This window comes from Hippoglossus stenolepis, chromosome 4, assembly GCF_022539355.2.
Source record: "Hippoglossus stenolepis isolate QCI-W04-F060 chromosome 4, HSTE1.2, whole genome shotgun sequence".
Lineage (NCBI taxonomy): Eukaryota > Metazoa > Chordata > Actinopteri > Pleuronectiformes > Pleuronectidae > Hippoglossus > Hippoglossus stenolepis.
Window position 1 is genome coordinate 21,304,859 of NC_061486.1, and position 144,179 is coordinate 21,449,037.

General features: G+C 40.2%; 3 protein-coding genes and 2 pseudogenes across 3 annotated transcripts in view; all 5 read left to right on the forward strand.

The window, feature by feature from the left end:
- Positions 1 to 9,054: 9,054 nt before the first annotated feature.
- LOC118106500 lies at positions 9,055 to 35,387 on the forward strand (annotated as a pseudogene).
- A 4,642-nt stretch (positions 35,388 to 40,029) lies between these two features.
- On the forward strand, positions 40,030 to 59,461 carry LOC124851624 (alpha-2-macroglobulin-like). Its single transcript, XM_047339511.1, has 36 exons — positions 40,030 to 40,122; positions 40,288 to 40,468; positions 40,543 to 40,699; positions 41,186 to 41,238; positions 41,702 to 41,722; positions 42,476 to 42,641; positions 42,728 to 42,812; positions 42,924 to 43,068; positions 43,815 to 43,932; positions 44,059 to 44,168; positions 44,258 to 44,425; positions 44,669 to 44,896; positions 46,201 to 46,264; positions 46,405 to 46,550; positions 48,532 to 48,681; positions 49,050 to 49,190; positions 49,278 to 49,368; positions 50,361 to 50,529; positions 50,903 to 51,128; positions 51,789 to 51,915; positions 52,104 to 52,225; positions 52,338 to 52,389; positions 52,710 to 52,793; positions 53,394 to 53,570; positions 53,658 to 53,733; positions 54,631 to 54,787; positions 55,029 to 55,103; positions 56,109 to 56,271; positions 56,369 to 56,556; positions 57,039 to 57,251; positions 57,872 to 57,984; positions 58,174 to 58,264; positions 58,343 to 58,411; positions 58,500 to 58,605; positions 58,727 to 58,768; positions 59,323 to 59,461. Exons 1-36 carry the CDS (start codon positions 40,037 to 40,039, stop codon positions 59,373 to 59,375), a joined length of 4,413 nt encoding a protein of 1,470 aa, XP_047195467.1. The 5' UTR covers positions 40,030 to 40,036; the 3' UTR covers positions 59,376 to 59,461.
- A 13,222-nt stretch (positions 59,462 to 72,683) lies between these two features.
- a2ml (alpha-2-macroglobulin-like) lies at positions 72,684 to 93,506 on the forward strand. The gene is made up of 36 exons (XM_047339512.1): positions 72,684 to 72,803; positions 72,972 to 73,152; positions 73,227 to 73,383; positions 73,874 to 73,926; positions 74,494 to 74,514; positions 75,664 to 75,829; positions 75,916 to 76,000; positions 76,112 to 76,256; positions 77,641 to 77,758; positions 77,887 to 77,996; positions 78,086 to 78,253; positions 78,497 to 78,724; positions 80,062 to 80,125; positions 80,266 to 80,411; positions 81,554 to 81,703; positions 82,072 to 82,212; positions 82,300 to 82,390; positions 84,553 to 84,712; positions 85,082 to 85,307; positions 85,966 to 86,092; positions 86,281 to 86,402; positions 86,515 to 86,566; positions 86,887 to 86,970; positions 87,304 to 87,480; positions 87,568 to 87,643; positions 88,637 to 88,793; positions 89,035 to 89,109; positions 90,114 to 90,276; positions 90,374 to 90,561; positions 90,976 to 91,188; positions 91,937 to 92,049; positions 92,237 to 92,327; positions 92,406 to 92,474; positions 92,563 to 92,668; positions 92,790 to 92,831; positions 93,366 to 93,506. The coding sequence occupies exons 1-36, from the start codon at positions 72,718 to 72,720 to the stop codon at positions 93,368 to 93,370; spliced, it is 4,356 nt and encodes a 1,451-aa protein (XP_047195468.1). The 5' UTR covers positions 72,684 to 72,717; the 3' UTR covers positions 93,371 to 93,506.
- Positions 93,507 to 96,110: 2,604 nt separating this feature from the next.
- Positions 96,111 to 96,229, forward strand: LOC124851695 (annotated as a pseudogene).
- Positions 96,230 to 112,546: 16,317 nt separating this feature from the next.
- LOC124851625 (alpha-2-macroglobulin-like) overlaps positions 112,547 to 144,179 on the forward strand; it is a 52,972-nt gene continuing 21,339 nt past the window's right edge. The window contains 12 exon segments of the mRNA XM_047339513.1: positions 112,547 to 112,654; positions 112,824 to 113,004; positions 113,079 to 113,235; positions 113,707 to 113,759; positions 114,351 to 114,371; positions 115,520 to 115,685; positions 115,772 to 115,856; positions 115,968 to 116,014; positions 116,017 to 116,111; positions 116,807 to 116,924; positions 117,049 to 117,158; positions 117,249 to 117,416. Coding sequence (XP_047195469.1) covers positions 112,569 to 112,654; positions 112,824 to 113,004; positions 113,079 to 113,235; positions 113,707 to 113,759; positions 114,351 to 114,371; positions 115,520 to 115,685; positions 115,772 to 115,856; positions 115,968 to 116,014; positions 116,017 to 116,111; positions 116,807 to 116,924; positions 117,049 to 117,158; positions 117,249 to 117,416 — 1,287 coding nt within the window. The 5' untranslated portion in view covers positions 112,547 to 112,568.

A 144,179-nucleotide genomic window follows, 5' to 3' on the forward strand; every position in this document is an offset into this window, starting at 1 on the left:
CTTCAAAAATCTATGTAATTGTTATTCATAGAATTTAAGTGCTTCAGTCATGCGTCAATTAGAATCAGGTTCCTTTCTCCTAAAAATGACATTTACAGTTACTCATAACAAATTAAGTGACACCGTTCAAAGTTCAACAATATGCGTTTTTTATTTCTCTTCCTTCAACAACAACCACGTTGCTCCGTTGAAAGTCTAATTCATAATATAGTTTTATTTGCATAACTCCACCAAGGCCCAACAGCCCCCTTATGAAATAAGTTCACTCGAGCGAGAGTTTTATGTGGATCTGCGCCAAATTTCACACACTAGTAAATATCCGTTCCCTTAACTTGCCAGTTTTTGGTTTTTTTTGTCATCAAGATCCACGAATTATTTTCTGAGAAATAAATGAAAATGTTGCAAAATGCACTCACAATATTAAAGAAAGTGAAAAACGAAACATTCATGGATCCGTCCCTGATCCGGATCTGCACCAAATTTTATGGATTCCTCCTTGGGTCATACCCCGGTCCTCTAATAAGTTTCATGGAAATCGGTCCTATACTTTCTTGGGCAATCCTGCTAACGATGTCTGGAGACATAATTATTGGAGATATTTTCGGTCATGTGAATTGAAAGATGGAGCAGTGTGATTATGTGATTTGATGAGATTAAAGACAATTTAATAAACACAGTTGTGACATGATGAAAACAGACGTGTTTCATCGTATTCCCTGTCTTACACTCATCATTTGAGGAAAGTGGTGTTGCTCTGATAATGAACTGCCCTGTGTTACTGTGTGTGTGAAACCACACCACTCACAACACTCAACTGATATTTGTCGCCAATCAAAAACCACACCCACACTAACTGATCCAGTTTTTGCCTCTCAGTTGTTGGAATTTCTTAGTTGTATTTCTTAGTCGCTGTTCATATCAGAGCTCCACTGTTTCAAATAGAATGTCAATATAGTTCAAATGACAGTTCACTGTATATTTCAACTCGAATACATTTAAAAGACAGTTTAATCATTATTATTTTTATGAGGGGAACGTTTTATTCAAATCAGCTTTAAATTAATCAAATCTTTTGATCATTTATCAATTTTTACCATTCTTTATCAATTCATTTGTGTAACTTCAGAGGACGATGTCATGTTCCGGGAAAATCAAATCACAATGTCGACCATATTTGCTTCAGTCATTCACAAAGCAACAACAGGAGAGTCAAAGACGGCCATGGACCTGCAGTGATATAATCCAATCTCTGAAATCTGATTAAGGCAGGTTCTGCTGATTGATAAGATCGTTACAGAAGCAGCATGAACCAATAAAACGCTGGTAGTATCCTCCTGAGTCAGAAAGCTAGAAACTCAACCGCCCTCTGCTGCTCATATCCACTGTTACATCACACATTATACAAGATGATATGTTAAAATAAATCATAGAAATTCTTAATAGTGATATTATATTATTTGAAGCGTGCTTACCCATCAAGGAGAAGAGGAACAGCGACAGTGAGATGTACATTGTCTGGATCCTTCAGAGACATTTGACCGAAAACAGAACAAGGTACATTCACAGAGAAAAACATCATGATGATGTCATCTATTCAGAGAAGAAATGTTACAATTTCAAATGGCCGCTGATCCAATTGTTTTGTCATCATGACAGAGGTGACGCATTTATGAACATATCCACTCTGGATGCTGTGGCAGTGAAATCTTATAAAGAATAAAATGCACAAGGTCAGGTCAATCTATAGCAATAATTCCACCATCCAGACAGTTCAACCTTTTCTGTCCAACAGCAATAAGAACAGTTTTAGATTAACACACTAAAAAAACACTCAACTTTATTTCACTTTTATGTGCTAAGTAACTCATTCTCTTGCTGTCATGCTAAATTTAAAATGGAACTTACACTTGTTGTGTCCAAGCACGTCTCCTGTATTGCTTCAACTGAACATGGTGTTTGTTCAAATGAAAGTGAAAATTGAATTGATTTCAGTGCCTTACCGTTGATCTGCTTTTTGTGTTTTTCTCCTCGGTGAATCCTCTGAGGACAGAATCATCGATTCAGTGTGATGGGGCTGGGCAGGGCATTATGAGGGAGGCAGCTGGGTGGGAGGGTTGGGTGGAAGACAGCCTTAAAGTGCCACTGTACTCTACTGTTGTTTATTTGGCTGACTGTCGACGTAGACGCACAACTTTCTTTTTACTTAATTTTAAGTAACAAATTTCACTCAAACATTGTTCAGTTGCAGTGGTTTGTGTGTCATGCATTAAAGGTCCAGTGTGTAAGATTTAGGTGAAAGGGATCTATTGACAGAAATTGAATATAAAATAATCCTAGTGATGTTTTCACGAGTGTGTTTCATCTAAATCATACAAATGGTTGTTTTATTTACCCTAGAATGGGCCCTTTATATTGAAGTACTGTATATTTACATCAGGGGCGGTCCTCTCTATGGAGGCCGCCATGTTTCTTGTAGTAGCCCCTGGACAAACTAAACACCTTTTGAGTTTTTATGAAAACTGAAGGTTACCACAGGTTCTCTTTCATGTTTGAAAGGGGAGGGGGAGGTGAGGGGTATTCAGCTGCAACATGACACTTCACCACTTTCTGTCAATAAATTCTACACACTGCAACTTTAAGTATCAATAAAAAAAAATTTTAAAACGTAATTTACTGACGATTATTTGTGTCATCAAAATGTGTTCAGCCATCACTGAGCCGACAACACGCTACAAACATGACATGGACACGTGCACAACAAAAGTACATAGCAAAAGAACAGATACACCTCCATGATGTCAAACTGTCAAAACCAACAAATTAGAACATAATCCTACACATTACACAAATATAACTTGTGTGTTTAATGTGTCTTTAACATATACAATGTAAACCACGTTCCTTCGCTGTTTGTAGGCATTACACAAACTGAGCTAAATGAAACACTTCGAGACGTGCACTTCACTATAATCTTTGGACATTCTGCAGACCCACTGTATGTGAGAATGCAAATCCGAGTGAGAGTCCCCCAGTAAAAAGTCAGCAGAATGTCCAAATGAGCGGATGTGAGAGCAGAGCAGGAGATCCTTCAGACGATTCACCGCGAGCTAGTGGGTGTGTTGATGACGTTTCGAACACACGACAGACGCAAAACTCAAGAAAACAAATATGTTGATGTGACATACACGAGACGTCGATGAGGATATCAGGAGAACTTTTGGTATAGAGGCCGATGCCGGTCATTATGTGCTGTAAACAAATCTCCACAGTGGGATTAATGTGTTATGTCCTCCTGTCTCTGCCTGCTGCACCAGCCCCCATCTGAATCCTCCAGAGGGTTCTGTGTTGTTGTGAACTTTTCTGAGCAGAGAATCTCCTTCGTGTCTGAAAAACAAACTTCAGACCCAATTGTCATGTCTCAAAACGGCCCCTCCGGCAAATTTCAGGCGATTAACTGGAGTTCAGTGTATTTCTGTGATAGAGAGTCCGCATCGTATTGCATATTTAAATGTGTGTTATGTATGAGAACTGTCAATGTCATTATTTTTCCTATTTTACAGTGACTACTGAATTTTTTGCTCCATGTTTTTTTAGATTTTATTGTATTATGCATTATCATTGCGATATTTTTATGCCACCGTGCTGGCAAAAGTTATGCCTACGTTTTTGGGTTGCCTGTCCGTGCGTTCCATTCTTATGAACACGATATCTCAGGAACACCTTAATGGTTCCCCCATATATCTATCAACCGCCTAAAACACAGCAGCTGGGGGTTCTCACAAGAAGTTGAAAATAGGATCACACCACACCCAATCCCCCCCTTATTGCACTGGTTTCCCCAATGAAATGTTATGACTTGTTTTTCAAATCACTGAATGGCCTTGCACCAATGTACTTAGCGGACCTTCCCCCCTCTTACACTCCTTCTTGTGACCTCAGTTCCTCTTACCAGCTGTTACTCTCAGTACTCAGGAAAAGACTCGAGACAGAGTGATGTTAATTCACTGTTAAGGCTCCACTATGGAACAACCTCCCTCTGTCGATCAGACAATCAGATGATTAGGCTGATAAGCCTTTTATATGTGAAAGTCATAAATATTTAATGTTTGGAATTTGCTTATGAGCTACACAATAAGATTCCCTCTGTTGATTGTGGGACTGTGTAGTAACTAGTTTCCTAGATCCAGCAATCTTATCCACTTCAATTTGACAAGTGAGCCTTTGGTCTGTTTTAACAACGTTTACGCAGCAATCATCTTGTCATCCTTTGCTCGTGCAAACACGTGTTTTTTCCCCAACACTGGAAATGAAATTAAATTTGTAAGTCATTAGTGCATTAGGACTAATGGATATTGGTTCGATTGTGTTTTCACTTCCTGGAACCCCTCAGAGAGAATTTTAAAACAACCACAACTTGGAAAGTGGAAATTGATGCCAGACTGTAAAAATATCTACACAACGTCATAAAATCAAATGATCAGAAACTGTACCTGCTCAAACAATAAATACAAGAACAAACAAACAAAAACAAAATGTGGGATGTGGAGATGTTTTGACAGTCATGTATCAGACAAATGGAAAGATATGACTCTAACAATGATTTATTTCTGTTTGTGTTTTTTCACCTGATGCACCATTCACAGAGATTATATTCCTGTTTGTTACATTACTGTCACTAGTGCAGAGCCCGTTCTGTTTGGAATGGTCTCTTCTCTTGTCCTGTGTTAAAGCTCTGGAGCTACTTCAGAATTATTCCTTGTCATTAGTGAGTCCTCCTCAAACAGTTCTACAATATACTTTTTATTGTTTTTCAATATATGCTCAATATAAAGCATTTCAGCACGTTCTGCATTCACTGTGAAGACAAAAAAACAGGAAGTGATTATATAAATGTTGTTGCCATGACGGAGATCCTGTGAATGTCTGTCAGTCCAATATGGTGAAATTATTTTGACCCACAGTTTGATTCAGTTGCGATCCACTGCTTTGTCTGAGGACGTAGTAGAAGACACGTTCAGCTCTGTCCGCAGACTGAAGACGCACTGTCCCGTCCCCACTGACTGCTACAGATAGCTTAATCACATTTTATTAACATCGAACACATGTCAGGTCCAAATCGCACCACGTAAGACACTGCACCTTCCTGGGCCACTAACATCCAGAGACGAACCATTCGCTTTTCAGCATTCTTTATTTCTTTTATAAATCAGGAACAAACATACATTTAACCAACTCAACTTAAAGGGTCCAGCAGTTTCTGCCGGTGTGACAGCTCTCTGAGCCATCTCCATGCCCGCACTCCTATTACTCAGAACTGATGACGCCTCTTGGATGGGAAAATGTCTTCAGTAAAAACAAACAAGGCCACTTCCAAAACTCCTGAAACTATAATAATCTCCTCCTGTCCACAATTTACCATCTTCTAATGGATAATTCTTGCAGTATAATGACCTTGTCCTAAGTCACTCCCACGAATAGACTTCCTGAATTTCTAGCTCACGCATTGTTTTTGCTGATTTCCTGTAATTACTCACAGAAATAAATCCCCCAAAACATATAGTTTGAAATTAAAAGGTTATTTCCAGGGAACTTATCAGGACATAATAAACACTCAAATGAAAGGATTATTACTTATTAATGGATTCATAAGCCTTTATTTGGTTCAAGTGGGACATTCAATGTCAGAGACACTTGACTTAAAGGGGACATAGCATGCCCATTTTACCACAAGTTGATATGGTTCCTGGGTGGGCCAAGGCCATGTAGGGAGACTTCCAGTGCCTTGTTACGACATAAAACCCAGGAAGCTCAATCGAGTCACTCAAGCATGACGTTTCTGACTTAGAGGAACCATAACAAAACGCGCAAGTGTTTTTTTCCCAGAGGTTTTGGGTTGGTAGACATGCCAGATACCCACATTAACCTGTAGAAGCACTAACAAAGTGGAATTTGCATGCTATGTCCCCTTTAACTAGTGATGTTTTCTCTTTTTGTATTTTAGAGACATTCCTAAAGTTAGACGTGAATCTAACTCGAAAACTAATATTTACACGTAAAGAACAATATTTCCTAAACGCTTCAAAGTGTAAACCATTAACTTCTCTCTCTGGACCCTAAGAATGGAAAAAGACAAAGGGGAAAATAATGGACGGAAAAGGATTATCACTTTCAGGAAACACAATTTAAAATTAATATTCCTGCTTTTATGTTTTAGTACAAAAAGTAAAGTCATGACTTTATACTGGTCTTCCTGTTCCGTTGTTAACTTATGTTCACTGCTAAATATAAAAAAATATAAAGTGGTTAAAGCATTTTCTTCAGGAAAGTTGTTTAGGAGCCAGCAGCAAAATGTGCATCCTCCATATGTGCAGCCAACAAGTCTGCAGAGATGATGTGATGCAGTCATGTCAACATGGAGCAGAATCTCAGAGGAAACTTTCCAACATGTTGTTGAATCAATGACATGAAGACATGAGGCTGTTTGAGAGCAAAGGGAGGAACGGGCATGAGCAGGACGTGACCACAGCAGCAAAGCTCTGTGTCACAGGGGTGAACAAACTGTGCTCACCTGATGACAGGTATTCACAAAGGTGAGGAGGTTGTGATCACTTGCCCTGCAATAGCCCTTGTTGTTTTTGACCTACCTCAATAATACGTAGTGTATGCTTCTCTAGAGGGTTTCTATTTTTCCAACTGTGTATATCTGGTATTGAAATATTTATTTTTATAGAAAAGGAATAATACAGAATTGTCTTAAAAAATTAACTTCTGATCAAATAAAAATTGTTACATTTTTCAAATTTTAACACACGTCTCTGTATTCACTTGTGCACTGATCTTTGTATTTATGGGGAACCGTCTTTTTAATAGATTAGCATAATTGTGGGGATCAATCATGTTTATCCTGGTAGTATTGTTTATTCTTTGGGTGAAAGTCCCAAGGTGGCGTTGTCGGTGTTGGTTAACAATCAGGTAAGTAAGATCTCTTTCTAAGACATCCAATTCGGTTACATAATGCAGTAGGAAATCTGCTTTTTAACTGTTTTGACAAGCACTGCCCACAGCCTGAACCACATCACTACAACCTAGTATGTTTGTTGACCAAAGTGCTGTGCAGCTAAAACAGGGAAGATACATTTTATTAAATTAAACAATAAAGTAGAAACTAAATAGTAAAATAAAATAAAATCACATAAATACAAGTTTTAACCTGTTTTAAAAGCCAGAGACTATGGTGAGGTCCTCATGTGGAGGAGAAACAACCGAAAGGGTCTGATCTCCTTCTCAGGACTTCCAGAAGCATCTGATCTGCAGACCTCAGTGATATTGTGGGTGACTGTAAATTTAAAAGATCAGCAGACGCTAAGCTGCTCATATTAAAGCAGTTTCACGGTTTGTGTTCAACATCAACATGTTACAAGTCTCTCAGGGTCGAAGGTAAACCAGAGGTGCAGCAGATAATCTCAAAGAAAAACTCCACTCCAATAGGCATTACACAACGTGTTTGGTTTAGTTTTAGCTTTTACTCAAAAATAGGCTGCGCTTGTGCTCTCTCTCTTTTGCAATAATTAACTTCATGTTTGAACAGAAGAAACTATATGCAACAGAAGAGCATGGGTCAAAAAGGACCTGTTTGCTAGATCAGATCAGGGGCTGTAATTTTTTTACCAGTGTGTATGAAAAGTAACCTGAAGACTTTGTCATCAAAATCGCTGTTTACCTTCAGATTATATGTACTTGTATCTGAGTGTAACCTGGATCAGACTTGATCCTGTTCTAGGTCTTATATGCCGAAGCAGCTGCAGAGAGTTGCGAACAGAAGGGGGCTGATTCATGCAGATACAAATCAGTGCCTGCATGAATTGCATGCATATTCATTTCAGTTGCATATATATGTCTATGTTTTGTAAAGACTTTAGCAAATACAAATAGTTTGAATGTTTTACATAGATTGCACATCTCTTTGTGTGTTGTAATCCATCAGCAAAGTTTGAGGACTTTATCAGTCCACAGGTTTACTTACTGGTGAAAAAAAGTCTACTTTGGCCTGAGTCAGAGATGTTAGCATGCCAAAACCAAACATCCCCCGCTGGGTAAAGGGCAACATTGCAGAACCCAACAAGGATACCTGCAGCTGAGGTATCCTTCTTTTACACCAAAATTAGTGGATGTACGCAGGTTTTTTAAGTAATTGTAAACACACTAAAAAAGAAATTCACTCTTTTCGCATTGCTAGCAGAGGAGTTTGTCTTTCAGTTTTACTCAATAATACAACAGCATCTCTGGCAATGAGTTACAGGAAAATGTACAAGATAAACACTTACACAATATAATAGCTTTAGAACATCTACACCGAGTAAGAATATTGTTCTGATGTTCCAGCTCCTGCTTTGTGTTCACCACAACGTAAAATCTTTTTTATAAATGATGTGAGATCATTTCTATTTTGTCACTTGTTATAATTTGGTCCTGCAGAACCTATTTTTTACTTTTTGTCGTTTTGAACTTATATACTTTTTGAATATTAGACTTTACCTTATTTGACTTAACAGTAGTGAGACTGATGAGGGAAAATCCTCTGCACAGAAGTCTGATGAATAAGATGAGAAGATTCTTGGTCTAACGTGCATGCTGACGGTCAAATAAAAAAAACCTAAGGCACAATAGAAGCATTTCAGTGTTGTACCAATATCAGTCGAGGTCACGATACGTCATTATGCCAATAATCCTCATGAGAGTGGTGGGTTCTCTCAATGTTCATCTTATCGCAAACACAGACACAAAACATTGAATCTATGGCACCACAGCAGAGGCCGTCAGCTCTCTCAGGTCAACCCTCTGTGAAATATCACTTTAGTCAGACCGTAATACACAATATTAAATATATTTAAAGACATCTCTGACACAGTCTTATATGCTAAGTCTATAAATGATTGACTTATGAGTCAAGACTTACTGGAAATTAAATAGAGCAGTGTGTGTGGGGATATGTCTGTGTGTGGGTGTGTGTGTGTTTGGAGGTTGGCGTGGCGGGGGTTCTGTATCAGTGGCTATTTAACAGACGCTGACTGTGAGGATCATCTCAGTCAGTCATGGGTCGTCCTGGGATTCAGATGTGGACATGGACACTCTGTGTCCTCTTGAGCTGCATGTGTCTCGCTCAAGTCCTGGCAGAACCGTAAGTTTGCCTGTTATTTTTTTTTTGTGTGTGTGTGTGTACTTTTCTTTTCGAACTAAGGTTTCGATCTTGTTGATTTGCTACAGAAGTTTGGGTTGGTGTTCCCTGCGTGTGAGATCCAGTGTGACAGGCTGCCCAATGGCATCTGTGTATGTTTCTGTGTCAATAGGCATTACATGGTAGCCATCCCTGCAGTTCTTGAGGCTGGAGCTGAAACCAAATTTTGTGCGAGTCTCCTGAAGCCCAACGAGACTCTGGACATGACCATCACTCTGATTTCTGCTGAAATGAACACAACCCTTCTGAGAAAATCTTCCAGTCAGGAGTTTCATGACTGCGTTGATTTTAAGGTCAGCTCATAAGAAAGTCTTTGATTCAAAAGACATGTTCATTTATTCAGTATTAACACATATTTCTCTCACAGGTTCCCCTGGTGCAGAATCAAGAGGTGTACAACTTTGAGGTGGAGGTGAAAGGCGACACATTTTACTCAAAAGAAGTGAGGAAAGTCAAGGCCACTGTCTACCAACCGAGGACGTTTGTCCAAACAGATAAACCCATCTACCTCCCTGGACAAACAAGTAATTTAGATCTAATGTTCTATGTTGTTGTGCACAATATGCTGTATATCAGTTATAGACAGCTTTCTCCTTTAAAATCAACGGAGTGTTTGGGGTCAGGGACTGCAGATACTCGTCAACGCCTCAGGGCATGATGGGAAACACCTGGCTCTCACATGATCTACGAGCTGACTCGTTTTATGTATGGATAGAATAATCGTGGCGGATGGCGACAGACTAAATATCTGACAGATCAATAAAGAAAATACATTTAATCTTGTTTTATCACGTTTTGCTTTAATTTTACTCTGGTATTTTCATTTCAATTCAAGTCTGGTCTGATGTGTTGGTGGCTTCCTGAGGGAATCAGAAACAGAGAGATAACAGAGAGAATGATTTTAAAGCCAAACAGTAACAGATAGTAACATTATCAGCTCTGTGCAGACCGCAGTTTAAGTGGCCTGTCAGGATATTTAGCAAAAGCCTCATGTAACCTCTTTGAATTTCTCAGTGCATTTCAGAGTCGTCACACTGGACAGCAGGATGAGACCCACCAATCGGCTGGTGAGTATTTGAACTGTCTCCATCTTGTAGATTTCACTCACAAACCACAGTATCAGTGATTCTGTGTGACAACAGTGCAGGTTTAATTTGGCTGACTGGGTTAAACTGAACATCAGTTATGTAATGAAGTGACCGACATAGATTTGCCCTTTAACCACAGTTACTGTATGTCTCTAATCGTCAGCTCCTGATGAAGGGTCAATAGTACAAGCAGGACTCTGTTTGCAGAGTCTATAGACCTGCAGGCCGCTAACACTAGTTTCTCATATCGCAACATGTTATTGAAGAAAATAAAACTTAAAGTGCCACCTATGAGACTTAACAATCAAATTAAGTAGAAATAGAAGAGCGGGTTCTCTATGGAAAAAGCCTATTTTCAGGTTGTGTGTAGTATAATAGCTGTCATCTACATTGACCTTGTTGGTCTCTGCATTAGATAATTGATAGCCACACATCAGAGCTTTAGCTGCTCGATACTATTGTGTTGTTGATTTCCTACCCACCCTGTTTGGACACTACATGACACTGCATGATGAGATCAATGTAAAGCAACCTGTCTTTCAACAAAGTTCTCTTTGTTTCTTTCTTTCTTCTCTTGCAGTACAATATAATTGAAGTTGAGGTAAGTCTAACATCCACACTATAATACACTCACACGTTATCACACTGTATACTGGAGGTAGGAGTTTTACATATTGGTAAAATGTAAACCTCCCAAAATCATCAAGTGCCCCAAGAGCTGAGTGAACAAGCCAACAAAATGTTTTATGTCAGTATTTCAAAATTCTAAAACTTTAAGAGTAAATTAAGTTTTAAAGATTTTGCTACCAACCTATTAAATTTGGCTTCACTGAAACAAGAGGGTTTACATGTGAACAACTGTGACAACAATGAAGAAAGTTAAATCTTTTTACATATTTGTGCCTTTTCCTTTTTAAAGGGCCCACATTGTGCAAAATACATTTTCTGGGCTTTTACTATCCGTAATTACTTGAAGGGGGTCAGTAGGGACCCTCAAAGTATGAAAACAGTCACTCCACGGACTTTTTCACTCAGTCCATTCTAAGAAATATGTTACAGGAACGTTACGTTTCGTACCTCCTCTCCGTGTGATGTCATCATGGAATCGCAATCTTCTCGCGACCCCATTCAGCCGATACCAGTCCAGCTTCTGAGGAGGGGCTCATAAATAATGAATGAGGCATGCGAAAACACGTCAAACACATGTTCCTTCCCATTTATTTTATGAAACAGGATTCTAATGATAACCGAGTTGCACAGTGGCTGAATAAAACAGCCGATAGCAGCATACTGCAACTTTCTTACTCCTTGAACTCTGAGGCCCAGGAAGGAATCTACCAGGTTATTGTGACCGTTGGCCAGGATAAAATATATCACAGTTTCAAGGTGGAGAAATATGGTAAGTTCTGGCTATTTAAAAAAAAATCCCATTTCCATCTACCCGCAATGTAGCAATAATATGTAACAACCATATTTCATCCACAGTTTTGCCTAAATTTGATGCAAAAATAACAGCAGCAGATGTCGTCAGTATTGAGCAGGAAGAAATAAAAGCTGAAATATGTGCAAAGTAAGTCAAATCCTTTGCTTGACATGTGCACTCTCAAAATATTGTAACTCTGAATAAGATCCAGTTGGTGATTGGATGTCTCCTTTTCAACAATCACAATGTGTTTCTTAGGTATACATATGGACAACCTGTGCCAGGCAGTGTCAAAGTTAAGGTCTGCCGACCTCTTAGTCGCTATTATGTTGCTATAGTTACTCCTGATAATCCAGAGGGACTGCCTGATATAACACCCCCATGCTACGAGGAGACAAAGGAGGTACAGTTGACAGAATCATCTCTCAGCAGGAACAAGAAGCAAAGTGTAACTGTGTTTTTCTGTGTATCAGTGTGGGGAAGGTGACATGTACTTCATTCAAATATTCATTTATTCATTTACTTATTGATTTATCTATTTATTTATTATTCTTAAATGCCAGCATTAGACTGAGTCAACCCCGCCCACCTCGTTAACATGCCTTTTGCCTTTTTAAACTAAACGCTTTCCCTTTTTAGAACATAGGACAAAATGGAGAATATCCCTTGTTCTACCACACTAATTAATACCTACCGCCATTTAATGTTAGTGGATGTTAGGGACATAAATAAATCCTGAAAATAAAAAATGCGTGTTTGTATATATAGATATTTATTTATGTACTACATTCATGTTTTCAAACTGTATGTATTTTTATTTATGTATGTTTATTGATATTTTTTAATTATTTATTTATTCCTTTTTTATTTTGGCAGTTTCAGTCCTCAATACTCACGTTAATTACGATGGCATTTGTTAATGGTTACTAGGTGGTTACTTTGGTGCTCCGAACATTTGTCAGGTTAAACTTGCATGTCACTCTGCAGAACGTAGTTGTCTGAGGAGAGCATGACCCTCAGACTGTAAATACTGAGAAACTACGTTAAGTGAAAACTGAATGAATGAAAGGAGTTTAAATTTGAATTAAATCCATCAAATCTTATTTCATTTGTGATTTTAGACGGGAAAGAAAGGTTGTGCCACTTTTACCTTCAAGATGACAACTTTCACCAAACTCGACCAAAAGGTGCTACACGATAACTTGGATCTGACTGTTGAAGTGGAAGAGGAAGGGACAGGCAAGTCTTTGTAATATTTGATATTTTATTCATACATCAAAGAGATATTTTGTAGCAAATTTATACAGTACATGTTACATACATCCTTGTAACATGGAGGACTCCATTATAGGTATTTCACTCCAACAAATGAAGAGACTGCAGATTTCATATGTTATTGGAAAGCTCATGTTCATCGACACACCCAAGATTTATGACAAAGGATCAAATGTGGAAGGAAAAGTAAGTGCAGATTTTTCCCTTGACGTCGTCACTGTCATTCGACCAAAGCGATGTGCATCCTCACTGACACAATGCTCTGCCCCTAACAGGTTAAAGTGGTTCACTTCAATGATACACCCATAGCTGACATGCAGGTCTACCTGTTTGAAGGTGAGAGGTGGTCCTCACGTCTGCTGCAGAATCTCACCACTGACAGCGATGGTGTGGCCACTTTCTCATTCTCCACAGCTGAACGCAATGGGGAGATCAAACTTCACGTAAGTACGAGATAACTCGTCAGCCACATAAAATCACTTTCATGACAATGACAACACGGCCCAAGAGTGAGAAGCTAAGGTGTTATCTGAAAGTACAGCAGCGGATCATGGGTGCACCATTGTATAGTGGCCATATTGCAACAGGAACTGTGTCTTTACCTTGACATTTAGCTTTTCTATGATAACTGAACTCACTTTCCAAAGTCTTCCTCCACTTCATCGTGTTTCTTTTCTACGATCTAGGTTAGTAATACACCAACACTGGGCTACTCTGGTTATAGAACTCGATACTACGAGACTGGCCATCACTCAGTGTCTATGACCCAACCTCCCTCTGCTGACACCCAAACAGTCAGCTTCCTGGAGGTGGTGAAGAAGACAAATCCACTGTCTTGTGACACACAAGAAGAGATCTCCATCAAATACACTGTCGTTGGAGAGACAGGGGCCTCCGTAATGGTGATCTACCTGGTGAGTTGTCTGTGAACTATTTCTCAGCTTATCAGAAGATGTTTTTCACACAAATATGGACATGGAAAATATATTTTAAAATGACATTCATATCAGTTTTTGACATCTGACTTAAAGGATCAGTTCAGATACCAAACGTGTTCAAATGAATGGCTTCCATTGAAGGCCCCTCGCATTTGTACAGAGGTTGTTTGAACTGCTTTTAGTTTCTTTGCTTTCTTTCTACTGCCTGGAACTCATTGCAAAGTGTCTTAAAAAAAAAAAACTTCAGTTCCCCCAGGGGATTTGCATGCTTGACAGCCATTTAGCTTTATCTTCTTAATGTGTTTTACTTGATTTTACTTGAATTGTTTTATGTTCTGTATTCTCTATGCATCATATTTACTGTGTTAATTTATTCACTGTATCTGTTTATGTGTATTTTATTGTATCCCCTCAATTGACTTCATTTCAAATGAGGACCTCCCTCAATAAATTTCGATTATAAATAAATGTTCATTAAATTAAATCAAAAAACCTTTGATATAAACTTGCATTTATTGATTCTCAACTGATGGGTCGCGGACCCGTTTTCAGTGGGTCGCGGGCCTTTGCCTGGGCAAAAAAAAATGTTAAGAAAAAAATCCTGTGCTTTTATTTTTAAAGGGATTTTTTATGCAGCGGAGTGCAGTCTATTCACACTCCTTAACAGTTTTTGTTAAGGAGTGTGAGGAGTCTTTTTAAAACTGCTTGTCATTAAGGGGTGATGGTGGGCCCCGAAGCCAGACCAGTTGAGAACCACTGATCTATTGTGCCAGGGAATGAGGTTTTATTTTTGCATGACTCATTCATTCTGCCATTTTGTCACAAACTCTCTAGGTCTTATCCAGAGGAGCCATTATCATGCAAGGATTTAAACAGATTGAAGTTCAAGACCTTCCGGGTGAGCAGAGATGGGCTTTAATCAAGAGTCTGGAAAATCTTATATTTGAGATATACATGGAATGAAAATATACTTGTACTGCTGTTTTATTACATGGAGACATGTGGATGATACTTGTTGTTTCTAACTTCACCTTTTAGTGACTGAGGGTGGAATATCCTTTAAGTTGAATATGCATCCAGAAATGTCGCCAGAAGTCCAGGTCTTGGCATACGCCGTCCTCCCCAGTGAGACTGTGATCGCTCACAGTGCTGACTTCTCCGTAGAGAAGTGCTTCAGTCACAAGGTCAGTATAGAAGAAAACATGAGGCACCAGCTGCGCTTGTCAGATGTAGGTGCAGAAAGTGTTTGCTACATAATGTGGATATGTACCCAGGCTTTCCACAAGGATATGGAGTAGCAAGCCAGTTTGAGAAAGTAGTCAACAAGTTCAACTCTTTATCTGTGTTACCGCTCAGTTTGTGTGTGTGTGTGCATATGCAGCCCTGTCCTATAGGAGGAGAGGACAGAGAATTTGAGCAAATGGGAGCGGATCAAAATAAGGCTTCTTATTAGAATATGGCCAATAATACAAATCAAACAGGGAATTAGATTTGAAAGGCCACAATGAGCATTTATGAATCAATAAATCTATAAGCTAGATGGCACTTGTAGAAGCACTGATATAAAGTATGTGTTCATGTAGAAAAACCACACTCACATCAGATGAATTACTTTTACCTGAGTTCAGTGACAAACCAGACATGTTGTGTTGTGATCTGTGTACGACAAGTTCACTTGTGTCATGATTCATGTCCCTCATCTTAAGCCAGAAAGTGCAGATCAACACCTCAGTCAGCCAATCCACAGAGACTAGATCATTTATGACAGCTATGCTGCTCTGACCTCCTCCATCACCACAAGGAAGAACCAGCCTGAGCACAACAGGCAGTGGAGAGTGGCAATGATAACTTTAGCTCGTAATATCCTTAATAACTGAGACCAACCATTGGTTTTGCTGCATGGGACTACCCTCAACAAAAGCATGTGTGGAATAAGTCACCATAGTTTGGCATAACCCAAACTGTAGTGTGTATAAAAGTGCACAATCCCCCCTGTCAGCAGTCAAGTCTGTAGCTCTCCACATCTGTCCTGAAGTTTGATCAAGCTTTAAAATACAGGACATCAGCCATCATGAGTTCATTTATACAGCAAACTCTGACAGGTCAATCTGCCATGTGGCCACTACCCTCCGGAACACATACCAGCTCCTTCATCTTTTTTGACATTTGTTTAACATTTGTTGTGCCATAATGCATTAAACGTGATACCATAAAATGGTGTGCCTTCCGGCATTCAATAAATTTGGTTGTCAAAATAAAATATTAAATATTAATATTCTATAATTAATATTAAATAATAACTTTAATTGATTAAAGTTACCTCGGGGCACCACCCTTCAAAGGAAGGGAAAAGATAGCCAATTTATTGATTAAGTCTCATAAAGGTACTAACTACAAATTTGGAACTCTGATTAACAATTAAATTAATAACTATAACCAAAATTACCATATAGATAGTTAGCTAAGTTGAAGGATATGGAGTTCTTGACAGTGTAGAGGTTGGCAAAATTCACTTATGCAACATTAATGAAAAAACATTTGTGAAAGGAAAACATTTATTATGAATATAATAAAGTATAAAAACACAAATTACTAACGGTGTACTTACTAAACAAAGACAGGTATGTGAGTATGCATGTGTGTGTGTCTGTGTGAGTCAGCGTGCTTTCAAAATGGCGGCTGGCCAAAGAGATAACACCCTTTCCGCCCCTTTCCGACTAACATTACTTTCTCAATAACTTGTACCCAAAATATCACAACACCACAAATCAAACTTATAAACATCACACAGAATCGAATAAACAGTCTTGCTTAGCCTAGTATAATTATTAAGCCCAGTTGTGTTACCAGTCCGTGGAAAGGGGAAAAAGAGTTGCTGTGCAGTTCGCAGTTCTGTGATGTCGTCTTGCTGGTTTCTGTCTCCGGCCTTAGTGATTCTGTTGAGCTGTGTAGCTCAGTTGCTGGTTGAAGTTTTCAAGCAGGACATCGAGTCGCTGCTTGAAGGGTTGGTAGAGCTTGGAGTGTGAGGAGGTTTCCTTGGTGAGATGAGCTGGAAGCTGCACCTTGGTGCTCCTCTCGAAGAGTTGGATGGGAAGAGAAGATGTGAGCTGGAGAACAGGCTCGACAGCCTTCCCTCCTGTGGAAGGATTGTAGGAAGAGGACAGAAGAGACAGAAGAGGGGGAGAACAGGCCTTATATTGGCCCGGTGACCTCACAGGTCATGGGGACCAGAGTGACCAATGGGAGTTGAAACCTGTGTCCCTGGGGGGGTTTTCACACCTCTGTGTGACGTTGATGCCCCCTGGGAGACTGAGTTCCTTGCTCTGGTTTTTGATGACCCCTGGGAAACTGAGTCCTGGAGGAACATGCGGCTTCAGGCTTTTGACTGATACCGAAGTGTTGTCTCACAAAAACCAGGTCCCAACACATTTTAAGAAGTTTGGGTAGAATATACATTAATGTCCCAGTGTCAATATTATAGACTCTAGAATATAGACTCCAATGAAGTCCAGATGGTGGGATGTGTGTTTTCTGTGTTTGTCAGGTGTCGCTGGAGTTTCTTCCATCCTCAGCAGTCCCAGGAGAGGAGACCACTCACAGGCTGAAGGTCTAACCAGACTTCTGTGTGAGTGAGCGCTGTCGACCAGAGCTGTCCTCATCATGAGGCCAGGGAAGGGTCTGACTGCAGACAAGGTAATCATATTTCTACAAATAGATATTGACATCCTGGAGTTTTATTCTAGTACCTCTGCAAAATCTTTTTCCACCATTTATAATATCAGTTACCCAGAGGCTATGTTTTATGTCCTGGAAATGTTTAATCCACAAAACACTTTTGGAGTTTCAGGGCTGGGCAACAGTAGCTGATTAGTGACTCATCTTCAGACATAATAAAACAACAGAAAACCCTCTAACATGTCTCCATACCGCTCGTGAACTAGATAATGAGTGTTTGTAATTTTGACATCCACTCTTTGAGATGAAACTGCCCTAAATCCACCAATACAGTCATCAGATCTTCATGCAGCAGTTTCAAGCTTTCAACCTTTTTTTTTTCTTTACAGATTTTGACTTGTTGCCTGTCACCAAAGCGTCTTATATTCCATATGATGTAACAAGATGCAGTAGAATGCTTATGGGTGAGACCAAGAAGATAGCATTTATCTAATGTCCTGGCTGAGAGTACTGATGCATTGCCAGTTTCTGCAAATCCACATACAGATAGCGTCATAATAAAGGATTTCATTTTTTTACATGCAGTTAATGGTTGTATGTTGTTCGGAATGTTTAGAACGTTGGACGAAGATGGCTACAAACTTGTTTATCCGAATGCCTCCATGCCTCAACTTCAAAGGAAGAGAATACCACCAAGGCCACTATGGTAAGTATGCTAACTGTTCCCACTGTTAAGAAACACATACTGGATTACGTGCACAAAACAATTCATAGTGTTACTGCCAATGGTGGAGGAAGTAATTGAAACATTTTAGTCAAGTAACAGTATAAATGAATAACTAAAATAAACTCAAGTAAAAGTAAGAGGACGACATTAGCATTTCTATTGTTTCTACTTTTTCTTGTATAAGTAAGTACTTTCTTTTAAATAGTTGTAAATTATTGAAAGTAAAAGTGTGTAGCCTATTCATCATTATTTTTTTCCTACATTTATTTATTGATTTTCCACAATTAATTAACAATATTATAGACACACCATTGCCCCTTGAACACCCACCCACTACAATATCAGTACATTCATAATACCAATTTTTTAAATCAACATTGCCACCCCACCCCACATCTAATAATAGGAAAAAGAAAATAATGACAATCAGCACCACATAATACAAACACAATATAATAAGTGGCTAACTAATGATAGTACACATTAGCAATTTAACACTTAACAGGCCTCATGCTCCGGACATCCAACAGTCCGGCTTCCTCTTTATTTGTATTTGTTAATCATCCTCTGGATCCATGAGATTACCAAGACCACCATTTTTAAGATAGGAAATGACAGGGCTCCATACTTCTTTCCTTTAACAATATTGGTAAACTTTCCCATCGACATATCTGTTGCCATCTCTCTCAACCATCTGCCTATTCATCATAATGGCTGGTCAAATCCATTTTCCATCTGCAGCTTTGCTGGCGTTAAAAGAGGCAGTGTCTAATGTTTCCTGCATGTGCTGATTGGTTCAGAGATACAGATCTCTCATTGATTACAACATAAAAAAAAGAATCTACTTCAGTAAAGTATACATCATGAGAAATGTACTTAAGTACAGTAACTAAGTAAATTTACTACATTACATCCCACCACTGGTTACTTCTGTCTCTCTAGTTGAATATTTTCTGGTTTCTTTTCAGTTGTTGCACATGAAAGTGTTCCTGTAATGGCCCGAATGGAAGTACAAGGGGGAATGGCCGGTCAGAAATATGGAAAGGGAAACTCTCTCCAGCTATAGAGACAGTCCGTACTTCTTCCTCGAGACTGGATATGGGACCTGGTGGGAAGTTGGGTGAGCTTGAATATGAATCAAATATTATTATGACTTTACATTATTACATTGTTGGATGTGTAACTGAGTTTTTCTTTCTGACTTTCTGCTTTTTCCCTGCAAACTATTTATTATATTATATTATATTATGCCAGAGAATTATTCCTTCTTATTAGTGAGTCCACCTCAAACAGTTTTACAATATACTGTCAATTTTTTGTATTTTGTGTGCAGAACCTTTTTTATAAACATTGTATGGTGCAGAGGGAATTTAGAAAACTGTGTTCATCCTACCTGTTTTATCTGCAATGACGATTTTATTGTCAAATTTGTCAATTTTTTAAGTTTTTCTAGCTCAGTCGCTGTGTCTCTGTGTATTTGTTAATCCAGAGCATCCGGAACGAAGGATGTGTCCCTCCTTGTCCCTGATACCATCACCACCTGGGAGACGGAGGCTTTCTGTTTGTCCCCTCAGGGTTTTGGCTTGGCTCCTCGTAAAGAAATCACCGTCTTCCAGCCATTCTTCCGAGCTCACGATGCCTCTACTCCCATCATCCGGGGAGCACTTGAACTGAAGGTAACCATCTTCAACTACCTTCCAGCTGCATCATGGTAAAGGAAGTTTTAAATAGCCTGTAAACTAATGTCAGCTTAGCAACAATCTAGCATCATAATGACAACATTAACTTTCTGATGTTTAGCAGATTTTATGTTCTTTCTTAGCCTGCAAACATTTACGAGTTGGCACTAAATGACAAAACGTGAGGTTGAAGGGAATGTTTTGCAGGGTTGTTGAAATTAATGGTATTAAATCTATGGTGAAATCTTCATTTGATTCCAATTTTGACTGTTATGAATACTGAGATTCAAAATATCACTAACTCCTTCAGTGGAGACCCTGAGGGAATCCACACATATAGTGCAATGTTATTATGCCCTTTTAATATATATTAAATTCATCTGTATTACTAATGAATGTACATCACACTCATGAATTAGTTATGAATTAAACATATCTAATGTTTCTCATTTGAACAGTTGATATATATACGATGCAAGATGCAAATTAAAGATCAACATTGGTTTACTTGACGATTTTGGTTTATTCCTAATTTTATTAGTATCAATGTTACTGAGACGTAGAATCAGGTTTGTATGTCTTGAAACATGCAGCAGTTTGAGCATTTGTTCACATTCGCTTCACATCAGCAGCTCTAAATATATTGTTGTGTCTCTTGAACAGGTCTCTGTGTCGCCAGCACACTTTAGATTTACACCCTCACCCCCTCTCTGGTGATAAGTACACATCCTGTTTGTGTGGCAATGAGCGCTTGACCTCAGCTGAAATACATGTCCCCTGGCAGCTTTAGGTGAGGCTTCAAGCTTCATCCACACTTTTGCCACCTGGTGGAATTACTGTGCCTGTTTCCACATCTTTAAATCTCTGTGAAATCAGGGAAATCCATCACAGTGGCAAAATACTTTTTTATTTGATGGATCTGAGATAATTCCCTAATCAAGTTTCAAACAGGGTTTAATGAACTTTTTCTAAGGGGTTGTGAATGTCGGTGATCAAGGAGTCAGAATCTCAAACTTCCTGTGGCAATGAGAGATTGTGAGCGTTCCAGAAAGAGGTCAGACGACGTGGTCACTCGACCACCAGTAAAGGTAGTTGTCTCTTAATACATAGCAATGGTTTGACCCAAAGCCTTAAAAAAATACATGTTGGAAACTCTGCAACTCTATTATTCCCTACCTCTTCCCTCTCAGGCTGAGGGAACTGAAAATGACAAAGACCTACAACCTGCTGCTCTGTCCAAAAGGTAAGTAGACCACCACTTGCAAAAAGGTATCATGCATTGGTTATTGTGGCCTTCTGCCAAGTTTAGTGAGAGCATCTCCAAATCTTTCAAAAGTCATTACTTAAATGCATTTTCATACATTTTGTCCATAAGAATGTAATATCGGAACTATTGTGCTTCAAGACGGACCAATGTTTCATTGTATTGATCTTATTGCTTCATCAGAACTGCTATGATTCAGATCCACTCAACTGTTCATAAATCTGAATGATGTCTTTGTTTTGATCCTGACCGTGGCCTCTGAATTCTGTTTCAAGGTTGCTGTTCTCTGTCTGTACACAGAGAGGCTTTTGACAGAGGAAGTGAGAGTTACAGCTCCTGAGAATGTGATCGAGGGATCAGCTGGTGCCTCTACCATCAGTTCTGGGTAAAATGGATAAACCCATTGCAGAGTTAACAGTTCACCTTCTTTTGATGCCCCAAAATAAGGGGACATTGATAGTAAAGGGACATTTGGATATTATTGTCCTTCTTGGAGAGATTGCATTTGTTTGTATAATGCAACCATGGCATTTTCATACATTATACAGAAAAGTAGTTATTTAGTCAAAATTAGTAATAACTTTATTTACAGTACCCATCTAAACAACGTTACAAAATGTTTGCCACAAAAAATCTATGGCAAATGAAGAATGAATTATAACAAAGATATTCAGTTCAGTTCACTTAAGGGTTATGATACAAAAGGTCAAGACCTTAAATTTATAGGAGAAACCTAACAGTTCCCACAAATGTGCAGATTTGTGTTGAATAACTGAGCACTTGTGATTTCAGGATAATACTTGTATAAAGATCACAATTTCTATATGTAAGAATTCAGTACAGTTGAGGAAAATACCAAAACTCCTTTAGTATGGCCTTCATCAGCTGTGTTTGAAGCTTGTTAACATGGTTTAATATCAGTGTGTCAAGTCATTTACATGTTTAGTGAGTCACTGTATTTGTGCAGGCGACATCCTGGGTCGAGCCCTGAAAACCTGGATGGGCTGCTTAGATGCCGTATGGATGTGGTGAGCAGAACATGGCGCTCCTGGCCCCCAACATCTACATCCTCCACTACCTGAAAAAACATACAGCTGACACCGGCCATCATGGAGAAGTCTACCAACTTCCTGTCAAGCGGTGAGCCTCAGTTAGCTTTAGCTGAATAATCTGGGACTGGTGTGAATCATTATGTCCTAATAAGCTTGTATTTATTTTATTCCCACAGGTTACCAGAGACAGCTGAACTACAAGACATTGATGGAGCTTACAGCACATTTGGATCAGAACAGGGAACACTTGGTGAGAAATAACTGATGTACATAGAACTATTTTATCTACCTACTTATTCCATACAGCTGTCTGTAAGCTTCTGTATGTGGGAAATACATATCTCGGGAACCGTCTATTATGTTGGCACTACACTTGGCATGTGTATTATTAATGGCCCAGGAAGTGCCCGTAGCAGCTGGGCTGGGGGCGGCAGTGTGCTAATGGCTCAGTCTGGGGAACTGAGTTGATCATGTCTTCTTCTGAGTCCTCAGATAAACTAAGGCTGTGGTTGCCAACTGGCAGTCTGTGGCCACACATATCTGTCCTGGCTGATCATTTTGATCATTTGATTATGTTTTTCCATTATATCGGATTGTGGGTGCTGACTTCCGCTATGACAACAAGATTTAAAGATTGTGTCAGACCTCTGAAATAGCTAACATGCATGTATACAAAATAACAGCAAATCAATAAATCATTTAAATGTTTTATAAACACAAAGTAACAGTTATCAATCAAATTCAGTTTAATTCTATGAAAACATTGAATTTATAATCTTCATTGCATATAAACCAGGTAGCAAGAACACAAAGTTTTCTAACTTCACTCTTCACCATAGACTGTTTATAAAAAGTCTGGTACATAAACAATACAAAGTGACAGTATATTGTAGAGAACTATTTGAGGAGGGACTCACTAATGACAAGGGATATTTCTGAAGCAGCCTCTAGAACACACGACAAGAGAACATGCCATTCCAAACAGGCAGGTTAAACTGGCACTGCACTAGTTGGTAAATTCAATGCATGAACTAGCCAAACTATGACCTATACCATATTGAAGTTATGTCTGTATCATGGCTTGTTACAGAACAAGCAAGGCCTCTTATTTTCCTTTTGTCGTCTAACTTTGTTTTGATGTCCTCAGGCTGACTGCTTGTTGAGATCTTTTTGCCAAAGCAAAATTCCTTTTCATCTACATTGACCCAAGGAATATTGAATCATCTAAAACTTGGCTGGAGGAAAAACAAATACAAAAATGGTTGTTTCGAACACAGTCAGGGAAAACTTTTTAACAACAGGATGAAGGTGAGCTTTTGTACTCTGTAGACTGTGATTAAAACAATATCACTTGAAACTGAAGAGTAGACATTTTATTAATAATGAGTAATATCTTGCTGTACTCTTTATTTAAACATTTTGGTGAAAATCGTTTGTTTAATGGAATTAAAGTGAATGTGGCTGCAAGCACAAAATCATGTTTGTTAAGTGGGTCCCTGTGTGCTGTACACACAGTGATGCTATATGAATATTGTTCCCTTTCCTACAGGGTGTGTGTGTCTGATGAAGTGACGCTTACTGCTTACATCACTGCCGCTTCTTGAGATGAATTCACCCACTGATGTGAGTAACCCTCCTAAACTTATCTCACGCTGTTTCACTCCAAACTTCTGCAATTACAAGATAAATATATGTGCACCAATCGTCTCTCCACTGATAAAGAAAACAAATAATTGTTTGCTTTTTTTTAATTAAAGGGTGATGTGGTGAAAGCACCCCTCTATGCCAAAAAGGATGAAGGGGTCAAACACTTAATCCTGTTCTATGCTGACAACCCTGCTATGAAAGTATTATTGTGCATGAATAGTAATATTGCACCTGAGATAACAAAGAGATAACAGTTAGATATCACACACGTTGGCAATATGCTTACTGGTGGGAAACATTACTTCTACTGTTTTACTTGAGTAATAAGCTGATCGACAGCCTCAGATTTCAACGGTGGCTTTGCTCTCACAGCAATCACAAACTGTTTTGTGACTAAACTACATAAATGTCTTCCCTATACTTCTACTGTATGGCATCTGTTTCAGCACAGTAATAAGCTCTGATTGTTTCACCAACTGCCAATGTTTTCAAAGAAAGTTTGACACAAATTTAAACTGAATTCACTTTTTTATTATTATTGTTTTGTTTGTAATAATGAGTAAAAACTGAAATCTTCCCACTTGCCACCTCTGTTAGTATACACTTTTGTTTTTTTGTGAGTGCCAAGCAATTAATCCTGATTCACACCAATACATAATATGCACTATTACAAATGTATAAACCTAACTCAACTATAACAACGGCTACTTTTCTCCTCATGGAGAGTTCGTGATTGAAACTATCTTAACACAAACAGTTCCCTTTGGTTTGTGTTGTAGGCCTATAAAATAATGACCTGTCTTTAGTGGTTTACAACACTGGTAGTTGTTTAGCTACTTCTGTATCTTTCTTCATTATTTAATTGAGTGGTTTTGAAGATGGACTGAAGACTCTTTCTACTCTATAGTGATAATATCTAAATTCTGGAGTTTTATGTTGTTATGTATTTGTACATACTTTCTCAACTAAAATATGCATTACAGGATGCTGTGGTGAAGAAGAGCCTGTCCTGCCTTAAGGAGTCCGCCAATGACCTCAGCAACACCTACACCACAGCCTGCTGGCACACCCACCCTGGCAGGAGACATGAGACCCGTGCCTCTCACTCCTCCCTAGAGCACTCTTGATGACAGTTGGACACAAACAAGGCGGAAGGCTGTCCTCCTCAAGGAAATCGTTCTGTCTCTTCACTTACTGTCACTGTAGCTGACCCTATGCCTGTATGTTTGTGGATGGATGTGTTTTAGGGTTTCCTCCATTGACTCAGACAGCAACAGAAACATCGGCCTCTCTGTCTGTGGAGATCAGCTCCCCAGGTGATGCTGGGCAACCCAGTGCCTCGCCCAGTGCTGAAGAGCTGGGCTACACCTCCTCTCGCATGGCTGGGATGGCTGACGGGTCAGCAGAACTATTATGGAGGCTTCTCGTCCACACAGGTACAAGCCAAACAGAAGAATGTTCATTGACTAGCTGTGTGCTCAGAGCTGTCCTGTGAAAACTCTCTCTGTGTGTGTGTGTGTGTGTGTGTGTGTGTGTGTGTGTGTGTTTGTTTGTATGTGTGTGCCAATTCAACAGGCTTATAAATGCTGTATTTACATAAATTAGTTTATGATTTAGATTGTAAGTAGGATAAAGAATATTACATCCTATCTTATCTGAAAAATTCCAAATAATAGGTTTTAAAAAATCAAGTTAAATTCTGAAACATTTAACTGAAAGTGAAAATCATGATTACTTTCAAAGTTCTGAAATATGATCTGTGCTGTATTACTCTGTCAAGGGTTAGCTGCTGCTGTTACAGTATAGAGTACAGCATGTTTCCAACCCAATCACTAGTTATAACAGTGGGGCACCATTGTCAGCTTTTACTTTTAATGGTGACTCTGACTCTTCCTGCTGTATGTAACACAAGTGATTATATGTGTAAAGATTTAAAGTAACATAGAGTATTTTATGTGTGTTGCAGGACACAGTGGTGGCTCTTCAGGCTCTGGCTCTTTACTCCACTCTGGTATTCAATCCAGAGGGTTCAAGCACAGTGATGGTCCAGTCTCCCAGTAGTCAGCTGTCATTTGATGTGAAATAGGACAACAAACTGCTGTACCAGGAGAAGAGGCTACAGGACGGATAGGAAAGTACAGCGTGAAGGTGAAGGGCAGCGTATGTGCTTCAATACAGGTCAGTCAACACTGGAGCTTAACTGCTTCTGTTTGATAAATGCTCACCTCAACAGGCTTACAGTAGCAGTGCAGAGAGTCTGAAAGCATGTATCCTCAATTATATGTGGTGTTCTGTATGCAGTGAGCTTGTTTCTCATTTTAAATAAATGAGCCAGTCTGACTATTCAAATAACTGGATTTTGAATGAAATGACCAGGTGGTCCTAAACCTTACAACCTGGGAAATGACTTATTTGCTACATAAAGCCATTAAACATGAAAGAGGTAGACACTTTGAGCAGGCTCCTTGTAATCTGGGTTCATTTACACCGGTAAACTGCTGTTTGATACCTTGCGCCTGGTAAAAGAGGATTTTCAACCTTCAACGATTTTAAAAACGTGGGAGATCACAGACATATGGGCAGACTTGACGTTTGCAGAAAACCTTTCGCTGGTGGCGATTCCAGAGACTTTGATCTCAAAGACACACTAGGTTGTCCATTACTGCCACCTTCTGAACTGGAGTGCTGAAAACTTGCATGTGGTTTCATCTGGAGCCAATTATCGAAAATAAAACAGATTTGATATTCAAGATCGGGGAGGCTCACTCAACCTGTAGAACTAAGATCATTTTGCATAACCAATTTCACTTCAGGGTTATTTGGCAGATAATCTGGGCAGAGACTGAATGCCTCGTAATTGTCAGAAGGTGAATCAGAGCCAAAATCATCCAGATTATCTTGTAGTGTGCAGCAGCCCTTAATACAACAAACTAAAATCAGGATGTAAATGTGACTTTGAAAACAACATGGTTCTTCTGTTTCATAAATTTTAGCAAAGGAAATTTGATATTCTATTTCAGTATTTTAATCCTATACTTTCCCTTGTCTCCTGTTTTCAGATTAGTCTTAACTACAACATCCCAACTCCGACTGAAGTCAAGCATCCTTCAGTGTTGAGGTCAAAGCAGAGGCTGACGGCGCCAAAACAAACTCAGTCTGTTGATAAGATGCCTGTGGCACCCATCACAAGTTACACTAATGATGGAGGTGTACTGTCATTTTAGTTAAACAATCCTCTGTAGATACTCAGTGTGTCCCTGATGGTGGATGAACCGTATGCCAACATGCTCAAACATATCCTAACTGTGGGAGGACAATGGTGAAGGTATGACTTCACATCTTATGAAGCCTATTTGGGTAGATATCATGGAAAAGAGGAAAATACAAACATGGTGATCCTGAACATCAAAATGCTCTCTGGCTTTGGTCCCAGATCCACAGTCTTTGAAGGAGGTGAGTTATTAGGTAACTTAGACTAGTTTACATCCATTATTGATGAGAAACCTAGCGTTGATTATCCCTTCCCCATAGCCTGCAAAGCCGTGCTGGTGAATCGCTAAAGAAAAGGATGATCATGTTATGGTGTACATCCAGGAGTAAGGAGGAATTCCAGCAGTGAGGGTCAAGAGATAAGGATTTTCTGATTGCTGGTATTGCGCCATCTGTCTTTTTCTTAACCAACAGCCACCAAAGACATACCCATCAACTTCAGGTTACGTCTCATCCAGGAGCTGCCAGTGCAGAACCTGAAGCCAGCCGTGGTCAAGATGTACAATTACTACCAGACAAGTAATTCTGACACTCACACACACAAACCCTTAAGTCCCTTTACAGAGACCATCAAGCATATAAGAAAGGTTATATTTTAGAAAAATCCATCTGTCCTCACCCTTCTTTTTTTCAGGTGACCAGGCTGGGAGACAGAAATATATCTACACTTATGCTGCAGGTAACAATACATGATGATACAAGAAACATTCTCAACCCAACCACAAAAAGTAAGTTAATGTCTCAATTGGTCAGAACCTTTCTCAAGAGGCTCTATGACCTGAGAGTCGAGAAATTGTAGATTACCTTCCACAAAGACCCAACAATCTTTTTGAAACCATTTAAATTAACTACATCTGGATTTTTGTATTTGAATCATCACCAAATTGCACAAACTTAAAATATCAGTCCCCTAAAAAACATTTGTTTCATCAAGATCCATGAATTATTCTCTGAGAAATCAACAAATGTTGAGAAGCAATAATATCTCACAAATGTTAAAGAAAGTGAAAATAGTTCCTGGGAGCCGCACCAAATTGTGTCGGTTCTTCATCACCGATGCCATATCTTCCAAGATTCATTGTAATTTGTTCTGTCTCTTTTTGTGTAATGCCTTTAACTCCAGTAGAGGTAAAATATAACTTCTTGGCAGAGGTAATGATGTCAACAACAACTCTGACTTCATGGAATATAAATATACTACATTATTTATTCTTTTTTTCTTTTGCAGCTTGAAGAGAGGAGAGTTCAGTCCCTGTGTTGTCCCACAAACGAGCAGTTTAACACAAATGCTTAACACATTTCTGTCTAAATACTGTATGTGTTTGAGGTGAAACTAATGGAGAATAAAATAATGTGATGTGAACGTCCAACTTAGTTCTCATGTTTTACTGTGTTTTACATTGTTTCAACTGTTGCTAGTGCAGGTTCAGCAGTTAATTTATTCATACACATATTGGAAAACACACATGCAGGTCAGCTTAGTGTGGAAAGTTGATAGATATTCACAAAACAAGTGTCCTCATGGCTGCTAGGGTGGAGCATATTAAGTACATAAAAAACAAATATCATCTCCATCTGTCCATCTATCTCTCCTCCTCAGGAGGTTTTGGTCCAGATGATCAGCAAGCACACACACAGCCAACAGATTAAAAACAGAGTAATGACATATAAATATATAGCAATCAGTGGAAAAAATGACTGATGGAGAATAAAAAGCAACGCCATGGTCTATGAAAACTGATTTTAAAAGATCTTAAACATGCCAAGACAGGAAAACTCTAAGTTTAGGATGTCACAATATGATAAATTCATTGTTGCCTTTGTGTGTTTATGTTGGATGTATGAAAGTTATAATAAATACATTCATGCAACACATTTACTATTACATTATGAAAGAGGATGAATGGCAAAGAAGTTTATTTGACTTGTAGTATTTGAAAGTCACAAAACTTTCATGAATGTGTTCAATCGTGGTGCTGTGTTGTCCTGGCTGTGAACCACAGAGGAGGAAACGTAATGACCTCAGTGATGTCTGACTTCTCCTCCTGTGTAAATTAATTTTCCTAATTGAAAATGTCTCAATGCTTATTGGATGGATGGATGTGACATTTACAGCACACCCCCTAGGATTTGTAATAACACTGATGATTCCCTTTTTTTCCGTCCTGTGCCATTATTAGGTCAGAACAAATAAATAAATGACCAAATACTCATGAATGTGACATTCTAATAGCCTCATTAAAGCCAGTTGAATAGCAAAATATTAACATGCTAAACAAGATAGTTTCACATGATAAACATTGCACGAAGGATCAATATGTTGTGTCTAAGTAGAGCCTGAGCTTTATAGGGTTGAACTGCACCTGATCCCCAAATGAGGGAAGCTTTTTATTTGACCAATCAAATGTGAGTATATATGAACAGATTCTTACAGACTACCTTAAATCATACTCTGTGTTATCACTCTTACCTGAGTGGGAGTTTTAATTCATTTGTTTGACTAGTCACAGCCTCCATGTGGCACCTGCTTATATTCCTAATCGTAATTAAAAATAATGAAGCCTAGAACCAGGCATAGACAGGCCTCTGACACAGGAGTTGCCCCTGCCCCCAGGATGCTCTGACTATGTACAAGTATGAATGAACTAAGTCCCATTGTCCCCTATATCTTCCGACGAGGTATTCAGGACCATCGGAAATGCTAAAGTCTGCTTGCTTAGCCACTTCTGTGACTTTTTAGGCTTGAATTGCGGGGCTTGTGGACACTGAGGACACCACACGAGCAGCATGGAGGCATGTCATTTTTTTCTGTTTTATTACGTCTTAAGATAGGTCACTAATGTCTTAAATTGTTTTGGATTCGGCTGATACACTGTTTACCCCTGAAACTCCAGCAGTTTTGTGGACTCAATACTTCACCACCTCTCCATCAGCATCGGGGTGAGTACATAATGAGGAATTTCATTTTGGGTGAACTATCCCTTTAACACTCTAACCTAAACTCTAACCTTCAGTAACTACATTATGAGATCAACATGTTAATCACTGTCTCTATTGATACGATGAAGATCAATCATGCTTCAAGTATCCACATCTGGCATGACACACACAAGAAGTCAAAAACTGATAGTGAGGTTAACCTCCCCTGATACATCTGACTCCAAGCAGCAGCAGCCAGGGGCAAAAGTGAATTCATTGACTGAAATATTCTGTTGACACTGGTATTTTGCAGTAACAACAAAGAAATGTATTAACTCCACCTGTAAATGACAACCACTGGGAGGGCTCTCGAAAGTGAAGGCAGCAACAGTGCAAGCAGAGAAGCTTAGAGTGGCTGATGGTCACGAAGAGCAGGATAGGGGGTAAAGTGTGACATATGTGAAACACTACCCCGATTAGATTTTGTAGACATGTCCACTTTTAGTGTGTACATCTTGGAAAGAGCAGGAAAGACTCACCATCAAAGAAAAAAAAGGATATGCAACCCTCACATCATCACTGAAGGAAGAGAATGAACATTCAACTGACTTTTGATATTCAAAACACTACTTTATTCATGTAATATTAACATATCATTCTCAAAATGTCATATTTGGAGAGAAGGATGAAAGAGCAGGGAGTTTACTCACCATCAAAAAAAGAAACAGTATATGAAACCCGGATATTATTACTGAAGGAAATTATTGAAAATTGTCATGATTTTTTTCTTGCAATATTATGACAAAATTTCACTGTCTCTCTCCCACACTGCTGATCAGCAGATGAGATGAGGACGAGGACTAGCAGCTGCTATCTACATAACATCATAACATAACATAACATAACATAACATAACATAACATAACATAACATAATAATAATATTTGTCCGTGGCTCGTCTGGTGCGTCTCGTCTCGCGGTCGTCGAAGCGCAGCAGTCTGGAGTACGTGTGGAAGAGTTTTAGGGGCATCGTGGCACGAAATATCGCCCGGCCGCTCTCGGCGTCCCACAGGCTGGCGGCGGCCTCGCCCCGGGACCTGTACATGCCCGCTAAGATCAGCAGCCCTACGTAGGCGCGCAGGTCGGTCTCATCCATCCCTTTCCATTCGTCGCTGTATTTTCGACGACCCTCCCGATTCGTCATCTCCAGGATGATGTTCTCTACCGTCGGCGTGATGAACAGGCGGAACGTCGAGGCTAGGTCACCGGTGCGGGACGTCGCGTGGATCGTGGGGCCCCAGGGGACCCCGCTTTGAGCCGCAGCAGAGGAGGAGGAAGAGGAGGAGGAGGAGGCCGTACGCCCTCGAGGACCATGTTATTTCCCCGTTTCTTGACGGGAAGGTTTCTCTTTCCACGAGTCCGGTGGTGGTGGTGTCGCCGTGGTCTTGTCCTTCTTCTTCTTCTTCTTCCAAGGATGACAAATCTGCAGAAGCATCACCCACTGGGTCGTAGTCCTCTTCACCGTCGTCGTCTTCGTAGTCACCGTCGCCGTTGGCCCCACAGAGCACCACAGCGCCCTCTCTGGGGGTGTAAATGACCCCCCAGGAGAATTGGATAATGACAATCCTTGGGTCACCCTAACCCTAACCCTGACCGGCCAGGGCTTGCGTATGATCACACGCACGCACTCACGCACGCGCACACACACAGACACACACACACTCTGGGTCAATCCGACCCAGGAACAACACGAGAGTTAATGACCACTCAAAATGCTTTACAGTACAGTTTTTGCCATTCGCTCATTCACACACACATTCAAAATGCATCTATGTTAAGCACTATTACACATCACTCACATACTGCATCGGCATTTATCAAAATTTTTATTTCATTCACAAAAAACAATTTTGCCCCTTTAGCTCCAGTTATAGCTTTTAGTCTGTTTGCCAACTCTACAAGTTTTGTACATAGGTATATAGGCAGTTTATCAAAGGTCCTAGAGTTTTTAAACGGATGTATTCAAAAACAAATCAAATTGTGTGTGATGTGATCATTATTGTTAAGTTATTTTTCATTTCCTCTACAGTGTTCAATTGTTAAGAGGTCACTAACAGGCGGACCGCGGTCCGAGTCCGACCAGAAGCCGTCCCACGGACCCTGACCTACAGCCAAAACAGAAGGTTATGATTTAAAACCTGACGGGGCGCTTCTATTTGTAACCGGCGCAGCTTTTGTAGTCTTTACGGTAGTGGTTTAGCGGATGAGGAAATGCACAGACCAATTGCATGCGAGTTAAGCCAATCAAGTCTGTGCATTCCAGGCGGTAAATATTGCAACTCTACAGTGCAGACAGATGAGAGAGTTAGAGGCAAGTTACACATGAAAAGACGGTAGAAAGAAAAAGAAAGATAGCGATACAGGTAGAGAAAACAAAGGGAGAGATACAGAGGAGTGAGCCGGAGAAAGTTGAGAAACAGAGGAGTGAGACGGAGAAAGTTGAGAAACAGAGGAGTGAGACGGAGAAAGGGAGAGAAACAGAGGAGTGAGACGGTGAAAGGGAGAGAAACAGAGGAGTGAGACGGAGAAAGTTGAGAAACAGGAGTGAGACGGAAAGTGGAGTGAGAGGGGGTGAGGAAGAGAAACAGAGGAGTGAGACGGAGAAAGTTGAGAAACAGAGGAGTGAGACGGTGAAAGGGAGAGAAACAGAGGTGAGACGGAGAAAGGAAACAGTGAGACGGAGAAAGGGAGAGAAACAGAGGAGTGAGACGGTGAAAGGGAGAGAAACAGAGTGAGACGGAGAAAGTTGAGAAACAGGAGTGAGACGGTGAAAGGGAGAGAAACAGAGGAGTGAGACGGTGAAAGTTGAGAAACAGGAGTGAGACGGAGAAAGGGAGAGAAAAATACGAAAAAAGTGGGGGAGTGGGATATAAGGGGAAAAAAGTGATTCTAAAACTGTTCAATTGTTAAGATGTGTTGAGATTTATTATCTGTAAAATTGGTTGAGACTTTTGAGTCAAGATGTGAAACAGAAAAAGGGAAATTCAAGCTTTTGCTCCTTTTATTTTATTTTTCTGAAGTTAAGCCCTTTATTTGAACATGCACAATTTTCACATTTTATTTATTTTCTCTTATTTTGAAATGCAGCCCTACTTTTATTTAGTTAATGAGAGAACATTATACATATCTGCAATCATACATATATGTTCAGTTCTTATGTTACGTGACAATAAATATTGTCAAAAAGTTTTTGAATCGTACTGAATTCATTTGATTTGACAGTCAGGCATTTAGTACATGCAGATGTTGATACAACTACTAGGCTACTTAAATATATATCACACTAAATAGTTAGACATTATGATCTTCCGGACCTTTGCTTCAATAAATTTTCTCTAACTGGACCTCTTTAAATTTTAGTTGAATACCCCTGCTCTACACCATCACATCCATATTCCCAGTCAAAGTCTGCACTTCAAGCAGACTCACTGGACGTTCACAGAAAGTCAGATTAAGCCCCCTTGCAGATTTGCAGATCTGGACAGTCCTCAGCACTTGCAGACTTCCTGACTTTACGTCTGTTAAATATGGACATTTAGATTCAGTCCATGTCTTGTTGCTGCATTGCATTGTTTCCAATGTTCTCCAGTGGTGGAAAATCTGACCCATAAAAGATGACATCCTAACTTATTTTGGCTCTTATCTCCTTCTTGTTCATAGCATCAGCACTGACGGTATGATTTTTATTTTTATTGGATCCGCACTTAATTACACACAATCATAAATACCAGTCCCCTAAACATGTCAGATTTGTCTATCATGATCCATGAAGTCAACAAAAGTTTGACTATCTTGCACTGTTAAATAAAGTGACCCTGATACCCTGATACCACATCCCTCCACCAGGTCTTGGGGTAATCAGTCCAGTAGTTTTTGTATAATCCTGCTAAATACAAACAAACGCAGATGAAAACATAACCTCCTTGGCTAATAATATAACAAAATATAAGAGTATTATTTAATATCAAATGTAAATATTTAAATAATAAAATCTGAAGTTGGCAGGATACAATACAGTTGAGAGGGAGAGAAGTGGACTGAGGAAATTTGTGTGGTTTTTATATCGGTGTCACCATCTTAAAATCCCTGTCTGTAAATCTAAGCATCAAGGTCCCACAGAGGCAAACATAAAGTACCACCCAGAGATAATCTACACAAAGACTAAAGGAGTAAACCACAGCAAAAGTGCTTTCTAGTGACTGGTTTTATTAGGTCATATGTGCGGGGGGAGGGGCCATTCAGTTGATTACTCAAGAGAATTTACAGTTTGTACATTCTAAGTGGAGGAAGGCAGTTTTCTGTTGTATACAGTATATAGTCCCTACATTGTCCTGTGTCGTCCTGCAGGCTGGAGGAGTTGTTCCTGTGCATTAATGAGTACAGCAGTTTCAGTGCCTCCAGTGTGGCGTGTCCCAGCCTGCGCCTGCTTCACATCACCGACAACAGCCTCCAGGACTGGGCCAAGTCCGCAAGTTCGGCTCCATGTTCCCAGCCTCGACACGCTGGTCATGTCCAACAACAACTTGGCATCCAACCAGGACAACAAAGACGTCCTGCAGCGGCTCTTCCCCAACCTACGCAGCATCAACCTGCACAACTCAGGTCAGGGGACACGGCTAATTGCTTGTTTGACACAGTTGAATATTTTACATGGTGTGGTAACTGTTTAATAGTGGTTTGATTTCAGTAGGAATTTCTCTTCAGTTATTCATAATAAAGCAAACATGCCAAGTTGTAGTATAAGCAGTAGTCTGACGACTCAATAAAACCAGATAATTTTAGCAAAAGAAAGAAATGACACTATCTCCTAAAAGCTTTGAGTTATTATTATGGTATTATTATTAAAGATTCCTCCAGGTCAGCTTTTATATCATGATGGAATTGTTCCTATTTTGGATCAGTTGTGAATCTATTTTTAGAGTTCTGTTGAGAGTAGCGGGAACAGAAATGATACCAAAAAGACATTTAAATTGGCTTCAGTGCATTTACTTTGTCATATCTGCTTAGCCCGAGGAATGGAAAAACATCCTTCTTGAAAATCATTTTGTCTCAGTTCATGTTTATTAGAACAGAAACATATTCTGCCCACAGACTGAGATAATGTCATATTCCACTTGTTTTTAGGAGTGTCTTGAGACGAGATGTAAAAGGACAGCAAGAAAGGAGAGAGATTTTGATTTACTTTGAGCATTCTCTTTCTAGTTTTTCCAACAATTTAAGTCAAAAGACCAAAATCAAAAATGCCCTTTTCTGTTTTATAATACTTTCCGTATTATGTCTGTTTTATATCTAAAAATTATATCGTTTATTTTTACGCCTCCAAGTGGGCAACAGCCAGTGGCTGGAGGCATTATTATGACCTGATTAGAATTTGGTGAAAGTCAAAGATCAAGGTCATGCTGACCTTACAAAACCTTTATTGATATGTGAATGCAACATCTCAGAAACAACTTGAGGGTATTTCTTATGATCTGGTATAAATGTTAAGTTGGACTCAAAGATGAACTGATTATATTTTGGTGGTCAAAGATCATGGTGACCTCATGTTCTTGAGAATGTGATATATCAGGAGTACTAATCGGGGATTTCCTTACATTAAGCACCAATATTCAATTGGACTCACCGATGACCTGATTATGTTTTGAAGGTCAAAGTCATTGTGGCCTCACAAATCATGTTTTTGGCCTCTGGAACATTATATCTAATGTCTCCCTTTAGGGAATTTTCTTCAAATTTTAGTCACTTGGACTCAATTAACTAATTGGATTGCAGTGGTCAAAGGTCACGTTGACCTCAAAAGTCTGGAAATAAAGTCTATGTAGGCTGAAACTGCACTGATTGATGGAGGCATACAACATTGGGGAAGTAATTATAGTTTTATGACTGTAATTCACCAAAACAGTGTAAGTTGTTTTAAACAAATTATATTCAAACAGAAGTAAATAGTTGATGTGATTGGGGACTATCTTTGGTTGTGGATTTGGTGCTGTGGTGGTTGTTTCCATCAGCACGTTAGAAGGCCCCATACACACCTGGAATTAAAATGTGTTTTTTGTGATCACAAGCAGAGAGCTCTAAATACAGGTGTGAAGATCCGATCACGATTTGTTTGTGATCACCACATAATGATCGATACTTTTCTTAAAGGGTCAGTGTGTAGAATTTAGTGACCTCTTGTGGTGAAGTTGCATGTTGCAGCTAAATACCCCCACCTCACCCTCCCCTTCCAGTGGTAGCCTTCAGTTATCATTAAATCTCAAAAAGTGTTTAGTTTGTCCAGTTTGGGCTACTGTAAAAAACAAGGTGGCCTCTATAGAGAGGACCTACTCCTGATGTAAATGTAAAGTATTTTTTAATATTAAGGGCTCATTCTAGGGTAAAGAAATCAACAAATTGTACAATTTAGATGAAACACACTAGTGAAAACATTACCAGGATTATTTTTTTTTTTAAATAAAATTTCTGCCAATAGATCCCTTTCACCTTTCATCCCTTTCAGACACTCCTCACTCGTCTCTCTAACTCTCTTTCACTCACTTGTGCTAAAACTGACACACATATATATACACACACACACACACACACACACACACACACACACACACACACACACACACACACACACACACTGACACACTTGTGTAGTCAGACTGGGTAAAAACAATATAACTTGGTCTTCAACAGAAATGACCTCCATGTTTGTTTGTGTAGAGCGGGGAGGTGAGATCTGATCTAAGATCCGATCACGAGGCACATGGGCCACATTTTAATGTCAGGTGTGAACGCATGCACTCAGAGCTGTCCACTTGTTATCGGATCACAACAACCATGTTAATAGCTATTCGATGCTACTTTAGGGGTCGTGGGAATTTACGGACAGCCGAGATGAAATGCTACCACTCTTGTCTTGCCTTATAGTTAGTTTTATGTTAGTTTACTTTTTGTTTGCCCTAAGTTGCAGCATTTACTATATTTCGTTATGCATTTAGTGGCATCAAATTAAGGTTTTCTTTGCACTTGTGTATGTGAACAGATGGATTAAAAGCACAGAGTTGATGAGTTAGTGGTGGTGATGGCGGCATAGGATATTGCAGGAGTGTGTCTTTAACCCTTAGGCATTTGTTTATTTAGTGTGATTTACCTTTCTTTAGATTTTCCCCTTCTTTTTCTTTGCTGTTTGCTGTGTGTGTTTTGCACTGAGGTTGCGATCACTTGCCCTGCAATAGCCCTTGTTGTTTTTGACCTACCTCAACAATACGTAATGTATGCTTCTCTAGAAGGTTTCTATTTTTCCAATTGTGTATATCTGGTATTGAAATATATTTTTTTATAAAAAAGGAATAATACAGAATTGTCTTAAAAAATGAACTTCTGACCAAGTAAAATTTTTTATATTTTTCAAATTTTAACACACGTCTCTGTATTCACTTGTGCACTGATCTTCGTATTTATGGGGAACCGTCTTTTAAGAGATAAGCATAATTGTGGGGATCAATCATGTTTATCCTGGTAGTATTGTTGATACTTTGGGTGAAAGCTCCAAGGTGATGTTGTCGGTGTTGGTTAACAATCAGGTAAGTAAGATCTCTTTCTAAGACATCCAATTCGGTTACATAATGCAGTAGGAAATCTGCTTTTTAACTGTTTTGACAAGCACTGCCCACAGCCTGAACCACATCACTACAACCTAGTATGTTTCCTCTAAATTGAATTCATAAACCCACAGTTTGCACAATTTGTGAGAAAGAAGTTAATTTTTCATGAATAGACGTTGACCAAAGTGCTGTGCAGCTAAAACAGGGAAGATACATTTTATTAAATTAAACAATAAAGTAGAAACTAAATAGTAAAATAAAATAAAATCACATAAATACAAGTTTCAACCTGTTTTAAAAGCCAGAGACTATGGTGAGGTCCTCATGTGGAGGAGAAACAACCGAAAGGGTCTGATCTCCTTCTCAGGACTTCCAGAAGCATCTGATCTGCAGACCTCAGTGATATTGTGGGTGAGTGTAAATTTAAAAGATCAGCAGATGCTAAGCTGCTCATATTAAAGCAGTTTCACGGTTTGTGTTCAACATGTTACAAGTCTCTCAGGGTCGAAGGTAAACCAGAGGTGCAGCAGATAATCTCAAAGAAAAATTCCACTCCAATAGGTGTTACACAACGTGTTTGGTTTAGTTTTTGCTTTTACTCAAAAATAGGCTGCGCTTGTGCTCTCTCTCTTTTGCAATAATTAACTTCCTGTTTGAACAGAATAAACTATATGCAACAGAAGAGCATGTGTCAAAAAGGACCTGTTTGCTAGATCAGATCTGGGGCTGTAATTGCGTAATTGTAATTTTTTTACCAGTGTGTATGAAAAGTAACCTGAAGACTTTGTCATCAAAGTCGCTGTTTACCTTCAGATTATATGTACTTGTATCTGAGTGTAACCTGGATCAGACTTGATCCTGTTCTAGGTCTTATATGCCGAAGCAGCTGCAGAGAGTTGCGAACAGAAGGGGGCTGATTCATGCAGATACAAATCAGTGCCTGCATGAATTGCATGCATATTCATTTCAGTTGCATATATATGTCTATGTTTTATAAAGACTTTAGCAAATAAAAATAGTTTGAATGTTTTAAATAGATCGCACATTGCTTTGTGTGTTGTAATCCATCAGCAAAGTTTGAGGACTTTATCAGTCCACAGGTTTACTTTCTGGTGAAAAAAAGTCTACTTTGGCCTGAGTCAGAGATGTTAGCATGCCAAAACCAAACATCCCCCGCTGGGTAAAGGGCAACATTGCAGAACCCAACAAGGATACCTGCAGCTGAGGTATCCTTCTTTTACACCAAAATTATTGGATGTACGCAGGTTTTTAAGTAATTGTAAACACACTAAAAAAGAAATTCAGTCTTTTCGCATTGCTAGCAGAGGAGTTTGTCTTTCAGTTTTACTCAATAATACAACAGCATCTCTGACAATGAGTTACAGGAAAATGTACAAGATAAACACTTACACAATATAATAGCTTTAGAACATCTACACCGAGTAAGAATATTGTTCTGATGTTCCAGCTCCTGCTTTGTGTTCACCACAACGTAAAATCTTTTTTATAAATGATGTGAGATCATTTCTAGTTTGTCACTTGTTATAATTTGGTCCTGCAGAACCTATTTTTTTCTTTTTGTAGTTTTGAACTTATATACTTTTTGAATATTAAACTTTACCTTATTTGACTTAACAGTAGTGAGACTGATGAGGGAAAATCCTCTGCACAGAAGTCTGATGAATAAGATGAGAAGATTCTTGGTCTAACGTGCATGCTGACGGTCAAATAAAAAAAACCTAAGGCACAATAGAAGCATTTCAGTGTTGTACCAATATCAGTCGAGGTCACGATACGTCATTATGCCAATAATCCTCATGAGAGTGGTGGGTTCTCTCAATGTTCATCTTATCGCAACACCAGACACAAAACATCGAATCTATCGCACCACAGCAGAGGCCGTTAGCTCTCTCAGGTCAACCCTCTGTGAAATATCACTTTAGTCAGACCGTAATACACAATATTAAATATATTTAAAGGCATCTCTGACACAGTCTTATATGCTAAGTCTATAAATGATTGACTTATGAGTCAAGACTTACTGGAAATTAAATAGAGCAGTTGCATGAGAGTGTGTGTGTGGATATGTCTGTGTGTGGGTGTGTGTGTGTTTGGAGGGTGGCGTGGCGGGGGTTCTGTATCAGTGGCTATTTAACAGACACTGACTGTGAGGATCATCTCAGTCAGTCATGGGTCATCCTGGGATTCAGATGTGGACATGGACACTCTGTGTCCTCTTGAGCTGCATGTGTCTCGCTCAAGTCCTGGCAGAACCGTAAGTTTGCCTGTTATTTTTTTTTTTTGTGTGTGTACTTTTCTTTTCGAACTAGGGTTTCGATCTTGTTGATTTGCTACAGAAGTTTGGGTTGGTTATCCCTGCGTGTGAGATCCAGTGTGACAGGCTGCCCAATGGCATGTGTGTATGTTTCTGTGTCTATAGGCATTACATGGTAGCCATCCCTGCAGTTCTTGAGGCTGGAGCTGAAACCAAATTTTGTGCGAGTCTCCTGAAGCCCAACGAGACTCTGGACATGACCATCACTCTGATTTCTGCTGAAATGAACACAACCCTTCTGAGAAAATCTTCCAGTCAGGAGTTTCATGACTGCGTTGATTTTAAGGTCAGCTCATGAGAAAGGCTTTGATTCAGAAGACATGTTCATTTATTCAGTATTAACACATATTTCTCTGACAGGTTCCCCTGGTGCAGAATCAAGAGGTGTACAACTTTGAGGTGGAGGTGAAAGGCGACACATTTTACTCAAAAGAAGTGAGGAAAGTCAAGGCCACTGTCTACCAACCGATGACGTTTGTCCAAACAGATAAACCCATCTACCTCCCTGGACAAACAAGTAATTTTGATCTAATGATCTATGTTGTTGTGCGCAATATGCTGTATATCAGTTATAGACAGCTTTCTCCTTTAAAATCAATGGAGTGTTTGGGGTCAGGGACTGCAGATACTCGTCAACGCCTCAGGGCGTGATGGGAAACACCTGGCTCTCACCTGATCTCCGAGCTGACTCGTTTTATGTATGGATAGAATAATCGTGGCGGATGGCGACAGACTAAATATCTGACAGATCAATAAAGAAAATACATTTAATCTTGTTTTATCACGTTTTGCTTTAATTTTACTCTGGTATTTTCATTTCAAGTCGGGTCTGATGTGTTTGGTGGCTTCCTGAGGGAATCAGAAACAGAGAGATAACAGAGAGAATGATTTTAAAGCCAAACAGTAACAGATAGTAACATTATCAGCTCTGTGCAGACCGCAGTTTAAGTGGCCTGTCAGGATATTTAGCAAAAGCCTCATGTAACCTCTTTGAATTTCTCAGTGCATTTCAGAGTCGTCACACTGGACAGCAGGATGAGACCCACCAATCGGCTGGTGAGTATTTGAACTGTCTCCATCTTGTAGATTCCACTCACAAACCACAGTATCAGTGATTCTGTGTGACAACGGTGCAGGTTTAATTTGGTTGACTGGGTTAAACTGAACATCAGTTATGTAATGAAGTGACAGACATAGATTTGCCCTTTAACCACAGTTACTGTATGTCTCTAATCGGTCAGCTCCTGATGAAGGGTCAATAGTACAAGCAGGACTCTGTTTGCAGAGTCTATAGACCTGCAGGCCGCTAACACTAGTTTCTCATATCGCAACATGTTATTGAAGAAAATAAAACACTGCATTAGATAATTGATAGCCACACATCAGAGCTTTAGCTGCTCGATACTATTGTGTTGTTGATTTCCTACCCACCCTGTTTGGACACTGCATGATGAGATCAATGTAAAGCAACCTGTCTTTCAACAAAGTTCTCTTTGTTTCTTTCTTTCTTCTCTTGCAGTACAATATAATTGAAGTTGAGGTAAGTCTAACATCCACACTATAATACACTCACACGTTATCACACTGTATACTGAAGTAGAGGAGTTTAACATATTGGTAAAATGTAAACCTCCCAAAATCATCAAGTGCCCCAAGAGCTGAGTGAACAAGCCAACAAAATGTTTTATGTCAGTATTTCAAAATTCTAAAACTTTAAGAGTAAATTAAGTTTTAAAGATTTTGCTACCAACCTATTAAATTTGGCTTCACTGAAACAAGAGGGTTTACATGTGAACAACTGTTACAACAATGATGAAAGTTAAATCTTTTTACATATTTGTGCCTTTTCCTTTTTAAAGGGCCCACATTGTGCAAAATACATTTTCTGGGCTTTTACTAATTACTTGAAGGGGGTCAGTAGGGACCCTCAAAGTATGAAAACAGTCACTCCACGGACTTTTTAACTCAGTCCATTCTAAGAAATATGTTACAGGAACGTTACGTTTCGTACCTCCTCTCCGTGTGATGTCATCATGGAATCGCAATCTTCTCGCGACCCCATTCAGCCGATACCAGTCCAGCTTCTGAGGAGGGGCTCATAAATAATGAATGAGGCATGCGAAAACAGCCTGTTCCGCCGGGCTGCTCCAGAGAGAGGCAGAAGAGAGGACATAGAAACAAATGAAATGCTGAGCAGCATGTTGAGCGCTGTATTTCTGTGTGACATCCCTTTACATGAGTTGCATTTTTGTGTCATAAACACATGTTCCTTCCCATTTATTTTATGAAACAGGATTCTAATGATAACCGAGTTGCACAGTGGCTGAATAAAACAGCCGATAGCAGCATACTGCAACTTTCTTACTCCTTGAACTCTGAGGCCCAGGAAGGAATCTACCAGGTTATTGTGACCGTTGGCCAGGATAAAATATATCACAGTTTCAAGGTGGAGAAATATGGTAAGTTATGGCTATTTAAAAAAAAATCCCATTTCCATCTACCCGCAATGTAGCAATAATGTGTAACAACCATATTTCATCCACAGTTTTGCCTAAATTTGATGCAAAAATAACGGCAGCTGATGTCGTCAGTATTGAGCAGGAAGAAATAAAAGCTGAAATATGTGCAAAGTAAGTCAAATCCTTTGCTTGACAAGTGCACTCTCAAAATACTGTAACTCTGAATAAGATCCAGTTGGTGATTGGATGTCTCCTTTTCAACAATCACAATGTGTTTCTTAGGTATACATATGGACAACCTGTGCCAGGCAGTGTCAAAGTAAAGGTCTGCCGACCTCTTAGTCGCTATTTTTTTGCTATAGTTACTCCTGATAATCCAGAGGGACTGCCTGATATAACACCCCCATGCTACGAGGAGACAAAGGAGGTACAGTTGACAGAATCATCTCTCAGCAGGAACAAGAAGCAAAGTGTAACTGTGTTTTTCTGTGTATCAGTGTGGGGAAGGTGACATGTACTTCATTCAAATATCATTTATTCATTTACTTATTGATTCATCTATTTATTTTTTATTCTTAAATGCCAGCATTAGACTGAGTCAACCCCGCCCACCTCGTTAACATGCCTTTTGCCTTTTTTAACTAAACGCTTTCCCTTTTTAGAACATAGGACAAAATGGAGAATATCCCTTGTTCTACCACACTAATTAATACCTACCGCCAGTTAATGTTAGTGGATGTTAGGGACATAAATAAATAATCGTGAAAATCAAAAAAATCAAAAAATGCATGTATATATAGATATTTATTTATGTACTACATTCATGTTTTCAAACTGTATGTATTGTTTATATTTATTTATTTATGTTTATGTTTATTATTGATATTTTTTAATGATTTATTTATTTATTCCTTTTTTGTTTTGGCAGTTTCAGTCCTAAATACTCACGTTAATTACGATGGCATTTGTTAATGGTTATTAGGTGGTTACTTTGGTGCTCCGAACATTTGTCAGGTTAAACTTGCATGTCACTCTGCAGAACGTAGTTGTCTGAGAAGAGCATGACCCTCAGACTGTAAATACTGAGAAACTACGTTAAGTGAAAACTGAATGAATGAAAGGAGTTTAAATTTGAATTAAATCCATCTAATCTTATTTCATTTGTGATTTTAGACGGGAAAGAAAAGTTGTGCCACTTTTACCTTCAAGATGACAACTTTCACAAAACTCGACCAAAAGGTGCTACAAGATTACCTGGATCTGACTGTTGAAGTGGAAGAGGAAGGGACAGGCATGTCTTTGTCATATTTGATATTTTATTCATACATCAAAGAGATATTTTGTAGCAAATTTATACAGTATGTTACTTGAACAACATGTTACATACATCCTTGTAACATGGAGGACTCCATTATAGGTATTTCACTCCAACAAATGAAGAGACTGCAGATTTCATATGTTATTGGAAAGCTGATGTTCATCGACACACCCAAGATTTATGACAAAGGATCAAATGTGGAAGGAAAAGTAAGTGCAGATTTTTCCCTTGACGTCGTCACTGTCATTCGACCAAAGCGATGTGCATCCTCACTGACACAATGCTCTGCCCCTAACAGGTGAAAGTGGTTCACTTCAATGATACACCCATAGCTGACATGCAGGTCTTCCTGTTTGAAGGTGAGAGGTGGTCCTCACGTCTGCTGCAGAATCTCACCACTGACAGCGATGGTGTGGCCACTTTCTCATTCTCCACAGCTGAACGCAATGGGGAGATCAACCTTCACGTAAGTACGAGATAACTCGTCAGCCACATAAAATCACCTTCATGACAATGACAACACGGCCCAAGAGTGAGAAGCTAAGGTGTTATCTAAAAGTACAGCAGCGGATCATGGGTGCTCCATTGTATAGTGGCCATATTGCAACAGGAACTGTGTCTTTACCTTGACATTTAGCTTTTCTATGATAACTGAACTCACTTTCCAAAGTCTTCCTCCACTTCATCGTGTTTCTTTTCTATGATCTAGGTTAGTAATACACCAACACTGGGCTACTCTGGTTATAGAACTCGATACTACGAGACTGGCCATCACTCAGTGTCTATGACCCAACCTCTCTCTGCTGACACCCAAACAGTCAGCTCCCTGGAGGTGGTGAAGAAGACAAATCCACTGTCTTGTGACACACAAGAAGAGATCTCCATCAAATACACTGTCGTTGGAGAGACAGGGGCCTCCGTAATGGTGATCTACCTGGTGAGTTGTCAGTGAACTATTTCTCAGCTTATCACAAGATGTTTTTCACACAAATATGGACATGGAAAATGTATTTTAAAATGACATTCATATCAGTTTTTGACATCTGACTTAAAGGATCAGTTCAGATATCAAACGTGTTCAAATGAATGGCTTCCATTGCAGGCCCCTCGCATTTGTACAGAGGTTGTTAGAACTGCTTTTAGTTTCTTTGCGCCTAATGCCTGGAACTCATTGCAAAGTGTCTTAGGGGGATTTGCATGCTTGACAGCCATTTAGCTTTATCTTATTAATGTGTTTTACTTGATTTTACTTGAATTGTTTTATGTTCTGTATTCTCTATGCATCATATTTACTGTGTTAATTTATTCACTGTATCTGTTTATGTGTATTTTATTGTATCCCCTCAATTGACTTAATTTCAAATGAGGACCTCCCTCAATAAATTTCGATTATAAATAAATGTTCATTAAATTAAATCAAAAAACCTTTGATATAAACTTGTAATATATTGCAGTGATTCTCAACTGGTGGGTCAGGACCCGTTTTCAGTGCCTGGGCAAAAACAAATGTTAAGAAAAAAATCCTGTGCTTTTATTTTTAAGGGGATTTTTTTTATGCAGCGGAGTGCAGTCTATTCACACTCCTTAACAGTTTTGTTAAGGAGTGTGAGGAGTCTTTTTGAAACTACTTCTCAGTAGTTGGCACTTATTTATAGCACTTTGTAGTTTTGCTTTTTTGAAGAAATTGTACTTTCTTGATTCTTGTTGTTCTGGGTTTGTACCCTCATGGTTGAATGCACTTATTGTAAGTCGCTTTGGATAAAAGCGTCAGCTAAATGAAATGTAATGTAGTTGGACTTTTTTATTTCATGTTTGTGCATGAAAGCACTGTTGAGTCTGTTAAAAAAAGGCTGAAGTTACTGAATTGTTATATATGTTGTTTTACCTTGTGTCCTTAAGATGCACTTTTGGGTTTTTTATTAAAATGCAGCTAATTGAGTGTAAAAGGGAATAGTCCCCTCTCTAGCATCGCCACCTGCTCGCGTTTTCATTAAACTTTTAACTTTTTGTGTTGTCATACACATATTCTGTACTATTTCAGGTTCAAACTGCACCATCTTTTCATTAAATAAATTTGAGAAGTTGAAAATTTTCCTCGATTTGTGTCACGGCTTGTCATTAAGGGGTGATGGTGGGCCCCGAAGCCAGACCAGTTGAGAACCACTGATCTATTGTGCCAGGGAATGAGGTTTTATTTTTGCATGACTAATTCATTCTGCCATTTTGTCACAAACTCTCTAGGTCTTATCCAGAGGAGCCATTATCATGCAAGGATTTAAACAGATTGAAGTTCAAGACCTTCCGGGTGAGCAGAGACGGGCTTTAATCAAGAGTCTGGAAAATCTTATATTTGAGATATACATGGAATGAAAATATACTTGTACTGCTGTTGTATTACATGGAGACATGTGGATGATACTTGTTGTCTCTAACTTCACCTTTTAGTGACTGAGGGTGGAATATCCTTTGAGTTGAATGTGCATCCAGAAATGTCGCCAGAAGTCCAGGTCTTGGCATACGCCGTCCTCCCCAGTGAGACTGTGATCGCTCACAGTGCTGACTTCTCCGTAGAGAAGTGCTTCAGTCACAAGGTCAGTATAGAAGAAAACATGAGGCACCAGCTGCGCTTGTCAGATGTAGGTGCAGAAAGTGTTTGCTACATAATGTGGATATGTACCCAGGCTTTCCACAAGGGTATGGAGTAGCAAGCCAGTTTGAGAAAGTAGTCAACAAGTTCAACTCTTTATCTGTGTTACCGCTCAGTTTGTGTGTGTGTGTGCATATGCAGCCCTGTCCTATAGGAGGAGAGGACAGAGAATTTGAGCAAATGGGAGCGGATCAAAATAAGGCTTCTTATTAGAATATGGCCAATAATACAAATCAAAAAGGGAATTAGATTTGAAAGGCCACAATGAGCATTTATGAATCAATAAATCAATAAGCTAGATGGCACTTGTAGAAGCACTGATATAAAGTGTTCATGTAGAAAAACCACACTCACATCAGATGAATTACTTTTACCTGAGTTCAGTGACAAACCAGACATATTGTGTTGTGATCTGTGGACGACAAGTTCACTTGTGTCATGATTCATGTCCCTCATCTTAAGCCAGAAAGTGCAGATCAACACCTCAGTCAGCCAATCCACAGAGACTAGATCATTTATGACAGCTATGCTGCTCTGACCTCCTCCATCACCACAAGGAAGAACCAGCCTGAGCACAACAGGCAGTGGAGACTTTAGCTCGTAATATCCTTAATAACTGAGACCAAACATTGGTTTTGCTGCATGGGACTGCCCTCAACAAAAGCGTGCCAACAGCATATGCAGGTCACCACCATGTTCTCTGGTGTTCATGTGTGGAATAAGTCACCATAGTTTGGCATAACCCAAACTGTAGTGTGTATAAAAGTGCACAATCCCCCCTGTCAGCAGTCAAGTCTGTAGCTCTCTACATCTGTCCTGAAGTTTGATCAAGCTTTAAAATACAGGACATCAGCCATCATGAGTTCATTTATACAGCAAACTCCGACAGGTCAATCTGCCATGTGGCCACTCCCCTCCGGAACACATACCAGTGTTTTGCAATAATGTGAGTATGTATGTGTGTGTGTCTGTGTGAGTCAGCGTTCTTTCAAAATGGCGGCTGGCCAAAATGATAACACCCTTCCCCCCCTATTGGAATATTTACGACCTGTAGAGATAATTAGGTGAAGAGTTATGCGTGTGTCTGTGTGTGTGCCAAATTAGAGAAAGTTACTAGATGCATGCAAGGAAGGACTGAAGAACATAACTAACATTAACTTTCAAAATCACTTGTAACCACAATATCACAGCAACATAAATGAAACTTATAAACATCACACAGAATCGAATAAACAGGCTTTGCTTCGCCTAGTATAATTATTAAGCCCAGTTGTGTTACCCGTCCGTGGAAAGGGGAAAAAGAGTTGCTGTGCAGATCGCAGTTTTGTGAAGTCGTCTTGCTGGTTTGTGGCTCCTGCCTTTGTGGGTCTGTTGAGCTGTGTAGCTCAGTTGCTGGTTGAAGTTTTCCTGCAGGACATCGCGTCGCTGCTAGGAGGTTGGTAGAGCTTGGGTTGCGAGGAGGTTTCCTTGGTGAGATGAGCTGGAAGCTGCACCTTTGTGCTCCTCTCGAAGAGTTGGAGGGAAAGAGACTGGATGCCTTCTCCCCTCGGAAGGATTGTAGAAAAGAGGTAGAAGAGAGTGGGAACAGGCCTTATATTGGCCCGGTGACCTCACAGGTCATGGGACCCACAGTGACCAATAGGAGTTGAAACCTGTGTCCCTGGGAGACTGAGTCCTGGAGGGTCTGGTTTTCTCCAGGACAAAGGGACATGCGGCTTCAGGCTTTTGACGGCACATGTAGGCCTAAGTGTGGTTTCACAAAAACCATGTCCCAACACCAGCTCCTTAAGTTTGTTTGACATTTGTTTTACATTTTAAGAAGTTTGGGTAGAATATACATCAATGTCCCACTATCAATATTATAGACTCTAGTCTTATTCCAATAATGACCAGATGGTGGGATGTGTGTTTTCTGTGTTTGTCAGGTGTCGCTGGAGTTTCTTCCATGCTCAGCAGTCCCAGGAGAGGAGACCACCATGCAGCTGAAGGCCCAACCAGACTCCCTGTGTGGAGTGAGCGCTGTCGACCAGAGCGTCCTCATCATGAGGCCAGGGAAGGGTCTGACTGCAGACAAGGTAACTGCTACTCTACAAATAGATGCCGACATCCTGGAGTTTTATTCTAGTACTCCTCTGCAAAATCTTTTCCACCATTTAAAATATCAGTTACCGAGAGGCTATGGCTTTATGTCCTGAAGTGTTTGAATCCACAAAACACTTTTGGAGTTTCAGGGGTAAACAGTGTAGCTGATTAGTGACCTATCTTCAGACGTAATAAAACAACAGAAAAACCCTTAACATGTCTCCATACCGCTCGTGAACTAGATAATGAGTGTTTTGTACTTGACATCCACCTTTTGAGATGAAACTGCCCTAAATCCAGGAATACAGTCATCAGATCTTCATGCAGCAGTTTCAAGCTTTCAACCTTTTTTTCTTTACAGATTTTTGACTTGTTGCCTGTCACCAAAGCGTCTTATATTCCATATGATGTAAATGATGCAGTAGAATGCTTGCGGGTGAGACCAAGAAGATACATTTATCCACGTCCTGCTGAGAGTACTGATGCATTTACAGTTTTCCAGGTAAATCCACATACAGATACCGTCATAATAAAGGATTTCATTTTTTTTTACATGCAGTTAATGGTTGTATGTTGTTCGAATGTCTAGAACGTTGGACTGAAGATGGCTACAAACTTGTTTATCCGAATGCCTCCATGCCTCAACTTCAGAGGAAGAGAATACCACCAAGAACACCATGGTAAGTATGCTAACTGTTCTGCACTGTTAAGAAACACATACTGGATTACGTGCAATAAAACAATTCATAGTGTTACTGCCAATGGTGGAGGAAGTACTGAAACATTTTACTCAAGTAACAGTATAAATGAATAAAATAAAATAAACTCAAGTAAAAGTAAGAGGACCACATTAGCATTTCTATTGTTTCTACTTTTTCTTGTATAAGTAAGTACTTTCATTTAAATAGTTGTAAATTATTGAAAGTAAAAGTGTGAAGCCTATTCATCATTACTTTTTTCCTACATTTATTTATTGATTTTCCACATATACTTAACAATATTATAGACACACCATTGCCCCTTGAACCCCCACCCACTACAATATCAGTACATTAATAATACCAATTTATTTAATCAACATTGCCACCCCACCCCGCATCTAATAATAGGAAAAAGAAAATAATGACAATCAGCAGCACATAATACAAACACAATATAATAAGTGGCTAACTAATGATAGTACACATTAGCAATTTAACACTTAACAGGGCTCCCCCATGCTCCGGACATCCAACAGTCCGCTCTCTTTATTTGTATTTGTTAATCATCCTCTGGATCAATGAGATAACCAACATCACCATTTTTAAGATAGGAAATGACAAGGATCCATACTTCTGTCCTTTAACAATATAGGTAAACTTTCCCATCGACATATCTGTTGCCATCTTTCTCAACCATTTGCCTATTCATCATAATGGCTGGTCAAATCCATTTTCCATCTGCAGCTTTGCTGGTGTTAAAAGAGGCAGTGTCTAATGTTTCCTGCATGTCCTGATTGGTTCAGAGATACAGATCTCTCATTGATTACAACATAAAAAAAAGAATCTACTTCAGTAAAGTACACATCATGAAAAATGTACTTAAGTACAGTAACTAAGTAAATTTACTACGTTATATCCCACCACTGGTTACTTCTGTCTTTCTAGTTGAATATTTTCTGGTTTCTTTTCAGTTGTTGCATATCACAGTGTTTCTGTAATGACCCGAATGGACGTAATGGAAGAACAAGGGAATATGGCCGTGCCTGAAGGTCATGGTGCCCGAAACTCTCCTCTTCCAGCTATAGAGACAGTCCGTACTTTCTTCCCCGAGACTTGGATATGGGACCTGGTGGAAGTTGGGTGAGCTTGTATATGAATCAAATATTAGTATGACTTTACATTATTACATTGTTGGATGTGTAACTGAGTTTTTCTTTCTGACTTTCTGCTTTTTCCCTGCAAACTATTTATTATATTATATTATATTATGCCAGAGAATTATTCCTTCTTATTAGTGAGTCCACCTCAAACAGTTTTACAATATACTGTTAATTTTTTGTATTTTGTGTGCAGAACTTTTTTTATGAACATTGTATGGTGCAGAGGGAATTTAGAAAACTTTGTGTTCAACCTACCTGGTTTATCTGCAATGACGATTTTATTGTCAAATTTGTCAATTTTCTAAGTTTTTCTAGCTCACAGTCGCTGTGTCTCTGTGTATTTGTTAATCCAGAGCATCTGGAACGAAGGATGTGTCCCTCCTTGTCCCTGATACCATCACCACCTGGGAGACGGAGGCTTTCTGTTTGTCCCCTCAGGGTTTTGGCTTGGCTCCTCGTAAAAATATCACTGTCTTCCAGCCATTCTTCCTCGAGCTCACGATGCCCTACTCCATCATCCGGGGGGAGCACTTTGAACTGAAGGCAACCATCTTCAACTACCTTTCCAGCTGCATCATGGTAAAGGAAGTTTTAAATAGCCTGTAAACTAATGTCAGCATAGCAACAATCTAGCATCATAATGACAACATTAACTTTCTGATGTTTAGCAGATTTTATGTTCTCTATCTCTCGCCTGCAAACATTTACGAGTTGGCACTAAACACAAACGTGAGGTTGAAGGGAATGTTTTGCAGGGTTGTTGAAATTACTTTATGTAGCCAAATTCATGGTGAAATCTTAATTTGATTACAATTTTTATTTTTTTTCTAATAACTGTTATGAACAATTGAGATTCAAAATACTTCACTCACCCTTCTGTGGAGACCCTGAGGGCCTCCTACACATATAGTGCAATGTTGATGATGCCCTTTAATATATATTGAATTCATCTGTACACTAATGAATATACATCACACCTTATGAATTAGTTATGAATTAAACAAGCATCTAATGTTTCTCATTTAAACAGTTGATATATACAATGATGCAAGATGCAAATTTTAAAGATCAACATTGGTTTACAGACGCATTTTGGTTTATTCCTAATTTTATTAGTATCAATGTTACTGAGACGTAGAATCAGGTTTGTATGTCTCGAAACATGCAGCAGTTTGAGCATTTGTTCACATTCGCTTCACATCAGCAGTTTCAAAAGATATTGTTGTGTCTCTTGAACAGGTCTCTGTGGCGCCAGCACACTCCTTAGATTACACCCTCACCCCCCTCTCTGGTGATAAGTACACATCCTGTTTGTGTGGCAATGAGCGCTTGACCCTCAGCTGGAACATGTCCCCTACAGCTTTAGGTGAGGCTTCAAGCTTTCATCCACACTTTTGCCAACGTGGTGGAATTACTGTGCCTGTTTCCACATCTTTTAAATCTCTGTGAAATCAGGGAAATCCATCACAGTGGCAAAATACTTTTGAAATTTATTGGATCTGAGATAATTCTCAATCAAGTTTCAAACAGGGTTTAATGAACTTTTTTTCTAAGGGGTTGTGAATGTGTCGGTGACTGCTGAGGCTGTGGAATCTCAAACTTCCTGTGGCAATGAGATTGTGAGCGTTCCAGAAAGAGGCCGTATCGACGTGGTCACTCGACCACTCATAGTAAAGGTAGTTGTCTTTAATACATAATAGCAATGGTCTTTATTCCAAAGCCTTTTTTAAAAAAATACATGTTGGAAACTCTGCAACTCTCATTATTCCCTACCTCTTTGCCTCTCAGGCTGAGGGAACTGAAATGACAAAGACCCACAACCTGCTGCTCTGTCCAAAAGGTAAGTAGACCACCACTTGCAAAAAGGTAGTATACATTGGTTATTGTGGCCTTTCTGCCAAGTTTAGTGAGAGCATCTCCAAATCTTTCAAAAGTCATTACTTAAATGCATTTTCATACATTTTGTCCATAAGAATGTAATATTTGAACTATTGTGCTTCAAGACGGACCAATGTTTCATTGTGTTGATCTTATTGCTTCATCAGAACTGCTATGATTCAGGATCCACTAACTGTTCATAAATCTGAATGACGTCTTTGTTTTGATCCTGACCGTGGCTTGAGTTTGTCTCTAAGGTGGTTGTTCTCTGTCTGTACACAGGAGAGGCTTTGACAGAGGAAATAGAGTTACAGCTCCCTGAGAATGTGATCGAGGGATCAGCTCGTGCCTCACTATCAGTTCTGGGTAAACGGATAAACTCATTTTGCAGAGTTAACATTTCACCTTTTTCTTGATGCCTCAGAAATAAGGACATTGATAGTAAAAAGGGACATTTGGATATTATTGTCCTTCTTGAGAGATTGCATTTGTTTGTATAATGCAACCATGGCACTTTCATACATTATACAGAAAGTAGTTATTTAGTCAAAAATTAAAGTAATAACTTTATTTGTATAGCACCTATCTAAACAAGGTTACAAAATGCTTCACACAAAAAAATCCATGGCAAAATGAAGAATGAATTATAATAACAGATATTCAGTTCAGTTCAATTTTAAGGGTTATGACATAAAAAGGTCAAGACCTTAAATTTATAGAGAAACCCAACAGTTCCCACAAATGTGCAGATTTGTGTTGAATAACTGGAGCACTTGTGATTTCAGGATAATACTTGTATAAAGATCACAATTTCTATATGTAAGAATTCAGTACAGTTGAGGGAAAATACCAAAACTCCTTTAGTGCATGGCCTTCTGTATCAGCTGTGTTTGAAGCTTGTTAACATGGTTTTATATCAGTGTGTCAAGTCATTTACATGTTTAGTGAGTCACTGTATTTGTGCAGGCGACATCCTGGGTCGAGCCCTGAAAAACCTGGATGGGCTGCTTAGGATGCCGTATGGATGTGGTGAGCAGAACATGGCGCTCCTGGCCCCCAACATCTACATCCTCCACTACCTGAAAAACACACAGCAGCTGACACCGGCCATCATGGAGAAGTCTACCAACTTCCTGTCAAGCGGTGAGCCTCAGTTAGCTTTAGCTGAATAATCTGGGACTGGTGTGAATCATTATGTCCTAATAAGCTTGTATTTATTTTATTCTGAAGGTTACCAGAGACAGCTGAACTACAAACATATTGATGGAGCTTACAGCACATTTGGATCAGGAACAGGGAACACTTGGTGAGAAATAACTGATGTACATAGAATTATTTTATCTACCTACTTATTCCACAGCTGTCTGTGTTTCTGTATGTGGAACACATATCTCGGGAACCGTTCATCTTGTTGGGATCACACTTGGCATGTGTATTATTAATGGCCCAGGGAAGTGCCCTGTAGCAGTCATTGGGGGCGGGCAGTGTGCTAATGGCCAGTCTGTGAACTGAGTTGATCATGTCTTCTTCTGAGTCCTCAGATAAACTACAGCTGTGGTTGCCAACTGGCAGTCTGTGGCCAATAATATATCTGTCCTGCCAGATCATTTTGATCATTTGATTATGTTTCTTCCATTATATCGGATTGTGGGTGCTGATCTCCGTCATGACAACAAGATTTGAAGATTGTGTCAGACCTCTGAAATAGCTAACATGCGATGTATACAAAATAACAGCAAATCAATAAATCATTTAAGATTGTTTATAAAACACAAAGTAACAGTTATCAATCAAATTCAGTTTAATTCTATGAAAACATTGAATTCATAATCTTCATTGCATATAAACCAGGTAGCAAGAACACAAAGTTTTCTAACTTCACTCTTCACAATAGACTGTTTATAAAAAGCTCTGCACACAAACAATACAAAGTGACAGTATATTGTAGAACTGTCTGAGGAGGACTCACTAATGACAAGGGATATTTCTGAAGTAGCTCTAGAACACACGACAAGAGAACATGCCATTCCAAACAGGCAGGTTTAGAACGGGCACTGCACTAGTTGGTAACTAATGCATGAACTAGCCAAACTTATGACCTATACCATATTGTGTTATGTTCGGTATCATGAAGCGTGTTACAGAACAAGTGCGTCTCCTTATTTTCCTTTTGTCGTGTCTAACTTTGTTTTGATGTCCTCAGGCTGACTGCTTTCGTGTTGAGATCTTTTGCCAAAGCAAAATCTTTCATCTACATTGACCCAAGGAATATTGAATCATCTAAAACTTGGCTGGAGGAAAAACAACGTAAAAATGGCTGTTTCGAACAGTCAGGAAAACTTTTTAACAACAGGATGAAGGTGAGCTTTTTGTACCTGTAGACTGTGATTAAAAAAATATCACTTGAAACTGAAGAGTAGACATTTTATTATCACTGAGTAATATCTTGCTGTACTTTATTTAAAATATTTTGGTGAAAATCGTTTGTTTAATGGAATTAAAGTGAATGTGGCTGCAAGCGCAAAATCATGTTTGTTAAGTGGGTCCCTGTGTGTTGCACACACAGTGATGCGATATGTGAATATTGTTCCCTTCCTACAGGGTGGTGTGTCTGATGAAGTAACGCTTACTGCTTACATCACTGCCGGTTTCTTGGAGATGAATTCGTCCACTGATGTGAGTAAACTCCCTCCCCAAACTTATCTCACGCTGTTTCACTCCAAACTTTGCAATTACAAGATAAACATATATGTGCACCAATCGCCTCTCCACTGATAAAGAAAACAAATCATTTTTTGCTTTTTTTGAATAAAGAGTTATGTGGTGAAAGCACCCCTCTATGCCAAAAAGGGTGACGGGGTCAAACACTTAATCCTGTTCTATGCTGACAACCCTGCTATGAAAGTATTATTGTGCATGAATAGTAATATTGCACCTGAGATAACAAAGTGATATCACACATTGTGTTGGCAATATGCGCATTGGTGGAAACATTACTTCTACTGTTTTACTTGAGTAACAAGCTGATCGACAGCCTCAGATTTCAAATCTGGTGGCTTTGCTCGACACAGCAATCACAAAACTGTTTTGTGACTAAACTACATAAATGTCTTCCTATACTTCCCATTGTATGGCATCTGTTTCAGTACAGTATTAAGCTCTGATTGTTTCACCAACTGCTAATGTTTTCAAAGAAAGTTTTACACAAATTTAAACTGAATTCACTTTTTATTATTAATAGTTTTGTTTGTACTAATGAGTAAAAAAACTGAAATCTTCCCACTTGCCACCCTGTTAGTATACACTTTTGTTTTTTGTGAGTGCCACAATTAATCCTGATTCACAATTAACAATATAATACGCACTATTACAATGTATAAACCTAACCTAACTATAACAACGGCTACTTTTCCTCATGGAGAGTTCAGATTGAAAAAACTATCTTAACACAAACAGTTCTTTTGGTTTGTGTTGTAGGCTTCATAAAATAATGACCTGTCTTTGTAGTGATTAACAACAGTGGTAGTTGTTTAGCTACTTCTGCATCTTTCTTCATTATTTAATTGAGTGGTTCTGAAGATGAACTGAAGACTCTTTCTACTCTATAGTGATAATATCTAAATTCTGAATTTTATGTTATGTATTTGTACATACTTTCTCAATCTAAAATATGCATTACAGGATGCTGTGGTGAAGAAGAGCCTGTCCTGCCTTAAGGAGTCCGCCAATGACCTCAGCAACACCTACACCACAGCTCTGTTGGCGTACGTCTTTACCCTGGCAGGAGACATGGAGACCCGTGCTCACCTCCTGCAGCACCTTGACACAGTTGGACACAAACAAGGCGAGCTGCTGTCCTCCTCAAGGAAATCGTTCTGCCTTCACTTACTGTCACTGTAGCTGACCTTATGCCTGTATGTTTGTGGATGGATGTGTTTTAGGGGGTTTCCTCCATTGGACTCAGACAGCAACAGAAACATCGGCCTCTCTGTCTGTGGAGATCAGCTCCTATGTGATGCTGGCCAAACTCAGTGCCTCGCCCAGTGCTGAAGAGCTGGGCTACACCTCTCGCATTGTCAGATGGCTGACGGGTCAGCAGAACTATTATGGAGGCTTCTCGTCCACACAGGTACAAGCCAAACAGAGGTGTGTGTGTGTGTGTGTGTGTGTGTGTGTGTGTGTGTGTGTGTGTGTGTGTGTGTGTGTGTGTGTGTGTGTGTGTGTGTGTGTCGCTGTATTTGCATAAATTAGTTTATGATTTAGATTGTAAGTAGGTTAGAGAATTACATCTTATCTGAAAAATTCCAAATAGGTTTTTTTAAAAAAAAATGAAATTCAGTTAAATTCCTGATAGTGAAAATCATGTTTGCTTTCAAAGTTCTGAAATATGATCGGTGCTGCATTACCTGTCAACAAGGGTTAGCTGCTGCTGTTACAGTATTTGAGTACAGCACAAGTTTCCAACCCAATCACTAGTGTATAACAGTGGGGCACCATTGTCAGCTTTTACTTTTTAATGGTGACCTTCCACCTCTTCCTGCTGTATGTGTAAACACAAGTGATTATATGTGTAAAGATTTAAAGTAACAGAGTATTTTATGTGTGTTGCAGGACACAGTGGTGGCTCTTCAGGCTCTGGCTCTTTACTCCACTCTGGTATTCAATCCAGAGGGTTCAAGCACAGTGATGGTCCAGTCCCCCAGTAGTCAGCTGTCATTTGATGTGAACAGGGACAACAAACTGTTGTACCAGGAGAAGAGGCTACAGGACGTCATAGGAAAGTACAGCGTGAAGGTGAAGGGCAACGCATGTGCTTCAATACAGGTCAGTCAACACTGGAGCTCTAACTGCTTCTGTTGGATAAATGCTCACCTCAACATAGTGACAGACTTGATGTTTAAAGAAAACCTTTTCACAGTGGCAATTCTAGAAACTTCGGATCTCAAAGACACACTTGGGTGATTCTTTTTTGTCTACCTCTACTTTGTATGGTGGTTAGCAAACAACTTTTAGGTTGTCCATTACCGCCACCTTCTGAACTGGAGTGCTGAAAACTTGCATGCGGGTTTCTGTCGGAGCCAATTATCGTGAAAATAAAACTTATTTGATATTTATGATTCGAGATCGGGGAGGCTCTCACTCAATCTGTAGAACTAAGATCATTTTGCATAACCATCACACTTCAGGGTTATTTGGGCAGATAATCGGCAGAGACTGGATGCCCCTGGAATTGTCAGAAGGGGTGAATCAAGTCAAAAATCATCCAGATTATCCTGTAGTGTGCAGCAGCCCTTAATACAACAACCTAAAATCAGGATCTGTAAATGTGACTCCCTTGAAAACAACATGGTTCTACTGTTTCATAAATTTGAGCAAAGGAAATTCTTGATATTCTATTTCAGTATTTTTAATCCTCGACTTTCCCTTGTCTCCCTGTTTCTCAGATTAGTCTTAACTACAACATCCCAACTCCGACTGAAGTCACATCCTTCAGTGTTGAGGTCAAGACAGAGGCTGACGGCGCCAAAAACAAACTCAGTCTGTTGCTAAGATGCCTGTAAGTAATCTGCTCCCACAAGTTACACTAATGATGGAGGTGTACTGTCATTTTTGTTAAACAATGCTCTGTAGATACCAGTGTGTACCTGATGGTGGATGAACCGTTATGCCAACATGCTCAAACATATCCTAACTGTGAGGACAATGGTGAAGGTATGGGACTTCACATCTTTATGGTTTATTGCAGATATCATGGAAAAGAGGAAAATACAAACATGGTGATCCTGAACATCAAAATGCTCTCTGGCTTTGTCCCAGATCCACAGTCTTTGAAGGAGGTGAGTTATTAGTGGAACTTAGACTAGTTTACATCCGTTATTGATGAGAAACCCAGTTGATTATCCTCTCCCCCACAGCTCAAAGGCGCCGTGCTGGTGAATCGTGTTGAAGAAAAGGATGATCATGTTATGGTGTACATCCAGGAGGTAAGAGGAATTCACAGTGAGGGTCAAGAGATAAGGATTTTCTGATTGTTACATATTGCGTCATCTGTCTTTTCTTTTTAACCAACAGCTACCAAAGGACATACCCATCAACTACAGGTTACGTCTCATCCAGGAGCTGCCAGTGCAGAACCTGAAGCCAGCCGTGGTCAAGATGTATGACTACTACCAGACAAGTAATTCTGACACTCACACACACAAACCCCAAGTCCCTTTACAGAGACCACATCAAGCATATATGAAGAAAGGTTATATTTTAGAAAAATCCATCTGTCCTTCTATTCTTCTTTTTCTCAGGTGACCAGGCTGAGACAGAATATATCTACACTTATGCTGCAGGTAAAAAATACATGATGATACAAGAACATTCTAACCCAACCACAAAAAGTAATAATGTCTTCAATTGGTCAGAACCTTTCTCAAGAGGCTCTATGACCTGAGTCGAGAACATAGAGTACCTCCACAAAGACCCAACAATCCCCTTTTGAAACCACATTTAAATTAACTACATCTGGATTTTTATTTGAATCATCACCAAATTGCACACACTTAAAAATATCAGTCCCCTAAAAAAAACAGATTTGTTTCATCAAGATCCATGAATTATTCTCTGAGAAATCAACAGAAATGTTGAAAAGCACAATATCTCACAATGTTAAAGAAAGTGAAAAATAGTTCCTGGAGCCGCACCAAAATTGTATTGGTTCTTCCTTCACCCATACCATATCTTTCTTCCAAGATTCATAGTAATTTGTTCAGTTCTTTTTGTGTAATGCTCTTAACTCAGCAGAGGTAAACATAACTTCCTTGGCAGAGGTAATGATGTCAACAACAACTCTGGACTTCACATGGAATATAATATACTAATATTTATTCTTTTTTTCTTTTTGCAGCTTCAAGAGAGGAGAGTTCAGTCCCTGTGTTGTCCCACAAACGAGCAGTTTAACACAAATGCTTAACACATTTCTGTCTAAATACTGTATGTGTTTGAGGTGAAACTAATGGAGAATAAAATAATGTGATGTGAACGTCCAACTTAGTTCTCTTATGTTTTACTGTGTGTTTTACACTGTTTCAACTGTTTGCTGGTGCAGCTTCAGCAGTTAATTTATTCATACACATATTGGAAAACACATGTGCAGGTCAGCTTAGTGTGGAAAGTTGAAAGATATTCACAAAACAAGTGTCCTCATGGCTGCTAGGGCGGAGCATATAAAGTACATATTCAGTACATAAAAAACAAATATCATCTCCATCCATCCATCCATCCATCCATCTATCTATCTCTCCTCCTCAGGAGGTTTTGGTCCAGATGATCAGCAAGCACACACACAGCCAACAGATTAAAAACACAGTAATGACATATAAATATATTGGAATCAGACAAAAAAATGAATGATAGAGAATAAAAAGCAATGCCATGGTCTATGAAAACTGATTTTAAAAGATCTTAAACATGCCAAGAGAGGAAAACTCTAAGTTTAGGATGTCACAATATGATAAATTCATTGTTGCCTTTGTGTGTTTATGTTGGATGTATGAAAGTTATAAGAAATAAATTCATGCAACACATGTACCATTACTATTACATTATGGAAGAGGAAGAATAGCAAAGAACTTTATTTGACTTGTAGTATTTGAAAGTCACAAAACTTTCATGAATGAATGTGTTCAATCGTGGTGCTGTGTTGTCCTGGCTGTGAACCACAGAGGAGGAAACGGAATGACTTCAGTGATCTCTGACTTCGCCTCCAGTGCAAATTAAGTTTTTTTTCCTAATTGAAATGTCTCAATGCTTATTGGATGGATGGATGGATGTGACATTTACAGCACACCCCCTAGGATTTGTAATAACACTGATGATTGCCTTTTTTTTCGTCCTGTGCCATTATTAGGTCAGAATAAATAAATGACCAAATACCTGCTGAATGTGACATTCCCAATAGCCTCAGCTGTGTTTCGTGCTGAATAGCAAATGTTAACATGCTAAACAAGATAGTTTCACATGATAAACATTGTACTTAAGGATCAATATGTTGTGTCTAAGTAGAGCCTGAGCTTTACAGGGGTTGAACTGCAATCTGATCCCCAAATGAGGGAAGCTTTTATTTTGACCAATCAAATGTGAGTATATATGAACAGATTCTTACAGACTACCTTAAATCACACTCTGTGTTATCACTCTTACCTGAGGGAGTTTTAATTCATTTGTTTGACTAGTCACAGCCTCCATGTGGCACCTGCTCATATTCCTAATCGTGCAATTAAAAAAATAATGAAGCCTAGAACCAGGTATGGACAGGCCTCTGACACAGGAGTTGTTCCCTGCCCCTCAGGATGCTCTGACTATGTACAAGTATGAATGAACTAAGTCCAAATGTCCACCTATATCTTCCGACGAGGTGCATTCAGGGACCATCGGAAATGCTAAAGTCTGCTTGCTTAGCCACTTCTGGTGGACTTTTAGGCTTGAATTGCGGGGCTTGTGGACACTGTGAGGACACCACACGAGCAGTATGGAGGCATGTTGTTTTTTTTCCGTTGTTTTATTACGTCTTAAGATAGGTCACTAATGTCTTCAATTGTTTTGGATTCGGCTGATACACTGTTTACCCCTGAAACTCCAGCAGTGTTTTGTGGACTCAAACACTTCACCACCCCTCCATCAGCATCGGGGTGAGTAGATAATGAGTGAACTCTCATTTTTGGGTGAACTATCCCTTTAACACCTAACCCTAAACCTAACCCTTCAGTAACTACATTATGAGATCAACATGTTAATCACTGTCTCTATTGATACGATGAAGATCAATCATGCTTCAAGTATCCACATATGGCATGACACACACAAGAAGACAAAAACTGGATAGTGAGGTTAACCCTCCCCCTGATACATCTGACCCAAAGCAGCAGCAGCCAGGCCAAAAGTGAATCTTACTGACTGAAATATCTTCTGTTGACACTGGTATTTTATGCAGTAACAACAAAAGAAATGTATTAACTCCACTCAGAATGACACACAACCACTGGAGGGCTCTCGAGTGAAGGGGAGCAAATAAGTGCAAGCAGAAAAGCTTAGAGTGGCTGATGGTCAATAAAGAGCAGGATAGGGGGTAAAGTGTGACATATGTGAAACACTACCCCGATTAGATTTTGTAGACATGTCCACTTTTAGTGTGTACATCTTGCAAAGAGCAGGAAAGACTCACCATCAAAGAAAAAAAAGGATATGCAACCCTCACATCATCACTGAAGGAAGAGAATGAACATTCAAATGACTTGATATTCAAAACACTACTTTATTCATGTAATATTAACATATCATTCTCAAAATGTCATATTTGGAGAGAAGGATGAAAGAGCAGGGAGTTTACTCACCATCAAAAAAAGAAACAGTAGATGAAACCCAGATATTATTACTGAAGGAAATTTTTGAAAATTGTCATGATTTTTTTCTTGCAATATTATGACAAAATGTCACCTCAAGCTTCTTTTTCCTTAAAATTAAATAACAATAAAAACCAAGTTTCAATGGTCACAAAGCAACAATAGTATTGATGATGGTGGTGGTTAACATGTATAAATAAGGTATTGTGGGTTGAGTCCTTCGCTTACGGCCATACCACCCTGAACACATCCGATCTTTGAAGCTAAGCAGGGTCAGGCCTGGTTAGTACTTGGATAGGAGACCGAGGGGGAGGCCGTGCAACAGGACATATCCATGGAGCCACAGGAGGACAACGATGGCCGTACCTTTGTGGAGGTGATCAGTGAAAAGCACAGTCCAGATAACTTTCCGTGACGCAGAGGACCTGGTATGGGGGTGGTGGTCGTTCCCACCGCAGGTCCGCAAGTTCCCTTTGACAGGTGAGCGGGGTAAGGAAAATTACAGGCTTTGTTAAATGCACAGATAAATATGGTTATGTAACTTTCAAATGAAGTTTAACAACAAAATACACTTCACACCTTTTATTGAATACTTTCAAATTACTCACTTATCAGTCTGGACAGACATGGCTATAAATTGCAACTTGACTGGTTGGCTGAGGCATACAAACACAAGGTTGTAATGTTATGTTGTACATTAAATTGTATGTTTAATTGTATCTGTATTCATTGTGTTTGTATTTTTTAAATTATAGAGAACATTTCCAGTCTTAAAGGGATAGTTCACAGAAAAATGAAAATGTACTCATTATCCACTCACCACTATGCCGATGGAAGGGGGGGTAAAAAACCCTAACATGCCTCCATAGTGCTCGTGTGTTGTCATCCAAGTGTCCGCAAGCCATGACATTTATATTTGACGAGAAAATAGTTAAATTACACCCTGTTTTAAGCCTAAAAGTCCACTGGAGGTGGCTAACCTAGCAACATGATGGTGAGTCCGAGGGTCCGTGGACGAACCTCGTAGGAAGATATCAGTGGACGTTTAGGCTTAAGACACGGTGTAAATTACCTCCTTTCGAGCCGGATATGAATGTCAGGGCTTGCGGACACTTGGATGACACCACAGGAGCAGTATGGAGGCATGTTGTGTTTTTTCTGTTGTTTTATTACGTCTGAAGAAACGGTCGCCATTGACTTCAATTGTGTCGGATTCTGCTGCAACAAAGTTTACCCCTGATACTCCAGAAGTGTTAAGTGGACTCAAACACTTCACCCACCCCTCCATCGGCATAGGGGTGAGTAGATAATGAGTGAATTTTAATTTTTTGGTTCACTATCGATTGAACCCTTGTGTTGTCCCTGCTTCCCCCGGCTGTTGGCCCCTCACATAGCCCACCCCATATTAGGACGCACACGTAGGGCAGGGTGAGTTTTACAGCCCTTTTCCTGGGGCATATCTGACACCTCTTCCTCTTACTCGCCCCGAGCAGGGCTGCTGCTAGGGCTATGGAGGAGGCCGGACGCTCGGGTCGAGCGTCGTAGTGAAGAGCTGTTTTTCTTTGGGATGTAGGACACCAGAGTGGCAGTGGGCGTGAATGTGAACTTGGATGAGAACACCTCTCTTCCCTTCTACATAACATCATAACATAACATAACATAACATAACATAACATAACATAACATAACATAACATAATAATAATATTTGTCTGTGGCTCGTCTGGTGCGTCTCGTCTCGCGGTCGTCGAAGCGCAGCAGTCTGGAGTACGTGTGGAAGAGTTTTAGGGGCATCGTGGCACGAAATATCGCCTGGCCGCTCTCGGCGTCCCACAGGCTGGCGGCGGCCTCGCCCCGGGACCTGTACACGCCCGCTAAGATCAGCAGCCCTACGTAGGCGTGCAGGTCGGTCTCGTCCATCCCTTTCCATTCGTCGCTGTATTTTCGACGACCCTCCCGATTCGTCATCTCCAGGATGATGTTCTCTACCGTCGGCGTGATGAACAGGCGGAACGTCGAGCCTAGGTCACCAGTGCGGGACGTCGCGTGGATCGTGGGGCCCCGGGGGACCCCGCTTTGAGCCGCAGCAGAGGAAGAGGAGGAGGAGTAGGAGGAGCAGTGGCCCTCCTCTCGGCTGTACGCCCTCGAGGACCATGTTATTTCCCCGTTTCTTGACGGGAAGGTCTCTCTTTCCACGAGTCCGGTGGTGGTGGTGTCGCCGTGGTCTTATTCTTCTTCTTCCAAGGATGACGAATCTGCAGAAGCATCACCCACTGGGTCGTAGTCTTCGTCGCAGTCTTCGTCTTCGTAGTCACCGTCATCGTCGCCGTCCTCTCTGTCTTCTTCTCGGTCGGCTTTTCTGTCTGCTTCTCGGTCTGCTTCTCCATCTCCTTGTCCGTCCGCTTCTTGGTCTGGCTCTTTCGCGTCCTCTTCGGGTTCAGAGGATGGTTGCTTGGAGAATAGCTGTTGGAGAACCTGTTCTCTGGTGAAACGCTCCTGACATGACATCGTGCCATGGTCCGGGAGAGTGGCACACGGAGAATTCTATGTGGGTCTAATGTACCTCCCTAGATTTCAATTGGAATCAGGTGTGGGTCTAAATGACCCCACAGAGCACCACAGCGCCCTCTCTGGGGGTCTAAATGACCCCCCAGGAGAATCGAGAATGACAATCCATTGGTCTCAATTACCCCAGGAGAATTGGATAATGACAATCCTTGGGTCACCCTAACCCTAACCCTGACCGGCCAGGGCTTGCGTATGATCACACGCACGCACGCACACACACACACACACACACACACACACACACACACACACACACACACACACACACACACACACACACACACACACACACACACACACACACACACTCTGGGTCAATCCGACCCAGGAACAACACGAGGGTTAATGACCACTCAAAGTGCTTTACAGTACAGTTTTTGCCATTCGCTCATTCACACACACATTCAAAGTGCATCTATGTTAAGCACTATTACACATCACTCACATACTGCATCGGCATTCATCAAAATTTTTAAATTGAATTCCATCATTTACAAAAAACTATTTAGCCCCTTTAGCTCCAGTTACAGCTTTTAGTCTGTTTGCCAACTCTGTACAAGTTTTGTACATAGGTATATAGGCAGTTTATCAAATGTCCTAGAGTTTTTAAATGGATGTATTCAAAAACAAATCAAATTGTGTGTGATGTGATCATTATTGTTAAGTTATTTTTCATTTCCTCTACACCATTACATCCATATTGGTATAAACTATGGGCAATCTTCACAGTCAAAGTCTGCACTTCAAGCAGACTCACTGGACGTTCACAGAAAGTCAGATTAAGCCCCCTTGCAGATTTGCAGATCTGGACAGTCCTCAGCACTTGCAGACTTCCTGACTTTACGTCTGTGAAATCTGGACATTTAGATTCAGTCCATGTCTTGTTGCTGCATTGCATTGTTTCCAATGTTCTCCAGTGGTGGAAAATCTGACCCATAAAAGATGACCTCCTAACTTATGCTTATTTTGGCTCTTATCTCCTTCTTGTTCATAGCATCAGCACTGACGGTATGATTTCGATTTTTATTGGATCCGCACTTAATTACACACAATCATAAATACCAGTCCCCTAAACATGTCAGATTTGTCTATCATGATCATGAAGTCAACAAAAGTTCTACTATCTTGCACTGTTAAATAAAGTGACCCTGATACCACATCCCTCCACCAGGTCTTGGGGTAATCAGTCCAGTAGTTTTTGTATAATCCTGCTAAATACAAACAAACGCAGATGAAAACATAACCTCCTTGGCTAATAATATAACAAAATATAAGAGTATTATTTAATATCAAATGTAAATATTTAAATAATAAAATCTGAAGTTGGCAGGATACAATACAGTTGAGAGGGAGAGAAGTGGACTGAGGAAATTTGTATGGTTTTCATATCGGTGTCACCATCTTAAAATCCCTGTCTGTAAATCTAAGCATCAAGGTCCCACAGAGGCAAACATAAAGTACCACCCAGAGATAATCTACACAAAGACTAAAGGAGTAAACCACAGCAAAAGTGCTTTCTAGTGACTGGTTTTATTAGGTCATGTGTGCGGGGGGAGGGGCCATTCAGTTGATTACTGAAGAGAATTTACAGTTTGTACATTCTAAGTGGAGGAAGGCAGTTTTCTGTTGTATACAGTATATAGTCCCTACATTGTCCTGTGTCGTCCTGCAGGCTGGAGGAGTTGTTCCTGTGCATTAATGAGTACAGCAGTTTGAGTGCCTCCAGTGTGGCCTGTCCCAGCCTGCGCCTGCTTCACATCACCGACAACAGCCTCCAGGACTGGGCCGAAGTCCGCAAGTTCGGCTCCATGTTCCCCAGCCTCGACACGCTGGTCATGTCCAACAACAACTTGGCATCCAACCAGGACAACAAAGACGTCCTGCAGCGGCTCTTCCCCAACCTACGCAGCATCAACCTGCACAACTCAGGTCAGGGGACACGGCTATTTGCTTGTTTGACACAGTTGACTATTTTACATGGTGTGGTAACTGTTTAATAGTGGTTTGATTTCAGTAGGAATTTCTCTTCAGTTATTCATAATAAAGCAAACATGCCAAGTTGTAGTATCAGCAGTAGTCTGACGACTCAATAAAACCAGATAATTTTAGCAAAAGAAAGAAATGACACTATCTCCTAAAAGCTTTGAGTTATTATTATGGTATTATTATTAAAGATTCCTCCAGGTCAGCTTTTATCTCATGATGGAATTGTTCCTATTTTGGATCAGTGGTGAATCTATTTTTAGAGTTCTGTTGAGAGTAGCGGGAACAGAAACGATACCAAAAAGACATTTAAATTGGCTTCAGTGCATTTACTTTGTCATATCTGCTTAGCCCGAGGAATGGAAAAACATCCTTCTTGAAAATCATTTTGTCTCAGTTCATGTTTATTAGAACAGAAACATATTCTGCCCACAGACTGAGATAATGTCATATTCCACTTGTTTTTAGGAGTGTCTTGAGACGAGATCTAAAAGGACAGCAAGAAAGGAGAGAGATTTTGATTTGCTTTGAGCATTCTCTTTCTAGTTTTTCCAACAATTCAGCCAGCAACTGAGCTGCACAGCTCAACAGAATCACTAAGGCGGGAGCCAGACAGAAACCAGCAAGACGACTTCACAGAACTGCGAACTGCACAGCAACTCTTTTTCCCCTTTCCACGGACGGGTAACACAACTGGGCTTAATAATTATACTAGGCTAAGCAAGACTGTTTATCCGATTCTGTGTGATGTTTATAAGTTTGATTTGTGGTGTTGTGATATTTTGGGTACAAGTTATTGAGAAAGTAATGTTAGTCTGTTATGCTCTTCACAGTCTTTCGTTGCATCCAATCTAGTAACTTTGTCTAATTTGGCACACACACAGACACATGCATATTCCTTCACCTAATTAGCTCTGACTCCTGCTACATGTCGTAAAGACAATAGGGGGAGAAAAGGGTGTTATCTCTTTGGCCAGCCGCCATCTTGAAAGCACGCTGACTCACACAGACACACACACATGTATACTCACATACCTATCTTTGTTTAGTAAGTACACCGTTAGTAATTTGTGTTTTTATACTTTATTATATTCATAATAAATGTTTTTCTTTCACAAATGTTTTTTCATTAATGTTGCATAAGTGAATTTTGCCAACCTCTACACTGTCAAGAACTCCATATCCTTCAACTTAGCTAACTATCTATATGGTAATTTTGGTTATAGTTATTAATTTAATTGTTAATCAGAGTTCCAAATTTGTAGTTAGTACCTTTATGACACTTAATCAATAAATTGGCTATCTCTTGGCTATCCCTTTCACCTAAACCTTACACACTGAACCTTTAAATTGGTAAAATCTTTATTTGTAGTGCAGCTGCAAAATATTAATTCAGACACTCCTCACTCGTCTCTCTAACTCTCTTTCACTCGCTTGTGCTAAAACTGACACACATATACACACACACACACACACACACACACACACACACACACACAGTGACATCTGACACACTCTGAGTAGTCAGACTGGGTAAAAACAATATAACTTGGTCTTCAACAGAAATGACCTACATGTTTGTTTGTGTAGAGCGGGGAGGTGAGATCTGATCTAAGATCCGATCACGAGGCACATGGGCCACATTTTAATGTCAGGTGTGAACGCACACACTCAGAGCTGTTCACTTGTCACAACAACCATGTTAATAGCTATTCGATGCTACTTTAGGGGTCGTGGGAATTTACGGACAGCCGAGATGAAATGCTACCACTCTTGTCTTGCCTTAGTTAGTTTAATGTTAGTTTACTTTTTGTTTGCCCTAAATTGCAGCATTTAGTATATTTCGTTTTGCATTTAGTGGCATCAAATTAAGGTTTGCTTTGCCCTTGTGTAATGTGAACAGATGGATTAAAAGCACAGAGTTGTTGAGTTGTTGGTAGTGATGGCGGCATTGGATATTGCAGGAGTGTGCACTAGACGAAAAGCCGAATTTTGTCACTGCAAACGCCTGCAAACTTGCCTAATTCCTGGCAGTTAGTGCCCGTTTACATGATGCGAATGGGCAGAAACATACCCCCGGTATCGCAGTGGTGGGGGCTGGGGAGGGGGGAGTCCCACCGGGGAGTCGCGGAGCGAAGGTGTGATCTAATTAGCATATGAGTCGCAGCGCAATCGCTTGTGAGAACTTATCTCACTTCACCATTGGATGAAACCGCAGACCTTTGAAACGAAAAGTCACTTGTGATTGGCTGGTAGATCTGTTGCTATTGGTCACCCTGGGTCATTATAATACACACGTGGGTAAACCCCTCCCACACAATATAAATTAATATATATATTAATATATTAATTTATATATATTGTTAATTAATATATATTATTAATTATTAGTAAGCATTTACCAAAAGCACTGCAGTTACTGAAGACTATACATTCATTCATGTGATGCTTGATGTTATATGTTGAACATATTGCAGAGGGAAAAAAACATTAACAAGGTATATGTTGAGTCAAAGCTTTATTTACATACAGTACAAATATTGTACAAACACAACTGGCCTAGCCAGTGAAAAACTAATCAGGTGAAGCTTGAAATGTCTTTTTGCCGCCTCTGGGTCATAAGTTCTTTGTGGGACTCTGTCCGAATCTGCCTCAGTCTTGATGTGTAGCTGTGAGATTCAGTGTAGCTTCCAGTCTTATTTGAAGTGTGGCACACAGGTCGGTGAGCTCCTGGCTGTGGAAGGATGGATCCATGTCATCTGTCCCGCTTCAATCAGCTGTAAACACAATCAGTACAATTAGCACAGTTCAATGACAACATACACCTATACATACAGAAAAATTATCTAATGAATCTAATCTTACCCTCTTTCTTCTCTGTCGACTCCTGAACTTCTCAATGCTGCTGCAAGAGCTGCAAGGTCCGGTTGGATGTACAGGAAGTTGCTTCATACTGGCTCATAGTACATCTTAGTACGTCATAGTACAGGCAGCTGGAAAACAACATGAGTAACATGAGTATATTATTAATAAACGGAAATAGTCTCGCTAGATCACCGTTGGAAGATCCACAGCAAAAAACACAATTACCAAACAGTTACTTACATACAATGGCGTTACTTACATACAATAACTTAACGAGAACAAACTCTTAAGTTTAAGCAGTTCGTACATATTTAAACATGCACTAGTTCTGCTCAAGCACTCGATGCTCTTCTTCTTTGAGCAACTTTCTCGCTAATCCCACAGTTGTTAACACGCTACTCAGATCTAAGAGTTAGCTTAGCAGTTAGCAATGGCTTCTCTCTGTAGCTTAGCTCTTACCGTAATGTTGGGATTGTGCGCCTGTCTTCTCTGCCTCGACTCGTCCACACTGGGTCCGCGGCTTTACTTTCCAACGCACTCATCCTCTCCTCCAGGGAAACAGTGTTGTGTCGACTTCAGCAAGTTTTTTACACCGAAAACAAAGTCACTCGTCAGACCACGCAAAACACGAGGAGACAGACGCTTCATTCACGAGGCTGTGATTGGACCAGCCCTCTACCGCGTTGACGTTAACGACTGACGTGGCATGTAGCTGAGTGTGACGTTTTCAGAGTAAAACTTCACAAATTACCTTTTCACTTTTGAAGCAGCGGTTATAACAGTTTTTAAATTGTACTTTACATTTATATGGGATGAGTATGTGACTGAGGACCAGTTTATTCTTTCTGGTGTTAAGTTAATGTTCTTACATGATTCTTGCTGTTCTGTGTTAGTACCCTCATAGTTGAATGCACTTATTGTAAGTCGCTTTGGATAAAAGTGTTGAGTGTTTTAATGGAATACTGAGAAAGTTTAATAACAACAATAGGACAATTGAAGTTCAAATTATGAGGCAATTTCAGCAGAGTCAACAGCTTAGTATGCCATGGACATGTGAATATGGTGCTGAGTTTGCCAGTATTTTGGGAGGACAAATGGTTGGAACTTTGACACGCGATGACACAGCTGATATGCTTTATGTGAAGCAGTGTTTTGGTGTCAGCAGAAAGACTTCTCTTAGAAAACTGTACAGTGGTGCCACTCTCTCCATTAAAACATATTATCTTGGATGAGCTTGACAGGCAAATGTTGAAATAAATTGCACTGTTTCAAATTTTTTTTTATAGCATTGGTATACAATGTAATTCATTATAGCACACTTACTTACATAAGGGAAATCTATATAAGCTACAATTTCAGATTTTATATTTATTTTAAGCCTGGTGTACTTACGCCAGATATTTTAGTTGGTACCTTAGTTAGAAAAAGGTGTTACCTCTGCACCACTGAGTGAAACTATCCTGATTTGCATTTGTAAAGCTCACAGCATTGTCATTTACATGTGAAAGCCTCCCCTCTTTTTAATAGATTAGTATAACTGTGGGGATCAATCAGGTATTATTGTTTATTCTTTGGGTGAAAGTCCCAAGGTGGCGTTGTCGGTGTTGTTTAACAATCAGGTAAGTAAGATCTCTTTCTAAGACATCCAATTCGGTTACATAATGCCGTAGGAAATCTGCTTTTGAACTGTTTTGACAAGCACTGCCCACAGCCTGAACCACATCACTACAACCTAGTATGTTTCCTCGAAATTAAATTCATAAACCCACGGTTTGCACAATTTGTGAGAAAGAAGTACATTTTTCATGAATAGACGTTGACCAAAGTGCTGTGCAGCTAAAACAGGGATGATACATTTTATTAAATTAAACAATAAAGTGGAAACTAAATAGTCAAATAAAATAAAATCACATAAATACAAGTTTCAACTTGTTTTAAAAGCCAGAGACTAGGGTGAGGTCCTCATGTGGAGGAGAAACAACCGAAAGGGTCTGATCTCCTTCTCAGGACTTCCAGAAGCATCTGATCTGCAGACCTCAGTGATATTGTGGGTGAGTGTAAATTTAAAAGATCAGGAGACGCTAAGCTGCTCATATTAAAGCAGTTTCACGGTTTGTGTTCAACATCAACATGTTACAAGTCTCTCAGGGTTGAAGGTAAACCAGAGGTGCAGCAGATAATCACAAAGAAAAACTCCACTCCAATAGGCATTACACAACGTGTTTGGTTTAGTTTTTGCTTTTACTCAAAAATAGGCTGCACTTGTGCTCTCTCTCTTTTGCAATAATTAACTTCATGTTTGAACAGAAGAAACTATATGCAACAGAAGAGCATGGGTCAAAAAGGACTTGTTTGCTAGATCAGATCAGGGGCTTTAATTGCGTAATTGTAATTTTTTTACCAGTGTGTATGAAAAGTAACCTGAAGACTTTGTCATCAAAGTCGCTGTTTACCTTCAGATTATATGTACTTGTATCTGAGTGTAACCTGGATCAGACTTGATCCTGTTCCAGGTCTTATATGCCGAAGCAGCTGCAGAGAGTTGCGAACAGAAGGGGGCTGATTCATGCAGATACAAATCAGTGCCTGCATGAATTGTATGCATATTCATTTCAGTTGCATATATATGTCTATGTTTTATAAAGACTTTAGCAAATACAAATGAATGTTTTAAATAGATCGCACATTGCTTTGTGTGTTGTAATCCATCAGCAACTTTGAGGACTTTATCAGTCCACAGGTTTACTTACTGGTGAAAAAAAGTCTACTTTGGCCTGAGTCAGAGATGTTAGCATCCCAAAACCAAACATCCCCCACTGGGTAAAGGGCAACATTGCAGAACCCAACAAGGATACCTGCAGCTGAGGTATCCTTCTTTTACACCAAAATTAGTGGATGTACGCAGGTTTTTAAGTAATTGTAAATTCACTAAAAAAGAAATTTTCGCAGTGCTAGCAGAGGAGTTTGTCTTTCAGTTTTTTCCCCCCAGTGTGTCATGTTCGATGTCAAAAACACACCAACAACTGAGATGCTCTCTCACCTTGTTGTCTTGCTAACTTAGCGTGTTCACCCACTTATCACGTTTCCATCACTCATGAACCTGTGTCTACAGCAGCGTCATTAATATAACACAATAATACAACAGCATCTCTGGCAATGAGTTACAGGAAAATGTACAAGATAAACACTTACACAATATAATAGCTTTAGAACATCTACACCCAGTTAGAATATTGTCCTGATATTCCAGCTCCTGCTTTGTGTTCACCACAACATAAAATCCTTTTTAAAATGATGTGAGATCATTTCTATTTTGTCACTTGTTATAATTCAACATCGAATCTATGGCACCACAGCAGAGGCCGTTAGCTCTCTCAGGTCAACCCTATGTGACGTGTGTGTGTGTGTTTGGAGGGTGGGGTGGCGGGGGTTCTCTATCAGTGGCTATTTAACAGACGCTGACTGTGAGGATCATCTCAGTCAGTCATGGGTCGTCCTGGGATTCAGATGTGGACATGGACACTCTGTGTCCTCTTGAGCTGCATGTGTCTCGCTCAAGTCCTGGCAGAACCGTAAGTTTGCCTGTTTTTTTTTTTTTTGTGTGTGTGTGTACTTTTCTTTTCAAACTAGGGTTTCGATCTTGTTGATTTGCTACAGAAGTTTGGGTTGGTTTTCCCTGCGTGTGAGATCCAGTGTGACAGGCTGCCCAATGGCATCTGTGTATGTTTCTGTGTCTATAGGCATTACATGGTAGCCATCCCTGCAGTTCTTGAGGCTGGAGCTGAAACCAAATTTTGTGCGAGTCTCCTGAAGCCCAACGAGACTCTGGACATGACCATCACTCTGATTTCTGCTGAAATGAACACAACCCTTCTGAGAAAATCTTCCAGTCAGGAGTTTCATGACTGCATTGATTTCAAGGTCAGCTCATAAGAAAGTCTTTGATTCAGAAGACATGTTCATTTATTCAGTATTAACACATATTTCTCTCACAGGTTCCCCTGGTGCAGAATCAAGAGGTGTACAACTTTGAGGTGGAGGTGAAAGGCGACACATTTTACTCAAAAGAAGTGAGGAAAGTCAAGGCCACTGTCTACCAACCGATGACGTTTGTCCAAACAGATAAACCCATCTACCTCCCTGGACAAACAAGTAATTTTGATCTAATGTTCTATGTTGTTGTGCACAATATGCTGTATATCAGTTATAGACAGCTTTCTCCTTTAAAATCAACGGAGTGTTTGGGGTCAGGGACTGCAGATACTCGTCAACGCCTCAGGGCGTGATGGGAAACACCTGGCTCTCACATGATCTACGAGCTGACTCGTTTTATGTATGAATAGAATAATCGTGGCGGATGGCGACAGACTAAATGTCTGACAGATCAATAAAGAAAATACATTTAATCTTGTTTTATCACGTTTTGCTTTAATTTTACTCTGGTATTTTAATTTCAATTCAAGTTGGGTCTGATGTGTTGGTGGCTTCCTGAGGGAATCAGAAACAGAGAGATAACAGAGAGAATGATTTTAAAGCCAAACAGTAACAGATAGTAACGTTATCAGCTCTGTGCAGACCGCAGTTTAAGTGGCCTGTCAGGATATTTAGCAAAAGCCTCATGTAACCTCTTTGAATTTCTCAGTGCATTTCAGAGTCGTCACACTGGACAGCAGGATGAGACCCACGAATCGGCTGGTGAGTATTTGAACTGTCTCCATCTTGTAGATTCCACTCACAAACCACAGTATCAGTGATTCTGTGTGACAACTGAACATCAGTTATGTAATGAAGAGACAGACATAGATTTGCCCTTTAACCACAGTTACTGTATGTCTCTAATCAGTTAGCTCCTGATGAAGGGTCAATAGTACAAGCAGGACTCCGTTTGCGGAGTCTATAGACCTGCAGGCCGCTAACACTAGTTTCTCATATCGCAACATGTTATTGAAGAAAATAAAACTTAAAGTGCCACCTATGAGACTTAACAATCAAATTAAGTAGAAATAGAAGAGCGGGTTGTCTATGGAAAAAGCCTATTTTCAGGTTGTGTGTAGTATAATAGCTGTCATCTACATTGACCTTGTTGGTCTCTGCATTAGATAATTGATAGCGACACATCAGAGCTTTAGCTGCTCGCTACTATTGTGTTGTTGATTTCCTACCCACCCTGTTTGGACACTACATGACACTGCATGATGAGATCAATGTAAAGCAACCTGTCTTTCAACAAAGTTCTTTGTTTCTTTCTTTCTTCTCTTGCAGTACAATATAATTGAAGTTGAGGTAAGTCTAACATCCACACTATAATACACTCACACTTTATCACACTGTACACTGAAGTAGAGGAGTTTAACATATTGGTAAAATGTAAACCTCCCAAAATCATCAAGTGCCCCACGAGCTGAGTGAACAAGCCAACAAAATGTTTCATGTCAGTATTTCAAAATTCTAAAACTTTAAGAGTAAATTAAGTTTTAAAGATTTTGCTACCAACCTGTTAAATTTGGCTTCACTGAAACAAGAGGGTTTACATGTGAACAACTGTTACAACAATGATGAAAGTTAAATCTTTTTACATATTTGTACCTTTTCCTTTTTAAAGGGCCCACATTGTGCAAAATACATTTTCTGGGCTTTTACTATCCGTAATTACTTGAAGGGGGTCAGTAGGGACCCTCAAAGTATGAAAACAGTCACTCCACAGACTTTTCAGCTCAGTCCATTCTAAGAAATATGTTACAGGAACGTTACGTTTCGTACCTCCTCTCCGTGTGATGTCATCATGGAATCGCAATCTTCTCGCGACCCCATTCAGCCGATACCAGTCCAGCTTCTGAGGAAGGGCTCATAAATAATGAATGAGGCATGCGAAAACAGCCTGTTCCGCCAGCAGCTCCAGAGAGAGGCAGAAGAGAGGACATAGAAATACACATTGCAGCAGTCTTTTTTTACTTTAAACCACTGATATATCATTTTAGGGCTACCAATACCTCAAATTAAATCCCAGAAAAGTGTCAAATATGGGCCCTTTAAATTAAGTCCATATGTTCTGATCAGTGAAAAATCTTAATTCAAGTTGTGGTTGTCAACCAGTGTTCAATGATAGGGAAAAGCTATTCAATGCCAGTAAATGGACCTTTACAGATGATTTCTTGTCAGACTAGATTCAATATTTTTTTTATTGAAATGTTTATTTGTTTCTGTATATACAGTGTCTGTAATTGGACAGTGTGTTGCTAATGCTTTTAGAGTAGTTTGAAAAATAATACTGTATGTAGTTAAAGTGTGGGCTTATAGTTAAATTTGATCAGAAGGACAATATGAAATGCTGAGCAGCATGTTGAGCGCTGTATTTCTGTGTGACATCCCTTTACATGAGTTGCATTTTTGTGTCATAAACACATGTTCCTTCCCATTTATTTTATGAAACAGGATTCTAATGATAACCGAGTTGCACAGTGGCTGAATAAAACAGCCGATAGCAGCATACTGCAACTTTCTTACTCCTTGAACTCTGAGGCCCAGGAAGGAATCTACCAGGTTATTGTGACCGTTGGCCAGGATAAAATATATCACAGTTTCAAGGTGGAGAAATATGGTAAGTTATGGCTATTTAAAAAAAAATCCCATTTCCATCTACCCGCAATGTAGCAATAATTTGTAACAACCATATTTCATCCACAGTTTTGCCTAAATTTGATGCAAAAATAACGGCAGCTGATGTCGTCAGTATTGAGCAGGAAGAAATAAAAGCTGAAATATGTGCAAAGTAAGTCAAATCCTTTGCTTGACAAGTGCACTCTCAAAATACTGTAACTCTGAATAAGATCCAGTTGGTGATTGGATGTCTCCTTTTCAACAATCACAATGTGTTTCTTAGGTATACATATGGACAACCTGTGCCAGGCAGTGTCAAAGTTAAGGTCTGCCGACCTCTTAGTCGCTATTATGTTGCTATAGTTACTCCTGATAATCCAGAGGGACTGCCTGATATAACACCCCCATGCTACGAGGAGACAAAGGAGGTACAGTGGACAGAATCATCTCAGCAGGAACAAGAAGCAAAGTGTAACTGTGTTTTTCTGTGTATCAGTGTGGGGAAGGTGACATGTACTTCATTCAAATATTAATTTATTCATTTACTTATTGATTTATCTATTTATTTTTTATTCTTAAATGCCAGCAGTAGACTGAGTCAACCCCGCCCACCTCGTTAACATACAGACACAGAAATACAGAAAAAAACTTAAACATAAATGTCGAAACAAATAAGTAAATAAATAAGTTTAAAATACGTAAATGAATGAACAAATGTAAAAATAAAGGGATACTTACATATAAATATATAAACAGCCCTTTCCCTCACCACACTTTTGTATTTTTTCATTTTCATTATTTCATTTACTTCATTTACCATATCTATTTATTTATTTACTTTTATATGCCAGCGTTAGACTGAGTAAACCCCGCCCACCTCATTAACATACAGACACAGAAATACAGAACAAAATGATGTGAAAATGCAGATTGCATGCTTGCGAGATAAACAATTAAATAAATAAGTTAAATGCATTTAGAAAGACATAAATTAATATTTTATTTTAAAACATAGGACAAGATGTTGAATATACGTTTGAAGTTCTTTGGCACAATTTAGGGAACCAACTACCAGTAGATGTTAGCTGGTGTTAGTGGCCAACAGTGGATGTTAGGGACACAACTTCAGTTTTGCACCTTAGCTTCATCAAGTGCTTTGGTCTTGTAATCAATGATACAGGCCGAACATGAGGGTGCGCTGAGGCTAAAGGTAAATCTGACTGGCTACTGGCTTGCATAGCATTGCCATACAAGCCAGTAGCCAGTAGATCAGACATCATTACCTCTATGCCTTTTTTAACTAAACACTTTCCCATTTTAGAAAATAGGACAAGATGGAGAATATCCCTTGTTCTACCGCACAAATTAATATCTACCGCCAGTTAATGTTAGTGGATGCTAGGGACATAAATAAATAATCGTGAAAATAAAAAATATTAAAAAATGCATGTAGATATGTATTTATGTAATACATTCATGTTTTCAAACTGTATGTATTGTTTATATTTATTTATATATGTTTATTATTGATATTTTTTGATGATTTATTCCTTTTTTATTTTGGCAGTTTCAGTCCTCAATACTCACATTAATTACGATGGCATTTGTTAATGGTTATTAGGTGGTTACTTTGGTGCTCCGAACATTTGCCAGGTTAAACTTGCATGTCACTCTGCAGAACGTAGTTGTCTGAGGAGAGCATGACCCTCAGACTGTAAATACTGTGAAACTACGTTAAGTGAAAACTGAATGAATGAAAGGAGTGTAAGTTTGAATTAAATCTATCTAATCTTATTTCATTTGTGATTTTAGACGGGAAAGAAAGGTTGTGCCACTTTTACCTTCAAGATGACAACTTTCACCAAACTCGACCAAAAGGTGCTACAAGATTACTTGGATCTGACTGTTGAAGTGGAAGAGGAAGGGACAGGCATGTCTTTGTCATATGTGATATTTTATTCATACATCAAAGAGATATTTTGTAGCAAATTTATACAGTATATGTTACTTGAACAACATGTTACATACATCCTTGTAACATGGAGGACTCCATTATAGGTATTTCACTCCAACAAATGAAGAGACTGCAGATTTCATATGTTATTGGAAAGCTGATGTTCATCGACACACCCAAGATTTATGACAAAGGATCAAATGTGGAAGGAAAAGTAAGTGCAGATTTTTCCCTTGATGTCGTCACTGTCATTCGACCAAAGCAATGTGCATCCTCACTGACACAATGCTCTGCCCCTAACAGGTGAAAGCGGTTCACTTCAATGATACACCCATAGCTGACATGCAGGTCTACCTGTTTGAAGGTGAGAGGTGGTCCTCACGTCTGCTGCAGAATCTCACCACTGACAGCGATGGTGTGGCCACTTTCTCATTCTCCACAGCTGAACGCAATGGGGAGATCAACCTTCACGTAAGTACGAGATAACTCGTCAGCCACATAAAATCACCTTCATGACAATGACAACACGGCCCAAGAGTGAGAAGCTAAGGTGTTTTCTAAAAGTACAGCAGCTGATCATGGGTGCTCCATTGTATAGTGGCCATATTGCAACAGGAACTGTATATTTACCTTGACATTTAGCTTTTCTATGATAACTGAACTCACTTTCCAAAGTTTTCTTCCACTTCATCGTGTTTCTTTTCTACGATCTAGGTTAGTAATACACCAACACTGGGCTACTCTGGTTATAGAACTCGATACTACGAGACTGGCCATCACACAGTGTCTATGACCCAACCTCCCTCTGCTGACACCCAAACAGTCAGCTCCCTGGAGGTGGTGAAGAAGACAAATCCACTGTCTTGTGACACACAAGAAGAGATCTCCATCAAATACACTGTCGTTGGAGAGACAGGGGCCTCCGTAATAGTGATCTACCTGGTGAGTTGTCAGTGAACTATTTCTCAGCTTATCACAAGATGTTTTTCACAGAAATATGGACATGGAAAATGTATTTTAAAATGACATTCATGTCAGTTTTTGACATCAGACTGAAAGGATCAGTTCAGATATCAAACGTGTTCAAATGAATGGCTTCCATTGCAGGCCCCTCGCATTTGTACAGAGGTTGTTAGAACTGCTTTTAGTTTCTTTGCGCCTACTGCCTGGAACTCATTGCAAAGTGTCTTAAAAAAAAAAAACTTCAGTTCCCCCAGGGGATTTGCATGCTTGACAGCCATTTAGCTTTATCTTCTTAATGTGTTTTACTTGATTTTACTTGAATTGTTTTATGTTCTGTATTCTCTATGCATCATATTTACTGTGTTAATTTATTCACTGTATCTGTTTATGTGTATTTTATTGTATCCCCTCAATTGACTTAATTTCAAATGAGGGCCTCCCTCAATAAATTTCGATTATAAATAAATGTTCATTAAATTAAATCAAAAAACCTTTGATATAAACTTGCATTTATTGATTCTCAACTGGTGGGTCGCGGACCCATTTTCAGTGGGTCGCGGGCCTTTGCCTGGGCAAAAACAAATGTTAAGAAAAAAATCCTGTGCTTTTATTTTTAAGGGGATTTTTTATGCAGCGGAGTGCAGTCTATTCACACTCCTTAACAGTTTTTGTTAAGGAGTGTGAGGAGTCTTTTTGAAACTACTTCTCAGTAGTTGGCACTTATTTATAGCACTTTGTAGTTTTGATTTTTTGAAGAAATTGTACTTGATTCTTGTTGTTCTGGGTTTGTACCCTCATGGTTGAATGCAGTTATTGTAAGTCGCTTTGGATAAAAGCGTCAGCTAAATGAAATGTAATGTAGTTGGACTTTTTTATTTCATGTTTGTGCATGAAAGCACTGTTGAGTCTGTTAAAAAAGGCTGAAGTTACTGAATTGTTATATATGTTGTTTTACCTTGTGTCCTTAAGATGCACTTTTGGTTTTTTTATTAAAATGCAGCTAATTGAGTGTAAAAGGGAATATTCCCCTCTCTAGCATCGCCACCTGCTCGCGTTTTGGTTATCATTAAACTTGTTTTTTTTGTGTTGTCATACACATATTCTGTACTATTTCAGGTTCAAACTGCACCATCTTTTCATTAAATAAATTTGAGAAGTTGAAAATTTTCCTCGATTTGTGTCGCAGCTTGTCATTAAGGGGTGATGGTGGGCCCCGAAGCCAGACCAGTTGAGAACCACTGATCTATTGTGCCAGGGAATGAGGTTTTATTTTTGCATGACTCATTCATTCTGACATTTTGTCACAAACTCTCTAGGTCTTATCCAGAGGAGCTATTATCATGCAAGGATTTAAACAGATTGAAGTTCAAGACCTTCCGGGTGAGCAGAGACGGGCTTTAATCAAGAGTCTGGAAAATCTTATATTTGAGATATACATGGAATGAAAATATACTTGTACTGCTGTTTTATTACATGGAGACATGTGGATGATACTTGTTGTTTCTAACTTCACCTTTTAGTGACTGAGGGTGGAATATCCTTTGAGTTGAATGTGCATCCAGAAATGTCGCCAGAAGTCCAGGTCTTGGCATACGCCGTCCTCCCCAGTGAGACTGTGATCGCTCACAGTGCTGACTTCTCCGTAGAGAAGTGCTTCAGTCACAAGGTCAGTATAGAAGAAACCATGAGGCACCAGCTGCGCTTGTCAGATGTAGGTGCAGAAAGTGTTTGCTACATAATGTGGATATGTACCCAGGCTTTCCACAAGGATATGGAGTAGCAAGCCAGTTTGAGAAAGTAGTCAACAAGTTCAACTCTTTATCTGTGTTACCGCTCAGTTTGTGTGTGTGTGTGCATATGCAGCCCTGTCCTATAGGAGGAGAGGACAGAGAATTTGAGCAAACGGGAGCGGATCAAAATAAGGCTTCTTATTAGAATATGGCCAATAATACAAATCAAACAGGGAATTAGATTTGAAAGGCCACAATGAGCATTTATGAATCAATAAATCAATAAGCTAGATGGCACTGATATAAAGTATGTGTTCATGTAGAAAAACCACACTCACATCAGATGAATTACTTTTACCTGAGTTCAGTGACAAACCAGACATGTTGTGTTGTCATCTGTGTACTGTGGACGAGTTCACTTGTGTCATGATTCATGTCCCTCATCTTAAGCCAGAAAGTGCAGATCAACATCTCAGTCAGCCAATCCACAGAGACTAGATCATTTATGACAGCTATGCTGCTCTGACCTCCTCCATCACCACAAGGAAGAACCAGCCTGAGCACAACAGGCAGTGGAGAGTGGCAACGATAACTTTAGCTCGTAATATCCTTAATAACTGAGACCAACCATTGGTTTTGCTGCATGGGACTACCCTCAACAAAAGCGTGCCAACAGCATATGCAGGTCACCACCATGTTCTCTGGTGTTCATGTGTGGAATAAGTCAACATAGTTTGGCATAACCCAAACTGTAGTGTGTATAAAAGTGCACAATCCCCCCCTCTCAGCAGTCAAGTCTGTAGCTCTCCACATCTGTCCTGAAGTTTGATCAAGCTTTAAAATACAGGACATCAGCCATCATGAGTTCATTTATACAGCAAACTCCGACAGGTCAATCTGCCATGTGGCCACTCCCCTCCGGAACACATACCAGCTCCTTCATCTTTTTTGACATTTGTTGAACATTTTAAGAAGTTTGGGTAGAATATACATTAATGTCCCACTGTCAATATTATAGACTCTAGTCTTATTCCAATGAAGTCCAGATGGTGGGATGTGTGTTTTCTGTGTTTGTCAGGTGTCGCTGGAGTTTCTTCTATCCTCAGCAGTCCCAGGAGAGGAGACCACCATGCAGCTGAAGGCCCAACCAGACTCCCTGTGTGGAGTGAGCGCTGTCGACCAGAGCGTCCTCATCATGAGGCCAGGGAAGGGTCTGACTGCAGACAAGGTAACTGCTACTCTACAAATAGATGTTGACATCCTGGAGTTTTATTCTAGTACTCCTCTGCAAAATCTTTTCCACCATTTATAATATCAGTTACCCAGAGGCTATGGCTTTATGTCCTGAAGTGTTTGAATCCACAAAACACTTTTGGAGTTTCAGGGGTAAACAGTGTAGCTGATTAGTGACCTATCTTCAGACGTAATAAAACAACAGAAAAACCCTTAACATGTCTCCATACCGCTCGTGAACTAGATAATGAGTGTTTTGTACTTGACATCCACCTTTTGAGATGAAACTGCCCTAAATCCACCAATACAGTCATCAGATCTTCATGCAGCAGTTTCAAGCTTTCAACCTTTTTTTCTTTACAGATTTTTGACTTGTTGCCTGTCACCAAAGTGTCTTATATTCCACATGATGTATATGATGCAGTAGAATGCTTGCGGGTGAGACCAAGAAGATACATTTATCCACGTCCTGCTGAGAGTACTGATGCATTTACAGTTTTCCAGGTAAATCCACATACAGATACCATCATAATAAAGGATTTCCTTTTTTTTTACATGCAGTTAATGGTTGTATGTTGTTCGAATGTCTAGAACGTTGGACTGAAGATGGCTACAAACTTGTTTATCCGAATGCCTCCATGCCTCAACTTCAGAGGAAGAGAATACAACCAAGGCCACTATGGTAAGTATGCTAACTGTTCTGGGGTCTCATTTATCAAACATTGCGTAGGATTCATACTAAAAATGTACGTACGCCCAAAAGCCGGAAATGGCGTACGCCAAAGGAAATTCCGATTTATAAAACCGTGCGCATGCACACCTGAACGCAATGTTCGCTTTATAAATCACAGTCCACCTGGAAACGTTCGTACGTGGATCTGCCTCCAAATCCGCCCTCCACACGCCCACTTTCAACCATAAATGGTCAATGCAAAGCACGGCATGAATATTAAATTATGCTGCTGACCAATGGGTTTCCACCATGAGTCCTGACGGAGTCACGGCATCAAGCGATGAGAAGAGGAAGCGAAACATTCTGACACTGACATCGAGGTGTTTGTTAGTGAGGTGGGGGTGAAGAGCGATTCATGGGACAGCAGTGATGTCACTAATAAAGAAAATACACTGATACTCTGCTGCTGCTGTGGATAATACGGGGAGTGAGAGTGAAGACGATAGAAAGAACGGAGCCTGAAGTAAAAAAAAGATCACAGATCACAGATCAATATAATATATTAGCTGATCAGACATCGCTGAACCCTCGTTTCTTCCTCATCCTTCCATTCGCGTGCACACATCACGCACCAGTGTCACGGCAGTATTTATTTATTCCGAGCATCGGACTGATTCCCTCACATCAGTGGATCCTCACCTCCTCTGGGATATTATTTGGAAAGATTCTTAATTTCTGATCTCCAGGTCGCTCTGTGCGCCTGATGGCACAGTCCCGTTCACTGCAGTGATTTGATGATACACGCACAGTGTTAGAAGATATTATTAAAACCTATTAATGACTCGGCTCCGTAACTCCGCTGTTGAATGGAATCTAAACGTAATTTGCTGTAAATTGATTTGTATATGTTTTAATTAAAAGGTTCGTGTGGAACAGAAATGTTGCGCGATCAAAACTAAGCTGTTGGTTTTAATGTAAATGATGAATTGTATCAATAATCTGGCTTCAGTTCACCACCTCACGTCTGTGTCGCCACTTTCCCGTCTCCAAAACGTTCGTACGCATGGGTCAGAGTTTGCGTGGAAATACGCAAATTTTCCCGTCAAGTTTGTTTTTATAAATCCCAACGTTTGCGTGAGAAGTGGCGTACGCACGTTTCAGGGCCCGTTTTGTGTTTACGCAACGGTGATAAATGAGACCCCTGCACTGTTAAGAAACACAGACTGGATTACGTGCAATAAAACAATTCATAGTGTTACTGCCAGTGGTGGAGGAAGTACTGAAACATTTTACTCAAGTAACAGTATAAATGAATAAACTAAAATGAACTCAAGTAAAAGTAAGAGGACCACATTAGCATTTCTATTGTTTCTACTTTTTCTTGTATAAGTACTTTCTTTTAAATAGTTGTAAATTATTGAAAGTAAAAGTGTGTAGCCTATTCATCATTACTTTTTTCCTACATTTATTTATTGATTTTCCACATATACTTAACAATATTATAGACACACCATTGCCCCTTGAACCCCCACCCACTACAATATCAGTACATTAATAATACCAATTTATTTAATCAACATTGCCACCCCACCTCACATCTAATAATAGGAAAAAGAAAATAATGACAATCAGCAGCACATAATACAAACACAATATAATAAGTGGCTAACTAATGATAGTACACATTAGCAATTTAACACTTAACAGGGCTCCCCCTTGCTCCGGACATCCAACAGTCCGCTCTCTTTATTTGTATTTGTTAATCATCCTCTGGATCAATGAGATTACCAACATCACCATTTTTAAGATAGGAAATGACAGGGATCCATACTTCTGTCCTTTAACAATATAGGTAAACTTTCCCATCGACATATCTGTTGCCATCTCTCTCAACCATCTGACTATTCATCATAATGGCTGGTCAAATCCATTTTCCATCTGCAGCTTTGCTGGCGTTAAAAGAGGCAGTGTCTAATGTTTCCTGCATGTCCTGATTGGTTCAGAGATACAGATCTCTCATTGATTACAACATAAAAAAAATTATCTACTTCAGTAAAGTACACATCATGAAAAATGTACTTAAGTACAGTAACTAAGTAAATTTACTACATTACATCCCACCACTGGTTACTTCTGTCTTTCTAGTTGAATATTTTCTGGTTTCTTTTCAGGTGTTTCATATGACAATGGTCCTGTAATGGCCCGAATGGAAGTACAAGGGGGAATGGCCGGGCCTGGTGGTCATGGTGCCCGAAACTCTCCTCTTCCAGCTATAGAGACAGTCCGTACTTTCTTCCCCGAGACTTGGATATGGGACCTGGTGGAAGTTGGGTGAGCTTGTATATGAATCAAATATTATTATGACTTTACATTATTACATCGTAGGATGTGTAACTGAGTTTTTCTTTCTGACTTTCTGCTTTTTCCCTGCAAACTATTTATTATATTATATTATATTATACCAGAGAATTATTCCTTCTTATTAGTGAGTCCACCTCAAACAGTTTTACAATATACAATTTTTTGTATTTTGTGTGCAGAACTTTTTTTATAAACATTGTATGGTGCAGAGGGAATTTAGAAAACTTTGTGTTCATCCCACCTGGTTTATCTGCAATGACGATTTTATTGTCAAATTTGTCAATTTTCGAAGTTTTTCTAGCTCACAGTCGCTGTGTCTCTGTGTATTTGTTAATCCAGAGCATCCGGAATGAAGGATGTGTCCCTCCTTGTCCCTGATACCATCACCACCTGGGAGACGGAGGCTTTCTGTTTGTCCCCTCAGGGTTTTGGCTTGGCTCCTCGTAAAGAAATCACCGTCTTCCAGCCATTCTTCCTCGAGCTCACGATGCCCTACTCCATCATCCGGGGGGAGCACTTTGAACTGAAGGCAACCATCTTCAACTACCTTTCCAGCTGCATCATGGTAAAGGAAGTTTTAAATAGCCTGTAAACTAATGTCAGCATAGCAACAATCTAGCATCATAATGACAACATTAACTTTCTGATGTTTAGCAGATTTTATGTTCTCTATCTTCACCTGCAAACATTTACGAGTTGGCACTAAACACCAACGTGAGGTTGAAGGGAATGTTTTGCAGGGTTGTTGAAATTACTTTATGTAGCCAAATTCATGGTGAAATCTTAATTTGATTCCAATTTTTATTTTTTTTCTAATAACTGTTCTGAACAATTGACATTCAAAATACTTCACTAACCCTTCGTGGAGACCCTGAGGGCATCCTACACATATAGTGCAATGTTGATGATGCCCTTTAATATATATTGAATTCATCTGTACACTAATGAATGTACATCACACCTTATGAATTAGTTATGAATTAAACAAGCATCTAATGTTTCTCATTTAAACAGTTGATATATATAATGATGCAAGATGCAAATTTTAAAGATCAACATTGGTTTACGGTCGCATTTTGGTTTATTCCTAATTTTATTAGTATCAACGTTACTGAGACGTAGAATCAGGTTTGTATGTCTCGAAACATGCAGCAGTTTGAGCATTTGTTCACATTCGCTTCACATCAGCAGTTTTAAAATATATTGTTGTGTCTCTTGAACAGGTCTCTGTGGCGCCAGCACACTCCTTAGATTACACCCTCACACCCCTCTCTGGTGATAAGTACACATCCTGTTTGTGTGGCAATGAGCGCTTGACCCTCAGCTGGAACATGTCCCCTACAGCTTTAGGTGAGGCTTCAAGCTTTCATCCACACTTTTGCCAAGGTGGTGGAATTACTGTGCCTGTTTCCACATCTTTTAAATCTCTGTGAAATCAGGGAAATCCATCACAGTGGCAAAATACTTTTGAAATTTATTGGATCTGAGATAATTCTCAATCAAGTTTCAAACAGGGTTTAATGAACTTTTTTTCTAAGGGGTTGTGAATGTGTCGGTGACTGCTGAGGCTGTGGAATCTCAAACTTCCTGTGGCAATGAGATTGTGAGCGTTCCAGAAAGAGGCCGTATCGACGTGGTCACTCGACCACTCATAGTAAAGGTAGTTGTCTTTGATACATAATAGCAATGGTCTTTATTCCAAAGCCTTTTTAAAAAAAATACAAGTTGGAAACTCAGCAACTCTCATTATTCCCTACCTCTTTGCCTCTCAGGCTGAGGGAACTGAAATGACAAAGACCCACAACCTGCTGCTCTGTCCAAAAGGTAAGTAGACCACCACTTGCAAAAAGGTAGTATACATTGGTTATTGTGGCCTTTCTGCCAAGTTTAGTGAGAGCATCTCCAAATCTTTCAAAAGTCATTACTTAAATGCATTTTCATACATTTTGTCCATAAGAATGTAATATTTGAGCTATTGTTCTTCAAGACGGACCAATGTTTCATTGTATTGATCTTATTGCTTCATCAGAACTGCTATGATTCAGGATCCACTAACTGTTCATAAATCTGAATGATGTCTTTGTTTTGATCCTGACCGTGGCTTGAATTTGTTTCTAAGGTTGTTGTTCTCTGTCTGTACACAGGAGAGGCTTTGACAGAGGAAGTAGAGTTACAGCTCCCTGAGAATGTGATCGAGGGATCAGCTCGTGCCTCACTATCAGTTCTGGGTAAACGGATAAACTCATTTTGCAGAGTTAACAGTTCACCTTTCTCTTGATGCCTCAGAAATAAGGACATTGATAGTAAAAAGGGACATTTGGATATTATTGTCCTTCTTGAGAGATTGCATTTGTTTGTATAATGCAACTATGGCACTTTCATACATTATACAGAAAGTAGTTATTTAGTCAAACATTATAATAATAATAATTTTATTTGTATAGCACCGATCTAAACAAGGTTACAAAGATATTCAGTTCTGTGTTTGAAGCTTGTTAACATGGTTTTATATCAGTGTGTCAAGTCATTTACATGTTTAGTGAGTCACTGTATTTGTGCAGGCGACATCCTGGGTCGAGCCCTGAAAAACCTGGATGGGCTGCTTAGGATGCCGTATGGATGTGGTGAGCAGAACATGGCACTCCTGGCCCCCAACATCTACATCCTCCACTACCTGAAAAACACACAGCAGCTGACACCGGCCATCATGGAGAAGTCTACCAACTTCCTGTCAAGCGGTGAGCCTCAGTTAGCTTTAGCTGAATAATCTGGGACTGGTGTGAATCATTATGTCCTAATAAGCTTGTATTTATTTTATTCTACAGGTTACCAGAGACAGCTGAACTACAAACATATTGATGGAGCTTACAGCACATTTGGATCAGGAACAGGGAACACTTGGTGAGAAATAACTGATGTACATAGAATTATTTTATCTGCTTACTTATTCCACAGCTGTCTGTGTTTCTGTATGCGGAACACATATCTTGGGAACCGTTCATCTTGTTGGCATCACACTTGGCATGTGTATTATTAATGGCCCAGGGAAGTGCCCTGTAGCAGTCATTGGGGGCGGGGCAGTGTGCTAATGGACAGTCTGTGAACTGAGTTGATCATGTCTTCTTCTGAGTCCTCAGATAAACTACAGCTGTGGTTGCCAAATGGCAGTCTGTGGCCAATAATATATCTGTCCTGCCATATCATTTTGATCATTTGATTATGTTTCTTCCACTATATCGGATTGTGGGTGCTGATCTCCATCATGACAACAACAGTCAAAGCACAAAGTTTGTTTTGGTGTTGTAATGCCTTATATCAAGTTGAATTAAAGAGCTTTTATTTTGAAAAGTTGTTAACTGAAGATCGTGTCAGACCTCTGAAATAGCTAACATGCGATATATAAAAAATAACAGCAGATCAGTAAATAATTTTAAATTGTATATAAAACACAAAGTAACAGTTATCAATCAAATTCAGTTTAATTCTATGAAAACATTGAATTTATAATCTTCATTGCAGATAAACCAGGTAGCAAGAACACAAAGTTTTCTAACTTCACTCTTCACCATAGACTGTTTATAAAAAGCTCTGAACACAACGTCCAGCACACAAACAACAAAACGTGACAGTATATTGTAGAACTGTCTGAGGAGGACTCACTAATGACAAGGGATATTTCTGAAGTAGCTCTAGAACACACGACAAGAGAACATGCCATTCCAAACAGGCAGGTTTAGAACGGGCACTGCACTAGTTGGTAACTAATGCATGAACTAGCCAAACTTATGACCTATACCATATTGTGTTATGTTCCGTATCATGAAGCGTGATACAGAACAAGTGCGTCTCCTTATTTTCCTTTTGTCGTGTCTAACTTTGTTTTGATGTCCTCAGGCTGACTGCTTTCGTGTTGAGATCTTTTGCCAAAGCAAAATCTTTCATCTACATTGACCCAAGGAATATTGAATCATCTAAAACTTGGCTGGAGGAAAAACAACGTAAAAATGGCTGTTTTGAACAGTCAGGAAAACTTTTTAACAACAGGATGAAGGTGAGCTTTTTGTACCTGTAGACTGTGATTAAAACAATATCACTTGAAACTGAAGAGTAGACGTTTTATTATCACTGAGTAATATCTTGCTGTACTTTATTTAAAATGTGTTGGTGAAATTCGTTTGTTTAATGGAATTAAAGTGAATGTGGCTGCAAGCACAAAATCATGTTTGTTAAGTGGGTCCCTGTGTGTTGCACACACAGTGATGCGATATGTGAATATTGTTCCCTTCCTACAGGGTGGTGTGTCTGATGAAGTGACGCTTACTGCTTACATCACTGCCGGTTTCTTGGAGATGAATTCGTCCACTGATGTGAGTAAACTCCCTCCCCAAACTTATCTCACGCTGTTTCACTCCAAACTTTGCAATTACAAGATAAACATATATGTGCACCAATCGTCTCTCCACTGATAAAGAAAACAAATAATTGTTTGCTTTTTTTGAATAAAGAGTTATGTGGTGAAAGCACCCCTCTATGCCAAAAAGGGTGAAGGGGTCAAACACTTAATCCTGTTCTATGCTGACAACCCTGCTATGAAAGTATTATTGTGCATGAATAGTAATATTGCACCTGAGATAACAAAGTGATATCACACATTGTGTTGGCAATATGCGCATTGGTGGAAACATTACTTCTACTGTTTTACTTCAGTAACGAGGTGACGACGGCCTCAGATTTCAAATCTGGTGGCTTTGCTCGACACAGCAATCACAAAACTGTTTTGTGACTAAACTACATAAATGTCTTCCTATACTTCCCATTGTATGGCATCTGTTTCAGTACAGTATTAAGCTCTGATTGTTTCACCAATTGCTAATGTTTTCAAAGAAAGTTTTACACAAATTTAAACTGAATTCACTTTTTATTATTAATAGTTTTGTTTGTACTAATGAGTAAAAAAACTGAAATCTTCCCATTTGCCACCCTGTTAGTATACACTTTTGTTTTTTGTGAGTGCCACAATTAATCCTGATTCACAATTAACAATATAATACGCACTATTACAATGTATAAACCTAACCTAACTATAACAACGGCTACTTTTCCTCATGGAGAGTTCAGATTGAAAAAACTATCTTAACACAAACAGTTCTTTTGGTTTGTGTTGTAGGCTTCATAAAATAATGACCTGTCTTTGTAGTGATTAACAACAGTGGTAGTTGTTTAGCTACTTCTGCATCTTTCTTCATTATTTAATTGAATGGTTCTGAAGATGGACTGAAGACTCTTTCTACTCTATAGTGATAATATCTTAATTCTGAGTTTTATGTTATGTATTTATACATACTTTCTCAATCTAAAATATGCATTACAGGATGCTGTGGTGAAGAAGAGCCTGTCCTGCCTTAAGGAGTCCGCCAATGACCTCAGCAACACCTACACCACAGCTCTGTTGGCGTACGTCTTTACCCTGGCAGGAGACATGGAGACCCGTGCTCACCTCCTGCAGCACCTTGACACAGTTGGACACAAACAAGGCGAGCTGCTGTCCTCCTCAAGGAAATCGTTCTGCCTTCACTTACTGTCACTGTAGCTGACCTTATGCCTGTATGTTTGTGGATGGATGTGTTTTAGGGGGTTTCCTCCATTGGACTCAGACAGCAACAGAAACATCGGCCTCTCTGTCTGTGGAGATCAGCTCCTATGTGATGCTGGCCAAACTCAGTGCCTCGCCCAGTGCTGAAGAGCTGGGCTACACCTCTCGCATTGTCAGATGGCTGACGGGTCAGCAGAACTATTATGGAGGCTTCTCGTCCACACAGGTACAAGCCAAACAGAGGTGTGTGTGTGTGTCGCTGTATTTACATAAATTAGTTTATGATTTAGATTGTAAGTAGGTTAGAGAATTACATCTTATCTGAAAAATTCCAAATAGGTTTTCTTAAAAATAAATGAAATTCAGTTAAATTCCTGATAGTGAAAATCATGTTTGCTTTCAAAGTTCTGAAATATGATCGGTGCTGCATTACCTGTCAACAAGGGTTAGCTGCTGCTGTTACAGTATAGGAGTACAGCACAAGTTTCCAACCCAATCACTTGTGTATAACAGTGGGGCACCATTGTCAGCTTTTACTTTTTAATGGTGACCTTCCACCTCTTCCTGCTGTATGTGTAAACACAAGTGATTATATGTGTAAAGATTTAAAGTAACATAGAGTATTTTATGTGTGTTGCAGGACACAGTGGTGGCTCTTCAGGCTCTGGCTCTTTACTCCACTCTGGTATTCAATCCAGAGGGTTCAAGCACAGTGATGGTCCAGTCCCCCAGTAGTCAGCTGTCATTTGATGTGAACAGGGACAACAAACTGCTGTACCAGGAGAAGAGGCTACAGGACGTGATAGGAAAGTACAGCGTGAAGGTGAAGGGCAGCGCATGTGCTTCAATACAGGTCAGTCAACACTGGAGCTTTAACTGCTTCTGTTTGATAAATGCTCATCTCAACAGTCTTACAGTAGCAGTACAGAGTCTGAAAGTGCTGCATCTCCAATTATATGTGGTGTCTGTATGCAGTGAGCCTTGTTTCTCATTTTAAATAAATGAGCCAGTCTGACTATTCAAATAACTGGATTTAGATTTTGAATGAAATGACCAGGTGGTCCTAAACTCTTACAACCTGGGAAATGACTTGATGCTACATAAAGCCATTAAACATGAAAGAGGTAGACACTTTGAGCAGGCTCCCTTGTAATCTGGGTTCATTAGTGTAAATGAACCAAGGTTTGATACCTTGCGCCTGGTAGAAGAGGATTTTCAACTCTTCACAGATTTTAAAAAACGTGGGAGATCACAGACATAGTGACAGACTTGACGTTTGCAGAAAACCTTTTCACAGTGGTGATTCCAGAGACTTCGGATCTCAAAGACACACTTGGGTGATTCTTTTTCACACTTCAGGGTTATTTGGGACTGAATGCCCCCGGAATTGTCAGAAGGGGTGAATCAGGTCAAAAATCATCCAGATTATCCTGTAGTGTGCAGCAGCCCTTAATACAACAACCTAAAATCAGGATGTGTAAATGTGACTCCCTTGAAAACAACATGGTTCTTCTGTTTCATAAATTTGAGCAAAGGAAATTCTTGATATTCTATTTCAATATTTTTAATCCCATACTTTCCCTTGTCTCCCTGTTTCTCAGATTAGTCTTAACTACAACATCCCAACTCCGACTGAAGTCACATCCTTCAGTGTTGAGGTCAAGGCAGAGGCTGACGGCGCCAAAAACAAACTCAGTCTGTTGCTAAGATGCCTGTAAGTAATCTACTCCCACAAGTTACACTAATGATGGAGGTGTACTGTCATTTTTGTTAAACAATGCTCTGTAGATACCAGTGTGTACCTGATGGTGGATGAACCGGTATGCCAACATGCTCAAACATATCCTAACTGTGGACAATGGTGAAGGTATGGGACTTCACATCTTTATGGTTTATTGCAGATATCATGGAAAAGAGGAAAATACAAACATGGTGATCCTGAACATCAAAATGCTCTCTGGCTTTGTCCCAGATCCACAGTCTTTGAAGGAGGTGAGTTATTAGTGGAACTTAGACTAGTTTACATCCGTTATTGATGAGAAACCCAGTTGATTATCCTCTCCCCCACAGCTCAAAGGAGCCGTGCTGGTGAATCGTGTTGAAGAAAAGGATGATAATGTTATGGTGTACATCCAGGAGGTAAGAGGAATTCACAGTGAGGGTCAAGAGATAAGGATTTTCTGATTGTTACATATTGCGTCATCTGTCTTTTCTTTTTAACCAACAGCTACCAAAGGACATACCCATCAACTACAGGTTACGTCTCATCCAGGAGCTGCCAGTGCAGAACCTGAAGCCAGCCGTGGTCAAGATGTATGACTACTACCAGACAAGTAATTCTGACACTCACACACACAAACCCTAAGTCCCTTTACAGAGACCACATCAAGCATATATGAAGAAAGGTTATATTTTAGAAAAATTCATCTGTCCTTCTATTCTTCTTTTTCTCAGGTGACCAGGCTGAGACAGAATATATCTACACTTATGCTGCAGGTAAAAATACATGATGATACAAGAACATTCTAACCCAACCACAAAAAGTAATAATGTCTTCAATTGGTCAGAACCTTTCTCAAGAGGCTCTATGACCTGAGTCGAGAACATAGAGTACCTCCAACAATCCCCTTTTGAAACCACATTTAAATTAACTACATCTGGATTTTTATTTGAATCATCACCAAATTGCACACACTTAAAAATACTTAAAAAAACAGATTTGTTTCATCAAGATCCATGAATTATTCTCTGAGAAATCAACGGAAATGTTGAAAAGCACAATATCTCACAATGTTCAAGAAAGTGAAAAATAGTTCCTGGAGCCGCACCAAAATTGTATCGGTTCTTCATCACTGATGCCATATCTTTCTTCCAAGATTCATAGTAATTTGTTCAGTTCTTTTTGTGTAATGCTCTTAACTCAGCAGAGGTAAACATAACTTCCCTGGCAGAGGTAATGATGTCAACAACAACTCTGGACTTCACATGGAATATAATATACTAATATTTATTCTTTTTTTCTTTTTGCAGCTTGAAGAGAGGAGAGTTTTCAGTCTCTGTGTTGTCCCACAAACGAGCAGTTTAACACAAATGCTTAACACATTTCTGTTTAAATACTGTATGTGTTTGAGGTGAAACTAATGGAGAATAAAATAATGTGATGTGAACGTCCAACTTAGTTCTCTTATGTTTTACTGTGTGTTTTACACTGTTTCAACTGTTTGCTGGTGCAGCTTCAGCAGTTAATTTATTCATACACATATTGGAAAACACACGTGCAGGTCAGCTTAGTGTGGAAAGTTGAAAGATATTCACAAAACAAGTGTCCTCATGGCTGCTAGGGTGGAGCATATAAAGTACATATTAAGTACATAAAAAACAAATATCATCTCCATCCGTCTATCTATCTATCTATCTATCTATGAAGGTCCCATTGAGATACAACCTCTCCTCCTCAGGAGGTTTTGGTCCAGATGATCAGCAAGCACACACACAGCCAACAGATTAAAAACACAGTAATGACATATAAATATATAGGAATCAGTGGAAAAAATTAATGACAGAGAATAAAAAGCAACGCCATGGTCTATGAAAACTGATTTTAAAAGATCTTAAACATGCCAAGAGAGGAAAACTCTAAGTTTAGGATGTCACAATATGATAAATTCATTGTTGCCTTTGTGTGTTTATATTGGATGTATGAAAGTTATAATAAATACATTCATGCAACACATTTACCATTACTATTACATTATGGAAGAGGATGAATAGCAAAGAACTTTATTTGACTTGTAGTTTTTGAAAGTCACAAAACTTTCATGAATGAATGTGTTCAATCGTGGTGCTGTGTTGTCCTAGCTGTGAACCACAGAGGAGGAAACGGAATGACCTCAGTGATCTCTGACTTCGCCTCCAGTGCAAATTAAGTTTTTTTTCCTAATTGAAATGTCTCAATGCTTATTGGATGGATGGATGGATGTGACATTTGCAGCACACCCCCTAGGATTTGTAATAACACTGATGATTCCCTTTTTTTTCCGTCCTGTGCCATTATTTGGTCAGAATAAATAAATGACCAAATACCTGCTGAATGTGACATTCCCAATAGCCTCAGCTGTGTTTCGTGCTGAATAGCAAATGTTAACGTGCTAAACAAGATAGTTTCACATGATAAACATTGTACTTAAGGATCAATATGTTGTGTCTAAGTAGAGTCTGAGCTTTATAGGGGTTGAACTGCAATCTGATCCCCAAATGAGGGAAGCTTTTATTTTGACCAATCAAATGTGAGTATATATGAACAGAGATTCTTACAGACTACCTTAAATCACACTCTGTGTCATCACTCTTACCTGAGGGAGTTTTAATTCATTTGTTTGACTAGTCACAGCCTCCATGTGGCACCTGCTTATATTCCTAATCGTGCAATTAAAAAAATAATGAAGCCTAGAACCAGGTATGGACAGGCCTCTGACACAGGAGTTGTTCCCTGCCCCTCAGGATGCTCTGACTATGTACAAGTATGAATGAACTAAGTCCAAATGTCCACCTATATCTTCCGACGAGGTGCATTCAGGGACCATCGGAAATGCTAAAGTCTGCTTGCTTAGCCACTTCTGGTGGACTTTTAGGCTTGAATTGCGGGGCTTGTGGACACTGTGAGGACACCACACGAGCAGTATGGAGGCATGTTGTTTTTTTTCTGTTGTTTTATTACGTCTTAAGATAGGTCACTAATGTCTTCAATTGTTTTGGATTCGGCTGATACACTGTTTACCCCTGAAACTCCAGCAGTGTTTTGTGGACTCAAACACTTCACCACCCCTCCATCAGCATCGGGGTGAGTAGATAATGAGTGAACTCTCATTTTTGGGTGAACTATCCCTTTAACACCTAACCCTAAACCTAACCCTTCAGTAACTACATTATGAGATCAACATGTTAATCACTGTCTCTATTGATACGATGAAGATCAATCATGCTTCAAGTATCCACATCTGGCATGACACACACAAGAAGTCAAAAACTGGATAGTGAGGTTAACCCTCCCCCTGATACATCTGACCCAAAGCAGCAGCAGCCAGGCCAAAAGTGAATCTTACTGACTGAAATATCTTCTGTTGACACTGGTATTTTATGCAGTAACAACAAAAGAAATGTATTAACTCCACTCAGAATGACACACAACCACTGGAGGGCTCTCGAGCGAAGGGGAGCAAATAAGTGCAAGCAGAGAAGCTTAGAGTGGCTGATGGTCAATAAAGAGCAGGATAGGGGGTAAAGTGTGACATATGTGAAACACTACCCCGATTAGATTTTGTAGACATGTCCACTTTTAGTGTGTACATCTTGGAAAGAGCAGGAAAGACTCACCATCAAAGAAAAAAATGGATATGCAACCCTCACATCATCACTGAAGGAAGAGAATGAACATTCAAATGACTTTTGATATTCAAAACACTAGTTTATTCATGCAATAGTAACATATCATTCTCAAAATGTCATATTTGGAGAGAAGGATGAAAGAGCAGGGAGTTTACTCACCATCAAAAAAAGAAACAGTAGATGAAACCCAGATATTATTACTGAAGGAAATTATTGAAAATTGTCATGATTTTTTTCTTGCAATATTATGATAAAATGTCACCTCAAGCTTCTTTTTCCTTAAAATTAAATAACAATAAAAACCAAGTTTCAATGGTCACAAAGCAACAATAGTATTGATGACGGTGGTGGTTAACATGTATAAATAAGGTATTGTTGGTTGAGGCCTTCGCTTATGGCCATACCACCCTGAACACGCCCGATCTTGTCTGATCTCGGAGGCTAAGCAGGGTCAGGCCTGGTTAGTACTTGGTTGGGAGACTGCCTGGGAATACCAGGAGCTGTAAGCTTTTTCGAATTTTCTTTGCAACCAGCAGAGGGTGCTGTTGCTGCTGCTTCAGAGGAGAAACATGTTGGAAACCCGGACATTATTACTGAAGGAAATTATTGAAAATTGTAATGATTTTTTTCTTGCAATATTATGACAAAATTTCACCGTCTCTCTCCCACACTGCTGATCAGCTGAGGGGGAGGCCGTGCAACAGGACATATCCATGGAGCCACAGGAGGACAATGATGGCCGTAGCTTTGTGGAGGTGATCAGTGAAAAGCACAGTCCAGATAACTTTCCGTGACGCAGAGGACCTGGTATGGGGGTGGTGGTCGTTCCCACCGCAGGTCCGCAAGTTCCCTTTGACAGGTGAGCGGGGGAAGGAAAATTACAGGCTTTGTTAAATTAACAGATAAATATGGTTATGTAACTTTCAAATGAAGTTTAACAACAAAATACACTTCACACCTTTTATTGAATACTTTCAAATTACTCACTTATCAGTCTGGACAGACATGGCTATAAATTGCAACTTGACTGGTTGGCTGAGGCATACAAACACAAGGTTGTAATGTTATGTTGTACATTAAATTGTATGTTTAATTGTATCTGTGTTCATTGTGTTTGTATTTTTTAAATTATAGAGAACATTTCCAGTCTTAAAGGGATAGTTCACAGAAAAATGAAAATGTACTCATTATCCCCTCACCACTATGCCGATGGAATGGGGGGGTAAAAAACCCTAACATGCCTCCATAGTGCTCGTGTGTTGTCATCCAAGTGTCCGCAAGCCATGACATTTATATTTGACTTGAAAATAGCTAATTTACACCCTGTTTTAAGCCTAAAAGTCCACTGGAGGTGGCTAACCTAGCAACATGATGGTGAGTCCGAGGGTCCGTGGACGAACATCGTAGGAAGATATCAGTGGACTTTTAGGCTTAACACACGATGTAAATTACCTCCTCTGTTTTATTACGTCTGAAGAAACGGTCGCCATTGACTTCAATTGTGTCGGATTCTGCTGCAACAAAGTTTACCCCTCATTCTCCAGAAGTGTTAAGTGGACTCAAACACTTCACCCACCCCTCCATCGGCATAGGGGTGAGTAGATAATGAGTGAATTTAAATGTTTTGGTTCACTATCGATTTAACCCTTGTGTTGTCCCTGCTTCCCCCGGCTGTTGGCCCCCTCACATAGCCCACCCCATATTAGGACGCACACGTAGGGCAATAGACAAGTGAGCAGCCCTTGCAGATGTATTTGTTACACCCGTGGCACATGGTGTGAGTTTTACAGTCCTTTTTCCTGGGGCATATCTGACACCTCTTCCTCTTACTCGCCCTGAGCGGGGCTGCTGCTAGATCTATGGAGGAGGCCGGACGCTCGGGTCGAGCGTCGTAGTGAAGAGCTCTCTGTGCGGCGGCGGCGGCGGCTTTTACAGCCTTCACAACCGCGGCGGACACTTCCGTGCGGGGGATGCGCTACCTTTGTGCAATGAACGGAGTCACGAGAGCCTTTCCCAGCTGCCCTAGGAACACCCTCCACTTGTTCCGCTTGCCCGGCATCCAGTTTGGGTTGATCTCTCTCCATATCACGAAGGCGTTGTAGGAAGAGACGTCGAGAATGTTGTGAAAGACGACCAGGGGCCAGCACGTGGCCATTCTCCTGCAGCTGTATGTTCCGATCACCTTGTCTAGGTTGTCCACGCCACCTTTGTTGCGGTTGTAGTCCAGGACGATGACCGGTTTCCCGTCCTCGTGGTCGCTGATGTCGGCCTTGGCGTGTCGTGTGCTCAGGAGCACGACGTTCCTATTTTTCTTTGGGATGTAGGACACCAGAGTGGCGGTGGGCGTGAATGCGAACTTGGATGAGAACACCTCTCTTCCCTTGACCGCGAGCAGCCCGGTCGGGAGCTCGGGCTTGTTCTTCCGAACCGTGCCGACCACGGTGAGCTTCCTCTCCAGGAGCTGCCGCGCGAGTTCGTAGGAGGTGAAGTCATTGTTGCACGTGACGTTACGACCGCGCAGTCCCTCCGTTACATCGAGCACTACCCGCAACCCCTGGTTCCGTCCTGGGCGTCCGCCGCTTGGCTTTCCGGTGTACACTTGCATCTTCCAAGCGTAGCTTGATTTCACATCGCAGGCCACCCACGACTTGATCCCATATTTCGTCGGCTTGCTGGGCATGTACTGACGGAGCGGCCACCGGCCAAGGGAGAAAAACAGGAGGAGAAGAGATGAGAGGAGATGAGATGAGGACGAGGACTAGCAGCCACTATCTACACAACATAACATCATAACATAACATAACATTAAAAAAAACGAAAAAAAAGACTAACCTCTGAACGGAACCAGTTGCTCGTCTACGGTCACTTCGGGCCCCGGGTTGTAGAGGTGCGGTAGCCGCAACATCCACGCGTCCCAGACCTCTTGCACGGCCGCCAATTTGTCCGTGGCTCGTCTCGTGCGTCTCACCTCGCGGTCGTCGAAGCTCAGCAGTCTGGAGTACGTGTGGAAGAGTTTTAGGGGCATCGTGGCACGAAATATCGCCCGGCCGCTCTCGGCGTCCCACAGGCTGGCGGCGGCCTCGCCCCGGGACCTGTACACGCCCGCTAAGATCAGCAGCCCTACGTAGGCGCGCAGGTCGGTCTCGTCCATCCCTTTCCATTCGTCGCTGTATGTTCGACGACCCTCCCAATTCGTCATCTCCAGGATGATGTTCTCTACCGTCGGCGTGATGAACAGGCGGAACGTCGAGCCTAGGTCACCGGTGCGGGACGTCGCGTGGATCGTGGGGCCCCGGGGGACCCCACTTTGAGCCGCAGCAGAGGAGGAGGAGGAGGAGGAGGAGGAGGAGGAGGAGGAGGAGGAGCAGTGGCCCTCCTCTCGGCCGTACGCCCTCGAGGACCATGTTATTTCCCCGTTTCTTGACGGGAAGGTCTCTCTTTCCACGAGTCCGGTGGTGGTGGTGTCGCCGTGGTCTTCTTCTTCTTCTTCCAAGGATGACTACGACCCCCACTGGGTCGTAGTCTTCATCGCCGTCGTCGTCTTCATAGTCACCGTCGTCGTCGCCGTCCTCTCTGTCTTCTTCTCGGTCTGCTTTTCTGTCTGCTTCTCGGTCTGCTTCTCCATCTCCTTGTCCGTCCGCTTTTCAGTCTGGCTCTTTCGCGTCCTCTTCGGGTTCAGAGGATGGTTGCTTGGAGAATAGTTGTTGGAGAACCTGTTCTCTGGTGAAACGCTCCTGACATGACATTGTGCCATGGTCCGTGAGAGAGTGGCACACGGAGAATTCTATGTGGGTCTAATGTACCCCCCTAGATTTCAATTGGAATCAGGTGTGGGTCTAAATGACCCCACAGAGCACCACAGTGCCCTCTCTGGGGGTCTAAATGACCCCCCAGGAGAATCGAGAATGACAATCCATTGGTCTCAATTACCCCAGGAGAATTGGATAATGACAATCCTTGGGTCACCCTAACCCTAACCCTGACCGGCCAGGGCTTGCGTATGATCACACACACTCACGCACGCACACACACGCACACACACACACACACACACAGACACACACACACTCTGGGTCAATCCGACCCAGGAACAACACGAGGGTTAATGGCCACTCAAAGTGCTTTACAGTACAGTTTTTGCCATTCGCTCATTCACACACACATTCAAAGTGCATCTATGTTAAGCACTATTACACATCACTCACATACTGCATCGGCATTCATCAACATTTTTAAATTGAATTCCATCATTCACAAAAAACTATTTAGCCCCTTTAGCTCCAGTTACAGCTTTTAGTCTGTTTGCCAACTCTGTACAAGTTTTGTACATCGGTATATAGGCAGTTTATCAAAGGTCCTAGAGTTTTTAAACGGATGTATTCAAAAACAAATCAAATTGTGTGTGATGTGATAATTATTGTAAAGTTATTTTTCATTTCCTCTACACCATCACATCCATATTGGTATAAACTATGGGCAATCTTCACAGTCAAAGTCTGCACTTCAAGCAGACTCACTGGAAGTTCACAGAAAGTCAGATTAAGCCCCCTTGCAGATTTGCAGATCTGGACAGTCCTCAGCACTTGCAGACTTCCTGACTTTACGTCTGTTAAATCTGGACATTTAGATTCAGTCCATGTCTTGTTGCTGCATTGCATTGTTTCCAATGTTCTCCAGTGGTGGAAAATCTGACCCATAAAAGATGACATCCTAACTTATGCTTATTTTGGCTCTTATCTCCTTCTTGTTCATAGCATCAGCACTGACGGTATGATTTCGATTTTTATTGGATCCGCACTTAATTACACACAATCATAAATACCAGTCCCCTAAACATGTCAGATTTGTCTATCATGATCCATGAAGTCAACAAAAGTTCGACTATCTTGCACTGTTAAATAAAGTGAGCCTCATACCACATCCCTCCACCAGGTCTTGGGGTAATCAGTCCAGTAGTTTTTGTATAATCCTGCTAAATACAAACAAACGCAGATGAAAACATAACCTCCTTGGCTAATAATATAACAAAATATAAGAGTATTATTTAATATCAAATGTAAATATTTAAATAATAAAATCTGAAGTTGGCAGGATACAATACAGTTGAGAGGGAGAGAAGTGGTCTGAGGAAATTTGTGTGGTTTTTATATCGGTGTCACCATCTTAAAATCCCTGTCTGTAAATCTAAGCATCAAGGTCCCACAGAGGCAAACATAAAGTACCACCCAGAGATAATCTACACAAAGACTAAAGGAGTAAACCACAGCAAAAGTGCTTTCTAGTGACTGGTTTTATTAGGTCATGTGTGCGGGGGGAGGGGCCATTCAGTTGATTACTGAAGAGAATTTACAGTTTGTACATTCTAAGTGGAGGAAGGCAGTTTTCTGTTGTATACAGTATATAGTCCCTACATTGTCCTGTGTCGTCCTGCAGGCTGGAGGAGTTGTTCCTGTGCATTAATGAGTACAGCAGTTTCAGTGCCTCCAGTGTGGCGTGTCCCAGCCTGCGCCTGCTTCACATCACCGACAACAGCCTCCAGGACTGGGCCGAAGTCCGCAAGTTCGGCTCCATGTTCCCCAGCCTCGACACGCTGGTCATGTCCAACAACAACTTGGCATCCAATCAGGACAACAAAGACGTCCTGCAGCGGCTCTTCCCCAACCTACGCAGCATCAACCTGCACAACTCAGGTCAGGGGACACGGCTAATTGCTTGTTTGACACAGTTGAATATTTTACATGGTGTGGTAACTGTTTAATAGTGGTTTGATTTCAGTAGGAATTTCTCTTCAGTTATTCATAATAAAGCAAACATGCCAAGTTGTAGTATCAGCAGTAGTCTGACGACTCAATAAAACCAGATAATTTTAGCAAAAGAAAGAAATGACACTATCTCCTAAAAGCTTTGAGTTATTATTATGGTATTATTATTAAAGATTCCTCCAGGTCAGCTTTTATCTCATGATGGAATTGTTTCTATTTTGGATCAGTTGTGAATCTATTTTTAGAGTTCTGTTGAGAGTAGCGGGAACAGAAATGATACCAAAAAGACATTTAAATTGGCTTCAGTGCATTTACTTTGTCATATCTGCTTAGCCCGAGGAATGGAAAAACATCCTTCTTGAAAATCATTTTGTCTCAGTTCATGTTTATTAGAACAGAAACATATTCTGCCCACAGACTGAGATAATGTCATATTCCACTTGTTTTTAGGAGTGTCTTGAGACGAGATGTAAAAGGACAGCAAGAAAGGAGAGAGATTTTGATTTGATTTACTTTGAGCATTCTCTTTCTAGTTTTTCCAACAATTTAAGTCAAAAGACCAAAATCAAAAATGCCCTTTTCTGTTTTATAATACTTTCCGTATTATGTCTGTTTTATATCTAAAAATTATATCGTTTATTTTTACGCCTCCAAGTGGGCAACAGCCAGTGGCTGGAGGCATTATTATGACCTGATTAGAATTTGGTGAAAGTCAAAGATCAAGGTCATGCTGACCTTACAAAACCTTTTTTTGATATGTGAATGCAACATCTCAGAAACAACTTGAGGGTATTTCTTATGATCTGGTATAAATGTTAAGTTGGACTCAAAGATGAACTGATTATATTTTGGTGGTCAAAGATCATGGTGACCTCATGTTCTTGAGAATGTGATATATCAGGAGTACTAATCGGGGATTTCCTTACATTAAGCACCAATATTCAATTGGACTCACCGATGACCTGATTATGTTTTGAAGGTCAAAGTCATTGTGGCCTCACAAATCATGTTTTTGGCATCTGGAACATTATATCTAATGTCTCCCTTTAGGGAATTTTCTTCAAATTTTAGTCACTTGGACTCAATTAACTAATTGGATTTCAGTGGTCAAAGGTCACGTTGACCTCAAAAGTCTGGAAATAAAGTCTATGTAGGCTGAAACTGCACTGATTGATGGAGGCATACAACATTGGGGAAGTAATTATAGTTTTATGACTGTAATTCACCAAAACAGTGTAAGTTGTTTTAAACAAATTATATTCAAACAGAAGTAAATAGTTGATGTGATTGGGGACTATCTTTGGTTGTGGATTTGGTGCTGTTGTGGTTGTTTCCATTAGCACACACCTGGAATTAAAATGTGTTTTTTGTGATCACAAGCAGAGAGCTCTAAATACAGGTGTGAAGATCCGATCACGATTTGTTTGTGATCACCACATAATGATCGATACTTTTCTTAAAGGGTCAGTGTGTAGAATTTAGTGACCTCTTGTGGTGAAGTTGCATGTTGCAGCTAAATACCCCCACCTCACCCTCCCCTTCCAGTGGTAGCCTTCAGTTATCATTAAATCTCAAAAAGTGTTTAGTTTGTCCAGTTTGGGCTACTGTAAAAATCAAGGTGTCCTCTATAGAGAGGACCTACTCCTGATGTAAATGTAAATTATTTTTTAATATTAAGGGCTCATTCTAGGGTAAAGAAATCAACAAATTGTACAATTTAGATGAAACACACTAGTGAAAACATTACCAGGATTATTTTTTTTTTAAATTAAATTTCTGCCAATAGATCCCTTTCACCTTTCATCCCTTCTACACTCCCCTGCCTCTCTAACTCTCTTTCACTCACTTGTGCTAAAACTCTCACACACACACACACACACACACACACACACACACACACACACACACACACACACACACACACACACACACACACACACACACACACACACACACACACACACACACACACACACACACACACACACACACACACACACACACACACACACACACACACCACACACACACACACACACACACGTAGTCAGACTGGGTAAAAACAATATAACTTGGTCTTCAACAGAAATGACCTCCATGTTTGTTTGTGTAGAGCGGGGAGGTGAGATCTGATCTAAGATCCGATCACGAGGCACATGTGCCACATTTTAATGTCAGGTGTGAACGCACGCACTCAGAGCTGTCCACTTGTTATCGGATCACAACAACCATGTTAATAGCTATTCGATGCTACTTTAGGGGTCGTGGGAATTTACGGACAGCCGAGATGAAATGCTACCACTCTTGTCTTGCCTTATAGTTAGTTTTATGTTAGTTTACTTTTTGTTTGCCCTAAGTTGCAGCATTTACTATATTTCGTTTTGCATTTAGTGGCATCAAATTAAGGTTTTCTTTGCACTTGTGTATGTGAACAGATGGATTAAAAGCAGAGTTGATGAGTTAGTGGTGGTGATGGCGGCATAGGATATTGCAGGAGTGTGTCTTTAACCCTTAGGCATTTGTTTATTTAGTGTGATTTACCTTTCTTTAGATTTTCCCCGTCTTTTTCTTTGCTGTTTGCTGTGTGTGTTTTGCACTGAGGTTGTGATCACTTGCCCTGCAATAGCCCTTGTTGTTTTTGACCTACCTCAACAATACGTAATGTATGCTTCTCTAGAAGGTTTCTATTTTTCCAATTGTGTATATCTGGTATTGAAATATATTTTTTTATAAAAAAGGAATAATACAGAATTGTCTTAAAAAATGAAATTCTGACCAAGTAAAATTTTTTATATTTTTCAAATTTTAACACACGTCTCTGTATTCACTTGTGCACTGATCTTCGTATTTATGGGGAACCGTCTTTTAAGAGATAAGCATAATTGTGGGGATCAATCATGTTTATCCTGGTAGTATTGTTGATACTTTGGGTGAAAGCTCCAAGGTGATGTTGTCGGTGTTGGTTAACAATCAGGTAAGTAAGATCTCTTTCTAAGACATCCAATTCGGTTACATAATGCAGTAGGAAATCTGCTTTTTAACTGTTTTGACAAGCACTGCCCACAGCCTGAACCACATCACTACAGCCTAGTATGTTTCCTCTAAATTGAATTCATAAACCCACAGTTTGCACAATTTGTGAGAAAGAAGTTAATTTTTCATGAATAGACATTGACCAAAGTGCTGTGCAGCTAAAACAGGGAAGATACATTTTATTAAATTAAACAATAAAGTAGAAACTAAATAGTAAAATAAAATAAAATCACATAAATACAAGTTTCAACCTGTTTTAAAAGCCAGAGACTATGGTGAGGTCCTCATGTGGAGGAGAAACAACCGAAAGGGTCTGATCTCCTTCTCAGGACTTCCAGAAGCATCTGATCTGCAGACCTCAGTGATATTGTGGGTGAGTGTAAATTTAAAAGATCAGCAGATGCTAAGCTGCTCATATTAAAGCAGTTTCACGGTTTGTGTTCAACATCAACATGTTACAAGTCTCTCAGGGTCGAAGGTAAACCAGAGGTGCAGCAGATAATCTCAAAGAAAAAGTCCACTCCAATAGGCGTTACACAACGTGTTTGGTTTAGTTTTTGCTTTTACTCAAAAATAGGCTGCGCTTGTGCTCTCTCTCTTTTGCAATAATTAACTTCCTGTTTGAACAGAATAAACTATATGCAACAGAAGAGCATGGGTCAAAAAGGACCTGTTTGCTAAATCAGATCAGGGGCTTTAATTGCGTAATTGTAATTTTTTTACCAGTGTGAATGAAAAGTAACCTGAAGACTTTGTCATCAAAGTCGCTGTTTACCTTCAGATTATATGTACTTGTATCTGAGTGTAACCTGGATCAGACTTGATCCTGTTCCAGGTCTTATATGCCGAAGCAGCTGCAGAGAGTTGCGAACAGAAGGGGGCTGATTCATGCAGATACAAATCAGTGCCTGCATGAATTGCATGCATATTCATTTCAGTTGCATATATATGTCTATGTTTTATAAAGACTTTAGCAAATAAAAATAGTTTGAATGTTTTAAATAGATCGCACATTGCTTTGTGTGTTGTAATCCATCAGCAAAGTTTGAGGACTTTCAGTCCACAGGTTTACTTACTGGTGAAAAAAAGTCTACTTTGGCCTGAGTCAGAGATGTTAGCATGCCAAAACCAAACATCCCCCACTGGGTAAAGGGCAACATTGCAGAACCCAACAAGGATACCTGCAGCTGAGGTATCCTTCTTTTACACCAAAATTATTGGATGTACGCAGGTTTTTAAGTAATTGTAAACACACTAAAAAAGAAATTCACTCTTTTCGCATTGCTAGCAGAGGAGTTTGTCTTTCAGTTTTACTCAATAATACAACAGCATCTCTGACAATGAGTTACAGGAAAATGTACAAGATAAACACTTACACAATATAATAGCTTTAGAACATCTACACCGAGTAAGAATATTGTTCTGATGTTCCAGCTCTGTGTTCACCACAACGTAAAATCTTTTTTATAAATGATGTGAGATCATTTCTACTTTGTCACTTGTTATAATTTGGTCCTTCAGAACCTATTTTTTACTTTTTGTAGTTTTGAACTTATATACTTTTTGAATATTAAACTTTACCTTATTTGACTTAACAGTATTGAGACTGATGAGGGAAAATCCTCTGCACAGAAGTCTGATGAATAAGATGAGAAGATTCTTGGTCTAACGTGCATGCTGACAGTCAAATAAAAAAAATTTAAAAAAATAAATAAAAACCTAAAGGCACAATAGAAGCATTTCAGTGTTGTACCAATATCAGTCGAGGTCACGATACGTCATGATGCCAATAATCCTCATGAGTGGTGGGTTCTCTCAATGTTCATCTGATCGCAACACCAGACACAAAACATCGAATCTATGGCACCACAGCAGAGGCCGTCAGCTCTCTCAGTTCAATCAGGAGAGACTTGATTCTCAATTTAACGATGTTTATTTTGACAAACACACAGAGTGATGTGAATGTTTACAGTCTTTGGCATTTTAGACCCCTGTGAGATGTCATCAGGATTAGAAGGGGGTGGAGCAGAGCATCGAACAGGAATACCCCCCGGGGTCTAGACACTGGTGGTGGTTCATCAGTCAATCGATTGTTTTGGATGGCCCATATTCGTGAGAATTGTCCTATTGGACTTTGCCAATTGTGACATCCTCTGCCCTTAACAAGAGTAAGGAAAAACTACAAAAACCTATTTGACAGGAAAAACGTAGAAACCTCAGGAAAAGCCGCATGCGAGGGATCCCTCTTCCAGGACGGACAGAAGTGCAATGGATGCCACGAGTAATAGGTATATTGTCAGGCAGTCTTGTTGATTTTTTAGTCCGCGATCAGCTGCCACCATGATCGGGTGCCGCCGTAATCCACGATCCAGTGTCATGATCCACTGATACTATTGGGATCTATCATCAAGGTCCATGATCGCTGCCAACACAATGTGGGATTATGCATACGATCAGTTGAGGTCGGGATCCGGAAGAGGTGATGAATATTCTGCTGGAGACTGGAGGAGATTGGGGTGGAGGAGGGGTTATGCACGTCACTGAAAGACAGCTGACTGGGGAAGAGAGGAGAAGGGATTTTTAAAGTTTGACAGGTGCTGAATGATTGGCTGAAAGAGACCGTGGCAGACCTGATTGGACATTTAGGAACACCCACATCAGCTGATTAATATGCAGGTTAGGTCTTCCTGACTGAACTTACGCTAGCTTCATTTCAATCAGGAGAGACTTGATTCTCAATTTAACGATGTTTATTTTGACAAACAGAGTAATGTGAATGTTTACAGTCTTTGGCATTTTAGACCCCTGTGACATGTCATCAGGATTAGAAGGGGGTGGAGCAGAGCATCGAACAGGAATACCCCCAAAAGAAAGGAAGACGAAGAAGGTATATCAGGAGAAGTGAGATAATGATGAGTCTTACCTCGTGTTGTAGTATTCTAGGCAAAATAATACATGTTTTGGTAAAACAGACAATCATTATAACATTTATCGGATAGAAATATAGAGATGACCCATTAGAGTGCACCTGCTACCTGAGTGATAATGATATGAGATAAAAGGTCTGGAGACCAACAAGTAAGAGATCATAATTGAGATATTGAGGCGAGCAGAAAAAGAAATGAAAATATTTGTAAATGAAAGATATGTGCAGGTACGATATGGGATCTAAAATGTAGAACATAACTAAAGGTTAGTAGACATAAATAAAGTTAAGGTCCAAGATTAAATAATAAATGCTACAGAAATTATATATCGGTAAAGCAACCGCAACAAAATTTAGGTTGCTTGATACCAAAAATTAAGATCCACTGGACCAGAAGTTAATGTCGTGGTGAGTGCAGGATCTAAATGTAGAACTTAATAAAAGGTCAGCAAGGACCGAACTTAAATAAAAGGTAATTTGACCGAACTGAAATTAAGGTCCAAGACCAAATAAAATAAAAATGTCAACAGAAATTTTAACCGCAACAGAAATTAAGTCGCATGACAAACAGAAATTAAGGTCCGCTGGACCGAAAGTAAAACACAGTGTGCAACACATACGTCGCGAAACACGTATGGGGTCCTTCAGACCAAGCAGGGTCACCAAGACCGTGTATGCAATGAGTGAGGAGAGCGCCCAGGTGTATGTTCTGAAGAAGTTGCATGAGAAATGACTTGCTTTGCTAGCACAACTTGAACAGTGAGCAGATCAAACTAAACCACCACCAGTTGTATGCAAGATTTACCGACATCATGTTTTTTTTAAACTTTGATTCGAAAGGAGTGTGTTTATACGAGGACGGATATAGGAAGTGAAGGCGGAAGAAGATCATCTTCCCAATTGTACGGAACCAGAGGAAACACCTTGGTTGGCTGAAGAAGTAGCAGCTCCTATCCTGAATGCATGAGCTGAATAGAGTGCGGGCGATAGTTTGCTTTTAATTAGACTCTTTTAGGCTGGTGATAGAACCATGTTTTGTTTTTGATAGAGGAAGTTTCCATGATGAGGAATACAGGACAAATGGGCAAGTAGAAGGTCCATTTTGTAGAAGCCAGTTGCAACTTGGGAAGGAGGGGGCCAGCGCTTGCGGCCACTATCCTTGAAAATCCCCAAAAACTCACAGATGGAGTGCATTTGTGAATAACTGCAGAGAATCAGAGGGATGCACTAGCTATTTTTAGAAGAAAGTGACGTCACTAAGTGATCGTGCAGATGGGACCAGACGCAGGTCGGATCGGCACCTTCAACAAGCGATATTATATTATTATTTTTTTTAATTTTATTATTTAATATTTATTTTATGTTTAGAGCGAGATGCCGTGTCCCATAGATGGAATTTAAGAGCTTCATGAGGGATGATGCGCATCGCGAAGTGCTGAGGAGGAGAGCAGCTGCTGTGTGGCGTTTTAGCTGCGAGGGAGGATTTTGTGATGTCGCGAATATGCTGTCAGATTTTATTTATTATTTCAATTCTGACTGAGGGACACCGAGTGAATTGAAGTGTTTAGTTGGAGAGGGACGCACCTGAGCTCAGGGGAACTATCGGGGGGGAATCATCCAACAGATGAAAACAGGAGGAACTCTCAGGAACACGCGTCTGACAATTTGAAAAATATGTAAGCTGTTGCACTTACACCTTGGTCCAGTCACTCCGTGCCTATCGTTTCACCACTGGAGAGGAGCAGTGTTTGTATATTAACGCGTACATTGAACGTGTTCATTTTTTTTTATTTTGTGTGAACGATGAGTTGAACGAATCAGTTAAAGGGGACATAGCATGCAAATTCCACTTTGTTAGTGCTTCTACAGGTTAATGTGGGTATCTGGCATGTCTACCAACCCAAAAACTCTGGGGAAAAAACACTCGCGCGTTTTGTTATAGTTCCTCTAAGTCAGAAACGTCATGCTTGAGCGACTCGATTGCGCTTCCTGGGTATTGTGTCGTAACAAGGAACTGGAAGTCTCCCTACATGGTCTTGGCCACCCACCCCCCGTCCCCCCACACTCGTTACTTCCGGGTTTACACCGGAGGCAGCGCAGCGCCGTTCCCAAGCACGCAGCCTGGCTGTTCACACGGGACGAGCATTTCTCCGCTGGTCAGCCCGCGATTCACTCACATGTGGCATTTGTCTGGATCGTTGGGACCGGGAGGCTGCAGCAGCTGCTCGGGAGCGACCGCTCGCTCTCCCGTGCGTGAGCTGGAATTTGTGTCAGCGCCACACAGCCCTGCTGGCTGTGGAGGACTTCCGCAGTGTTCAGCGCTACTGTAACCCCCGAACCCCGACATTCAACGGGTACAACAACAAGCGGAGAAAGCAGAATCGCGGGCTGACCTTATATATACAGTCTATGGGGCTGACCAGCGCGGAGAAATGCTCGTCCCGTGTGAACAGCCAGGCGGCTGCGCGCTTGAGAACGGCGCTGCGCTGCCTCGCAGCGGTCTTCCACACTGCCAGCTGTGTGGAAGACTTCCGCAGTGTTCAGCTCTACTGTATGCCGGGTTACAGTAGTTACGCCGGGTTACAGTAGTTCCGCCGGGTACAGTAGTTCGGCCGGGTACACCGACGCGAAGCGCAGCGCCGTCTTCCAGCACGCAGCCGCCTGGCTGTTCACACGGGACGAGCATTTCTCCGCTGGTCAGCCCCATAGACTGTATATATAATCAGCCCGCGATTCTGCTTTCTCCGCTTGGTGTTTAATGTCGGGGTTCGGGGTAAATGATGGTCTTCATAGCCCCCCCACCTCTCTTTCTCTCTCTGTCTGCCTGCTTGTGTGCTTGTAGTGGATGGGCAGAGGGGGACATTTAATTATGTGATTGGGAAAATTAAAACTCCAGGACAACAAGGGGAATACAAAGTATGGGATGCATATTTGATAATTTATATCATATAAAATATGTAATTTATATCGTTTAAAATCATGGGGGGAGAGGGGGGAGGGGGGAGCTGGCTCATTAGCATTTAAAGGAACAGGCACTCAAAACAGGTCACTCTGTAGAGGGCTGTTTTATACAGGGTAAAAAGGGTGCTGTTTTATATGATCCTTGTGGTATTTTGACCAAAGTATGTTACAGACATTTCATTAAGACCCCAAGGAACCATATCAACTTGTGGTAAAATGGGCATGCTATGTCCCCTTTAACATATGAAGAATGTGATTTAATTAAAATTGATTTTATTTATAATTTTAGTATTATTTATTTGAGATATATAGATCATATTTTTTATTTATATTTTTATTAATAAATCATCGTATCAGACCATCAAGTGAAATACCAGGAGCGACAGAAAATGTGTTGTATGCGTGTGTGGGTTTCTCTGGTCACAGCTGCTCGGTGATCAGCGCAGAAGCTGCACTTGGTTTGTACCGAGTATCAGGACCTAATCACAACATGAAGTAACTTAATGTTGTTTGATTTGTGCCTGGACACACTGACCGGGATGAGAGTCTTGTGGCTGTTAAGAACTAGCTGTTGGAATGTACGAACTTCCAAGTTCGTGGATTTCAAATTGGAAACTTGTTGAATGATGCACCTGTGGCCTGTCGGTGCGCTGAGAACATGAGGGGATCGATTTGACAATTGAATGTCACTAAAGCTTGAGATACATTTGCTGCTTAAACCCATGTCCGCGTGGACAACCGGCTGCCTCGCGAACGTAGTTGTTCACATACTTGCCGATGTACTACGCGTGTTACCGGAGGATACCACTGGAGGGCACACCGGATAAATCAGACCGTGTCCGACTTCTGGAATTGCATGACGTAAACAATAAGCATGCGACGCTCTAGGAGGTTACTGTTTTGTTAATTTTAAGATCACAGCAGAAAATAGACAGCGTAGCGTTAATTTCTGAGGACGTGCACAACTGACCCTCCAAATGGACTCAGGATATGCGAGACAGCCATCATGTGCAGGCGTACGCGTACTCAATTAGAGGAGACGTAATTCGGGCCAATTCAGGTGGGTACTGCATTGCCCTATATACGCGCGTTTTAGTGATTCTGAAGGAATACATTGCTTCCGTGTCTCAGATTAGATCGCTGATTATGCCAGATAGCGTCGAGTTGTTGACTCTCCCGGGGTAGACGAAGCAAATTGTGTTGTGGTTAATGCTGAAGCACGAGGAACTGCCGATCTACGGTCTCTGTTTGGACGCGGAACGAGTGCGGCAGAAATTAATTCGCCGTGTTGGCGCTTTATCGCACTCTGGGATGGCGAAATGAGGCTGACTGAATTATGTGTTTTGCCTTGTAATACTCTGACTTGAGCCGTGCGGAATATCAGCAGACTGATGTGCGTGTGGCCACGTTCAGCCGGAGCTGGGCCGCTGAGTGACCTGTTCTGCACGGTGAGGACCGGGGACTGCAGAGTGGTCGTCCGAATATTATCTAAAGCTAAAGTGGTTGCAGGAGTGTTAAGAAGGACGATGTGATACTTATCTTCGGGAGGGGGCTTTGGAAGAAGTAGCTTGTTGAAACTTTTGCGACCGCGAACAGACGCGGCGGGGGACCCGGCTGGGGTCGCAGGATCGTGCTCCATCTGCGATCAGGTAGAATCAATGGACAGTTTACTTGAACGGCTGGGTCACGAAGCCGAGAAGAAGGCCGGCCTGAAGCTGGCATGATGCCGCGATGTTGAAGCTGAGTGATGAGGAAATCGGCCTCCCTGTGGGAGACTCGTCGGGTTCGCTCGGCGAAGGCTCCTGCACCGACGATCCGTAGGATTGAACGATCTCTTGGATGCTGGGTCCGAACCTCTTGGGGAATAATCATTGTCAGGATCCGACATCGAGATGAAAACGATGTGAAATAAGCTGGATGAGCGAAAGCTTGCGTTATGCGCGTCACTGAAAGACGGCTGACTGCGGAAGAGAGGAGAAGGGATTTTTAAAGTTTGACAGGTGCTGAATGATTGGCTGAAAGAGACCGCGGCAGACCTGATTGGACATTTAGGAACACCCACACCAGCTGATTAATGTGCAGGTTAGGTCTTCCTGACTGAGTGTGGGTGTGTTTGGAGGGTGGCTATTTAACAGACGCTGACTGTGAGGATCATCTCAGTCAGTCATGGGTCGTCCTGGGATTCAGATGTGGACATGGACACTCTGTGTCCTCTTGAGCTGCATGTGTCTCGCTCAAGTCCTGGCAGAACCGTAAGTTTGCCTGTTATTTTTTTTTTTTTTGTGTGTGTGTACTTTTCTTTTTGAACTAGGGTTTCGATCTTGTTGATTTGCTACAGAAGTTTGGGTTGGTTATCTCTGCGTGTGAGATCCAGTGTGACAGGCTGCCCAATGGCATCTGTGTATGTTTCTGTGTCTATAGGCATTACATGGTAGCCATCCCTGCAGTTCTTGAGGCTGGAGCTGAAACCAAATTTTGTGCGAGTCTCCTGAAGCCCAACGAGACTCTGGACATGACCATCACTCTGATTTCTGCTGAAATGAACACAACCCTTCTGAGAAAATCTTCCAGTCAGGAGTTTCATGACTGCATTGATTTCAAGGTCAGCTCATAAGAAAGTCTTTGATTCAGAAGACATGTTCATTTATTCAGTATTAACACATATTTCTCTCACAGGTTCCCCTGGTGCAGAATCAAGAGGTGTACAACTTTGAGGTGGAGGTGAAAGGCGACACATTTTACTCAAAAGAAGTGAGGAAAGTCAAGGCCACTGTCTACCAACCGATGACGTTTGTCCAAACAGATAAACCCATCTACCTCCCTGGACAAACAAGTAATTTAGATCTAATGTTCTATGTTGTTGTGCACAATATGCTGTATATCAGTTATAGACAGCTTTCTCCTTTAAAATCAATGGAGTGTTTGGGGTCAGGGACTGCAGATACTCGTCAACGCCTCAGGGCGTGATGGGAAACCTGGTTTCCATGATCTACGAGGTGACTCGATGTATGAATAGAATAATCGTGGCGGATGGTGACAGACTAAATATCTGACAGATCAATAAAGAAAATGCATTTAATCTTGTTTTATCATGTTTTGCTTTAATTTTACTCTGGTATTTTAATTTCAATTCAAGTTGGGTCTGATGTGTTGGTGGCTTCCTGAGGGAATCAGAAACAGAGAGAATGATTTTAAAGCCAAACAGTAACAGATAGTAACATTATCAGCTCTGTGCAGACCGCAGTTTAAGTGGCCTGTCAGGATATTTAGCAAAAGCCTCATGTAACCTCTTTGAATTTCTCAGTGCATTTCAGAGTCGTCACACTGGACAGCAGGATGAGACCCACCAATCGGCTGGTGAGTATTTGAACTGTCTCCATCTTGTAGATTTCACTCACAAACCACAGTATCAGTGATTCTGTGTGACAACAGTGCAGGTTTAATTTGGTTGACTGGGTTAAACTGAACATCAGTTATGTAATGAAGTGACAGACATAGATTTGCCCTTTAACCACAGTTACTGTATGTCTCTAATCGTCAGCTCCTGATGAAGGGTCAATAGTACAAGCAGGACTCCGTTTGCGGAGTCTATAGACCTGCAGGCCGCTAACACTAGTTTCTCATATCGCAACATGTTGTTGAAGAAAATAAAACTTAAAGTGCCACCTATGAGACTTAACAATCAAATTAAGTAGAAATAGAAGAGTGGGTTCTCTATGGAAAAAGCCTATTTTCAGGTTGTGTATAGTATAATAGCTGTCATCTACATTGACCTTGTTGGTCTCTGCATTAGATAATTGATAGCCACACATCAGAGCTTTAGCTGCTCGCTACTATTGTGTTGTTGATTTCCTACCCACCCTGTTTGGACACTGCATGATGAGATCAATGTAAAGCAACCTGTCTTTCAACAAAGTTCTCATTGTTTCTTTCTTTCTTCTCTTGCAGTACAATATAATTGAAGTTGAGGTAAGTCTAACATCCACACTATAATACACTCACACATTATCATACTGGAGGTAGAGGAGTTTTACATATTGGTAAAATGTAAACCTCCCAAAATCAAGTGCCCCACGAGCTGAGTGAACAAGCCAACAAAATGTTTCATGTCAGTATTTCAAAATTCTAAAACTTTAAGAGTAAATTAAGTTTTAAAGCTTTTGCTACCAACCTATTAAATTTGGCTTCACTGAAACAAGAGGGATTACATGTAAACAACTGTTACAACAATGATGAAAGTTAAATCTTTTTACATATTTGTACCTTTTCCTTTTTAAAGGGCCCACATTGTGCAAATACATTTTCTGAGCTTTTACTATCCGTAATTACTTGAAGGGGGTCAGTAGGGACCCTCAAAGTATGAAAACAGTCACTCCACGGACTTTTTAACTCAGTCCATTCTAAGAAATATGTTACAGGAATGTTACGTTTCGTACCTCCTCTCCGTGTGATGTCATCATGGAATCGCAATCTTCTCGCGACCCTATTCAGCCGACACCAGTCCAGCTTCTGAGGAGGGGCTCATAAATAATGAATAAGGCAAGCGAAAACAGCCTGTTCCGCCGGCAGCTCCAGAGAGGCAGAAGAGAGGACATAGAAATACACATTGCAGCAGTTTTTTTTTTTTTTTTTTTACTTTAAACTACTGATATATCATCTTAGGGCTACCAATACCTCAAATTAAATCACAGAAAGGTGTAAAATATGGGCCCTTTAAATCAAGTCCATATGTTCTGATCAGTGAAAAATCTTAATTCAAGTTGTGGTTGTCAACCAGTGTTCAATGATAGGGAAAAGCTATTCAATGCCAGTAAATGGACCTTTACAGACGATTTCTTATCAGACTAGATTCAATCCAAATTTTTTTTTATTGAAATGTTTATTTGTTTCTGTATATACAGTGTCTGTAATTGGACAGTGTTGCTAAGGCTTTTAGAGTAGTTTGAAAAGTAATACTGTATGTAGTTAAAGTGTGGGCTTATAGTTAAATTTGATCAGAAGGACAATATGAAATGCTGAGCAGCATGATGAGTGCTGTATTTCTTTGTGACATCCCTTTACATGAGTTGCATTTTTGTGTCAAACACATGTTCCTTCCCATTTATTTTATGAAACAGGATTCTAATGATAACCGAGTTGCACAGTGGCTGAATAAAACAGCCGATAGCAGCATACTGCAACTTTCTTACTCCATGAACTCTGAGGCCCAGGAAGGAATCTACCAGGTTATTGTGACCGTTGGCCAGGATAAAATATATCACAGTTTCAAGGTGGAGAAATATGGTAAGTTCTGGCTAGTTAAAAAAAAATCCCATTTCCATCTACCTGCAATGTAGCAATAATTTGTAACAACCATATTTCATCCACAGTTTTGCCTAAATTTGATGCAAAAATAACGGCAGCTGATGTCGTCAGTATTGAGCAGGAAGAAATAAAAGCTGAAATATGTGCAAAGTAAGTCAAATCCTTTGCTTGACAAGTGCACTCTCAAAATACTGTAACTCTGAATAAGATCCAGTTGGTGATTGGATGTCTCCTTTTCAACAATCACAATGTGTTTCTTAGGTATACATATGGACAACCTGTGCCAGGCAGTGTCAAAGTCTTCAGGTCTAACCTCTTAGTCGCTATTATGTTGCTATAGTTACTCCTGATAATCCAGAGGGACTGCCTGACATAACACCCCCATGCTACGAGGAGACAAAGGAGGTACAGTTGACAGAATCATCTCTCAGCAGGAACAAGAAGCAAAGTGTAACTGTGTTTTTCTGTGTATCAGTGTGGGGAAGGTGACATGTACTTCATTGAAATATTCATTTATTAATTTACTTATTGATTTATTTATTTATTATTCTTAAATGCCAGCATTAGACTGAGTCAACCCCGTCCACCTCGTTAACATGCCTTTTGCCTTTTTAAACTAAACGCTTTCCCTTTTTAGAACATAACACAAAATGGAGAATATCCCTTGTTCTACCACACTAATTGATACCTACCGCCATTTAATGTTAGTGGATGTTAGGGACATAAATAAATCGTGAAAATAAAAAATGCATGTTTGTGTATATATAGATATTTATTTATGTACTACATTCATGTTTTCAAACTATGTATTTTTATTTGTATGTTTATTGATATTTTTTAATTATTTATTCCTTTTTTATTTTGGCAGTTTCAGTCCTCAATACTCACGTTAATTACGATGGCATTTGTTAATGGTTATTAGGTGGTTACTTTCGTGCTCCGAACATTTGCCAGGTTAAACTTGCAGAACGTAGTTGTCTGAGAAGAGCATGACCCTCAGACTGTAAATACTGTGAAACTACGTTAAGTGAAAACTGAATGGAAAAAGAATTTAAATTTGAATTAAATCCATCTAATCTTATTTCATTTGTGATTTTTAGACGGGAAAGAGAGGTTGTGCCACTTTTACCTTCAAGATGACAACTTTCACCAAACTCGACCAAAAGGTGCTACAAGATTACCTGGATCTGATTGCTGACGTGGAAGAGGAAGGGACAGGCAAGTCTTTGTAATATTTGATATTTTATTCATACATCAAAGATATTTTGTAGCAAATTTATACAGTATGTTACTTGAACAACATGTTACATACATCCTTGTAACATGGAGGACTCCATTATAGGTATTTCACTCCAACAAATGAAGAGACTGCAGATTTCATATGTTATTGGAAAGCTCATGTTCATCGACACACCCAAGATTTATGACAAAGGATCAAATGTGGAAGGAAAAGTAAGTGCAGATTTTTTCCCTTGACGTCCTCACTGTCATTCGACCAAAGCGATGTGCATCGTCACTGACACAATGCTCTGCCCCTAACAGGTTAAAGTGGTTCACTTCAATGATACACCCATAGCTGACATGCAGGTCTTCCTGTTTGAAGGTGAGAGGTGGTCCTCACGTCTGCTGCAGAATCTCACCACTGACAGCGATGGTGTGGCCACATTCTCATTCTCCACAGCTGAACTCAATGGGGAGATCCACCTGCACGTAAGTACGAGATAACTCGTCAGCCACATAAAATCACCTTCATGACAATGACAACACGGCCCAAGAGTGAGAAGCTTAGGTGTTTTCTAAATGTACAGCAGCGGATCATGGGTGCACCATTGTATAGTGGCAATATTGCAACAGGAACTGTGTCTTTACCTTGACATTTAGCTTTTCTATGATAACTGAACTCACTTTCCAAAGTCTTCCTCCACTTCATCGTGTTTCTTTTCTACGATCTAGGTTAGTAAAACACCAACACTGGGCTACTCTGGTTATAGAACTCGATACTACGAGACTGGCCATCACACAGTGTCTATGACCCAACCTCCCTCTGCTGACACCCAAACAGTCAGCTCCCTGGAGGTGGGGAAGAAGACAAATCCACTGTCTTGTGACACACAAGAAGAGATCTCCATCAAATACACTGTCATTGGAGAGAAAGGGCCCTCCGTAATAGTGATCTACCTGGTGAGTTGTCAGTGAACTATTTCTCAGCTTATCACAAGATGTTTTTCACAGAAATATGGACATGGAAAATATATTTTAAAATGACATTCATATCAGTTTTTGACAGACTGAAAGGATCAGTTCAGATATCAAACGTGTTCAAATGAATGGCTTCCATTGCAGGCCCCTCGCATTTGTACAGAGGTTGTTCGAACTGCTTTTAGTTTCTTTGCGCCTACTGCCTGGAACTCATTGCAAAGTGTCTTTTTAAAAAAAAAAACTTCAGTTCCCCCAGGGGATTTGCATTCTTGACAGCCATTTAGCTTTATCTTCTTGTTTTTTACTTGAATTGTTTTATGTTCTGTATTCTCTATGCATCATATTTGCGTGTTAATTTATTCACTGTATCTGTTTATGTGTATTTTATTGTATCCCCTCAATTGACTTCATTTCAAATGAGGGCCTCCCTCAATAAATTTCGATTATAAATAAATGTTCATTAAATCAAAAAACCTTTGATATAAACTTGCATTTATTGATTCTCAACTGGTGGGTCGCGGACCCGTTTTCAGTGGGTCGCGGGCCTTTGCCTGGGCAAAAACAAATGTTAAGAAAAAAAAATCCTGTGCTTTTATTTTTAAGGGGATTTTTTTATGCAGCGGAGTGCAGCCTATTCACACTCCTTCACAGTTTTTGTTAAGAAGTGTGAGGAGTCTTTTTGAAACTACTTCTCAGTAGTTGGCACTTATTTATAGCACTTTGTAGTTTTGCTTTTTTGAAGAAATTGTACTTTCTTGATTCTTGTTGTTCTGGGTTTGTACCCTCATGGTTGAATGCACTTATTGTAAGTCGCTTTGGATAAAAGAGTCAGCTAAATGTAATGTAGTTGGACTTTTTTATTTCATGTTTGTGCATGAAAGCACTGTTGAGTCTGTTAAAAAAAGGCTGAAGTTACTGAATTGTTATATATTTTGTTTTACCTTGTGTCCTTAAGATGCACTTTTGGGTAGTTAATTAAAATGCAGCTAATTGAGTGTAAAAGGGAATATTTCCCTCTAGCATCGCCACCTGCTCGCATTTTGGTTATCATTAAACTTCTTTTTTTTGTGTTGGCATACACATTCTGTACTATTTCAGGTTCAAACTGCACCATCTTTTCATTAAATAAATTTGAGAAGTTGAAAATTTTCCTCGATTTGGGTCGCAGCTTGTCATTAAGGGGTGATGGTGGGCCCCGAAGCCAGACCAGTTGAGAACCACTGATCTATTGTGCCAGGGAATGAGGTTTTATTTTTTGCATGACTCATTCATTCTGCCATTTTGTCACAAACTCTCTAGGTCTTATCCAGAGGAGCCATTATCATGCAAGGATTTAAACAGATTGAAGTTCAAGACCTTCCGGGTGAGCAGAGACGGGCTTTAATCAAGAGTCTGGAAAATCTTATTTTTGAGATATACATGGAATGAAAATATACTTGTACTGCTGTTTTATTACATGGAGACATGTGGATGATACTTGTTTCTAACTTCACCTTTTAGTGACTGAGGGTGGAATATCCTTTGCGTTGAATGTGCATCCAGAAATGGCACCAGAAGTCCAGGTCTTGGCATACGCCGTCCTCCCCAGTGAGACTGTGATCGCTCACAGTGCTGACTTCTCCGTAGAGAAGTGCTTCAGTCACAAGGTCAGTATAGAAGAAAACATGAGGCACCAGCTGCGCTTGTCAAATGTAGGTGCAGAACGTGTTTGCTACATAATGTGGATATGTACCCAGGCTTTCCACAAGGATATGGAGTAGCAAGCCAGTTTGAGAAAGTAGTCAACAATTTCAACTCTTTCACTGTTACTGCTCAGTTTGTGTGTGCATATGCAGCCCTGTCCTATAGGAGGAGAGGACAGAGAATTTGAGCAAATGGGAGTGGATCAAAATAAGGCTTATTATATGGCCAATAATACAAAGCAAACAGGGAATTAGATTTGAGAGGCCACAATGAGCATTTATGAATCAATAAGCTAGATGGCACTTGTAGAAGCACTGATGTAAAGTGTTCATGTAGAAAAACCACACTCACATCAGATGAATTACTTTTACCTGAGTTCAGTGACAAACAAGACATATTGTGTTGTGATCTGTGTACGACAAGTTCACTTGTGTCATGATTCATGTCCCTCATCTGAAGCCAGAAAGTGCAGATCAACATCTCAGTCAGCCAATCCACAGAGACTAGATCATTTATGACAGCTATGCTGCTCTGACCTCCATCACCACAAGGAAGAACCAGCCTGAGCACAACAGGCAGTGGAGACTGGCAACAATAACTTTAGCTCGTAATATCCTTAATAACTGAGACCAACCATTGGTTTTGCTGCATGGGACTACCCTCAACAAAAGCATGTGTGGACTAAGTCACCAAACTTTGGCAAAACCCAAACTGTAGTGTGTGTATAAAAGTGCACAATCCCCCCCTGTCAGCAGTCAAGTCTGTAGCTCTCCACATCTGTCCTGAAGTTTGATCACGCTTTAAAATACAGGACATCAGCCATCATGAGTTCATTTATACAGCAAACTCCGACAGGTCAATCTGCCATGTGGCCACTCCCCTCCGGAACACATACCAGCTCCTTAAGTTTGTTTGACATTTGTTTACATTTTAAGTTTGGGTAGAATATACATCAATGTCCCACTGTCAATATTATAGACCTTTCAGTCTTATTCCAATGAAGTCAGATGGTGGGATGTGTGTTTTCTGTGTTTGTCAGGTGTCGCTGGAGTTTCTTCCATCCTTCAGTCCCAGGAGAGGAGACCACCATGCAGCTGAAGGCCCAGCCAGACTCCTGTGTGGAGTGAGTGCTGTCGACCAGAGCGTCCTCATCATGGGAGCCAGGGGAAGGGTCTGACTGCAGACAAGGTATGCTACTCTACAGAAGATGCTGACATCCTGGAGTTTTATTCTAGTACTCTCTTAAAATCTTTTCCACCATTTATAATATCAGTTACCCAGAGGCTATGGCTTTATGTCCTGAAGTGTTGAATCAGACAACACTTTTGGAGTTTCAGGGGGTAAAACAGTGTAGCTGATTAGTGACCTATCTTCAGGCAGTAATAAAGCAACAGAAAAACCACTTAGCCTGTCTCATGGCACAAGTGAACTAGATAATGAGTGTTTTGTGCCATCCACCTTTTGGTCGAAACTGCCCTAAATCACCAATACAGTCATCAGATCTTCATGCAGCAGTTTCCAGCTTTCAACCTTTTTTTTCTTTACAGATTTTGACTTGTTGCCTGTCACCAGCGTTTTATATTCCATATGATGTAATGATGCAGTAGAATGCTTGCGGGTGAGACCAAGAAGATATACATTTTATCTACGTCCTGCACAAAGGAAGTACTGATGCATTTTACAGTTTTCCAGAGTAGAAATCCACATACGAATAGCGTCATAATAAAGGATTTCATTTTTTTTTTACACATGCAGTTAATGGTTGTATGTTAGGCTGTTTAGAAGCGTTGGACTGAAGATGGCTACAAACTTGTTTATCCAGTGCCTCCATGCCTCAACTTCCAAAGGAAGAATACCACCAAGGCCACTATGGTAAGTATGCTAACTGTTCTGCTGTAGCAATGAATAAACTCAAGTAAGTAAGGACCACATTAGCATTTCTATTTCTACTTTTTCTTGTATAAGTACTTTCTTTTAAATAGTTGTAAATTATTGAAAAGTAAAAGTGCGTAACCTATTCATCATTATTTTTTTCCCCACATTGTGATTTTCTATAATTAACAATATTATAGACACACCATTGCCCCTTGAACCCCACCACTACAATATCAGTACATTAATAATTTATTTAATCGCTTGTGCCACCCCACCTCACATCTTATAATAGGAAAAAGTAAATAATGACAATCAGCAGCACATAATACAAACACAATAGTAAGTGGCTAACTAATGATAGTACAATTTAACATAACAGGGCTCCCCATGCTCCGGACATCCAACAGTCCGCTCTCTTTATATGTATTTGTTAATCATCCTCTGGATCAATAAGATTACCAACATCACCATTTCAAGATAGGAAGCCAGCGGGATCTGTACTTCTTTTCCTTTAACAATATGGAGGTAAACTTTCCCATCGACATATCTGTTGCTCATCTCTCTCAACCATCACCTATTCATCATAATGGCTGGTCAAATCATTTCCATCTGCAGCTTTGCTGGCGTTCAAAGACAGTGTCTAATGTTTCACCCATCTTGATTAGTTTCAGAATGCAGATCTCTCATTGATTACAACATAAAAAAAAGAATCTACTTCAGTAAAGTATCATGGTAAATGTACTTAAGTACAGTAACTAAGTAAATTTACTACATTACATCCCACCACTGGTTACTTCTGTCTTTCTAGTTGAATATTTTCTGGTTTCTTTCAGTTGTTGCATATGAAAGTGTTCCTGTAATGGCCCCAAGGGGAGTAGCAGAGGGAATGGCCGGGCCTGGTGGTCATGGTGCCCCACACTATCCTCTTCCAGCTATAGAGACAGTCCGTACTTTCTTCCCCGAGACTTGGATATGGGACCTGGTGGAAGTTGGGTGAGCTTGTATATGAATCAAATATTAGTATGAATTTACATTAATACATCGTTGGATGTATTAATGTAACTGAGTTTTTCTTTCTGCTTTTTCCCTGCAAACTATTTATTATATTATACCAGAGAATTATTCTGTCTTATTAGTGAGTCCACCTCAAACAGTTTTACAATATACTGTTAATTTTTTGTATTTTGTGTGCAGAACTTTTTTTATAAACATTGTATGGTGCAGAGGGAATTTAGAAAACTGTGTTCATCCTACCTGGTTTATCTGCAATGATGGTTTTATTGTCAAATTTTTTAAGTTTTTCTAGCTCAGTCGCTGTGTCTCTGTGTATTTGTTAATCCAGAGCATCAGGAGCGAAGAGATGTGTCCCTCCTTGTCCCTGATACCATCACCACCTGGGAGGCAGGCTTTCTGTTTGTCCCCTCCAGGGTTTTGGCTTGGCTCCTGAAAATCACCGTCTTCAGCCATTCTTCCTCGAGCTCCCACGATGCCTCCCTACTCCATCATCCGGGGAGCACTTTGAACTGAAGGCAACCATCTTCAACTACCTTTCCAGCTGCATCATGGTAAGGAAGTTTTAAATAACCTGTAGCTAATGTCAACTTAGCAACAATCTAGCATCCATGTAATAACATTAACTTTCTGATGTTTAGTGATTTTATGTTCTCCATCTTTGCCTGCAAACATTCACGAGTTGGCACTAAACACAAGCGTGAGGTTGAGAATGTTTTGCAGGGTTGTTGGGGGTATTACTTTGGCCAAATTCATGGTGAAAAATCTTAATTTGATTCCAATTTTGACTTATGAACAATGGAGATTCAAAATACTTCACTAACCCTTCTGTGGAGACCCTGAGAGACTCTACACATATAATGCAATGTTGATGATGCCCTTTTAATATATATTAAATTCATCTGTACACTAATGAATGTACATCACCTCATAATTAGTTATGAATTAAACAAGCATCTAATGTTTCTCATTTAAACAGTTGATAACATATAATGATGCAGATACAAATTTTAAAGATCAACATTGGTTCTAATATACTTATTTGGTTTATTCTAATTTTATTAGTATCAACGTTACTGAGACGATAGAATCAGGTTTGTATGTCTCGAAACATGCAGCAGTTTGAGAATTTGTTCACATTAGCTTCACATCAGCAGTTTAAAATATATTGTGTCTCTTGAACAGGTCTCTGTGGCGCAACACCTCCTTAATTACCTCACCCCCCTCTCCTGGTGATAAGTACACATCCTGTTTGTGTGGCAATGAGCGCTTGACCCTCAGCTGGAACATGTCCCCTACAGCTTTGGGTGAGGCTTCAAGCTTTCATCCACACTTTTGCCAAGGTAGTGGGATTACTGTGCCTGTTTCACATCTTTTAAATCTCTGTGAAATCAGGGAAATCCATCACAGTGGCAAATACTTTTGAAATTTAGTGGATCTGAGATAGTCTCAATTGAAGTTTCAAACAGGGTTTAATAGTTTTTCTCAGGGTTGTGAATGTGTCAGTGACTGCTGAGGCTGTGGAGATCTCACACTTCCTGTGGAAATGAGATTGTTGATTGTTCCAGAAAAGGAGCCGTATCGGCGATAGTCACTAGACCACTCATAGTAAAGGTAGTTGATATTTGTACATAATAGCAATGGTCTTTATTCCAAAGCCTTTTAAAATAAATACCAGTTGGAAACTCAACAACTCTCATTATTCCCTACCTCTTTGCCTCTCAGGCTGAGGAGACACAAAAGTGACAAAGACCCACAACCCTGCTGCTCTGTCCAAAGGTAAATCGACCACCACTTGCAAAAGGTAGTATACACATTGGTTATTGTGGCCTTTCTGCCAAGTTTAGTGAGCATCTCCAAATTTTCAAAAGTCATTACTTAAATGCATTTTCATACATTTGTCCATAAGAATGTAATATTTGAACTATTCTTCAAGATGGACCAATGTTTCATTGTATTGATCTTATTGCTTCATCAAGAACTGCTATGATTCAGGATCACTAACTGTTCATAAATCTAGATAGCGTCTTTGTTTGACCCTGACCGTGTTGAGTTTGTCTCTAAAGGTTGTTGTTCTCTGTCTGTACACAGGAAGACTTTGACAGAGGGAAATGGAGTTACAGCTCCCTGAGAATGTGATCGAGGGATCAGCTGGTGCCTCACTATCGGTTGCGTTAGCGGATAAACTCATTTTGCAGAGTTAACAGTTCACCTTTTTCTTGATGCCTCAGAAATAAGGACATTGATAGTAAAAGGGACATTTGGATATCATTGTCCTTCTTGAGAGATTGCATTGTTTGTATAATGCAACCAGCAACCTTTCATACATTATACAGAAAGTAGTTATTTAGTCAAACATTATAATAACTATTTGTATAGCACCTATCTAAACAAGGTTACAAAGTGCTTCACACAAAAAAATCACTAACAAAATAAACAATGAATTATAATAAAAGATGTTCAATTTTAAGGGTTAGGACATAAAAGGTCAAGACCTTAAATTTATGAAAACAACAGTTCCACAGCTGCACGTTGTGTTTGAATAACTGGAGAACTTGTGATTTCAAGGATATGCCTTATAAAGATCACAATTGCTATTTGTAAGAAATTCAGTACAGTTGAGGGAAAATACCAAAACTCCTTTAGTGCATGGCCTTCTGTGTCCTTTGTGTTTGAAGCTTGTTAACATGGTTTTATATCAGTGTCAAGTCATTTACATGTTTAGTGAGTCACTGTATTTATTGCAGGCGACATCCTGGGGTGAGGCCTGAAAAGAAACCTGGATGGGCTGCTTAGGATCACCGTGTGGATGGCGGTGAGCAGGGTATGGTGCTCCCACAACCCCCAACATCTACATCCTCCACTACCTGGCTTACAGCAATGACACCGGCCATCATGGAGAAGTCTACCAACTTCCTGTCAAGCGGTGAGCCTCAGTTGGCACAGCTGAACTAATCTGGGACTGGTGTGAACATTATGTCCTAATAAGCTTGTATTTATTTTTATTCTACAGATTACCAGAGACAGCTGAACTACAAACATATTGATGGGCCACAGCACATTTGGATCAGGAACAGGGCACTTGGTGAGAAATAACTGATGTACATAGGAATTATTTTATCTACCACCCATTCTGCTTCTCTGTGTTTCTGTTATGTGTTACATATCTTAGAACCGTTCATCTTTTTGTCACACTTGGCATGTATTATTAATAGCCCAGGAAGTGCCTGCCCAGTCATTGGGGCGGGGCAGTGTGCTAATGGCCAGTCTGTGAACTGAAGTTGATCATGTCTTCTTCTGAGTCCTCAGATAAGCTACAGCTGTGGTTAGCAACTGGCAATGGTCTGTGGCCAATAATATATGTCTGCCATATATTTTGATTGTTTCTTCCATTATATCCAGTTGTGGGTGCTGATCTCCGTCATGACAACAGTCAAAAGCACCAAGTTTGTTTTAGTGCTGCAATGCCTTATATCAAGTTGAATTAAAAAAGCTTTTATTTAGAAAATTTTTTTGACTGAAGTTGTGTCTAGACCTCTGAAATAGCTAACATGCGATGTATTCAAATACTTGTAATCATTTAAGATTGTTTATAAAGCGGAAGCTGCTTTATCAATCAAATTCTATGAAAACATTGAATTCATAATCTTCATTGCATATAAACCAGGTAGCAAAACACAGAGTTTTCCTAACTTCACTCTTCACAATAGACTGTTTATAAAAGCTCTGCACACAAACAATACAAAGTGACAGTATATTGCCAGAACATCTGAGGAGGAGTCACTAATGACCAGGATATTTCTATGATAGCTCAGACACCACGACAAAGAGAACATGCCATTCCAAACAGGCAGGTTTAGAATGGAGCACTGCATAGTTGGTAACTAATGCATGAACTAGCCAAACTTATGACCTATACCATATTGTGGTATAATTTCCAGTGTCATGAAGCGTGTTACAGAACAAGTGCGTCTCTTATCCCTTTTATTAGGTATTAACTTTGTTTGATGTCCTCAGGCTGACTGCTTTCAGTATTTGAGATCTTTTGCTGCAGTAAATCTTTTTCATCTACATTGACCAAAAAAGAATATTGAATCATCTAAAACTTGGCTGGAGGAAAAACAACGTAAAAATGGTTGTTTTGAACAGTCAGGAAAACTTTTTAACAACAGGATGGTGAGAGCTTTGTACCTGTTAGACTGTGATTAAAACAATATCACTTGAAACTGAAGAGTAGACATTTTATTATCAGAGTAATATCTTGCTGTACTTTATTTAAAATATTTGGTGAAAATCGTTTGTTTAATGGCATTAAAAAGTGAATGTGGCTGCAAGCACAAAAATCATGTTTGTTAAGTGGGTCCTGTGTGTTGCACGCACAGTGATACGTGTTGAATATTGTTCCCTTCCTACAGGGTGGTGTGGTCCTGATGGTAGCGCTTACTGCTTATCACTGCGGTTTCTTCAGAGATGAGGTAGATCCACTGATGTGTGAGTAAACTCCCTCCCAAACTTATCTCAAGCTGTTCACTCCAAACTTTTTGCAATTATAAGATAAACATATGCCTTGCACCAATCTCACATCTCTCCACTGATAAAAGAAAACAAATAATTGTTTGCTTTTTGGTCAAGTTATGTGGTGAAAGCACCCTCCTATGCCAAAAAGGGTGAAGGGGTCAACACTTAATCCTGTTCTATGCTGACAACCCCTGCTATGAAAGTATTATTGTGCATGAACTAGTATCCACCTGAGATAACACAAAGTGATATCACACATTGTGTTTGTAATATCACGCATTGGTGGAAACATTACTTCTGTTTACTTGAGTAACAAGCTGATCGACAGCCTCAGATTTCAAATCTGGTGGCTTTGCTCGACACAGCAATCCACAAAACTGTTTTGTGACTAAACTATAAATGTCGTCCTATGCTTCCCATTGTATGGCATCTGTTTCAGTACAGTATTAAGCTCGATTGTTTCACCAACTGCTAATAATTTCAAAAAGTTTACACAATTTAAGTAATTCACTTTTATATTATTAATAGTTTTTGTTTGTACCTAATGTTGGCAAAATCTTCCACACTTCCACCCTGTTAGTATACACTTTTGTTTTTATGAGTGCTAATTATCCTGATTCTAATTAACAATATAATATGCACTATTACAATGTATAAACCTAACTATAACAACAGCTACTTTTCCTCATGGAGAGTTCAGATTGAAAAACTATCTTAACACAAACAGTTCTTTTGGTTTGTGTTGTAGGCTATAAAATAATGACCTGTCTTTGTAGTGATTAACAACAGTAAAGTAGTTGTTTAGCTACTTCTGCATCTTTCTTCATTATTTAATTGAGTGGTTCTGAAGATGGACTGAAGACTCTTTCTACTCTATAGTGATAATATCTAAATTCTGAGTTTATGTTGTGTCAATTTACATGCTCTCAATCTAAAATAGCCATTACAGAATGCTGTGGTGAAAAACCTGTCACTGTAAGGTCCGCCAATGACCTCATTAACACCTACCACCACAGCTCTGTTGGCGTGCGTCTTACACCTGGCAGGAGACATGGAGACCCGTGCTCACCTCCTGCAGCACCTTGGCTACAGTTGGACACAAGCAGGCGACTGTCCTCCTAAAAATGGAACCTACTTACTGTCATAGCTGACCTTATGCCTGTATGTTTGTGGATGGATGTGTTTGGGGTTTCCTCCATTGGTCTCAGACAGCAACTTGAAACATCAGCCTCTCTGTCTGTGGAATCCAGCTCCTATGTGATGCTGGCCAAACTCAGTGCCTCGTAGTGCTGAAGAGCTGGGGCTACCTCTCGCATTGTCAGATGGCTGACGGGTCCAGCCCCAGAACTTCTTATGAATATAGTCCACACAGGTACAAACCAAACAGAGGTGTGTGTGTGTGTGTAGCTATTTTATAGTAGTTTATGATTTAGATTGTAAGTAGGTTAGAAATTACATCTTATCTGAAAAATTCCAAACAGGTTTTCTTAAAATAAATTCAGTTAAATTCATGATGGTAGAAATCATGTTTGCTAAAGTTCTAAATATGATCTGTGCTGCATTACCTGTCAACAAGGGTTAGCTGCTGCTGTTACAGTATATGAGTACAAGCACAGTTTCAAGCAATCACTAGTGTAACAACAATTGGGGCACCATTGTCAGCTTTTACTTTTTTAATGGTGACCTTCCACCTCTTCCTGCTGTATGTGTAAACACAAGTGATTATATTGTAAAAATTTAAAGTAACAGGTACATGTGTGTTGCAGGACACAGTGGTGGCTCTTCCAGGCTCTGTCTTCTCCACTCTGGTATTCGTCCAGAGGGTTCAAACACAGTGATGGTGCAGTCCCCAGTAGTCAGCTGTCATTTGATGTGAACAGGGACAACAAACTGCTGTACCAGGAGAAGAGGCTTTACAGGACGTGATAGAGAAGTACAGCGTGAAGGTGAAGGTAGCGCGTAGCTATGCAGGTCAGTCAACACTGGAGCAACTTGCTTCTGTTTGTTAAATACTCACCTCAACAGTCTTACAGTAGTAGTGCAGAGAATCTGCAGAAAGTGCTGCATCCATTATATGTGGTGTCTGTATGCAGTGAACTTTGTTTCTCATTTTAAATAAATGAAGCCAGTCTGACTATTCAAATAACTGGATTTTGAATGAAATGACCAGTCGGTCCTAAACTCTTACAACCTGGAAATGACTTGATGCTACCATAAAGCCATTAAGCCTTAGAAAAGAGGTGAACACTTTGAGCAGAGTACTTGTAATCTCGGTTCGTTACAGACAAGGTTTGTTCATAGCCTGGTAAGAGGATTTTCAACTCTTCAACGATTTTAAAAATGTGGGAGATCACAGACATAGTGGCAGACTTGACGTTTGCAGAAAACCTTTTCACAGTGGCGATTCCAGAGACTTCGGATCTCAAAGACACACTAGGTTGTCCATTACTGCCACCTTCTGAACTGGAGTGCTGAAAACTTGCATGCGGGTTTCTGTCGGAGCCAATTATCGTGAAAATAAAACAGATTTGATATTCAAGATCGGGGAGGCTCTCACTCAATCTGTAGAACTAAGGTCATTTTGCATAACCATCACACTTCAGGGTTATTTGGGCAGATAATCGGCAGAGACTGAATGATTACCACATTTTTGTCCAGAGAAGGGGCTTTGAATCCAAGTCCAAAATCATCAGATTCTCCTGTGTGCAGCAGCCCTTAATACAACAAACTAAATCGGGATGTGTAAATGTGACTCCCTTGAAAACAACATGGTTCTTCTGTTTCATAAATTTGGCTCAAAATTCTTGATATGGTGTTTCTGTATTTTTAATCCCATCTTTCCCTTGTCTCTGTTTCTCAGATTAATCCCCAACTACCAACATCCCAACTCAGACTAAATCATCCTTCAGTGTTGAGGTCAGAGGCAGAGGCTGGCGGCGCCAAGAAGCAAACTCAGTCTGTGATAGATGCCTGTAGTAATCTACTCCCACAAGTTACACTAATGATGAGGTGTACTGTCATTTTGTTAAACAATCCTCTGTAGATACCAGTGTACCTGATGGTGGATGAACCGGTGGCCAACATGCTCAAACATATCTAACTGTGGACAATGGTGAAGGTATGGGACTTCTTTATGGTTTATTGCGATATCATGGAAAAGAGGAAAATACGAACATGGTGATCCTGAACATCAAAATGCTCTCTGGCTTTGTCCCGAATCCACAGTCTTTGAAGGAGGTGCATTTATTAGTGGAACTTGAACTGGATTTTACATCCGTTATTGATAGAGAAACCCAGTTGATTATCCTCTCCCCCACAACTCCCAAAGGGCGCCCCGTGCTGGTGAATCGTGTTGAAGAAAAGGATGATCATGTTATGGTGTACATCCAGGAGGTAAGAGGAATTCACAGTGGTCAAGAGATAAGGATTTTTCTGATTGTTACATATTACGTCATCTGTCTTTTCTTTTAACCAACAGCTACCAAAGACATACCCATCAACACAGGTTACGTCTCATCCCGGGGCGCAGTGCAGGGCCTGAAACCAGCCGTGGTCAAGATGTATGACTACTACCAGACCGTGGTAGCTCTTTCAAACCTAAGTCCTTTGAGAACCATCAAGCATATATGAAAGGTTATATTTTAGAAAAATCCATCTGTCCTTTAATTCTTTTTTCTCAGGTGACCAGGCTGAGACAGAATATATCTACACTTATGCTGCAGGTAACAATACATGATGATACAAGAACATTCTAACCCAACCACAAAAGTAATAATGTCTTTAATTGGTCAGACGCTACTCAAGAACCTCTATGACCTAGTCGAAAACATAGAGTACCTCCACAAAGACAGCAAATCCCCTTTTTGAAACCATATTTAAATTAACTACATCTGGATTTTTTATTTGAATCAATGCCAATTGCACAAACTTAAAAATATCAGTCCCTAAAAAAACATTTGTTTCATCAAGATCCATGAATTATTCTCTGAGAAATCAACAAATATTGAAGCTTAATATCTCACAATGTGGTAAAAAAGTGAAAAGCTGGTTCCTGGAGCACTTTGCCAAAAGTTGTGTCGGTTCTTCTCCTACGATACCATATCTTTCTTCCAAGATTCATTGTAATTTGTTAAGTTCTTTGTGTAATGCTCTTAACTCAGCAGAGGTAAACGTAACTTCCTTGGCAGAGGTAATGATGTCAACAACAACTCTGGACTTCATGAATATAATATACTAATATTTATTCTTTTTTCTTTTGCAGCTTCAAAGAGAGAGAGTTCGTCCCTGTGTTGTCCCACAAACAAGCAGTTTAACACAAATGTACTCACAGCTCTGTCTAAATACTGTATGTGTTTGAGGTGAAACTAATGGAGAATAAAATAATGTGATGTGAACGTCCAACTTAGTTCTCATGTTTTACTGTGTGTTTTACACTGTTTCAACTGTTGCTAGTGCAGGTTCAGCAGTTAATTTATTCATACACATATTGGAAAACACAAATGCAGGTCAGCTTAGTGTGGAAAGTTGATAGATATTCACAAAACAAGTGTCCTCATGGCTGCTAGGGTGGAGCATATTAAGTACATAAAAAACAAATATCATCTCCATCTGTCCATCTATCTCTCCTCCTCAGGAGGTTTTGGTCCAGATGATCAGCAAGCACACACACAGCCAACAGATTAAAAACACAATGTGGCAATATTACATATAAATATATAGCAATCAGTGGAAAAAATGACTGATGGAGAATAAAAAGCAACATACATGGTCTGTAAACTGATTTTAAAAGATCTTAAACATGCCAAGAGAGAAACTCTAAGTTTTGGGGATGTCCTAATATAGATAAATTCATTGTTGCCTTTGTGTGTTTATGTTGGATGTATGAGGATTATAATAAGCCATTCATACAGCTTTATTTACTATTACATTATGAAAAGGATGAATGGCAAGAACTTTATTTGACTTGTAGTATTTGAAAGTCTAAAAACTTTCACATGAATGTGTTCATTGGTGCTGTGTTGTCTGGCTGTGAACCACAGAGGAGGAAACGTAATGACCTCAGTGATCTCTGACTTCGCCTCAGTGCAAATTAAGTTTTTTTTTTTTTTTTTTTCCTAGTGAAATGTCTCAATGCTTATTGGATGGATGGATAACGACATTTGCTTTTTACCTAAGGATTTGTAATAACACTGCAGTGATTCCCTTTTACCCATCCTGTGCCATTATTAAGGTCCAGAATAAACAATAAATGATAAATACACCGTGAATGTGACATTCCAATAGCCTCAGCTGTGCTTCGTGCTGAATAGCAAATGTTAACATGCTAAACGAAATAGTTTCACATGGTAAACATTGTACTTGAGATCAATATATTTGTGTCTAAGTAGAGCCTGAGCTTTACAGGGTTGAACTGCAATCTGATCCCCAAATGGGGAAGCTTTATTTTGACCAATCAGAATTTGAGTATATATGAACAGATTCTTACAGACTGCAACCAAATCACACTCTGTGTTATCACTCTTACCTGAGGGAGTTTTAATTCATTGTTTGACTAGTCACAACCTCCATGTGGCACCTGCTCATATTCCTAATCGTGCAATTAAAAAAATAATGAAGCCTAGAACAGGTATGGACAGGCCTCTGACACAGGAGTTGTTCCTGCCTCAGGATGCTCTGACTATGTACAAAGTATGGGTGAACTAAAGTCCAAATGTCCACCTATATCTTCCGACGATGTGCATTCAGGGACCATCGGAAATGCTAAAGTCTACATTAATATTCTAGGGAGCAGGTTTGAAGCAATTGCGGGAACTTGTGGACACTGAGGTTTCTGAGAGCAGTATGGAGGCATGTTGTTTTTTCTGTTTTAATGCGATCTTAGATAGGTCACTAATGTCTTAAATTGTTTTGGATTCGGCTGATACCTGAAACACCCCTGAAACTCCAGCAGTTTGTGGACTCAGAAGCATACCACCCCTCCATCCCAGCATAGGGGGTGGGCAGATAATAATTGAACTCTCATTTTTGGAGTGAACTATCCCTTTAACACCTAACCCTAAACCTAACCCTTCAGTAACTGCATTATGAGATCAACATGTTAATCACTGTCTCTACTGATACGATGAAGATCAATCATGCTTCAAGTATCCACATCTGGCATGACACACACAAGAAGTCAAAAACTGGATAGTGAGGTTAACCCTCCCTGATACATCTGACCCCAAGCAGCAGCAGCCAGGGCAAAAGTGAATCTTACTGACTGAAATATCTTCTGTTGACACTGGTATTTATGCAGTAACAACAAAAGAAATGTATTAACTCCACTCAGAATGACACAACCACTGGAGGGCTCTCGAGAGTGAAGGGGAGCAAATAAGTGCAAGCAGAGAAGCTTAGAGTGGCTGATGGTCAATAAAGAGCGGGATAGGGGGTAAGAAGTGTGACATGTGAAACACTACGATTAGATTTTGTAGACATGTCCACTTTAGTGTACATCTTGGAAAAAGGCAGGAAAGACTCACCATCAAGAGAAAAAAAAGGATATGCAACCCTCACATCATCACTGAAGGAAGAGAATGAACATTCAAATGACTTTTGATATTCAAACACTACTTTATTCATGTAATATTAACATATCATTCTCAAAATGTCATATTTGGAGAGAAGGATGAAAGAGCAGGGAGTTTACTCACCATCAAAAAAAGAAACAGTATATGAAACCCGGATATTATTACTGAAGGAAATTATTGAAAATTGTCATGATTTTTTTCTTGCAATATTATGACAAAATTTCACCGTCTCTCTCCCACACTGCTGATCAGCTGAGGGGGAGGCCGTGCAACAGGACATATCCATGGAGCCACAGGAGGACAACGATGGCCGTACCTTTGTGGAGGTGATCAGTGAAAAGCACAGTCCAGATAACTTTCCGTGCTGCAGAGGACCTGGTATGGGGGTGGTGGTCGTGCCCACCGCGGGTCTCAAGTTCCCTTTGACAGGTGAGCGGGGTAAGGAAAATTACAGGCTTTGTTAAATTAACAGATAAATATGGTTATGTAACTTTCAAATGAAGTTTAACAACAAAATACACTTCACATCTTTTATTGAATACTTTCAAATTACTCACTTATCAGTCTGGACAGACATGGCTATAAATTGCAACTTGACTGGTTGGCTGAGGCATACAAACACAAGGTTGTAATGTTATGTTGTACATTAAATTGTATGTTTAATTGTATCTGTATTAATTGTTTGTATTTTTGAAATTATATAGAACATTTCCAGTCTTAAAGGGATAGTTCACAGAAAAATGAAAATGTACTCATTATCCACTCACCCATACGTGTGTTGTCATCCAAGTGTCCGCAAGCCATGACCTTTATATTTGACGAGAAAATAGTTAAATTACACCCTGTTTTAAGCCTAAAAGTCCACTGGAGGTGGCTAACCTAGCAACATGATGGTGAGTCCGAGGGTCCGTGGACGAACCTCGTAGGAAGATATCAGTGGACTTTTAGGCTTAAGACACGGTGTAAATTACCTCCTTTCGAGCCGGATATGAATGTCAGGGCTTGCGGACACTTGGATGACACCACAGGAGCAGTATGGAGGCATGTTGTGTTTTTTCTGTTGTTTTATTACGTCTGAAGAAACGGTCGCCATTGACTTCAATTGTATCGGATTCTGCTGCAACAAAGTTTACCCCTGATACTCCAGAAGTGTTAAGTGGACTCAAACACTTCACCCACCCCTCCATCGGCATAGGGGTGAGTAGATAATGAGTGAATTTTTCGGTTCACTAGCTATTTAACCCTTGTGTTGTCCCTGCTTCCCCCGGCTGTTGGCCCCCTCACATAGCCCACCCCATATTAGGACGCACACATAGACAAGTGAGCAGCCCTTGCAGATGTATTTGTTACACCCGCGGCACACGGTGTGAGTTTTACAGTCCTTTTTCCTGGGGCATATCTGACACCTCTTCCTCTTACTCGCCCCGAGCGGGGCTGCTGCTAGGGCTATGGAGGAGGCCGGACGCTCGGGTCGAGCGTCGTAGTCAAGAGCTCTCTGTGCGGCGGCGGCGGCTTTTACAGCCTTCACAACCGCGGCGGACGCTTCCGTGCGGGGGATGCGCTCCCTTGGTGCGATGAACGAGAGTCACGAGAGCCTTTCCCAGCTGCCCTAGGAACACCCTCCGCTTGTTCCGCTTGCCTGGCATCCAGTCTGGGTTGATCTCTCTCCATATCACGAAGGCGTTGTAGGAAGAGACATCGAGAATGTTGTGAAAGACGACCAGGAGCCAGCACGCGGTCATCCTCCTGCAGCTGTACGTTCCGATCACCTTGTCTGGGTTGTCCATGCCACCTTTGTTGCGGTTGTAGTCCAGGACGATGACCGGTTTCCCATCCTCGCGGTCGCTGATGTCGCCCTCGGGGTGCCGTGTGCTCAGGAGCACCACATTCCTGTTTTTCTTTGGGATGTAGGACACCAGAGTGGCGGTGGGCGTGAATGCGAACTTGGATGAGAACACCTCTCTTCCCTTGACCGCGAGCAGCCCGGTCGGGAGCTCGGGCTTGTTCTTCCGAACCGTGCCGACCACGGTGAGCTTCCTCTCCAGGAGCTGCCGCGCGAGTTTGTTGGAGGTGAAGTAATTGTCGTACATGACGTTACGACCGTGCAGTCCCTCCGTTACATCGAGCACTACCCGCAACCCCTGGTTCCGTTCTGGGCGCCCGGCGCTCGGCTTTCCGGTGTACACTTGCATCTTCCAAGCGTAGCTTGATTTCGCATCGCAGGCCACCCACGACTTGATCCCATATTTCGCCGGCTTGCTGGGCATGTACTGACGGAACGGACACCGGCCTAGGGAGAAAAACAGGAGGAGATGAGATGAGGACGAGGACTAGCAGCTGCTATCTACATAACATCATAACATAACATAACATAATAATAATATTTGTCCGTGGCTCGTCTGGTGCGTCTCGTCTCGCGGTCGTCGAAGCGCAGCAGTCTGGAGTACGTGTGGAAGAGTTTTAGGGGCATCGTGGCACGAAATATCGCCCGGCCGCTCTCGGCGTCCCACAGGCTGGCGGCGGCCTCGCCCCGGGACCTGTACATGCCCGCTAAGATCAGCAGCCCTACGTAGGCGCACAGGTCGGTCTCGTCCATCCCTTTCCATTCGTCGCTGTATTTTCGACGACCCTCCCGATTCGTCATCTCCAGGATGATGTTCTCTACCGACGGCGTGATGAACAGGTGGAACGTCGAGGCTAGGTCACCGGTGCGGGACGTCGCGTGGATCGTGGGGCCCCAGGGGACCCCGCTTTGAGCCGCAGCAGAGGAGGAGGCCGTACGCCCTCGAGGACCATGTTATTTCCCCGTTTCTTGACGGGAAGGTTTCTCTTTCCACGAGTCCGGTGGTGGTGGTGTCGCCGTGGTCTTGTCCTTCTTCTTCTTCCAAGGATGACAAATCTGCAGAAGCATCACCCACTGGGTCGTAGTCCTCGTCGCCGTCGTCGTCTTCGTAGTCACCGTCGCCGTTGGCCCCACAGAGCACCACAGCGCCCTCTCTGGGGGTGTAAATGACCCCCCAGGAGAATTGGATAATGACAATCCTTGGGTCACCCTAACCCTAACCCTGACCGGCCAGGGCTTGCGTATGATCACACGCACGCACTCACGCACGCGCACACACACAGACACACACACACTCTGGGTCAATCCGACCCAGGAACAACACGAGAGTTAATGACCACTCAAAATGCTTTACAGTACAGTTTTTGCCATTCGCTCATTCACACACACATTCAAAGTGCATCTATGTTAAGCACTATTACACATCACTCACATACTGCATCGGCATTTATCAAAATTTTTAAATTGAATTCCATCATTCACAAAAAACTATTTTGCCCCTTTAGCTCCAGTTATAGCTTTTAGTCTGTTTGCCAACTCTACAAGTTTTGTACATAGGTATATAGGCAGTTTATCAAAGGTCCTAGAGTTTTTAAACGGATGTATTCAAAAACAAATCAAATTGTGTGTGATGTGATCATTATTGTTAAGTTATTTTTCATTTCCTCTACAGTGTTCAATTGTTAAGAGGTCACTAACAGGCGGACCGCGGTCCGAGTCCGGACCCAGAAGCCGTCCCGTACGGACCCTGACCTACAGCCAAAACAGAAGGTTATGATTTAAAACCTGACGGGGCGCTTCTATTTGTAACCGGCGCAGCTTTTGTAGTCTTTACGGTAGTGGTTTAGCGGATGAGGAAATGCACAGACCAATTGCATGCGAGTTAAGCCAATCAAGTCTGTGCATTCCAGGCGGTAAACATTGCGACTCTACAGTGCAGACAGATGAGAGAGTTAGAGGCAAGTTACACATGAAAAGACGGTAGAAAGAAAAAGAAAGATAGCGATACAGGTAGAGAAAACAAAGGGAGAGATACAGAGGAGTGAGCCGGAGAAAGTTGAGAAACAGAGGAGTGAGACGGAGAAAGTTGAGAAACAGAGGAGTGAGACGGAGAAAGGGAGAGAAACAGAGGAGTGAGACGGTGAAAGGGAGAGAAACAGAGGAGTGAGACGGAGAAAGTTGACAAACAGGAGTGAGACGGTGAAAGGGAGAGAAACAGAGGAGTGAGACGGAGAAAGGGAGAGAAACAGTGAGACGGAGAAAGGGAGAGAAACAGAGTTGTGAGACGGTGAAAGGGAGAGAAACAGAGTGAGACGGAGAAAGTTGAGAAACAGGAGTGAGACGGTGAAAGGGAGAGAAACAGAGGAGTGAGACGGTGAAAGTTGAGAAACAGGAGTGAGACGGAGAAAGGGAGAAAAAATACGAAAAAAGTGGGGGAGTGGGATATAAGAGGGGAAAAAGTGATTCTAAAACTGTTCAATTGTTAAGATGTGTTGAGATTTATTATCTGTAAAATTGGTTGAGACTTTTGAGTCAAGATGTGAAACAGAAAAAGGGAAATTCAAGCTTTTGCTCCCTTTATTTTATTTTTCTGAAGTTAAGCCCTTTATTTGAACATGCACAATTTTCACATTTTATTTATTTTCTCTTATTTTGAAATGCAGCCCTACTTTTATTTAGTTAATGAGAGAATATTATACATATCTGAAATCATACATATATGTTCAGTTCTATGTTACATGACAATAAATATTGTCAAAAAGTTTTTGAATCGTACTGAATTAATTTGATTTGACAGTCAGGCATTTAGTACATGCAGATGTTGATACAACTACTAGGCTACTTAAATATATATCACACTAAATAGTTAGACATTATGATCTTCCGGACCTTTGCTTCAATAAATTTTCTCTAACTGGACCTCTTTAAATTTTAGTTGAATACCCCTGCTCTACACCATCACATCCATATTCCCAGTCAAAGTCTGCACTTCAAGCAGACTCACTGGACGTTCACAGAAAGTCAGATTAAGCCCCCTTGCAGATTTGCAGATCTGGACAGTCCTCAGCACTTGCAGACTTCCTGACTTTACGTCTGTTAAATATGGACATTTAGATTCAGTCCATGTCTTGTTGCTGCATTGCATTGTTTCCAATGTTCTCCAGTGGTGGAAAATCGGACCCATAAAAGATGACATCCTAATTTATGCTTATTTTGGCTCTTATCTCCTTCTTGTTCATAGCATCAGCACTGACTGTATGATTTCGATTTTTATTGGATATAAATTATCCATGAAGTCAACAAAAGTTCCACTATCTTGCACTGTTAAATAAAGTGACCCTGATACCACATCCCTCCACCAGGTCTTGGGGTAATCAGTCCAGTAGTTTTTGTATAATCCTGCTAAATACAAACAAACACAGATGAAAACATAACCTCCTTGGCTAATAAAATAACAAAATATAAGTTAGTGAGTATTATTTAATATCAAATGTAAATATTTAAATAATAAAATCTGAAGTTGGCAGGATACAATAAAGTTGAGAGGGAGAGAAGTGGACTGAGGAAATTTGTGTGGTTTTTATATCGGTGTCACCATCTTAAAATCCCTGTCTGTAAATCTAAGCATCAAGGTCCCACAGAGGCAAACATAAAGTACCACCCAGAGATAATCTACACAAAGACTAAAGGAGTAAACCACAGCAAAAGTGCTTTCTAGTGACTGGTTTTATTAGGTCATGTGTGCGGGGGGAGGGGCCATTCAGTTGATTACTGAAGAGAATTTACAGTTTGTACATTCTAAGTGGAGGAAGGCAGTTTTCTGTTGTATACAGTATATAGTCCCTACATTGTCCTGTGTCGTCCTGCAGGCTGGAGGAGTTGTTCCTGTGCATTAATGAGTACAGCAGTTTCAGTGCCTCCAGTGTGGCGTGTCCCAGCCTGCGCCTGCTTCACATCACCGACAACAGCCTCCAGGACTGGGCCGAAGTCCGCAAGTTCGGCTCCATGTTCCCCAGCCTCGACACGCTGGTCATGTCCAACAACAACTTGGCATCCAACCAGGACAACAAAGACGTCCTGCAGCAGCTCTTCCCCAACCTACGCAGCATCAACCTGCACAACTCAGGTCAGGGGACACGGCTAATTGCTTGTTTGACACAGTTGACTATTTTACATGGTGTGGTAACTGTTTAATAGTGGTTTGATTTCAGTAGGAATTTCTCTTCAGTTATTCATAATAAAGCAAACATGCCAAGTTGTAGTATAAGCAGTAGTCTGACGACTCAATAAAACCCGATCATTTTAGCAAAAGAAAGAAATGACACTATCTCCTAAAAGCTTTGAGTTATTATTATGGTATTATTATTAAAGATTCCTCCAGGTCAGCTTTTATCTCATGATGGAATTGTTTCTATTTTGGATCAGTGGTGAATCTATTTTTAGAGTTCTGTTGAGAGTAGCGGGAACAGAAACAATACCAAAAAGACATTTAAATTGGCTTCAGTGCATTTACTTTGTCATATCTGCTTAGCCCGAGGAATGGAAAAATATCATTTTGTTTATTAGAACAGAAACATATTCTGCCCACAGACTGAGATAATGTCATATTCCACTTGTTTTTAGGAGTGTCTTGAGACGAGATGTAAAAGGACAGCAAGAAAGGAGAGAGATTTTGATTTGATTTACTTTGAGCATTCTCATTCTAGTTTTTCCAACAATTTAAGTCAAAAGACCAAAATCAAAAATGCCCTTTTCTGTTCTATAATACTTTCCGTATTATGTCTGTTTTATATCTAAAAATATATAGTTTATTTTTACGCCTCCAAGTGGGCAACAGCCAGTGGCTGGAGGCATTATTATGACCTGATTAGAATTTGGTGAAAGTCAAAGATCAAGGTCATGCTGACCTTACAAAACCTTTTTTTGATATGTGAATGCAACATCTCAGAAACAACTTGAGGGTATTTCTTATGATCTGGTATAAATGTTAAGTTGGACTCAAAGATGAACTGATTATATTTTGGTGGTCAAAGGTCATGGTGACCTCATGTTCTTGAGAATGTGATATATCAGGAGTACTAATCGGGGATTTCCTTACATTAAGCACCAATATTCAATTGGACTCACCGATGACCTGATTATATTTTGAAGGTCAAAGTCATTGTGGCCTCACAAATCATGTTTTTGGCATCTGGAACATTATATCTAATGTCTCCCTTTAGGGAATTTTCTTCAAATTTTAGTCACTTGGACTCAATTAACTAATTGGATTTCAGCGGTCAAAGGTCACGTTGACCTCAAAAGTCTGGAAATAAAGTCTATGTAGGCTGAAACTGCACTGATTGGTGGAGGCATACAACATTGGGGAAGTAATTATAGTTTTATGACTGTAATTCCCCAAAACAGTGTAAGTTGTTTTAAACAAATTATATTCAAACAGAAGTAAATAGTTGATGTGATTGGGGGCTATCTTTGGTTGTGGATTTGGTGCTGTGGTGGTTGTTTCCATCAGCACGTTAGAAGGCCCCGTACACACCTGGAATTAAAATATGTTTTTTGTGATCACAAGCAGACAGCTCTAAATACAGGTGTGAAGATCCAATCACGATTTGTTTGTGACCACCACCACAATATCAACACTGATCACCACATAATGATCGATACTTTTCTTAAAGGGTCAGTGTGTAGAATCTAGTGACCTCTTGTGGTGAAGTTGCATGTTGCAGCTAAATACCCCCACCTCACCCTCCCCTTCCAAACATGGAAGAAAACCAGTGGTAGCCTTCAGTTATCATTAAATCTCAAAAAGTGTTTAGTTTGTCCAGTTTGGGCTACTGTAAAAAACAAGGTGGCCTCTATAGAGAGGACCTACTCCTGATGTAAATGTAAAGTATTTTTTAATATTAAGGGCTCATTCTAGGGTAAAGAAATCAACAAATTGTACAATTTAGATGAAACACACTAGTGAAAACATTAAAATTTTAAATAAAATTTCTGCCAATAGATCCCTTTCACCTAAACCTTACACACTGAACCTTTTAAATTGGTAAAATCTTTATTTGTAGTGCAGCTGCAAAATATTAATTCAGACACTCCTCACTCGTCTCTCTAACTCTCTTTCACTCGCTTGTGCTAAAACTGACACACACACACAGTGACATCTGACACACTTGTGTAGTCAGACTGGGTAAAAACAATATAACTTGGTCTTCAACAGAAATGACCTACATGTTTGTTTGTTTGTTTGTTTGTATAGAGCGGGGAGGTGAGATCTGATCTAAGATCCGATCACGAGGCACATGGGCCACATTTTAATGTCAGGTGTGAACGCACGCACTCAGAGCTGTCCACTTGTTATCGGATCACAACAACCATGTTAATAGCTATTCGATGCTACTTTAGGGGTCGTGGGAATTTACGGACAGCCGAGATGAAATGCTACCAGTCTTGTCTTGCCTTATAGTTAGTTTTATGTTAGTTTACTTTTTGTTTGCCCTAAGTTGCAGCATTTACTATATTTCGTTTTGCATTTAGTGGCATCAGATTAAGGTTTTCTTTGCACTTGTGTATGTGAACAGATGGATTAAAAGCAGAGTTGTTGAGTTAGTGGTGGTGATGGCGGCATAGGATATTGCAGGAGTGTGTCTTTAACCCTAAGGCATTTGTTTATTTAGTGTGATTTACCTTTCTTTAGATTTTCCCCTTCTTTTTCTTTGCTGTTTGCAGTGTGTGTTTTGTACTGAGGTTGCGATCACTTGCCCTGCAATAGCCCTTGTTGTTTTAGACCTACCTCAACTTACCTACCTCAACAATACGTAATGTATGCTTCTCTAGAAGGTTTCTATTTTTCCAAATGTTTATATCTGGTATTGAAATATACATTTTTATAGAAAAGGAATAATACAGAATTGTCTTAAAAAATGAACTTCTGACCAAGTAAAAATTGTTATATTTTATAATTTAAACACGTCTCTGTATTCACTTATGGACTGATCTTTGTATTTATGGGGAACCCTCTTTTTAATAGATTAGTATAATTGTGGGGATCAATCAGGTTTATCCTGGTAGTATTGTTTATTCTTTGGGTGAAAGTCCCAAGGTGGCGTTGTCGGTGTTGGTTAACAATCAGGTAAGTAAGATCTCTTTCTAAGACATCCAATTCGGTTACATAATGCAGTAGGAAATCTGCTTTTTAACTGTTTTGACAAGCACTGCCCACAGCCTGAACCACATCACTACAACCTAGTATGTTTCCTCGAAATTGAATTCATAAACCCACAGTTTGCACAATTTGTGAGAAAGAAGTTAATTTTTCATGAATAAACGTTGACCAAAGTGCTGTGCAGCTAAAACAGGGAAGATACATTTTATTAAATTAAACAAAGTAGAAACTAAATAGTAAAATAAAATAAAATCACATAAATACAAATTTCAACCTGTTTTAAAAGCCAGAGACTATGGTGAGGTCCTCATGTGGAGGAGAAACAACCGAAAGGGTCTGATCTCCTTCTCAGGACTTCCAGAAGCATCTGATCTGCAGACCTCAGTGATATTGTGGGTGAGTGTAAATTTAAAAGATCAGGAGACGCTAAGCTGCCCATATTAAAGCAGTTTCACGGTTTGTGTTCAACATCAACATATTACAAGTCTCTCAGGGTCGAAGGTAAACCAGAGGTGCAGCAGATAATCTCAAAGAAAAATTCCACTCCAATAGGCATTACACAACGTGTTTGGTTTAGTTTTTGCTTTTACTCAAAAATAGGCTGCGCTTGTGCTCTCTCTCTTTTGCAATAATTAACTTCCTGTTTGAACAGAATAAACTATATGCAACAGAAGAGCATGGGTCAAAAAGGACCTGTTTGCTAGATCAGATCAGGGGCTGTAATTGCAAATTTTTTACCAGTATGAAAAGTAACCTGAAGACTTTGTCATCAAAGTCGCTGTTTACCTTCAGATTATATGTACTTGTATCTGAGTGTAACCTGGATCAGACTTGATCCTGTTCTAGGTCTTATATGCCGAAGCAGCTGCAGAGAGTTGCGAACAGAAGGGGGCTGATTCATGCAGATACAAATCAGTGCCCGCATGAATTGCATGCATATTCATTTCAGTTGCATATATATGTTTTATAAAGACTTTAGCAAATACAAATAGTTTGAATGTTTTAAATAGATCGCACATCTCTGTGTGTGTTGTAATCCATCAGCAAAGTTTGAGGACTTTATCAGTCCACAGGTTTACTTACTGGTGAAAAAAGTCTACTTTGGCCTGAGTCAGAGATGTTAGCATGCCAAAACCAAACATCCCCCGCTGGGTAAAGGGCAACATTGCAGAACCCAACAAGGATGCCTGCAGCTGAGGTATCCTTCTTTTACACCAAAATTAGTGGATGTATGCAAGTTTTTAAGTAATTGTAAATTCACTAAAAAAGAAATTTACTCTTTTCGCATTGCTAGCAGAGGAGTTTGTCTTTCAGTTTTTTCCCCCCAGTGTGTCATGTTCGATGTCAAAAACACACCAACAACTGAGATGCTCTCTCACCTTGTTGTCTTGCTATTTTAGCGTGTTCACCCACTCATCACCTTTCCATCACTCATGAACCTGTGTCTACAGCAGCGTCATTTGATCTGAGATTGAATGGTGGAATATACACAATAATACAACAGCATCTCTGGCAATGAGTTACAGGAAAATGTACAAGATAAACACTTACAAAATATAATAGCTTTAGAACATCTACACCCAGTTAGAATATTGTCCTGATGTTCCAGCTCC

Excerpts from the sequence above, each read along its gene's own strand:
- LOC124851624 (XM_047339511.1), top strand. The coding sequence starts at position 40,037 with ATGGGTCATCCTGGGATTCAGATGTGGACATGGACACTCTGTGTCCTC. Across the intron at positions 42,642-42,727 it reads TTTCAAGGTGGAGAAATATG|TTTTGCCTAAATTTGATGCA; the intron begins GTAAGTTATGGC and ends TTTCATCCACAG. Across the intron at positions 46,265-46,404 it reads TGAAGTTCAAGACCTTCCGG|TGACTGAGGGTGGAATATCC; the intron begins GTGAGCAGAGAC and ends TTCACCTTTTAG.
- a2ml (XM_047339512.1), top strand. The coding sequence starts at position 72,718 with ATGGGTCGTCCTGGGATTCAGATGTGGACATGGACACTCTGTGTCCTC. Across the intron at positions 86,093-86,280 it reads CATGTCCCCTACAGCTTTAG|GGGTTGTGAATGTGTCGGTG; the intron begins GTGAGGCTTCAA and ends TTTTTTTCTAAG. Across the intron at positions 87,644-88,636 it reads TCAGGAACAGGGAACACTTG|GCTGACTGCTTTCGTGTTGA; the intron begins GTGAGAAATAAC and ends TGATGTCCTCAG.